This window comes from Balaenoptera ricei, chromosome 1, assembly GCF_028023285.1.
Source record: "Balaenoptera ricei isolate mBalRic1 chromosome 1, mBalRic1.hap2, whole genome shotgun sequence".
Taxonomy (NCBI): domain Eukaryota; kingdom Metazoa; phylum Chordata; class Mammalia; order Artiodactyla; family Balaenopteridae; genus Balaenoptera; species Balaenoptera ricei.
The window spans coordinates 102,171,114-102,315,292 of NC_082639.1; the positions used below are offsets into that span (position 1 = coordinate 102,171,114).

General features: G+C 43.6%; 2 protein-coding genes across 2 annotated transcripts; both read right to left on the reverse strand.

Moving 5' to 3' along the window:
• Positions 1-15,732: 15,732 nt before the first annotated feature.
• Positions 15,733-79,328, reverse strand: CASQ2 (calsequestrin 2). Its single transcript, XM_059901279.1, has 11 exons — positions 78,900-79,328; positions 56,936-57,020; positions 53,814-53,914; positions 52,233-52,344; positions 45,414-45,487; positions 39,141-39,271; positions 37,685-37,730; positions 31,344-31,398; positions 20,989-21,089; positions 18,089-18,163; positions 15,733-17,108 (listed from the first exon to the last, which is right to left on the reverse strand). Exons 1-11 carry the CDS (start codon positions 79,131-79,133, stop codon positions 16,890-16,892), a joined length of 1,233 nt encoding a protein of 410 aa, XP_059757262.1. The 5' UTR covers positions 79,134-79,328; the 3' UTR covers positions 15,733-16,889.
• A 55,958-nt stretch (positions 79,329-135,286) lies between these two features.
• Positions 135,287-135,835, reverse strand: NHLH2 (nescient helix-loop-helix 2). The gene has a single exon (XM_059901292.1). It carries the CDS (start codon positions 135,726-135,728, stop codon positions 135,321-135,323), a length of 408 nt encoding a protein of 135 aa, XP_059757275.1. The 5' UTR covers positions 135,729-135,835; the 3' UTR covers positions 135,287-135,320.
• Positions 135,836-144,179: the final 8,344 nt, after the last annotated feature.

A 144,179-nucleotide genomic window follows, 5' to 3' on the forward strand; every position in this document is an offset into this window, starting at 1 on the left:
AAATAACTTGTGGATGTGTTTATATAGATGAGTGTGTGAAAGTCCATGTGTTTCTACATATGCCCTGTGTTTGAGAGATACCCTAACAGCACCCATCTTCTGGGAGGTTACTCTAAAGCCAGTTACTTCTCCCTCCTCTCCTTTACTCCTTCCCCTAGGTTACACTGGCTTCTCCCCAGGAGTAAATGGCTTTAGCACAGCAGTGGCTTCTGGAGACCCTGCTGTCCTGTAGGCAAGTCCGTTAGACTTTCTTGCCTCAGGACTTTATGACCTGAAAACAGCAAGAAACAAAGAAAGAAAGGTCAAGCTCCATGATAATGACTGCTCCAACTTCACTACCCCGGAAGCCTTACCATAGATTTCTCAATATAACTTAAAAAATTGAGCTTCATTTTTAAAAAAAGATTGATTACTAAAAGTAGCACAGAAATGGTGCCATAATATTCAAATAGTCCAGCAGAGACCCTGCAATTGTAAAGTGATGTAAGTATTTCTGGGTAGTGTTTGTGCTTTTGTGAGTCTTGTTTTACAAAAAATAAATCACTACTGTGAATTTACTGCTATGTAACCTTGTGGTCATAATCCATTATAAATAAAATATGAGTTATCCTTAAGCCCATAGCACAGTTTTTGAATGGTACTCAGTGCAGTAGTGAATAAGGTACCTTAGACACGACATTGAAATCTCCATATTGAGCTTTAACCAAGTGGAAGCCCAGAAAATTAGATTTGGGGTCACATTTTTGACAAAATATATTTTGGTCAAAGAAGGAAGAGAAGGGTAATAAGATGTATCTATCAGGTATTGTATGTTAGGCGTTGTCTTAGAATGTGAATTCCTTTAAGGTAGGCGTTATCTGAATTTTACAGGTAAGAAAAGGGATGATCAGAGAGGGAGGAACTTGCTTAAAATCTCATGGCTAATAAATGAAATTTCAAATCTAATGTTTGATTCCAATCCCTCAGTCACTGTACCTTGAAGTGTTACCTAAATAATTTGGTATTTTCTAGATGTGGAGGAGAGACCTGAGGATACTTAACCTTGAATCAAAACCTGGGATTGGGGGTTTGTTGGAGGTGGAATCACATCTGTTCTTTGACCTCGGCTTTGCACCAGAGCTGTGGTTCCAGGGAAAGCTGCTCCGCCGTGCTGGCAGATTTCTCAGGAATTTTGATGGAAAGAACTTGAGAATCCTCCTTCCCTTAGGAAAACCAGCCCTGCTAGCGCTGCACCTGCTGTAGGACTCAGGTGCTGTTTGTTCTGGCAGCCTCCCTTTGCTTCTGCCCCTCTCCCCCTCCACTCCCACCCTGCTGGTTTGGGCAGGTGTGCACCTTGGGGAGGTGTGCAGGGGCTGACCTGGCCTCCTTCTGACCTGAGGAGGCCTCTTCCTGGTGCTCTGTCAACATTATGCCCCAACAGCTTCCACTGGTTGGGGTGGGAGAGGGACAGCCTGCAGCCCAGCCTAGGGAGGTTTGGGACTGGAGCCCCTGGCCTCCATCCTTGACTTCATGTTCTCAGCAAGCACTTTGCATCCCACTGTTTTCCCCACATTTGCCCTCTAGAATTTTAATCACCAGACATAAAACAGGACTCTGGGCACACTTTTTCTCTATTCCAATGTCTTGAGGTTTTGGTTTAGTTGTGCATAAACTACCTTCTCTCCTGCTGTTTGCTTTCAGTAGAGGATAGGGAAGGAAAGATGACACACCTCTCAGCATTGCTGCTTGTTAGGAATGAGTAGGACACATTTTCAGAGGGTAAATAGGGAAGGCATAACTACTGAATAAAATTAGGTTTTAGTACTCTGTGTCCCTTTTACCAGGCCTGTCCCATTTCTACTTAGATAACCCAATTTGTTTTGTTTCACCTGTAACATAAATGTCTTCAGTGGGTTGTTTTAGTTAGAGTCTCCCCAACACAACAACAGATTTCTGACACCTAAAGCAGCACGGTGAAATGTTACTCCCAATATGGCGCCAGGAATCTACAATTGATATGTCTCTCAGCTTGAAAACATCAGTGTTTTGTCCTTGTTTTAGTGGGATAAAAACACTCTTAAGCCTTGGGGACAAATGTGACCAATTCCCAGGCTTTTATCTTGAGTGTCTTTGGCACTTCTTTTGGCACTGAAATAATACTTGGATAAAAATATTTGAATGTGCAGTGTCTGGTTTTGTATTTGCTTGTATTTATCTGAGCTTTCCCTTGTGGACATGAGCTTTCATTCTGAAGGAGGTCATCCTTTAGGAGTTTTTAAACCCCCAAAAGCCCTCACCTTGGGAAAGCTTCATGTCTGAGGACCAGAGACTCTTGCTCAGGGAATTAGTAGTAGGACACGGGCATCTGATCTGCAGGTGTCAAGTCTAGTTCAATTCATGTTGTAGGGAATTTAAACAGTTATACACCATCACCATTCCAGGGGCCAGGTGGAGAGAGGTGGCGGTCACTTTCCATTTGCCAGCGCCCCTCAGTTATAGAAATAATGGAATATTCACTTAGTGTTGATCATCATTCTAAAAAAAAAATCCACACTTTGCTGATAAGTCCTTATTTTTATAATGGATTCACAGTAGGCTTTAACTAAATAGCAAAGTCCTCTGGGACTCCTAAATTGTGACATGTTTAACAAAATTTGATTTCCAAGCAGTTGTTTATGACAACTATTGCATAGAGTGCAGGACACCAGCCAGGATGAGGGCAGTGGTGGATACTGGCTCACTGGGGTGGTGAATTAGCTCGTGTTGTGATGACCACTTCCTCAACAAAGATGCTTGGGAGAAGACCAGAGAGGCTTGGGCCAGGTCTTACTCAAGGGAAGTTTATTTGACCGTCGCTTTTGTGTTGAAAGAACTTTACATTTCTGGATTTAGAATCCAGTATCAACCCAGCAACTTCAGTGACAAAACCATCTGTCTCTATCTGATGGGGCCATAACTGTTTGTGCAAAGATGTGGCCAGGGGTCTTTTGCATTTTCCCTTATTAGTTAATACTGCACTTTGTAACCAGAAGGGGAAGTTTTGCTGGTTAGCAAAATGCACAATCACTAGATAGGTATGACAAAGTCTGAGTGTGACTTCCTGCATAAACTGGGTGGTGGGCTGTATTGAGACATTGCAAACATGTGAATGAATGAATTACACTACCAGCAACCATCTGCCCAAGTACATTTACGTATATTCATAAGATGTATGCAGTGAAGCCTCTTTTCATTGTAACCTCAGTAACAATGTTAGAGTCTATGAGGGGCATAGTGTACCTGGCATCCAAGTTATTTTGTTCTCTTTTGGGTCCCCCATTCCAATTAATTGTAAAACATTTTACATGTTACATTTTTTATACTGTAAAACTCGGAAAATAAACTGAAATCCCGTTACATTTTGTTACTTTTTTTTCATGTGATTACTTCAATCTAAAAAGTTTTACTTTTTATTTTATTTATTTTTTTATTGAGGTATAGTTGATGTACAATGTTGTGTTAGTTTCAGGTGTACAGCAAAGTGATTCAGTTATACATATATATATTTTTTTTCAGGTTATTTTCCCTTATAGGTTATTACAAAATACTGAGTATAGTGCCCTGTGCTATACAGTAGGTCCTTGTTGGCTATCTATATATTTCATATATGGTAGTGTGTATATGTTAATCCCAAACTCCTAATTTATCCCTCCCCCCTTCCCCTTTGGTAATCATAAGTGTTTTCTACTTTTTAAGGAACATCTTCACTCTTGAAATAATTTTGATACCCTCTTAAATATAACCTGTCAAGTTTCTCTGAAAACCAAGATAATTGTAATGATAGATTGAATGGGAAAGTGGAATTGCCATTGTAAGAAAAACTACAGGTTGCAATCATTTTATGGTCAAGAGAATGTTTTAAATGAATAGATTACTGAAAATTAAATTCTTAGGCTCTAAAACTTGGAGGTGAAACAGACCTTTTGAGTAAATCAGCAAGTGAAAAAAGATCTTTGAGTCAAGTAAGGAGGGAGGAAAATGTCAGACCCTGGAACTGTGAGGAGGGTGAATGTTGGATTGTTTTTGCAAATGGCTTGCTAATTCAGTTTAAATTATTGACTTATTTTCGATAGGTCTATTTAAAGGGAACTTGATTATTTGACAAAGAAATATTGGAGCTTGCCTTCTGCTACTCTCAGCTATCCTTACTGAAGCTGGTAGCACACAGTCAGATTCTTACCTGTTGCATGGATAAAGATCAGAGAAAGTAATTGACTTGATGATATTCATTGTATAGATTACTGATAAACTCTGTTTCTCTGGGCCAAGATGGGCACAATTTACACCTGCACAAGCAAAACCTACTAGAGAAAAGATTAAAAGTGTATGCAAACATAAACCAAAGACTTCTCTTTTTCATTCATTACCCATAATACAGATATAGAATTTTGGAAGAGTTTTGAGAATGTCAGATGATAAACCATGAGATTATGGAAGTGGAGTGAGGGATATCAGGATGGCATCAGCTACAGCCCACTGCCTGCTTGCCCAGTGCCAGAGACAAGACCCACCAGTAGTAGTGTGGGAATGGGCAGTATCCCTGCACAAGAGAGATTTGGTAATTCCCTATTGGTGTCATGCAGCATCTTCTAGTTACGCAGGCTAATGCTGACGTGGAAAATCAAAACTGTATTTGCCTTCTGGATGTGTTCTCTATATTTACATCTGAACGTGTTTCTGTGGTTCTGAGAATTCATAATGTCTCAGACAAAATGATGATGCATTTGTAGAACTGACACAGGGGCTTTAAACATTTTTCCTTTTCTACCTCCTTGCTCAGCTCTCCCATCTTACCCACTCAGTTTTGCCTTCTGTGATCCACATGTGGTAACCAGCTTTATCGTTCCATTGACTGAATATTGGAATGAGTGAATGAATGAATGAGAACATGGCAGAACACTCAATGCTAAAACTACTGGGTGTAACCTAATCATCTGTGACTAGGGTGATCATTAAGAATTCTAGTCATCACTGCTCCAAAGAGTTCTGATTGATGAAATACCACATTAATTTGAAAAAGGTCCTTAATTCACCTTGCAACCATTTGGGTCTGCAGGTGCATTAAAATAAATGCATGGACACTTAGGTGGCTGTGGTCATTCCATGCCCAGAGAATGGGGCCTGGGACCTCTGCTATCATCCCCATGCTGCTTTGCTTCCCATCATGATGGCTATATTGCTGGGGGACTTTGCTAACCTGAGGAAAGAGAACATCCCCCATTGGAAACCTTCTTACTGAGCCAAGGAGATAGTCTTCCTATTTCTTCAGCAATTGGCTATCCTTAGCAAATCTGAACAGATGACACCGTGTTGCCAAAAACTTCTTGGGATAAGATAGACTTTCAAAAATCAATAGCACATTCTTAATGGTGCTAATAGTTGTTAAATTAACTTTGCATTGGGGCTTAGAGACTATTTAGTCAAACAAGATTAAGTACGAGATCACTGAGATTGGTTCAAGATGGCGGAGTAGAAGGACGTGCTCTCACTCTCTCTTGCAAGAACACCAGAATCATAACTAACTGCTGAACAATCATTGAAAGGAAGACACTGGAACTCACCAAAACGATACCCCATATCCAAAGACAAAGGAGAAGCCACAATGAGATGGTACGAGGGGTGCAATCACAATAAAATCAAATCCCATAACTGCTGGGTGGGTGACTCACAAATTGGAGAACACTTATACCACAGAAGTCCACCCACTGGAGTGAAGGTTCTGAACCCCACATCAGTCTTCCCAATCTGGAGTTCCGGCAATGGGAGGAGGAATTCCTAGAGAATCACACTTTGAAGACTAGTGGGATTTGTATGCAGGACTTCGACAGGACTGGGGAAACAGAGACTCCACTCTTGGAGGGCACACACAAAGTAGTATACACATCAGGAACCAGGGGGAAAGAGCAGTGACCCCATAGGAGACTGAACCAGACCTACCTGCTAGTGTTAGAGGGTCTACTGCAGAGGCAGGGTGTGGCTGTGGCTCACCGTGGGGACAAGGACACTGGCAGCAGAAGTTCTGGGAAGTACTCCTTGGCATGAGCCTTCCCAGAGTATGCCATTAGCCTCACCAAAGAGCCAGGTAGGCTCCAGTGCTGGGTTGCCTCAAGGCAAACAACCAACAGGGAGGGAACCCAGCCCCACCCATCAGCAGACAAATGGATTAAAGTTTTACTGAGCTCTGCCCACCAAAGCAACAGCCAGCTCTACCCACCACCAGTCCCTCCCATCAGGAAACTTGCACAAGCCTCTTAGATAGCCTCATCCACCAGAGGGCAGACAGCAGAAGCAAGAAGAACTACAATCCTGCAGCCTGTGAAATGAAAACCACATTCACAGAGAGACAGACAAAATGAAAAGGCAGAGGACTATGTACCAAATGAAGGAACAAGATAAAACCCCAGAAAATAAACTAAATGAAGTGGAGATAGGCAACCTTCCAGAAAAAGAATTCAGAATAATGATAGTGAAGATGATCCAGGACCTCAGAAAAAGAATGGAGGCAAAGATATAGAAGATGCAAGAAATGTTTAACAAAGATCTAGAAGAATTAAAGAACAAACAAACAGAGATGAACAACACAATAACTGAAATGAAAACTACACTAGAAGGAATCAATAGCAGAATAACTGAGGCAGAAGAACGGATAAGTGACCTGGAAGACAAAATGGTGGGATTCACTGCTGTGGAACAGAATAAAGAAAAAAGAATGAAAAGAAATGAACACAGCCTAGGAGACCTCTGGGACAACATTAAACGCAACAACATTCACATTATAGGGGTCCCAGAAGTAGAAGAGAGAGAGAAAGGACCCGAGAAAATATTTGAAGAGATTATAGTCGAAAACTTCCCTAACATGGGAAAGGAAATAGCCACCCAAGTCCAGGAAGTGCAGAGAGTCCCATACAGGATAAACCCCAGGAGAAACACGCTGAGACACATAGTAATCAAATTGGCAAAAATTAAAGACAAAGAAAAATTATTGAAAGCAGCAAGGGAAAAACGACAAATAACATACAAGGGAACTCCCATAAGGTTAACAGCTGATTTCTCAGCAGAAACTCTACAAGCCAGAAGGGAGTGGCATGAAATACTTAAAGTGATGAAAGGGAAGAAACTACAACAAAGATTACTCTACCTGGCACGGATCTTATTCAGATTTAATGGAGAAATCAAAAGCTTTACAGACAAGCAAAAGCTAAGAGAATTCAGCACCACCAAACCAGCTCTACAACAAATGCTAAAGGAACTTCTCAAAGTGGGAAACACAAGAGAAGAAAAGGACCTACAAAAACAAACCCAAAACAATTAAGAAAATGGTCATAGGAACACACATATCGATAATTACCTTAAACGTGAAAGGATTAAATGCTCCAACCAAAAGACACAGGCTTGCTGAATGGATACAGAAACAAGACCCATATATATGCTGTCTACAAGAGACCCACTTCAGACCTAGCGACACATTCAGACTGAAAGTGAGGGGATGGAAAAAGATATTCCATGCAAAAGGAAATCAAAAGAAAGCTGGAGTAGCTATACTCATATCAGATAAAATAGACTTTAAAATAAAGACTGTTACAAGAGACAAGGAAGGACACTACACAATGATCAGTGGATCAATCTAGGAAGAAGATATAACAATTATAAATATATATGCACCCAACATAGGAGCACCTCAATACATAAGGCAACTGCTAACAGCTAGAAAAGAGGAAATGGACAGTAACACAATAATAGTGGGGGACTACAACACCTCACTTACACCAATGGACAGATCATCCACAATGAAAATAAATAAGGAAACAGAATCTTTAAATGACACAATAGACCAGATTGATTTAACTGATATTTATAGGACATTCCATCCAAAAACAGCAGATTACACTTTCTTCTCAAGTGCCCACGGAACATTCTCCAGATAGATCACCTCTTGGGTCACAAATCAAGCCTCAGTAAATTTAAGAAAATTGAAATCATATCAAGCGTCTTTTCTGACCACAATGCTATGAGATTAGAAATGAATTACAGGGAAAAAAACGTAGAAAACACAGACACATGGAGGCTAAACAATACGTTACTAAATAACCAAGAGATCACTGAAGAAATCAAGTAGGAAATAAAAAAATACCTAGAGACAAATTACAATGAAAACACAATGATCCAAAACCTATGGGATGCAGCAAAAGCAGTTCTAAGAGGGAAGTTTATAGCTATACAAGCCTACTTCAAGAAACAAGAAAAAATCTCAAATAAACAATCTAACCTTACACCTAAAGGAACTAGAGTAAGAAAAACAAACAAACCCAAAGTTAGCAGAATGAAAGAAATCACAAAGATCAGAGCAGAAATAAATGAAATAGAGGGCTTCCCTGGTGGCTCAGTGGTTGAGAATCTGCCTGCCAATGCAGGGGACACGGGTTCGAGCCCTGGTCTGGGAAGATCCCACATGCCGCTGGGCAACTGGGCCCGTGAGCTACAACTACTGAGCCTGCGCGTCTGGAGCCTGTGCTCCGCAGCAAGAGAGGCCGCGACAGTGAGAGGCCCGCGCACCGCGATGAAGAGTGGCCCCCACTCGCCGCAACTAGAGAAAGCCCTCACACAGAAACGAAGACCCAACACAGCCAAAAAATAAATAAATAAATAAAATTAATTAATTAATTTAAAAAAAATGAAATAGAAACAAAGAAAACAATAGCAAAGATCAATAAAACTAAAAGCTGATTCTTTGAGAAGATAAGCAAAATTGATAAACCATTAGCCAGACTCATCAAGAAAAAGAGGGAGAGGACTCAAATCAATAAAATTAGAAATGAAAAAGGAGAAGTTACAATGGACACTGCAGAAATACAAAGCATCCCAAGAGACTACCACAAACAACTCTATGCCAATAAAATGGACAACCTGGAAGAAATGGACAAATTCTTAGAAAGGTATAACCTTCCAAGACTGAACCAGGAAGAAATAGAAAATATGAACAGACCAATCACAAGTAATGAAATTGAAACTGTGATTAAAAATCTTCCAACAAACAAAAGTCCAGGACGAGATGGCTTCAAAGGTGAATTCTATCAACATTTAGAGAAGAGCTAGCACCCATCCTTCTCAAACTCTTCCAAAAAATTGCAGAGGAGGAACACTCCCAAACACATTCTATGAGGCCACCATCACCCTGATAGCAAAAGCAGACAAAGATACTACAAAAAAAGAAAATTACAGACCAATATCACTGATGAATATAGATGCAAAAATCCTCAACAAAATACCAGGAAACAGAATCCAACAACACATTAAAAGGATCATACACCATGATCAAGTGGGATTTATCCCAGCGATGCAAGGATTCTTCAATATACGCAAATCAATCAATGTGATACACCATATTAACAAATTGAAGAATAAAAACCATATGATCATCTCAATAGATGCAGAAAAAGCTTTTGACAAAATTCAACACCAATTTATGATAAAAACTCTCCAGAAAGTGGGCATAGAGGGAACCTACCTCAACATAATAAAGGCCATATACAACAAACCCACAGCAAACATCATTCTCAATGATGAAAAACTGAAAGCATTTCCTTAAGATCAGGAACAAGACAAGGATGTCCACTCTCTCCACTATTATTCAACATAGTTTTGGAAGTCCTAGCCATGGCAATCAGAGAAGAAAAAGAAATAAAAGGAATACAAATTGGAAAAGAAGAACTAAAACTGTCACTGTTTTCAGATGACATGATATTATACATAGAGGATCCTAAAGATGCCACCAGAAAACTACTAGAGCTAATCAATGAATTTGGTAAAGTTGCAGGATACAAAATTAATGCACAGAAATCTCTTGCATTCCTATACACTAATGATGAAAAATCTGAAAGAGAAATTAAGGAAACACTCCCATTTACCATTGCAAGAAAAAGAATAAAATACCTAGAAATAAACCTACCTGGGGAGACTAAAGACCTGTATGCAGAAAACTATAAGACACCTTTGAAAGAAATTAAAGATCATACAAACAGATGGAGAGATATACCATGTTCTTGGATTGGAAGAATCAATATTGTGAAAATGACTATACTACCTAAAGCAATCTACAGATTCAATGCAATCCCTATCAAATTACCAATGGCATTTTTTACAGAACTAGAACAAAAAATCTTAAAATTTGTACGGAGACAACAAAAGACCCCAAATAGCCAAAGCAGTCTTGAGGGAAAACAATGGAACTGGAGGAATCAGACTCCCTGACTTCAGACTATACTACAAATCTACAGTAATCAAGACAATATGGTACTGGCACAAAAACAGAAACATAGATCAATGGAATAGGATAGAAAGCCCAGAGATAAACCCACGCACCTATGGTTAACTAATCTATGACAAAGAAGGCAAGGACATACAACAGAGAAAAGACAGTCTCTTCAATAAGTGGTGCTGGGAAAACTGAACAGCTACATGTAAAAGAATGAAATTAGAACACTCCCAAACACCATACACAAAAATAAACTCAAAATGGATTAGAGACCTAAATGTAAGACCGGATACTATAAAACTCTTAGAGGAAAACATAGGAAGAACACTCTTTGACATAAATCACAGCAAGATCTTTTTTGATCCACCTCCTAGAGTAATGGAAATAAAAACAAAAATAAACAAATGGCTCCTAACGAAATTTAAAAGTTTTTGCAAAACAAAGGAAACTACAAACAAGACGAAAAGACAACCCTCAGAATGGGGGAAGATATTTGCAAATGAATCAACAGACAAAGGATTAATCTCCAAAATATAGAAACAGCTCATGCAGCTCATTATTAAAAAAACAAACAACCCAATCCAAAAATGGGCAGAAGACCTAAATAGACATTTCTCCAAAGAGGACATACAGATGACCTAGAAGCACATGAAAAGCTGCTCAACATCACTAATTATTAGAGAAATGCAAATCGAAAGTACAATGAGGTATCACCTCACACCAGTTAGAATGGGCTTCATCAGAAAATCTACAAACAACAAATGCTGGAGAGGGTGTGAAGAAAAGGGAACCCTCTTGCACTGTTGTTGGGAATGTAAATTGATATAGCCACTATGGAGAACAGTATGGAGGTTCCTTAAAAAACTAAAAATAGAATTACCATATGATCCAGCAATCCCACTACTGGGCATACACCCAGAGAAAACCATAATTCAAAAGGACACGTGCACGCCAATGTTCATTGCAGCACTATTTACAGTAGCCAGGTCACAGAAGCAACCTAAATGCCCATCGACAGATGACTGGATAAAGAAGTTGTGGTACATATATACAATGGAATATTACTCAGCCATAAAAAGGAACGAAACTGGGTCATTTGTAGAGATGTGGATGAATCTAGAGACTGTCATACAGAGTGAAGTAAGTCAGAAAGAGAAAAACAAACATCGCATATTAACGCATATATATGGAACCTAGAAAAATGGTACAGATGAACCAGTTTGCGGGGCAGAAATTGAGACACAGATGTAGAGAACAAATGTATGGACACCAAGGTGGGAAAGTGGCAGGCAGTGGGGGTGGTGGTGGGATGAATTGGGAGATTGGGATTGACATGTATACACTGATGTGTATAGAATGAATAACTAATAAGAACCTGCTGTATAAAAAAAACAAAATTAAAAAGAAAAAGAAAAAGATTAAGTACCAATCCTGGTTTAGGCACTGAGGATACAATAGAATCAGCCAAAGTCTTTTCCCTAAGGTTGCTTTCAGACTAATGGCAGGGGGGTTGGGGTGGGGAGACACACACTTAAAAGTACAATACATTGCAGGTTCTGTAAGAGGCCTCCACGGGGTGCAGCAAGGCCTCAGCAGAGGAGGTGGTCGATTTGCCTGGGGCGTGACTGGAAGTGTCACAGAGTGTATCTCTATGGGAGTTTGCCAGGCAGGCACAGATGGGGAAGGACAGGCTTTCCAGTAGATGGAACAGCATGAGCCAAGACTTGGCAGTGTTAAACAGCCAGGCAGCTTCGGCCAACTTCAGGTTCTAAGAGTAGAGGGGCACGGGCTTCCCTGGTGGCGCAGTGGTTGAGAATCTGCCTGCTAATGCAGGGGACACGGGTTCGAGCCCTGGTCTGGGAAGATCCCACATGCCACGGAGCAGCTGGGCCCGTGAGCCACAACTACTGAGCCTGCGCGTCTGGAGCCTGTGCCCCGCAACGGGAGGGGCCGCGATAGTGAAAGGCCCGCGCACCGCGATGAAGAGCGGTCCCCGCACCGCGATGAAGAGTGGCCCCCACTTGCCTCAACTAGAGAAAGCCCTCGCACGAACCGAAGACCCAGCACAGCCAAAAATAAATAAATAAATAAATAAAAATTTAAAAAAAAAAAAAAAAAAAAAAAAGAGTAGAGGGGCAAAGGGGCAGATGGTTGGCAGGTGTCATGAGACATTGAGGATGGAAGGTAGATGAGAGACACTTCACATAGACCGCCGGTGTCCTGTAAAGGAAATCAGCTTTTACCCCAGGACAAAGCTGGTCCTGATCCCTTAGCTCGTTGGCAGTGGTACTGACCCCACTTCTGCTTAAGTAACAACTGGGTGCTATAATCAAGATGAGGCATTTGGATGCCATCATTCCAAGATGGCGCTCCACCTTTGCAGCATGGATCACCCCAGCTAGGCCAGTGCTCTTCTCATCCCTGAGCCCAGATATCCCCAGTGTCAACACTACTCAGACTTCGCTTTCCTCTTGCGGAGGAGAGACTCTTCAAGGACTTTTAGTTTTACAAGCCCTACCTCATTGTTCCTCCCCAACCTCACGCCCCACAGTCTAGACTCCACATTTGGCCGTCAGAAAACTTTCCATTCATTACTTGGTCTTTGGCCTCATAATCTTTAAAAACAACAACAACAACAAATTTTAAGCACCTATTGGGAATAGAGAACCACTGAAGAATTTTAAGCATGTGTGTGACATGATCAGTTTTTCATTTTCAAAAGATCATTTGATTGCAGTGTGCAGGGCTGGAGATGCAAGTACAGTCAGAAACTTGTGGTCACCCAGCTGAGAGATTGTAAAGCCTCAATTACACAGTAAGAGTGAATGAAGAGAAGAGGACAGGACTTGCTCCCTATTGGATGCGGAAGTGGGAGACAACAGAATGGCTCTAAGGTTTCTGGCTGGGACATTGTCAGAGGGGGATGTCTTCCCCACTCCTCTGCTTCTGTGAAGGACGTTCCCCAAAACATTACTGGCCTTTTGTCCAGTCCTTGTTCCCGTCCTGAGATGGAGTAAGTTACCTGGTTAATGGGCAGTAGCCATTTGTCCATGCTTCTTAGAGTGAAGTTCTTAGGGTGCAGTTAGTGTGAGGGGTCCACTCCTTTTCTCCTGCCTCTCCATCCTTGAGCGCTGAGAGCACTGGTCCTCTCTGCACACCTGGATGACCTGCACTTGAAGGCTGGAAGCTGGGAAGCCCATTCTCCTAATCTCTAGTCTCCAAATTACTGCTTCTCTGTAATCAGGGTGATATTTTGGACTGCTGACTTTTGGAGCTAATTTCTCAGGTGGTTCAGATCTCAGTCAGGAAAAGAGAGCTATCAATACTTTTTAAGGGCACCCCCCCCTTAAAGCCCCAAAGCTGTGTTGGTCTAAGGTGCCTATGGGACATCCCAGTGATGCTGTCCAGGGGAGACGGCTGGAGCGAGGGGCTTGGAACTCAGGAGAGGCCTGGCTAGAGACAGATAGAGTTGGAAGCCGTAGGCTGGATGAGATGACTGGGGGGTGTGGGAAGAGCAGTGGTCAGTGCTGACTTGCCTCCATCCCCAGTGACTCTTGTTAAAATGGAGAGGGTCAGGCCCCAACTCCGGAGACGGTATATCAGTAAGTCTGGGCTGGTGACAGGAGTCTGTGTTTTCTAAAATAAGCTCAGACATGATTCTGACGCTCACTGAGCAGGGTTGAGGAGCCCTGGGGAGAGTGGGAAGTTCGAAGAGAGGCCATAGGACCCACTCAAGGGATGTGTGTGTCTGGATGTAGCAGGGATTATTGATCAAAAGCTATTCGATAATGACCTATGACTGGTGACATCATTAACAGAAAGGGCTATCTGGGCAATACAAACTAGGGCCTGGACAATACACAACCTTGTTACAGAAAAGACAAGCTCATTTCAACTATGAGATGATATTCTAAAGAAATATATTTAAATGATTGTGCATTCTTGATAACACAATGATTTTTTGTTTTATTTTGTTTTCTAGCAGGATGGCCAGATCTCACAGTTCTAATTAGCCTACATTTCTAGTACTGTATAATGGATTACTTGCCTCCAGAATGAAAGGGAAAAGGGCATCTTGGCTTAAGCAGTAAAAAGGATTATGAGAAATTCACTTGAGTCCATCTTGGGATACCATCTGAAGAAAGGAAATGGAATCCTTTGATTGCTTAATTTAAGGAATTAAATATAGTTTAAATCCTTGACTTAAGTGTAAAAATGGGGTTACATTTACACTCCTTTAAAGTATTTGTGTGACCCTGGGAAAATTACTCGAGGCCTCTGGGCCTCATTCAGTTTCCTCATCTGTAAACTGGGGAAAATAACAAAACTCATAAGATCTTCGTAAGGATTAAACGAGATAATACATGTGAAGCATATAGCATAGTGCTCCGGGCACATACCAAACATTCAATAAATATCAGCTGAAAAAGTTTTAGACCAATAACTAAACAGCACTACTACTTACAGATAGTACTAGTTTAACACTCAGTGCTTCTAGCACAGGAGCAGCATAGCATGATTTAAACTTAATGCATATTACTTAGGCCTGTAAGAAGCAGGGAATTTTCCTGGGCTGGGAAATAGACCACTTTCATGACAGAGCACATTCCTTGGCTATTTGAAAGGTTAGCTTCAAAGATCACTTTGAACACTCACCTCCCCAAGAACTTATTTGGGCCTGTCTGGATGGCAACATAGCCCAGCTTGGGAAGTGTCTGCCTTGTTTTGTGAGGCAAAGGGATAAAAATAAGGAGGCCTTGGAAGCACTGTGATCCAACAGTGCCAATCAAACAATTATTCACCCATCAGTTCAATAAATGAGTATCTACTTCATGCTGAGCAAAGTACTAGGTGTTGGGGATACAATAGTAAATAAATTCCTTGTCTCCAAGGAGCCTATGTTTTAGTGAAAGGACAGACATACAAATATGTGCTACAATTTAAATGATGAGTGCCAGGATTTGGGGTATGCACAAAATGCCATGGGAGCAGATGGGAAGGGGACCCCTTCAGACCACCCAGGCAATTGGACAGATGGTGATACTAATCATTTGAACTGGGGCTCCAAGAAGAGGAGAAGGAGAAGTTTAGGGGAGAAGGTAACAAGTTTGGCTTTTGTGATATTGTCTGAAGCACTTGTGCAACATCCAAACCAAGATGTCCAGAAGCAGCTGAATGAGTGAGTCTAAAGCTAAGGAGAGAGGTCAAGGTTAGAGACCCAGACTTGGAAGTTATTAGCTGATGGGCATGGATGATAAACTGTCTTGGAAGAATGTTAGAGCTGAGTGATACTATGGAAGACTAACGTCTAAAGGGCAGGCAGAGGAAGAGGGGCCGAAAGGAAAACAAGGAAGGAATAGAGAGGAAGAACAGCAGCCCAGAGAGAACGAGCAGAAACAAAAAATCAGGAGAGGATGTTCAAGATAGTCTCAGTATTTTCAAAATATAACTTTAATGACAGAGTTAGTTAGCTACTATTCCATAAAGGATTGCCCTAGTTTCAAAGAATTTGCAGTGTCTTACACATGTGTTAAAAGATTGAGAAAATAAATTAGAACGTTATAATGCACACTTAACACTAAAACTACCGAGCACAATATGACCTTTAGATAGTTCGGAAGGCACTTAGGGATTTTTTCAGTACCTCAGGGTATCATTATGAACTCTAATGATTATTGTTCTGTTTAACTGTGGGAGCATTGATAGATGGAGAGTTAATTGCCCTATGGATAAACCAACTTTGACTCTGAATGGGAAGGCTGACTAGGAGCAACAGAGAGGGGGTATCAGGATCCCAGCTCAGGCTAGGATGTCAGCTGACCCAATCAGAGACCTCAAGCCATCAGAAAGAATTAAAACAAACCCCTGTGTGTCTATGCGAGACGGTCACCTAGAGGGAAGTTCAGCAAGCACATCAACTTCCCATCCCAGTATCCTAATGTACTAGAAATGATGGTGACATCAGTACGCATGCTTTTCAAGACCTACCCTTCAATAGCCATGCAAAGGTTTGGATCTGAGTTCATAATGGTCTGACCTACACTTAAAATAAGTTTAATAGAACCAAGAGAAGCCGATTTATAAACTTGTTTCCAAGCCTGAGCCTTCCCTAAGAGGGATCCTCTTGGCTTTAGGAGGCATCCTAACTGATGTTGTAGGCATGGGGGCTAAATGGATTGTGTGTCTTCCCTGGGCTCTGGTTATAAGGTCACACCATGCTTGTGAGTTAGCAAGCTGTGAATTCTGTTACTGCCATAGTCAAAGACAACAAGTAAATCTGAGTCAAGGTGTTAGGGGATCGCTCTCCCCAGACTGCCAGATTCGGGCACTGCCATGGCCACTGATGATCTGACAAAGCACGAGAGCTTTTTCATGACCATCAAGACAGTCGACATGGGAAAAATTCCCCACTGTCCTTGCTGAGTGGGATTGCTGGATTTAGAAAGGCATTTGCTGAGTTGCACATCTCCTGATGAGAAGGAAGTGGGAAAAGAGATGTTGGAAAAGGGAAAGGAGCTGGCTGGACGTGGGCCAGGGCTGCTTGTTGCTACCTTGTGCTGTCTGCATGGTGGTGGGTAGCTGTGGTTTTGTTTTCATGAAAATCGTCTGGAGTTGGGGGCTAGTCCTCATCGTCGTCACTGTCATCATCATCCTCTTCGTCAGAATTGTCATTGTCGTCATCATCATTGTCGTCGTCATCCTCTTCATCCTCTTCATCTTCGTTGTCATCGTCTTCAGTGTTTATCTTCCCAGAAAGCACATCCTCAATCCAGTCTTCCAGCTCCTCAGCTGTGGGCAGGTCATCACCATCTGGAATCTCCATCCAGACACTGTCAGCCTGAGGCCAGAGACAGAATGAGTGAGTGAGTGAGTGAGTGAGTGCACGAAGGATCAGCAAGGCCAGGGGGCTCCAAGCAGCTGTGCTGAGTGGTCCAGCTCACTTACACTTATCAGGAATATGTGCACACTGTTAAATGCAAATGCTTAGTTGCAGAATGGTGTGTGTAGTATCCTGTTTGTGCAACATAAAAGGAAAGGTGTATTCCATTGCATATATATATATATATTTTTTTTTCTATTGTATGTATATATAGCCAGTTAGCAATGTCCTTTTATACCCTGTTGGTAGATGTTCAGCCACCTAGGAAATTCTACATTTCTTTATTTTGTAAACTACTTTTTAAATTAATAATAATAATTTAAAATTCTGCTTAAGTTAAAACATTTTAAAACAGAACAGTAGGATACAAGGTGAAAAGCAAAAGTATTTCTGGCTGCCCTGACCCCATCCCTAGTGCCATTGGTGGCAGTTTCATGGCTGTCCTACCAGAAGTTTCATATAGACCCTATATATCATATATATCCATATATTCATGAATACACACACACACACACACACACACACAATGGTGATTGCCTCCATGGGCTTCTGGGCCACAGCTGCCCCATCACCCATTGAGCAATAACAACTCCCGGTGTGGGTTCCCTTGCGTAAAGAGACCTTGTTGTTGGGCTTTGGAAGAAAATACAGGAGAGTTTACTTGTGTGGAAAGTTCTAAATAGTCAGTGAACCAGGTTGGGCTGGCTCCGTAAGCAAGGAAATGTGCCCATGGAAGAGAACCATGGAACAAGAGGCTGGGACTGGCTCAGACTAGGATTGGGCCACACTGGCTAGTCTCCTGAGCTTTGGCAAGGCCAAGGGTCCTGCCCGTTTCACATGGGGCCAGGCTCCTATACGTGATCTCATAGTCTGGGTTACATGGCAGAAACCAGGGCAGGGTGAGGGTATCCGAGCAAACTTTCATGAGGTATACTCACGTCTGTGACGTTCACCACTCCAATCTGTGGCTTGAATAGGTCAATCTTGAAAGTCTTTTCCCAGTAGGCAACAAGCTGTAGCAACAAAAAATAAAATTAGACAGCAGGCAGAAGGCATTCCCTGTTAAAGCCACTTTTTGTGGCTGGACCCACCTGCCGTCCCATCACAGTAATTAGGTCACCATTGGTTAAAGGTCTCCAAAACAGCTGCGGGCACTGAGGAAATTGAAGACTTGGCCCCAGCGTTCAGCACTTTAAATAAACATGAAAAAAAAAAAAAAGATGTCATAACACAAACTAGGAAAGAATGTAATGTAAAAGCTTCTACAGCTGTTAAGGAAGAATATTACAGAGATAGTCCAAAGCTGATTCCCAAGTTACTTGTGGCTCTTTTACAGTTTATGTGTGGTGAAAGAGCCATTTCCCTCCACCTCTCTTTCAATGTCTCACTTAAAAATCCCTTACCTTGCACCACTCTGCTCGTGAGATGCCCGGAAATGCAGTGGGGTGCTGTAAGTGGGCACACGAGTAAGAAGAGAGCTTCTTCATTCAGCCAGACTCGGATTCCATGTGGACTAATCTCTGACTGGGGCAGGACTAAAAAAGTAAGGGGCCATGGGGCTAAGAAAAGGGAGATATTCAGTGGTAGAAAGTCTCTCAAACATGGGATTTCCCTGGGGGTCCAGTGGTGAAGAATCCACCTTCCAATGCAGGGGGCGCAGGTTCAATCCCTGGTCGGGGAACTAAGATCCCACATGCCGCAGGGCAACTGGGCCCTCGTGCCACAACTACTGAGCTCTCACGCCTCAACGAGAGAGCCCGCGTGCCGCAAAACTGCAGAGCCCGTGCTCTCTGGAGCCCGCGTGCCACAACTAGAGAGAGAAAAACCTGCACGCCACAACTAGAGAGAAGCCCGCTAGAGAGAAGCCCGCGTGCCGCAACTGGAGAGAAGCCCACACGCTGCAAGGAAAAGATCCCGCATGCCTCAATGTAGATCCTGCGTGCCACAACTAAGACCCAATGCAGCCAAAAAAGAAAGAAAAAAAATTCTCCCAGACGAATATATGGTCTCATGGGGACTGGGGATAGCCAGGAACTTGGAAATCAGAATAGTCTGAAGATTTCTCGTTTGCAAAAAACAAGGCAAACATATAGAACAGGTCAGGAGAAATGTAGACCATCTGCAAGCTTGCATAACCAAATAGTTCAGGTAAACGAGAAATACAACCAGGCCGCAACTAAACAACAGCTGTAATATATAGGGTCTTATAAGGCCATGACTTTGTTACGCTTACCCAGAATTATGAAATTGGCCTCAGGTGACATGGGATGCTCTGCCTTTGATTCACTCATTCTCTATGTAGGATTGGGTTCCAGGACCCTTGAGATCAATAAAACCCCTCATTTTTGTCTATTTAATCATAGTTTGATCAGTTGTGACCTGTGCAACAAATGATAATTCCTGGAAGAAGATAGAGTTATCATTTATATCCTAATAATAACTAAACTTGTACTGAGTATCAGCAGTTAGCTCAACCTAAAGTCTACTGACTAACAGACCAAGCTTTGGCATCACACAGACCTAGGCTGGAAGAGTATATCTACCACTTACAGCTTTAACCTCTCCAGCTGTCATTCTTTTCACCTGTAAGATAGGGATTATAATAGTCTGTACTTCACAGGGTTGTTGAGAGGACTGGATGAGATGATGCATGGAATTTACCATAGTTCTAGGCAGATAGTATATTAGCTACCCTCATTATCATTACCACTGGGCTCATGTATTGTACAAATTCTGTTTATTCTCTTTAAAACAAAGCATAATCAAGGCTTTCTGGCCATTGATCACTGACCCAGCAAGAGTTTGGGCTTTAGGGACCTGGGAGAACACGCTGAACAAGACAGGCAGGGTGGGCTTCCCTGGTGGCGCAGTGGTTAAGAATCCGCCTGCCAATGCAGGGGACACGGGTTCGAGCCCTGGTCCAGGAAGATCCCACATGCCACGGAGCAACTAAGCCTGTGCGCCACAACTACTGAGCCTGTGCTCTTGAGCCTGTGCTCTTGAGCCTGTGCTCTAGAGCCTGCGAGCCACAACTACCGAGCCTGTGTGCCGCAACTACTGAAGCCCATACACCTAGAGCCTGTGCTCTGCAACAAGAGAAGCCACCGCAATGGGAAGCCCACGCACCGCAACGAAGAGTAGCCCCCGCGTGCCGCAACTAGAGAAAGCCGGTGTGCAGCAACGAAGACCCAACACAGCCAAAAATAAAAATAAAATTAAAAAAAAAAAAAAAAAAAAAAAAAAAAAAAGACAGGCAGGGTCTCTGTCCTCCCTGAGGGTTTTTTTTTTTTTCTTGGCCGTGAGGCTTGCAGGGCCTTAGTTCCCCCACCAGCGATTGAACCCATGCACCCTGCAGAGGAAGTGCGGAGTCCTAACCGCTGGACTGCCAGGGAATTTCCAGCAGAGGTTGTTCTTAACTCTATGCAAAATGTTCATCTCTGAACATTTATTAGTTAGTAACTCAGGTTGCCTCGGAGCGATCGTCCCCACCCAGGAAATGAAAGAGGTTATAGCAAGGGGTGGTGGTGGGGTGAAGGGCAGCTATGGAGCTGCTGGCAGAAGAATTTCACCCAACACCCTTGAGTGGGCCCTGCAGAAGGACTTCTGGCCTCCAGGGAGTGAGAAAAATAAGTCTAACCATGTCAGTGTAGGCACCAGGCCCTAAGTTCAATGTTGCCCCAGGGGCTAAGATCTCCCACAGTGGGTGGGGACAGCCACTGAGCTTCTGCAAGTGCCCCTCCTACTTCACATCCTCCTTCGTGCATCCAGGTCTCACACTAAACACAAACATGAGGCTGTGAAGGTGGCCAAGGACGGGGCCCCAGTCTGAGCCACTCACCAGAGGAAAGTCATCTGGGTCGATCCATACGATGCTCAGGTCAGGGTTGTCCGTGTTGTCCCGAGCAACCTGCTTCAGGATCTCCAGGAACTCATAGCCATCTGAAGCAGGATTCAAGAAGGTTGAGTAAGCCCTGTGCATATATGGCTTCTAATGTGGAGAGCAGGGCGCCGTTTTTCCACAAGTGTTTCTTAGGCCATTTGGTGCATACCCTCAATTATAGGATTATTCTATAAAATGAGTCAGATGGGAACTCCAGCCACAAAGCAGCTTGTTCAAAGGGAACGATAAACATTTTGAATAAAGAAATTGAAAGTTTCACAGGGAAGTGTCTGGTTGTAACTGAAAGCTAAGTTCCATTTGCTAAATTGCATATGAAAATTGACCAGCCTTGTGTCAGAAAGTGCAACCCCAGAACAGAGAAACTCCTGTCTGGTCCTCAGTGCTCTGTGCCATCTCTTAAAACTGATAATTTATTGATACTATCCCTGAGAGTTCCCCATAGCATTTGCTCTATGGAGCAAGAACGTTTAGCCTGGATCCTTAGTCTTCTACAACCTGGAGTTCCTATAGCCTTCAGACTAAGTGGGCTTCTGATTGACAGTTGGTTTCAAAGCTTTGAGATAGTAAATAGGGTTCCCTCCCCTCGTCACCATTTCCTTGCAGGCTCTGCCATCCCTTTATTCAATTCGAAGCATTCATTGCCCCCCAGGGGAGGGATGATTCATAAGAAAAGCAGAGACAAGCCTCAAAAGACAAACTCACAGCTTCAAGAGCACAGAAAGCCTAAATCTTGAAGAAATGAGAAAGATAAACTTTATGTCATAAACAAAAATTTTGAAAGAATGTTTAGTAAGAGAAAGGATAGCCTAAACCCTCAGCATCCCTTCCCCACTCCCAGCTAGAATTAAAGAGTTTAGATTCTGGCAAGTCCCTGAGAATAATCTCTGTGCCTGTGTGTATGTGTGTGTGTGTACATGTGCACGTGCACGAAAGCAAGCCCATGTGTCAATGTACAGAAACTCCACAGTTTCAGGGAGTCCCAGAGTATAGGGGATTCATGCTTTGTTTTAAAACTCATGAAAATGGAAAGACCTCAGATTTTCTTGGCGAACCCTCTGGTGCAGGAGCACTAGGGCAGAGAAGATTGTAAGGAGGCCCCACCGAGTTCTCTGTGGTTTTGAGGAACACGGACAAGGCTAGCGGAGGGGGCAGATCTGAAGAAGTCCAGCGGTTGGGATGAAGGGGACCAGTGGTGACCCTGGCATAAAGCTAGAGTCCAGACAGAATGACGGACTTCTCTGCAGATGCCAGCATGGATAGGTGATGATAGTAACTCTGACCAGATGCACACTTCACCCATCGTACCTGAGAACCAGCAAGACACCGGATCCCTAGGGACGGTGGGTGGGGGAGGGGAGACCATTAATTGTCAGACCCAGTTTCCACCACCCAGTGGTAAAATTTAGGTTCAGTTCTAGAAAATGAAGTTGTATCTCTTGCACAGATGAATCTGTGGCCTGAAATTTACGTTCTATATAAGCAACTAACTCACCCACTACTTAGAAATTCAGTATGGCAACTGCTCTTTCTTTGTAAAAGTTTCCTTCTTTAGATGGGGGCCCCAGCCATTCTAAGCCCCTCTCTGTGGCCTCTGTTGAACACACCTCTCCTCTCTCCAGGCACCCTAGCCTTTGTTTGGCTACCTGGGGCCTCTTGGGAAAGGTTTTTCTCTGCACTTCCTCATATTTAACATATTCTAGGCAAAATGCACACTCTTCTTAGGAGCTCTGCTTTGAGTGGGTGTAGTCTCTTTAACTGTAGCTAAATCACACTAAAGATTCAGACTAGGCCCCCTCAGGCCTTGTTACCTGAAAGGCAGAGCCACCCCGCTAGTAGAGAAGAGGGTCGTTATGGCCTGCAGCCCTCTCCAGCAGAGATCCGGGTGGCCTAGGTGATTTTTCCATCTATGCTCTGAACTATATGACAAATGAGATTGTATGACAGACACTTGAGATGGATGGGACCTTGTGTTTTAGCGCTCATTATCTATTACTGTAGGGGTTGGGGTGGAGGTAGGGATATTCCTCTTGCTGCCTGATGTGTGGCCGAGAAAGTCAAGTCCCTCCAGAGTGCCACTGGCTGCTGCTACTTGGACACTACGGATCTTCCTTCTCTGGGTGTGTCGCCGTGTCACAGGACAGGGACTATGGTGCCACCTGGGTTATCTGTGGATTTAAGTATCATTATACGCAGACTGCAGCAGGGGATTTCTCCTCAACAGCTTCAGTGACTACTTTCAGCAGCCAAGAAGAGATAGATGGAAATAAATAAGGTGATGTTGCCAGTACTCTGGGAGAGGAGAATCACATGTGACAAATCAGAAATTCACAAAGAGGATGAAATTCAACCACACAGACCCGAATTCAGGTAGAAAGTAAACTTGAAGTGCAGAAGACTAACTCACATAAAGGGAAGGCAGAAACTGTCTAGGCACAGTGTTGTAGAGGGAGAAGATCCGAACGGAAGCCGAACACACAGATGGCGCTGTGATTTTCTGATGGAAAAACCCACATAACGGGATTTATGAATAAGAATGTACATACAGGGATCGTTTCTATGTTTTAGAGCAGGTTTGGAGATAAAAAGAGAAAGATTGAAGGAACAAAAACTGGATCCTGCAAGAAAAATCAAGTGGATTGGAGTTTTTACATAAACAAGAGAAGTCAAAATGGTGGCTTAATGCCTGTTTTTAAGAATACAAAAAGTTTTTGTGAGAAGGATGTTCTTTGTGTCTATGGAGGAGCAAGGAAAGCTCAAAAAACATGCCCAGAATAAATTAATAATTGAGTTGACATTAAAGCTGGGGAAGTTTCTTCCGGAGTCAAGGGCAGCTTTTTGGTGTTCAGGATGATGGATTTTTATAATGGGCATAATCCTTCTGCATCCCTGAATATTTCCAAGAACAGAACAGAACCTGTTCTTTAGGGAGGGAGCCCAGCATGATGTTTAAACACACGGACACTTGGGGCAAACAGTCCAAATCCTGGGTCTGCCATTTAGAGTGTGACTTAGGGCAAGTTATTTAATGTCTTGGTTTCTCAGCTGTAAAATGGGGATGATAATAATAGTACCTATTTCGTAGAATGACTGTTAGTTAAATGTGTTAGTGTCTCTATGGCACCTAGATGGTGCCTGGCACATAGTAAGGTTTAGCCATTATTCTTCTGAAATGCTCTGACATTCTTCTGCTTGAATACAAGGAACCTGGTCACTCATCTGTTCATTCAATGTGTATGTCTTAAGTGCAATGATCTGGGCACAAGGGGGAGGTTAGACACAGTCTCGGCCCCGTGTGTCAGAGAAGACATACTCCTAGGCAGTTACACCAGGAGGTGGTGTGTCATGGAGCGATTCCTTCTGGCCTCTGTTGCTGACTCAGTGACTGAGGTCTGCAGGGATGGCTGTACCAGCCGGTATGACTGTGAGAACCTCGCCTCAGTACATGGTTAAAGCACGCTTTAATTACTTTGTTTTAAAGTCATTCAGCTAATTTGGATATTCCTGATCCAAGGCTCACAAGCCCCATACCTTTCCCCCCATTATTCCCCAGCCTTGAATATAGACCTGTTGGAATGGATTCTCATTCATCTGGGAAAGCGGAATTAAGGCAGTCACACTGGCCTCACATGGATTCAGTTGCTAACATTTTAAGTTAGAAGTTCAGTTTCCTCTCAGGGACAGCAACTATTTCTTTGTAAAACAGGTGAGCTGGAAAAGGGACACATCCACTGTGGACCCTCCCTTTTTGACCAGGAAGGCAGGTGTAGGAAGCCACATTTCGCTTTTGTAATTCAATGTGAAGCAGAAGACCGTTCACAGTTGCAATTATATGAATGAATGAATGAGTTTGAAATGAATGACTGTTTCCTTTATCAGTGATATACCCAGCTAAGAGGTGTTTTACGATTGTGGCCATGTAGCTTTCAAAAGGAATAGCCCATAATTTTTTTCAGAGGTAGGTTAAGAAAAATGAGGAAATATTATTTTGAAATTTGTAGGCTAGCAGTTATCTCACCATTGAAACTAGAGGACAATTCTCTGTGGTCATTAGTTAGAGAAGCAGCCATTTTCAAAGCCAGAAGGGACTCCCAAACATCCCACAGATTCAGGCAGGTGTATAGCCCCACCCAGAACATTTGTCTGTCTTCTCTCTTGAATGTTTCCAGGGCTGAGCCCCTCGGACCTCCCTAAAGGTCCACTACAGAGTCAATAACCCAGACAGACAAGAGTCGTTTTCTTGCATCCAGCTGAAATCTCCTTTTTTCTCAAGAAGTTCGTCTCCCAACTTCTTCCTTTATGCACACAGGACATTGTTCTTTACATGCAGGAAGTCTGCGATCATGTAGCCCAACTTTGATTTTATGAGTATTTCTTGAGCATTTCCTGGCTACTGGCTACTGAGTCCTTTTGTATTTAATCTTCACATCTAGTCCTGATGGAGGTTAGGAAGATGTTTTTATCTCCATTTTAAAGAGGATGAAGTTGAGACACAGGGAGAGTACCTGACTTGCCCAGCATCACACGCCAGCAAGTGGCAGAGCCAGGATTCTAACTCAGGTCTTCGGTCTGTAGGTCGAGAGCCATCTCCACAATCCATTTGTGGTCTCCACATGCCTACCAAAACTGCTGCATCTTCCTGCTCGAGTTTGTGCTTGAGATCCCAGTGCCCAGTGTGAAAGCTTCAATGTGAGGGAAGCAAGGGCAGGGGCATGGGGAGACACTCGGGTGGAGCGGGGGCTGGTGGCCGGCCCCTGCCCTCCCCCGGAGTAGTCAGGGTCCCTTCCCCTCCTTCTAACCTGCCGCTAAGCCACACACTTCCCAGCTACAGCCTGTTTGGTTGGCTGTCTCAGCGATTTCCCTGAGTGCGCCTGGAATCTCAGAGGTGGCCCTAACTAAAGAAGAGGGGCCCGGTGCTGTGAAAGCTGTGACTCTGTCCCTGCCACACGGGCCTGGACCCTGAGATCCCACGACCCGGGGCCGAGGGCTCAGGATGGGCCAGGTTTCCCACGGCGAGCCAGAGACCTCTGGGAATCACATCCTGTGGGAGGGGAAGCCGGTGATTATGCTCTCCTCCTTCCCAGGCAGAGAGAGCCTGGTGGGAATGAGGCTGCACAAGCCCTGGGGGACCAGTTCCAGGCCAGTCGCAGCCACGTCAGGAGCCAAGCCCTGTCTGGCAGAGACACGTGTGTCTCAGACCAAGCAGTGGCCCTGAAGTAACAGGCCCAGGCCCTCAGCGTGCTGCCCACCCGACTCTCACACCATCCTCTGGACCCAACCTCGGGGACTGGCGGTGCTCATTCCATAAAGGCACTGAAAGACCCTCCCTGCCGCCACACCATGTGCAGTTATGGGATTCGGGGTCTCGCCCCTGGAGACAGGCCTAGGCTTGGGAAGCTGGGCTGTTTGGCCCGATCCTGTGGCTATTGCTTCTATAGCAGACGACACAGATAAGCAGGCATCACGCAGCTTGGAGGTTGTGTCTGGAGTTTGAAGACCCTGCACAGGTCACTTAACCTCTCTGGGGCTTCCATCTCATCGTCTGAAGATGGAGAAAACAGCTCCCTTATTACCTTGGGGGCTCACTGATAATAATGATACCACTGTTATCATGTGTGGCATTTGCAGAAGAAACTGCAAAGATTTTCTGTCTTTCCCACTCCATCAACATTTAATTCATTTCAAGTGTTAATGGGAGGGATTCATTTTTTCATCGGGCAGGTATGTTCTGAGTGCCCACATGTGTTAGAGCCAGGGCCAGGTGCTGGGACACAAAGGTGTGGAGGGCAGTCACCTGAGAGGTCCCCTCGCAGAAAGGCCCACTCAGTAAGTGTGGAAGTCTCAGAAAGCTGAGGCATGGCATCTGAAGCTGGGCCCTTTGGGAGCCTAGGGAGGACAAGGTTGAGGGCACCTCCCAGACAAGGCGAGTCACCCAGTCACCTGTTAGCGTGAGACATCCGCTTAGAGCAGGGGGACATTGTGTGGGCCCCACGGTGCCGAGGTGGCACCTGCGACATCAGAACACCCTGATGCTCCTTACTACAGCCCTCCTTCTCTGCTCTGTCTCCTAGCTCTCGGGGCCCAGCATTGGTGGAAAAGTCCAGCGGTACAGCTTTACAATACAGAGGAGCATAGGTGGTAGTTACAGAGCCTGGGCTTGGGGCTGGACCGCCTGGGCTGTAATCCCAGTTCTACCACTGATTAGTCACGTGACCTGGGGATGCTACTTAACTTCTCCATGCCTTTGTTTCCCTACCTGCATATCGGGCTTTGACTCGGGGCCCCTCACTGGCTGTGTTCCCCAGGCGCAGGCGCGGATGGCAGCCGGTTCGCGCATTTCCAGCTTGTTAGCGCTAATGCTGCCAGTACCCTTAGAGGATATCCATCCAGCATGCGCTCATGTAGAAACGCCACTTTGTGAACCGTTCATCGACTGTTCTAAAGAAGATGTCAGCCTGACGCAGACACATCTGGGGGCGGCCGGGGAGACTCGTTCATTTTCAAACCTGTCAAACAGTAGCTCCAGCGGCATTCTGAGCGCAGGAGCTGAGAGGAGGCCGTGGAAGAGGAAGCCGGGCCGCACCACAGGGCACCGGGCAAGACCAGAGAGCCGGAAATGTCCTTCCCAGCCAGGCCTGCCTGCGGGGGCAACGGGGATGAGAGCTCACCGCAGAAGAGACCTGGCGATTACGCTCAGGGCCGGAGAGCAGACATTGTCTGCAATCCCTGAACACAAGCTCTCGGCTGGGAATGTCAGAACCGCTGTGAGAGTCCTTGGGAGACCCGGGTCACTCAGACCTTTGTTATTGCTGCTGCTGCTGAAAAATCGTAGATTCCAAATTTGGAAACATCAGTGAGGAGGAAGTTTGACTTTTCTTCACTGATTGGGCGCTCAAGCTTCCAGATGGCTCCGCTCGCTCTCTTCACTCCCTCTTGTTTCTCGTGCTCTCTCGGCTCCCTCCGCCCCACTGCCTCGCAGCAGCTTTGCGCATGCCCAGAGCCTGCAGCTGGCTGGGGGGTCCTGGAGACGGTAGTGTGGTCAGATGGACAGTGACCAAGGAGCCAGCCAGAAATCTAAGCTGCTGTGTCCGCTGCGCCTCTAACCGTGTGATCTCAAGCGCTTCGTTGAACTTCTCTGGGTCTTTCAAATGTTGGAGGTGCAGGGGGTGGTAAAGGACAGCAGAGAGGAAGGAGGGCAGGCTAAATGGTCACTCAGACGTCCTCAGGGGTAGTAACGCCGAAGGGCCGGCAGACACAAGGCAGGGCCTTGTGGTTCAGGGTGCGGCTGGGGAGCTAGACAGCGCTCAGCTTAATCCCAGCCTCCACTGCTTCCCAGCAAGTCAGCTGCTCCGGGCCTCAGCGTCATCAGTTGTCAAGTGGGAATAAAAGTAGCACCTCCCACATGGGGTTGCCATGTCACCTAAGCATACAGTGAATCACCATCATCGTCACGACCTTCTTCCTCAGAATCATAATGAATTCAGAGGTCAAGAAAGCCTGATAGAATTTGAATCTTGGCTTGGATACATCGAGTGATTTGGGCAAGTCATTTAACCCTTAGGAATCACTTTTCTCATCTGACGCTGGGATGATAATTATTATGCATATATCACAGGGTGGCTTTAGGGGCCAGATAGGACCACCTCCATAAAGCTCACAGCACAGTTCCTCCAGACTGTTAGCTCTTTAAAGAGAACTGTATTATTTTCCTAGAGGTATGACCCGTTTGCTTTGGCGAGGGGTTTGGTTGGCGCAGTGGGCCACATGTAGCTTGTTAGCAAAAGCAAGGTATATGAGGAAGTACTGTCTGGGTAGGAATGAAATTCCTAGTCCTGCAGCCAGGCCCCTCTGGCCCGGTTACACATCAGTGACCTGAGAGTAATGACTGACTAGTCGCAGAGTCAGGGACTTTCACGGCAAAGCCTTTCCCTTTCCCAGCCCTGAGCAGGCCAGGCCCCCCTCCCTCCCACCGAGGAAAGATGCTGTGAGCTCCTCCCCTTCCCCCCACCCCCAGCGCATTTCTTCCAGCTTCCCAGTAACAAGCCCCAGCTTGGGCTCCTTTGGGGCAAGACACAGCTTCGGGCCCAGGGGTGTTTGTGCAGGGAGGAGGTGGAAGTAGTTTCAGGAGCTTGATTCATTACAGCAGCAATCTCGGTCAAACAGGTTCCTACAACCTCTCGGAGGCCTCTTTGTTCCATTGTTCCAGAAAGCCAGACAGGCCTCCCCACAATCCTGGGAGGGGGAGGGGAGGGGGGGGGTGCGGGCGGGGGAGGAAGCCCCCTGGAGTCTGGCCAGCAGGCTGCTGCTCATGGCGATCTCATCTCTGTTCACACACCACCAGGGACCCCATTCTGTTTGATTATAGCTTGTAAACCTTGGGCAACTGGCTTCCTTTGCTATTTTCTTCTCCAGGGGCTGAGGGGTGGCCAGAATCTGTGGAAAAAAGCTGGAAGCATACTGGTATTTTTTTTTTTTTGGATGCAGACTAGATTTTCTTGAAGAGTTTTTCCAAATCTGCAAGTCAATGATAGGAAAACTGGGACATCAATGGACATTCAAAAAAATTAATGAAAAAAGGGGGGAAGGAAGCTTTCAGATAATTTGCAGCATAAATTTGTTTTTCAAACAATGGAATATTATTTGGCCCTAAAAAGGAATGAATTACTGATACATACTACATACAGATGAATACTGAAAACATTATGCTGAGTGAAAGATGCCAAGCACAAAAGGCCACATATTACATGGTTCCATTTATATGAAATATCCAGAACAGTCAAATCCATAGAGACAGAAAGTACATTAAGTGGTTGCCAGGGGGTGGGGGAGAAGGGAATAGGAATGGCTGCTAATGGGTATGGGATTTTTCTGAGGTGATGAAAATGTTCTGGAATTAGAGAGTGGTGATGTTTGCACCATTTTCTGAACATACTGAAACTGCTGAATCGCACACTTTAAAAAGGTGAATCTTATGGTATGTGGATTATATCTCAATTTTAAAAATTTCATGATAAAACATTTGGGTTTCAGTCTGTAAGAAACTATGGAGGCTGATAGTGTGTTACCAAAAAACAAAGCAAAACAAAACAAAACTCAAAAAACTACTGGTCAGACAGTGAAGAATTGGGCTCAGTCTCAGTCAGTCATCTGCCTATCTAATCATCTGCCCGCAGGCATTTATTGAGCACCTACTATGTGTCAAAGCATGGGCAAGAACCAGGTATATATTGATGAATGAGACAATCTGTCCCTCCTTCATGGCCTCCCTCTAGCTCATTGTGCCCTCTTGGGCAGTTTGTTGAACTTCTCTGACCCTTTGTTTCCTCATCTGTCCCTATGAATGTATAAGAGGCTGAGGTCCTAGGAAAATACCACACAATTGTATCTTACCTGGAACAGTGGTTCCCAAACCCCACGGTGCATCAGCACTTGCCTCAGAGCCCCGTGAACTGACAGGTGTCTGAAGGTCCTGTTTCAGTCAGCCCCAGGTGGCTTTGTGGAACTATCAGGTGGGAACCCCTGCCCAGGCACCTCATAGTCCAAAGCCTGACTGCTTAGCCATCTTAAAGGAAGTTCCCTGCCTTCTCTGGTTGCATTCTGGATTGTCCCAGGTCTTCCAAAACACACTTCAGAATCACCACTTACACCTCCCTTTGGGGACCCTTTATTCACAGAGCACTGCTGAAGGGACCCGGCATTTTACCACCTGCAACATTAATTTTTCCTGCACTTCACTTTCCACTGGTGTTAAAGAGAGTGAAACCAGGAAAAAGTTCCAAAATAAAACAAAATTACACATCCATTTATAGGGTCATTTTGTACTTTAGAAATAAGCTGTTCGTTTTGCCCAGTCCTCATTATTTGGGGGAATATTTTCCATGAACTTTCCTAAGCACAGACAATATTTTTCAGACCAAAGGGTACATGATTGTTATTTTAAGGTAGGATTGTGATTCACATAGGCTAGGTCACAACATTGGTAAATGAACTTTAAATGTGAACAGACGTTTACACACGCACACACACACATCCTTAAAGCTAGGACGTTTTAATATCCTCAACCTCAGTACTTGGTGCTTCTTCCTAGTTGGGCAGGTAGGCAGAATGAGGTTCAACGTTCTGTTAGCTGTGTGCACATTTGAAAGTGAAGTCGTCCCTAACAGGCGACCACCAGGGGGCGCCCGATACCTTGCGGTTGCGAAAAACCGGAAGTGACAGAAGAGAGGGTGAGGGCTGACAAAGGTGAGAGGTCAGTCAGGCTTAAGGTGCACAGGAGCAGACAGGGGGCTTCCTACCTGGATCACTCCTCTCCGCAAAGGCCACAATGTGGATCCCGTTCAAATCATCTTCCTATGGGAGAAAAGAATCAAAGTTACTCTCCTGGGTGGAGAGATACCAAGGACAGACTCAGAGGCTGGAATGGAAATGGGAGGTGGTGGAGGGGGGTGGACGCAGGGGCACAGAAGAGCCGAGCAGGGCATGCATTCAGGACAGGAATACTGATGAGCCCCTGGGAGGAATGTGTGGAGTTTGATCAGTGGGTTGGCAAGACAGGAAAACACCAACTGCACACAGACATTAGCACTAAAGGGGCCTCACCCCGGTGGTCTGGTGGGTCCAGGAGAACAGCAGTAAAAGGCAAAATGAGGAAGAATGTGAGTCTGGTTCATCAGGAGCTCTGAGGGCAACAAGCATTCTGGACACAGCTCAGTGAGTGCGCGTGTCCGTCTGTGTTCTCAAGAATTCACCGCCAGCAAATATAATCAGCGATATACCAGATTATGGAAACTTCCGAATGCTGCTGACAGATCCAGAAACTGTCCCCAGACAGGCAGCAGACAGGACTCTATGCGGTAAATTAGGATGTGGGTCTGTTTTGGTCACACGAGGATCATATGCAAGTGTAGTGCTTCTCTGTTAAGCCATCTCTTATTGAAGAAGCAGAACCTGTGTGCTCAGTAGGGGACGCCTTGCTGACTGTGACCTCCAGGTTGTTTCCTTGGGGTCCTTTCTGCTCTGGAACCCAAGCTTGCCAAAGCAGGATAGCCCTCTAAAACATGTCATGAAAGTGGGAGGCTGCAGGGAGAGTCTGGAATTTGGAGTTAGGGAAGGTTGAGGGTGTGACAGTAAAAGTGTGTATGGATGTGAAGGCTGGGACGAGGTAAAGAATCTAGAGAGAGTATTTCAAATCCATGGGCAAGCAAGTGGCATTCCATGTTTCTACGTCCTGGGCAGAAAGGACCATATATATGTGCCTTGTGTCTCCTCTGCATTGATTATTCCTGCAGAAGGAGAAGTGGGAGCTTGGAGGGTCCCCTCTTTGGGAAATGTGTTCCTCAGAAGACCTGGAGAGGAAGTTGTGTGAGAACAAGGCACTGGGGAGAAATCCAAGTGAATATGATTATCACTGACACCAGCAGAGGGATTCACTGGGCGCCCTGAATGTGTCATATCAGAATCATCCTAGGGAAGAAAAAAAACTCCAGGCATCTCAACCCTCCCATGATCTCTGTTTCCATTTCAATTGATTTTAATGCTGGTGCAATCCTATCTAAATGCTAATTTTTTCCCCTTTGAGTTTGGAATGGACAAAAACCTCCAAATAGTCTAAGAGAGATTAAATGGAAAATATTATTATTAAAAACAAGAGAGTAGGCACTGCCATGGTCAGACTCTCTGGGGAATTGAATTTTACAGATAACGCATGTGTGTGTGCGCGCGCGTGCCTGAGTGCAGGTTTATTACACAAATCTGACAGCAACCAGAAGGGGAGTCTGAGGTTTCACTATTTTACATTTGCTATTATCACCAGACAGAATATCCTGATCAGTTCTCATTAGGCTGCCCCGTGTCTCTGTCTCCTGCCATCAGCTGGAAGTAAGCAGTGTTAATTCTGTTCATTTCTGTGTGCCCTTCTAGAATGCATTTGGCAATTGGTTTTAGAATTAAGAATCCATATTCGTTTGCTAAGAGGTTGCTTATAATACGTCTGTCACTCCCCAGGCCTGAGGTGGTCCCTGGATGGAGAGCCATACGTAACCCAAAGAAAGAGCCTCTCTCTTTGAGGGTCTCAAAGATTCAGCCCACAAACCTGAATTGAACACCTGCAAAGAGGCAGGCGCTGCTCACTGCCAGGTGTTTTCAGTAATAAACTCACAGAGCAAGAATCCATGGACAAGCCGGTAAGTCAGGGTTACTGAATGAGAATCCAATGTGCATGGGGGGAGGAAGAGCCGAGCTGGCCATCCACGGGCCTGAGAACACCCCAGGGGCTTTCTCTGAACCCCACAGCCTTTGCTGCCCAGATCACCCATTTAGTCATCACCTTGCCTTGGACATAACCTTTTTAATTGCACAAATCTCTTCTCAACCAGATGGCAAGCTCTCTGAGGGAAGGCATTATGGCTTAAAATAATAATGATGATGAAAATGGAGACAATAATATTTGCCACCCTATGTATCAGTACTTTGTAAATACATTGTTTCGAAATCTCAAATCAAAGTCTTATTCCTATTCAATGCTTCAAGAATTAAGTGACTTACCTAAAGGCATGAGATGGTACGTGACATAACTGGGATTCAAGCCAGTTCTGTCTGGCCCCAAAGCCCATGCTCTTTCTCACTGAAGGGGTCCAGAATAAGCCACTGTGGCATAAAAACTATTTTGGCTGAAGGCATTTGAATTCCTGAAATCTTTTATCTGCCTACAAGTAGAGCCTCCCCAAAGAACTTGTCATGACTCTAATTTTCTTTTCTCAGAGAGACATTATCACAAAACTATCATATCTGCCATCTCTTCTCCTAAGGGCCCATTTATCTTTCCAAAAAGTCATTTCGTTCTCCCAGAAGTGCTCCTCTGCCCCTACCCGCCCCATTCCCCATTAAGATGGTATATAAGCCCCTCCTTGAATCACGTTTCTTTGTGAACACGCATGCATAAATAGCTAATTAAATCTGTTTTGTTTTTTTTTTCTCTTGCCAATCTGTCTTTTGTCAGTTTAATTTGTAGGCCCTAAGAAATGAACCTAAGAGGGTAAAGATTTTCCTCCCTGACATTACGAACAACAGCAGAATGGGCTCCGTAAATCTACTGTCTCTCCACAGGCTTTGCAGAAGATGTTGCAAACTCTGGTCAGTGGCTCTTACTTAAGTTGAAAGAGGCCAAGAAGGGGCTTTTATACAAAGTGTCTGAGCACCAGATCCCCCAAAGAAGTGGAAATTTGGGAGTTACTTTGGTGAATACCTTACTCTAGATTCCCTAGCACTTTGTATGTCCCTTTGTCATAGCAACAAGTGTACCGGGCTGGTGTTGTATTATTGCGACTGTTTCATCTACTCAACCTTGAATTCCTAAGGACAGGACAGCAAGGCTTATTTTTATAACCTCCGTACTTAGCACAATGTAATAGGTTCTTCTTAATGTTTATTGACTTAAAAAAAAAAAGAATATAGTGATAAAAATCTTACATACCGCTTGAAGAAAATTAGCAAATATTAGAGATACCAAGGAGAAATGAAACATCAATTACACCAATCAGATAAATTACCATTGTTCATATTTAACTCTGTTTCTTTCCAGTCTTGGTTGAATGTTTGCTCTCATGTTGAATGAAGAGATGCAAAGGAAAAAAAGAAGCAGTTAAAACTGTCAGACTCCCTAACTAAGGGGCAGTGAAGTGGTGTAGAGGCTCATCTGGAGGAGATCTCTGCCCCCCTCTGGTAACTACTTTCCTATTGCAACCAAGAGAAGATTCTTTTAGAAAGAACTGCTGACTCCCATTTCTGTGGGCTTTTGCTAAGGACTCTGGCTGACCACTTGCTAGGATGGAGAACTGGTGGGAAGGTAGAGTCTCAAAGAGGAAGGACAGGTCAGCATTGGGTCTGGACCGCCCTGCTCTACCTTGACATTCTTTGAATATTCTAAATAAATAAATAAATAGCTGTCTGATTTTCACACAGCCAATATTACTAGGCATAATGTTTTTAGGAATAATAAGTTATGTGTTTTCTATGATTTGCTGCTTTGAAAACCTGTAGAGTTTGGGAGAGAAGAAGGTCAATAGTTGCTTTAGCTTTACCTAGTTTTACTGTTTTATTTAAATATTTTGCAATGTCTAAGGACGTGGGTATTGAAGATAAATACTTTTAAGTTCATGAGCTGGTCACTTTCCCCAACATGTGGTGTTTAAGTTGCTATGGCCAAGTAGCCCATGAAGATGCTGCTTTGGATGTGGGCACATGTGGATGGGGTGGGGATAGGCAGAGGGGTTCCCCAAAGAGCCTTCTGACAGACTGATTTCTGCTCCTCCTTTTTCAGGATATGAAGATCACCCTGGATGGCCTGTCTTGCCCTCCCTCCCTAGTTGGAGACTTGGATGAGGGGCCGACTAGGTCTGGCTAGGGCTTCCGGGGAATCATGTGGGTATTCCATGATGGGGTGTTGGAAAGGAGTCAACCAGTCTGGTTGCCCTTTTCTCTACCTGGTTAACTTCAATACACAGCCCTTTCCCAACTGGAAAACAATTGAATATATAATAATGTGAGCCATCACTGTTATCTTATAGTATAGCAAAAGCTGTAACTTACTAAGTGAAAAGAAAGCAGAGAATGGGTTCCAGTGAAGCCAGGCAGTGAACTTTCTTTCTGAACATCTACCTCTGATATGGGAGAGAGAGCATTTCTTCAGGGCAGTGTGGAGGATTAGGGGTGTCTGTGGTCAGAAGGAGGGCACAGGACATCTCCCGCTATGGTGTGGAGGTTTTGGGTGTGATACTGCTGTGTCAGTGAGGAAAGGCCTGAGAGAAGGGGTCTACAATTTTGCAGTGTCTCCCTTCCAGGAGCCTAGAGACTTATCTCTTAAGAATGAACAAAATAAGAAGTAAAGATAAAGGCATAGCAGAACAGAACAGTAATAATCACTCTCGATTTAAAATGGTACCTTGTGTCATGAAAGACAAAAACCAACAACCTCTTCCAGATTAAAGGCAACTGAAGAAACATAACAACCAAACATAAGCCTGTGATCCAGGATTGGATCCTGGGCCAGGAAAAAACAAATGTTTTCTCTTGCTATAAAGGATATTAGTGACAACTGGTCAATTTAAACGTGGAATTGTATTAGTATTACTTTCCTGATTTTGATAAGCATACTATGATTATGTAAGAGAAAGTTCTTGTTTTCAGACAACTTCTGAAGTATATAGGAGCAAAGGGGAATTGGGTCTGCTACTTACTCTCAGACAGTTCAGAAAAAAATCTATATATCTATCAAGAGAGTGTGTGATAAAGCAAAGGGAGTAAAATGTTAACATTTGGGGAATCTGAGTAAAGAGATCATGGAATTCTTTGCACTATTTTTTATAAGTCTGAAATTGTTTTAAGTGAAAAGTGAAAGTATTTTTTAAAAGAATATTATTTTCAAAGCACTGTTATACGCTTTTTGTTATTTTTAAATCTAATAATGAGACCTCCTAAAGGTTAAATTTTTGAAAGGTTTAAATGTTAGGAAAAGATGTTTCTATTGTGCTGTGTTGTTCTTCAATAGTCCACTCCTCTGGACCAGATCATTTGCCTTTGGTGTGAAATGTTTGTTCTACCTTCAGACATCCAAAGAAGTTACGTGCCAGTAAAACAGAAAGTGTCAAGTTACCCCACGGTTCTGTTCATATGTCACTTTAGACTCTGAATTACAGAGTAAATATATGCTTCCATGTTAATCCCTTTCTGCCCCCTCCCCGCCAGAATGTTGCCTTATGGGGACATGGCCCACTCTAGGAGGTATACTGGAGAAATGAGATTTGGCTCCAGGTGGTCTAAATTTAAGTCCCAATATCTAATGCTTATTAGTTATGTATCCGTGAGTAATTAATTTAATCTGTATGATTGTCAGTTTCCCCAGGAAGCTAAAATAATGCTTGTTCTATGTCACTTTCTAGAACTGTTGAGAGATCCAAGTAAAAGGATGCATGAAATGCTTTGAAAAATGCTCCATAGACTTTGGTTGTTACTGTTTACAGAATTTTGTATAAAGCTGGTGGGGGGGGAGTGTATCTCCAAGGCCCTCTTTCTAATGCTATTTGACCCACCTTACATCTTGTCTGTGACACAGACCTAGGGGACAGTCTGACTCAGCGTTTTCTGGTGCCTTGAGTTGATATTTACAAAAACAGCTACCATGCATTAATGGAGTACCCGCTATGTCTGGGTTCTTCACACCTTTCATCCTTACAAAAAGCCTGATTTTAGATACAGAAATTAAAGCTCAGAAAGACCACGTGACTTGATCTAGGATGCAAAGCTACTAGGTGGCAGATTGTGGGCTTGAGCTCAAGTCTGTACGTAACGCATGGTCTGAGCTCCTTCTACCATGTGACCTTGGGTCTCTGGTGGCCAGTGAATGAAAGCCAGTAGAAACTCTAGGAAATGAACTCAGAGATAGAGTAATTTTGCCTACTGGCCAGCCCAGAAGAACTGGGTTGTAACTCAGTGTGATATTGTCCACATTTCAAATTCTCCACCATCCAGCCATCCACTCCAGGCAAATAAGACTTGGTTTGAGTTTTGGAACTCAAAGGGGTATTCCTCCTGGGGAATGTACCCATCTCTACAAAGCAGAAAGAGTTTGCTACTTTCTTACCCATGTTTCAAACATATCTTCTGGGCGCAAGCGACGTAGAGTGGGTCTGAAAAAAAAAAAAAAAAAAAAAGATGAGCTTTCTTGAGTAGGGATTACCTCTGCTGACACCAAAGCCTCAGTACAGTGAAATGTAGAATGAGATGTTGGTCCATTTTCAAGAGTGTCTACATACCTGTTTTCTCCCCTAAGGAGACAGAGCAGATTGACCCTGTTGTGTCACACACAGAGCTGGGCCTAAAGCTCTCAGCCTTTTCATGGGCCCATTTGATCCAAGGATTATAAAGTCTATTACAAATAATGTGTCAGAGGGCACGGAGTCAGCTCACTCCCAGGCCAAGAAGCCATTTCCCTCCTCACATACAGCTGCCACTCCTGAGAACCCAGAGCAGGCCCAGAATGAGGAGACGCAGGAGAGAAAACAGCCCAGAACTACAGTTGTTTTATCACCAGGGTCATCCATCAAAATCCCTTTAGGGATGTTCGGAGGAGCAGGTTGAATCTATCTTTTGCTCATGGTTTCATTTCTTTTTGAATGTTGACAGATACTGTTAGACATGTTGATACTTGTTCCCCCAAGTGCTGCATCCCTGTAGGGACCAAGCTGACTGGGTGATGGAATCATGATGCTCCAGGTTCAATGAACCTATGTGAGCATGTGGAGGGGAGGGTGGGTGGGTGAGAGGGTGAACCACCACCATATTCCATGTTCCAGTATTGTCCCTCCCTTAAGAGCTGGGGTCAGCAAACTACAGCTGGTGGGTCAAATCCAACCAATGGCTCCTGTTTTTATAAATAAACATCTTTTGGGACACAGCCACACCCATTTGTTTACATATGGCCTGTGATTGCTTGTACACTATAACGGCGGAATTGAGTGTTTGCAGCAGAGGCCATCTGGCCCATAGAGCCTGAAATATTCATTATCTGGCCCTTTGTAGAAAAAGCTTGCTGATCCATGCTAGAGCTGGTGGTATCAACTATTCCTCTCCCAGAAGTTCTATGCATAAAATGTTCATCCTTGACTAAGTTACTCAACTACCCTGAGCCCAATTCCTTGATCTGTAAAATTAGGATGATAATAATTACCCCATAATGTTGAAGAGTAGGTAAAATAGTTTCCAAAAGCACCTAGCATAGTACTTTAGGAGGCTGTCACTAAATCACTATCATTATTATTGTAGAATTTACTTATATCCTACTGTATGAGGTGATTTCCTCACTGCAGGGAGGTGATCTAACCTTGTTTGCAAGTGTAGACCCATATTCAGAAAATATAGTGACATCCCTGCCACTGATCAATGACCAACAAAGCCACACTACTGAGTTCAGTTCTGCTGGGTTACTAACTCCAGGTTGTTGCCCTTGGGGGTCTGAAATGGTAGGACTGAGAGGCTTTTCTTCATCTCCCAGGCCCTGGATCCCCCCTGCCCCCACCCCTGCATGCCATCTGGGACACCTTTGGTGCTCCTTCACAAACTCCACAAGCTCCTCTTCTGTGTAGGGTTTGTCAGGGATGGCAATGGGCTCGTCCATAAATGGCTCGTAGAAGTCAACCTCATTCATCTTCAAGGACAATTTCTTTGCAACCTGTAACAGTTAGAAGTAAGACAATAGTTTCCTTGAATACTAGTCTAGAGTAGCAATGGGTTGTCCAGCTACAAGTGTGTGTGTTCTCTGCAAAAGACATGAAAGTGTATGCATGGTTTTAACTTAAACATTGAAATGATAGGAACTCATCACCTAACTCATCGGTCCACCTGGCTGGACCGATCTCCTTTTGTGATCAAAGGACAGATAGAAAAAAACTTCTCTGGCAAATAAGATCCAATTAGGGCCAGAGAGCAGTCAGAATGAAAGGTGGGAAATTTAATTCCACCATCATCATCACTCTATTGTATTTGCCAGGGGCTGGAGGAGGAAGCAAATGTCAACAGATCATGTTCAGTGTCCTGGGATGTATGGATTTCATTGAATCAGTTTTGATAGAACAGGCAATTGACAGAAACCATTTAAAGCATACAGGTACTCAGAATCAGAGGCCAACCCAGTAATCTGTCCTCAATCAGCTCATAAACCCTAATTGCTATTTTGGTTGAAGCATTGGCCCAAGGGTTGTTTCTCAGTCCTGGGCTTGTTTTATGGTTTCTCAGGCTCTGGGAACTGCCTGGTTAGTTACCTGTCAGAAGGTGACCCACTATCCTGGTTTGTCCAGAGTGGAGAGGTTTCCCAGGATTCAGACTTTCAGTGCTAACACTGGGATAGTACCCAGCAAGCTGGGATGAGTTGCTCACCCTTTACCAAATAAAAAGCATGGGGAGCCAGCCCATAGCCTAGGAGCCATCTGCGCTCTTCATTAACGTGGCCACGCGGTCTGGTCAGGGCAGAATGCTTGCTGTGTTCACCTACAGAGCTGCTGAACTCTCATCTCCTTTTGTGAAATGATTTGAGAGGCCTGGAATGTGCAACGCTCTGTAGAAAGCCAAATACCATTCTTTTCTCGTTCAAAGCTGTGGTCCAAGAAAGCACAGGGATGAACAGTGGTTCCCTGGAAAGTAAAGAGGAATTGCCTAAGAGCTGACACCCTGTGGTGGTAACCAACAGTGCGGAGGCCCAGGGCAGCCGTGACTAATTGGGGAGGGGGAGGAACTAGGTGTTACATAAGCTATTACACAAGGAGGTCCATTCTGAGCACACACTGGTATCCCTATGACTTTTGTCGTCAATAGCTATTCATTCCAGGTCACTATATTCCAAAAGACATTTCTTAAGGACTTAAGGGAAAGAAATACCAACATCCTACTCAGAGCTAACGAAAACAAGCTGTGTTAAGAGCCGCAGTCAAAGAGATTTAATGGTCATGTTGATTCTGTTTTAAAGGACAAGAAGGTGTGGGGGTTTTTTCTTACTTTTTTTCCCTCTTCAGTGGGGTGGGGGTGAGGAGTGTGGTTGGAGGAAGGGAGGAAAGAGCAACTCTACAACCACTGTTTGGGTTTACACACAGTTCTTCACAAAGCTGGGCCCATCATAGAATGGGCTTGAAAATGACATTGGATTCTGGTTTTCTGAGTTCACTTGCTACATATTTTAGGAACCAGGAAACTCTGCTTATATGAAGTAGGAAGTGAGCAGATGAGCAAAAACTAATAATAGCAAACATATGGAGGGCTTACTATGTGCCAGGCACTGCTGCAAAGTGTTTTCAGTTGATTACTTTATGAATCCCCACTTTGACTGTATGAGGTAAGAACTATTATTATACTTCTTTTACAAATGACGAACCTGAGGCACAATTTGAGTACTCAATTTGTCAAGCAGAGTGTTCTCAACTAACAATTTGCCTCCATTCCAACTTTCCTTTCATCTGAAAATTACCTTCTCCTTGACACTGTACAGAAAGGAATTTATGTCCCTTTAAGTATTGCCTTGACACTGCACATGTCATAGTGAGAGGTTTCCTTCTTCCTCTTGTAACATGCTCTCATCAGTTCATCCCTAGCACAGTCTGCTAGAACGAAGGCTTCCTGAAGGTGAAAAGGAGCTCATCAGACCCTCCATTGAGGTAAGCAGTGGAGACGCACCTATGCACGTGAGTGTGCATGTGTATATGTGTGCGTATGTTAGGGTCTGTAGTATTAAGACCATGAATGTAAAGTTGGATTATGATGTTCGTAAGTTTAAGTCTTTGGAACCCTGAGCAAAATTTTCCAGAGACCTGTTCACTATATCCCCATTCACTACCATAGAATTTCCTCATTTTGAATCTCAGAGAATTCCTTTCTTCCATTCTTTTAATTGTATCTTGGATGGTAAAGACTGAAGGAGATTTGATTGATTGAGACATTGATTCTTTCATTCCTTCAATAAATATTTAGTGGGGTCTACTATATCCAAGGTTCTGTTCTGGGAGGAGACCTGTTTCATGGATGGTAAGAATGGATTTTGCTATTAAAAACTCAAGAGGTCCATATAATGAATTCTTTTGTACTTTAAAAAAAAATAGTTGGAATGGAGTATGCCAAAGACAAGAAGGTTACAAAGTACAATTTTTTTGACACTTGCATGTGTATGAATTTTGATAACAGATGTTCTTCTACAAGTTAGCAAGCCATTTTGGTTGTTGCAGATGAAACCAACTCAATGAATGTAGGTCTTCTCAACATCTGTCTTGCCCATCAACTTTGTTTAGAGAATCACAGCTTCTTTTGGCCCAATATGGTTCAAAAAATGATTTTGCTTCTCACTGTTCACTCCGAGAAAAGAACAGGCCAGTGGGAGATAGCATGAGATGATTAGAACTGACATTTTTCAGGCTGTGAGGTGCCATAGAGTGGACACCATCCTTAGCCCTCTGACTCTTGCTCCGTTTGCTTCAGGGAGGTTAGGCCCTTGTGTGGCTTGATGTAGGATCAAGATCCATAGATCAGTGTTGGTCCCAAACCTGTGTGCCAGGTAAAATCTCTCAGGGAGCTTTTAGAAAAATGCATATTTCTGGGCCTGGTCGCAATGCTAGAAAAATCCAAATTTCCAAGATGGGACTCAAGAATCCTTGCTTTTAAAAGCTCCTTGGGGCATACCAATATGGACATTGGTTGGAAACTACTAAACTCCCAAATCTACATCAGCGGCCCTGATAGCTCATCCTCTTTTACAGTTCTCCAACTCATATAATACATTTAATATAATATATTTATTGGTTTGTTTACTTACTTTCTGTCTTCCCGTCTTTTCCTTTCCCAGACCTTCCCCACCACTCCCATATACTAAACTCTAAATTCTACAAGGATAGGAATCTGTTTTGCTCAATGTTGTGTCCCTGGCATCTGGAAGAGCGCCTGGCACATAACAGACACTCAATAAATGCTTGCTAAGTGAGTGAATGAATCAATAAATGAAAGATCCTTCCAGTTGAATGTCTTCCCAGCTTGTAGAGATTAGAGCTCATCACCCCATCTTATGTTCCTATGTATAGATTCTTCTTCCTAGATTTCCTAATGTTTTCAGTAGCTTTACAATCTTCGCTGTCTTGAAGCAGAGACTTGCCATCTTAAGTTATTTGTGTGTCTTCTCTCATCTTTCTCTCCTTCATCTCGACAGTGGCCAGGTCCTCTAGTCATCTCAACCTCTGCCAGTTAGTTTTTCATCTTTGGGACTGTATTAGGGCTTCCTGGGCCCTTGCCTCTCCTGACTTCAAACGTCTATAAAGCACCTCCCCTTCCCCAGGTCCCTCTGGGATTCCCTAGGATGTGTCTCACAACCAGGTCCTTCTACCCACCTCTTCTGCTTTAGCACACCCTGCTGGACACCACTGAGGCTTGGACTGGGGGCAGCTATGCCTTCTGGACCCAACCATTTCCCCCACTCCGCAACTGATAAGTGCAAGTTCTCAAGTCCCAAATGGCATGATCCGGTCCGCTCAGTGAAACAGATCTTCCTTCTGTGTTCTGTATAGAGGTAGAGAGTGCATCTTTCTCTTTATAAATGTTATAAAATTCCACAAGGCTGTATGAACAAGGCCACTTATGACTCAATGTCTTACAGAGTTTTTAGTGAAGAGCCTTCTGAGTTTTTAATTATAGCCTGACCTCACCTTTTTCATGGGCCACAGATATGAAGCCATATGGTTGGGCTGGGAAGCACATCTAAAAACAGACACTACCCTGAACTCAGCATTGGACCACCCTTCTAAGAACTGAGGCTTTCTTGCTTGGCCTGACTTGCCTGCCTGACTCTCTCTTTCCTCAGATGAGTTCTTACCCAGGAGCCACCTTATTCACTCCTGGCCCATCATAACCAAATGCCAGAGATGAATTTACTTTAGGCTTCTCTGGACCTCCCCTTCTCTACTAATATCCCCTCCCAACCTCCATCCTCCTGGGCTTAGATGACTGCCTCTTCTTAACAATAGTACTGGCTAACATTTATTGAATGCTTACTATGTGCCGGGCGGCAGCTAATCATTTGACTTGTAGTGTTTCTTTCTCTGGAGTGCAGTAGTACAGAGCAGTTGACTCTGAAGTCAGGCTGACCTACTCACTATGTGACCCTGAGCAAATCACAAATCACTTCATCTCTTGGTGCCTTGGTTTCAGCTTCTGTAGACTGAGAATCCTAATCCCTCTTATACAGGGGTGTTGAGAGGATTAAATGAGAAAACCTATGTAAAGCTCTTAGCACAAAGCTTGACACATAAAAAGTACTTAATAAATGATAGTTATTATTCCCTTTGATGTTCTTGTTCAAGCTCTCTCCCAGCTCTAATCCAAACGATTAGGGTAAACTTTCTTCAAGTTTAGATTACATTACTTAGATTATAGAGCTCTCTTCTGGATTATAGGCTTGTAGACTGGGGTCAGATCCATAGAAGTGGTTATGTCTATATATTTAACGCAATCTCTTTTCATCATACTCCTTTCCTGCTCCAGCATCTACAGGCTTCCTCTTGTTTGTCACAGAAAACTTGAACTCCTCATAGTATCAAGGCCCATGAGAACTGTTCATCAATGCCTTACTCCTCAGTAGGAGTAACTTTTACCTTTTTTACTTTCAACTTTTACCATTTGAATTTGATCAGGACTTAGTTTGTCCTAGATTTATTTGTTCTAGTAAATGTTGTGATTTAGGGCTTTAGTTGGGGTATGTATGTGTAGGAGGGTGTGGATGTAAGTTTGAAAGTATGTGTACTGGGAGTGTTATATATGTGTGGGTGTGAGTGTGATTGTGTGAGGAGGTATGTGTTACACTTGTATGTTGTGTGAGTGTGTGTATTGTGTGTGGTTATATGGGTGTTGTGTATGTGTGTTCTGTGTGTGTTGTGTAGATGTGAGTATGAATGTGGGTGTGTGGGTGTGCACCCTGAATCTCAAGGGCAGATACAGAGTCTTCTACTTAATGGTGTGGTACAGAAGAAAGGGCATGAGTTTTAGGTAAAGATTGTCCTAAGCTGTGATCTCAGCACTACTACTAATTCGCTGGAGACCTTGGATACTACTTAACCTTTCTAAATCTTTTTCTCATCTGGGAAACAGGGTATTTTACTTTTCAGAGTTGTTTTGGAGTTGTTTAAAGGATTAGAAATAGTATAGATGCAATATATCAAATTGTGCCCAACACAAAGAAAATACTCAATAAGTAGCCATTTTAGTAGTAACTGGAGCCAGAGTGGAGTACTCCAACCTTAGTAGACTCCAAATAAATTACCCATTGATTCAAGATCCCTCTATCTCTGCTGTTCTTTGGCTTAAAAAAGAACTTGCCACATCCAGAAAATATAGATCCATTGAATTATAGACAAGTACATCAATAGCTTCTCCTGAGGATGAAAGTAACTTTCTGAAGCACCAGGGCTTCACATGGTCAGTGCTCCTCCCCACTCCATCCCACATCCTAACCCAGTAGAGGGGGAAGTATGCAACCCCAGGAAGGCAGAGGATGGCCCTAAACAAAAAGGAAGCAGTGACCAGTGTCCCGGCACACTCTGGGCTCACACACTTCCCATTCTTAGTGTTAAAGGTGATAAAGAGTGGTTCATCTCTCTTTATTGGATGCTTTCAGAAATACCCTTATATAGCTTCTGAATTAATCATCTTCATACTCATCTCTTATTCACTGCCATATTTCTAACACTTCTGGAGAAAGTGTTAATGGATAGAGGATGGTTAATGTGGCCAAAAGAAAAGTGGTGGGAAGTTCAATCTTAAAAGTGGTTAAAGTGGGGTTTATAGGTACTTACCCCTTTGTCGAAAGTAGCAAAAAATTTGATGTACGGCTGGAAATGTTCAGCTGCCTCTTCAAAAGCCTTGTAATCTAAGAGGAAGAAGATAAAAGGGAGAGACATTTTCAAGATACACACTGCATCAGAAATTTCTCTTTTTAAATAACGTAGAGAAAGTGGGAAACCAATTAATTCTGATTGGATAGTTATTTAGTAGCCATTATTTAGATAGATAATTATTTGATAATAAACCCCAAGGAATTTGGACTGACTGGCATTCTATCACCCAAAAGAGGAACTCTTTATCACACTTTTATGTGTTTTAGGAAATTGGGTGGCAGAAAGGAGAAAACAGAGGAAACCAAGAGAGGACGAGGGAGAGAAAAACCAAAAGAAATTTTTTCACTCAAACTCACTGCTAGTTACGTGTGCCCTCTAAAGAGTACTGCTGTATAAGTGAGCACCGAGTAAGAAGAAAACCCACCTAGTATGCAAAGCACCTCAATCAAAAATGACATCACAGAAGAATTTTAAACTTCTTAACAGGAGTACTTCTTTGGGTAACTCCTAGTTTTTCTTTTCCTCTTTTTGTTTTCTTTTTTCATTCTGATCTCCTGAGAGATGACTTAAAATTAACCAAGCCCAGGGACATCCCTGGTGGTCCAGTGGTAAAGACTCTGCCTCGCAATGTAGGGGACATGGGTTCAATCCCTGGTCAGGGGACTAAGATCCCACATGACGCAGGGCAACTAAGCTCACTCGCCACAACTACTGAGCTCGCACACCTCAGCTAGAGACCTCATGCCCCAAACTACAGATCCCACGCACTCTGGAACCCACACACCGCAACTACAGAGCCCATGCGCCCTGGAGCCTGCGTGCCACAACTAGAGAAGAGAAAACCCACACGCCACAGCTAGAGAGAAGCCCGTGCACCACAACGAAGAGTCCAAGTGCCACAACAAAGATCCTACACGCCGCAACTAAGATCCGATGCAGACAAAAAAAAAAAAAAATTAACCAAGCCCTTGCTTGATTCTGGCCCCAAACTTGAATCTAAACTGGTCAAGATAAGCATGAGACCACATGACTGTGGCCATGCTGTGCCTCACTACACCTAGACAGTTATTGTTTGGTAAAGACATTTGTATTCCTGTCTGATATGTGAGGGTGATGGTAATGGTGGTGGTGTTGGTGGTTGTTCTGCATAAAGTCTATAATCCTGAGAGTCAATGATCCTATGATTCATTCTTAACAAGATTCCCTTTCTTTCCATTTCATGGAATTTCATATCCCTTAGTCATCAGAGGCATAAGCTTTAGCTAGAATCCCAGGAGCAGGCAGAATTTTCTAATATTCAATGAAAAACATTTCAAGAATCATGCTGACTCAGGGGACACCAAGACGAGTAAGACAAGGACACTGATCTCAAAGGCTCACAGCCAAGGAGGGTTATGGGCCCTTAAAGAACCACAATGCAAGTGATAGCTGCTAGAATAGAGGAAAGCATAATAAGCACAGGCGAGACAGGGGTTGAAAAATTTACAAGAACAGCTGTACAAACTGATACACGTTTACACAAACTCATTCCTCATAAAAGTAGTTGGGTCGTCAGAAAATATATCATAAAACCTGAGAGTTGGGATAGAGGATTAGGTGGAGGGGAAGAAGGTGGGTGAGAGATTTGGAGAATGAACAGAGAGAAAGTGGGAGAGTATAGAAAGTGGAGTGGTTATAGCCGTACCTAAGTTATTTACGTCTCTCTAAGGCAGCAGTGGGCTCCATCAGAATCCTCTGTCCCCTCTTCCCAGACCCCCTGTTCCAGGTGAACCTCTCCCCGCCTCCATGAACCCCTATCCTCATAGAAAGAATGGCCCTGATCTGTGTCCAGAGATCTCTCTTCTTCACTTGAGGAGCCAATCTACATCCCTTTTAAGATGAAGAAGGGTAGAGAAAGGTAATTCGCCAAGTTGGTGTTTCAAACTGTGGTTGAGCCTTTAGCCTTGCCCAAACAACAGCTGTCTTCCAGGAAACCCAGTCTATTCTTCTGCCTATTTGATCTCATGTGATTCCCTAGATATTTCCTGCCCTCGCTTCCTGTTTTTTGTTTGTTTGTTAGTTTGTTTTTTGTTTTTGTTTTGTTTTCATTAATTTTTATTGGAGTATAGTTGCTTTACAATGTTGTGTTAGTTTCTGCTGTACAGCGAAGTGAATCAGCTATACATATACATATATCCCCTCTTTTTTGGATTTCCTTCCCATTTAGGTCACTACAGAACACTGAATAGAGTGCCCTGTGCCATACAGTAGGTTCTCATCAGTTATCTATTTTATACATAGTAGTGTATATATGTCAGTCTCAATCTCCCAATTCATCCCACCACCCCACTTCCCTCCTGGTATCCATACATCTGTTCTCTATGTCTGTGTCTCTATTTCTGATTTGCAAATAAGTTCATCTGTATCATTTTTCTAGATTCCACATATAAGTGATATTATACGATACTTCCTCTTTCCCCTCTGGAATGGGCTCCTGAATATCCAGCCTTCAACCTCCAGCTTATTGCAGACGTGTCTTAGCATTTTCTCACCTTTCTTGCCCATCCCTCCGGGTTTTCCATACTGGGTATTGACCCTTTAGCTCCACATTTCCCCCAGTTTGGCATTCTTAGCCATCAGCTGAGTTCCCCTAGGAAGTTCTTGTCACGCTTGCTCAACGCTAGCATCCATAGCTACATGCTCAAGCTGGAGATGGACTTTCACGCCCAACCTCCCTGGAAGATGTAGCCTCCCAGTTCTTCCAGGTCCTTTCTAATCTGGTACCAAATCTCTTAGGCATCCTTTTCTGCTAAGACTATTCCAGTCTACTTATGTTTTAAATCCTTCCAGTTTCTCCACTGTCTCTCCATTGTTCTTGCTCTATAGAAAAGCTTGGGACCATTTGCAAAGCCAATGCCTTCTGTGCCATTAAACTTTCTTGACCAATCACCCTCAAACTACAGCAGAAATATAGGACTCTCAACAACTGCTTCCCTGGGTGCCTTATCCACTCCTAGCTTCCCCACTCACTGACCTTGGCCTCTTTTGAAAGGCAAGAAGAAATAGACAGAGAGATGGGGATACCTAGTAGAACATCCTGATGCTTTCAGCCAGTGTGTGATGGCCACGGGTACGTTACAAGGAGCTTGACAGACGTAAATTTTTTTGGTGATAAATCTTTCTAGATGTTTTCTACAGCCATTCAGATTTTACGGTAGTTAATATTATATTAATATTAATAATAAATAAAAAATTAATAATAAAATTAATAAAAACAATGGCTCCCTCTATAAATGTTCTGTTTCAATAACAATTATTTTGTGCCTAAAACTAGCAAGCATCACAGCGAGAGAGAGGCTGCTCCCCTGTCTTCCCCACTGGATCTTCTCGGTGTGATTGTTACTTTAGTCCAAGCTTGTTTATCATCAGTGAAGTTTTTAGGTTTGTGAGACTCTAAAATATTTAGTTTTTTTCTTTTGATTTAATTTACTGTAATGTTCATATTTTTCTACTAACACCAATGGAATGCATGATTGCTATCTGTTTATTAGGTTAGTAATCATCGTAATCAGTATTATCAACAAAATCTGGTATTAGGTATTCCTAACGAGCACAAAACTGATTTTCTTAATTTTCTGAATTATTCAATTTATCCCTTCCTTCCTACCATCCTTTCTTCCTACCTTCCTTCTTTCTTTTTTCTAATGCCTGTAAATATTAACAATTAGCCAATCTAATTCTAGATGGAGTTTTCATAATGTATTATTGTTTGTCTTTGTAAATTAAAAAATATTTCTTTCAAAAATAATAATTGGACATAATATAATTAATTGACTCATTAAAGAGGACTGTAGGCCTTTGGCTTCAGAACTGATGGTGAGGCTGTAATGACAAGAAGGTGTAAAGACTGTGTTGTCAAGTTCATTCTGAAAATCTTGAGATTCAAGCAGTATTTATTCACAGAAATTCTTTGTGATATAAACTTTACCTATTGGTCTGAATTCCACATATAAGATTGTTACTAAAAAAGTGACCCTGATAACATCCAAATCTTGATAGCCCCTTCTCTTCTTAGCTCTAGGTGAAGAAATGGGTTCAGAAGACCTGTCTCTGCTGTTTCACACTAAAGCAGTCTAACTGTCCCAGGGGAATTTTACTAAGAGTTTATGAGCTAAGAGGTGAATTGAAAAAACTGAATTATGTTAAAAACTCTTCGAAGGATCAATTATTGGCTTCAAAACACGCCGGACCTTGCTGAGAGCCTGAATGAAGTTAACTGAAAATTGCAAGGACCGTGTGAAATACACAGTGTACTGACGAAGTTTATCAATTTAAAAGCAAAAATTTAACCTTAAAAAGGAGGTTAAAATGGCTCACTAGTAATTTTATTATTTAAATCTTAAGAAAAATGTGTAAGACCAGTAGAGCGATAATTGCATATTCCTAAGGAAATGCTTCATTATTATTTTGAAATATATAATATGAAAGAGCTCAGTTGGATTTGAAATCTATTCAAATGATCATAAGAAATATTAACACTACATTTGTCATTGAAAAGGAAAGTAATAGCTGTTAAATGGAAAGAATGCTCACATTCCTGAAGGACAATTTAGAGAATAGGTTATCTAAATTCTGTTCAATGGCAAGAAAAGATGGTTCATCAATCAAAGAAAAAGCAGTGAATGTTGTCCTGTCATTTGCCACCATCCACATGTGCCAGCAAAGTCTCTGGTCAAGGGTGACTATCCAGAATTCGAAGAGATCATTTAAAACCTTGATCAGGAACTGTATGTTGCTATTTCAAGCATAAAACCTAATATCAAAAACTATATTCTTAGAAACAAGCACAAGATTTTCATTCAAAATCTAAAAATATTTTACTTGGTAGTTTTATACAATGTAATATTAGACATCTTTCCTATTATTTTGTATATTATTATATTAAGAAGGTAAATTTTTTTTTTTGCTAAGCCCAAGTAAATCTCTTCCAGTTTACCACTATGTGCCTTACAAACATGGTCACATTTCATGTGTGCCATGACCCGACAAAGCTGTGAAGTCTTGAAAGTGCAGCCCAGTGGTTCAGTGTATGAGCATTAAAGTCAGATGTCTGGGGTGTAAATCTTGGCTCCACCGTTTATTTGCTAGCTGTGTGATACTGGGTGAGTTCACTCAACCTTTCTGTTCCTTCATTTCCTCATCATTAAAATGCTGATAATAATGGTAACTGCCTAACAGGCTAGTTGTGAGAATGAAACTAAGGCGTCTACAGAAAGCTCCTTGCATGGGCCCTGGCATAGGATATATGTTAGTTAAATGGAGCTATTATTGTTATTCATTTAGGGTGCGGGAAGGTAGAAACTGGAAGATGCGTTTTGTTTTGTTTTGTTTTTTGCCACACCGCGCGGCCTGTGGGATCTTAGTTCCCCCACCAGGGATCGAGTCCTGGCCCTCGGCAGTGAGAGCACAGATTTCTAATCACTGAACCACCAGGGAATTCCCTGGAAGATGTACTTCTTATCCCAATCTTGGCCTCGTCTCCCTCCCTATATGCTATCCTGAGCTTAATGGAGGAAGAGAGAGAAACAGAAGGATGGAAATGGATAGACACAATTGAGGGGGTCAGGGAAGGCAGAAAAGGATTAAGGGACATAGAAGGAAGTGAAATGAAGGGGAGAAAGTGGAAGGGGTCAGGAGAAGCACCCCGGAGGAGTCAGCATCTATATAGGAATGTGAAAATTGAAATAAAGTCACCTAAAGAACTTGGTTGAAACTCCCTGGCTAGGCTCCTTCCCGCAAACACACCCTTAAGGAGGGTGAATAGAGGCTTTTATGTAGCAAATGAGAAGACAGTTGGGTCATGGGAGAGAGAAAATAGGTGGATTGTTGATGAGATGACTAAGGATGCCAGTTGGCCCATGGGGTACAGAAACGGCTTTACAAATAATTTCAAAATATTTTGGAGTTTCCAGAAATAGTTACGAGCGGCCCTTATTTGCACCTCCCACACGTACGAATGCTACCAGATTCTCTTTCATAGTTATGCCCGCTCCTTCTAACACTGTCCCTCTCTCCAAGGCTCAGACACCAGAAAAAGCCTTAACTCATATAGGGCCCTTGTGATGAAAGCAGTTTAAAAAAATATCCTCAAGTAGTTGGCCTTCCTGGTTCCTTCTCTTCCTGACTCCCACTCGCTACGCCGATCACCCCTGTGTGGGCTGTGGTGGTGTCTGATATGTTCCTCTGCCCACCCCAAAGCTGGCCACAAAGCTTGCAAAGGGAGTGTACCAAAGGGCGTGGCTGTGCCATTGCAGGCAGCCTTGGTGGTCAGGGGGGTTGGCCAGCAGTCTTCCACATTGTGCTGTAGCTCCCAAGCCCATCCCTACCCAGATTTTCCTCTAACGTTGTCCAAGTAACTGAGAAGCTCTCCAACTGCTGACCACAGGAGCTGCCGATGTCAGAGAGACAGCCCACTCTCTGCCCCATCTGGGGAGAGAATCCCACGGGTTGGTGGGCAGGTGGAAAAGGTGGAGGAAGGGCTTTTCTCTCTTCTGTCAAATACTCGGCCCCCTTCAAGGTCAGCGAACAAGGCCCAACCTTAATGTTCTTTCAGCTCCCCCGCCTGTTTTGCATAATTTCTGCTCATTTGTCCCATTCCATACGGTGCAAGGAAGATTCTCCCTCTATTCTACCCAGCACATGATGTGCTAATGGCTCATCTTCTTTCTGGATAATCTAACACACTTTGTTGGGAAAAGAGCCTTTAGAGTGACAGGCTGGGGCTGACAGACAACTTACATTCTGAGTCCTCACTCTTGAAAAAGCCAATGAGTTTGATATGGTCCTCAATGCGCTCAAAGGCTTGGACTTCCAGTTTGCTGTTGATGATCTCCACTGGGTCTTCAATGAGCTGGAATGCCACACACACGACACAAAAGACGTTCAAATAAGAGAAATTTTCCCTCCCCAGAGGGGAAATCAGGAACATGTACAGCGTGCTTGGGGGGGAAGTTGTGGACTAGGTCCTGGTGCCTCAACGTCCATCCCACCTTCCCCCGTGAGCACAGTTCTTTCCTTAGAGGAACTGACCTTACCTCAAGGGGTAGGCTGATCGGTCTGGGGGCAACTCCATTTCTCTTGCCGGTTATTGATTCAGGAATGGCATGTGACCCAATTCTGGCCAATGAATCTCCAGGGTAGATAAGCCTGAAGGCCTGGGGAAAGTTCTACTTTCCTTTTAAGAGAGCAATGGGAGGCCGGATTTTCCCCCCTCTCAGTGGATATGAATGAGGAAATGTGATATATCAGCTCCTGTTTCTGGCTATCTTATAACCAACTTGAGAACAGTCAGCCTGAGGACAAAGCCAACACACCGAAAAGAGCATTATCTGTGATTTACAGAGAAAAATGGAGCTACAGCTCTGATTGATCAAGCCTAAAATCTGCCCTCGCCCTGGTCTTCCATTTGTGTGGGTCAATGACACTGCTTATTCTTTAAGGTACTTGCATCTAAAAGCCCCCTCCTGGTTGATAGAGCGAGAGCAGGGCCATTGGGCCCACAGTCGTCCTGTTGCCTCCCTCAGCTTTTTTGAGGGCTTATAGGTATGGGTTAGCGAGAGGGTCAAGCAGAGCCTATGCGCACTTTTTTGTAGGAAGTAACCTTCAACTTACTTCCCACCCTGTCTCTGGGTTTCTGAGGCAGTGGGGAAAAGGCAATAGGCCACTGTATTCTAGCTGGTAGATAAGGAATCACCAGTATGGATGTTCTTTATCTGCACAGGCACCTGTGTTCAAAAGAACTTGACTTCACAGCTGTTACTGAAAGTGTGAGTTTATCTATGGAAAAATATTTTTATAATGTTTGTTCCTCTGTTTGCCTGAGCACGTGGACCCCAGGGTGTTGGACCTCCACGGCTGAGAGGGAGTGTGATATTGGGTGGCTCATTAGCCCTGCCTCTTTTTATCCTGCCTGAGGGGTCACTCAGCAGACTGTTACTCCTCTCCCTACCTCGTCTTCCAGGGACTACCCAACTCTCTCTCCTACACTTTTCTTCAGAAGCCCTGGAACAAAGCCAAAGGGATTCTGGGGATGTTTGTGTATAATTGCTAAGAGAATTAACATCTTACTACTACACAGTCCCAATTTGTGACCCTCTGGTCACTAATAAAACAGTTTCTGAGGTGACTGAAGGGCCAGCTTCCCAGTAGACGTAGATATTGCCGTGATACAGGCACGCTTTAGTTTTTCGTGAAGCTTGAGAAGTCTTTCTTAGACCAGGTCAGATTATCCACCTTCTCTGTTCTTAATTTGGGGTTTTACTTCCCCCTGTATTTGAACCCAAACAGCGCCACGCAGGGCCACTGTGCATAAATGCTTACGTCCAAGAGAAACTCCACCAAGACATCAGCTGCAAACTCGCCATCAAACTCAATTGTGCGATCACCCTTAAGAACATACAGACTTCCTTCTTCATCAAAACCTAAGAAAAACAAAGAGTTCCCCAAATAAAGTCATTCCGATGTAGGAAGAGCCATCCTATTGGCCACGGTCTGGCTCAGGGTCCCTGGGTGACATGGGGTCAGGCTCAGTGGAACTAGCATGAACCCTAGGATCAGTTCCCTTGCAGTCACACCTCTGAAGGGCTCCCAGGGTGGAAACTCGAAATGAAATAGTCAAGAACCGAAAATCTAATCTTCACTCCACCACTGCTTTAATTTTCCAAAAGTATTGCTGACCCCATTCTCCTTATCAAAAAGTTTTCATGCCCACTGCCTACCTGGCTTTTTAGCCTGGCATTCAAGCCCTTCCACAACTTAGTGCCAGCCCTAGCCTTTACATCCTCCCTTGGGTGGACCCGGGCTCCCTTTGAGAACTGCACTCCTCATCCCTGTGCAACTCCCTTGGCTTTTTGCCCAAAAGCTGCTGTGAAAGGGGACATGAAGGAAAAATCACAGCGCATGATTCTCTGCACAGATGTTCTCCTTGGGCCTAGAGTGACCCTCACCACCACCACCCCTTGCCCATCTCGGTCAAATCCTTTAGGTCTCAGCTTACAGCCCATTTTTCCAGAGAAGGCCGCTCCAATCTCTCTTGCCATTATGGATCTGCTCTCAGCCCCATTTAGAGGTATTCACTATAACAGCGAGCCCTCTATAAGGGTAGAGCTGCTGTCCTCTTGGGATCCCAGCGCCTTGAATGGAGTCTGGACACACTGGGCTCCCCATAAATGTTCACAGCCACAATGAACAGCTTGCTTTTCTATTGTAGCTGAATTCTGCACATCTTTTCCCAGTCTGCTGATAATGCTGCAAGGGCAGGTTCTGCATCTTCTTTCCTACCCTCCATCACTCTCAGCGTAATGCTGTGTACTTTCACAAATGCTTGCTGGAGAACTGCATTTCCCCCCACCAGGAACGCTAAATAGCTGAGGCTGGCCTTAAGTCCAACAGCATGGCATGCTTAATTCCTTAGATATTGTTTTCAAACTCTCGGATTAGCTGAAGGATGCCTTCTCCAGATGAACTCTTCTGCAGAACCTCTAGGAAAGGGAGGCTGGCCCACTGCCCACCGTGTCCCAGGGCACTTCTGAAGAACCCCTGGCACACCATGGAGCACTGTTTGTAAATCTACAGGAGCAATGGGCCAGGTATCCCTGAAGCAGGCAGTGACTGATCACAAAGGGTGCCATGGGGAACCTCAGCCAGTGTCCTGCTGTTAGATTTTTCTCTGAGTGAAACCAGTTAGGAGGTTGTTGCACTAGTCCAGAGACCAAACTCAGGCACATGGAAACGGGGATGGAGATCAAGGAGCAGGTTCACAAAATACAACTGTCCTGTAAACTCCGAGGATCGAATAGTCAGAAAGAACCCGCCCCATTTCATTTAGAGGTTCATTTCGACATTCAAAGGTTCATTTAGACATTTATACCCCATTTATCACATTTATCACACCTTCCATGGGGAGGATATCCACCAGTCCCTTCTTATGAATATTTACCCAGCTTGTCCTCCCTAAATTTTTAGATTTCTGGAACACCAGCGTTTTCCTCTAACTAAATTTACTGGAAATTCTCCCAAATTCAACTTCTCATTAAAACAGTGGGAAGGGAGAAGACTAGGGTATCAAGAGGCGCTGGACAGAACTCATCAACTTGCTTTTGACTAGGGAAAGAGTTGAACATGCTTTGCTCCCCTGCTCAAGGGAAAAAAAAACTTCTTAATTTGTCTCCAGGGAAAGAGATACCCCAGGCATTCTTAATAATTCATTATCATTTTATAGTCATGAGTTCTTCCTTGTAGCTAACCTAAATATTGTCTCTTACAATTTAAATCTTTCTTTAAAAAAGCTGTTCTTGAAAATAAAATAGAAAACAGTTGTTTGAAATTCTCTAAGATAATGCACTTTCGTGTGCCTGAAGGTATTTACTGAACCACCACTAATCTTTTTTATCCTGTGCTTACTACTCCAAATCCAATTAACCTTTCTTCAAAGGTCCTGTTTTATAACCTCCTGCTCTCTTTTAATAGCCATCCTTCACTGGTCATGCAGAAAAAGTGAAATGGGCAATATATGTCTGGGGGTGTTTGCAACCCAGCAGAGTAACCTATATTCTCTCTCCTTGGGATTAGAGGTGTAAGAATCTTAAAGCACACTCACACTTAACCATGACATATTGACACAAGAGATTACAACTTGCACTGTGCAGTCGCTTGCTTAACCATACCTCGTCTAAATCCTCCCTTTCATCCTTGGTGACAATGCCCAGCTGGGCTTTGGACTTAAATTTAGAAACCACTGGGACCCTAGAATCACTACTATTAATGACATTCTTAGTTGGCTGCTTCAGCCAAGAGGTCAGGAAATAATAGGTGATGGAAAAAGAGATTTGATCTCCCTCAAAGAGATCACCATGTCAGTGAGACAGAGAGGTTAGCCTTTTTTTTTTTTTAATTGACGTATATTTGATTTACAATGTTGTGTTAGTTTCATATGTACAGCAAAGTGATTCAGTTATACATACATATATATTTGGTTTTTTTAGATTCTTTTCGCATATAGGTTATTACAGAATATTGAGTATAGTTCCCTGTGCTATACAGTAGGTCCTTGCTGTTTATCTATTTTATGTATAGTAGTGTGTATATGTTACTTCCAAATTCCTAATTTATACTTCCCACCCACCATCGAGAAGCTAGCCTTTTAACATGCTCTAGAAGCTGGAAATAAAGGTTTGAATATTTAGTGTCCATTTCTCCAGGAAGAAACCCTCTTCCTTGTACTGATACAAAGATATATTAGATGACTAATGTGAAATTATTTAATTCAGGCCTGTATTTACTTTTGTGAGACTCTTCCCCAAGCCAAGACTAAGGTATGCAGGATCATTTTAAATTTATTTAAAAATAGTCTATTTATCATGCAAGAAAAAATGACTGTATTTTTTTTTTTTGCAAGACACATTTGTTTCTTCATGATATATCTCAAAGAAAATCCCACTTACCCAGTTTCTTGGCAAGCTTGGCTTCTTTCTTGGCATCCACCATCACAAAGCCTATATCTTTATGTTCCAGGACTTGGGCCACAAGCTGAAGGGAGAGACAAGTAGGAGAGTAAGTGAATCAAGATCAGAAAGACTGTAGAAAATACCACGGGATACTATTTTGATATGTTGACAAGAGGATTTTCCTCCATACTTCCTGTTACTCTGTGACCAGTTCAAGCAGCAACGTGGGGATTCTATGCTTATGCCCCCAGGGGAAGGATGATTCAGTAGAATTCTGAGAAGGAGAGAAAAGTGTGAGGACCAGATCTAAGATATAAGATTTGGAAGACCTTGTCGCACACCCTTCTCTGCCCTCGGGGTTGATAAAATTTGAATTGGGAGAGAGCAGGATCAGAAAGGAAGCAAAGAGTTACTAGATAGCCACAGATACCTAACATGGGGCCTGGAGCCCATCGCAGCTACCAAATGAACCTTGGGTTCGGTGGGGTCACAAGAGACGCCAGATAGGCTGAGGGACCTTAGGACAAAGGAGACCTGTGACCCCAGTACCCAGGATAGTCCTCAAGTCCCTCCACCCCGTGGGCTTGAGGAGTAAGAATACCCATTGAGTGTATCTGGTAGAAAGACCTGAGGCAGCCTCTGAAGTTTTCCTGCTTCCAGTTGAGAGGAAGAACTATCAGAGTACCTGGGTGGAAGTATAGCCCCGAAGGTGAAGAGGATGCAACAGTGTCAGGTGGACAGATGGCTATAAACTACTCTGGGTGGACACCAGCCTAGATGATGACACCAAGCACAAGACTGGCATCGTGTTAAGCTCCCTGAAACTTAGATATAAGGAAGTAGGGAGACCCTCAGTTGCCTGAGATCTAATTCCTGCCATCTGGCTGACTGGAAGCTTAAAATAGAATAGAGTGGAGAAGCTACCAAAAAGATCATGTAATACCAATATTACATTTCTTTATTTACAATTTAAAAAAAAAATAATTGTAGATTAACATGCAGTTTGAAGAAATAATACTGAGAGATCCCTCGTACATTTTACCCAGTTTGCCCCAAAGTAACATCTTGGAAAACTATAATACAATATCGAAACTGGATATTGGCATTTATACAGTAAAGATACAGAACATTTCCAAAACCAAGAGGATCCCTCATGTTGTCCTTTTATAGTCACATCCACTTGCTTCCCCCTTCATCCCTTCCCTAACCCTTGGCAACCACACCTTCATCTCTTCCCTCACCTTTGGCAACCACTAATCTGTTCCCAATTTCTTTTCATTTCAAGAATGTTATATAAGTTGAATCATATAATATGTAACCTTTTGGGTTTGTCTTTTTTTACTCATCATATTTCTCTGGAGATTCATCCAGATTCTTGTGTATATTAATAGATCATTCTTTTGTATCACTGAGCAGTATTTCCGTGGTACCGAGGCACCACAGTTTCTTCAATTATTCTCCCATTGGAGGACATCTGGGCTGTTTCAAGTTTTTGGTTATTATGAATAAAGCTTCTATAAACATTCATGTACAGGTTTTTGTGCGAAGGTTAGTATTAATTTCTTTACGATAAATACTCAGGAGTGAAATTGCTGGGTTGTATCATAACTGCAGAGGTTTTAAAGAAAGTGCTGACTGTTTTCCTGAGTGGCTGTACCACTTTACATTCCCAACAGCAATGTAGTGATGAGAGATCCAGTTTTTCTGCATCCTTACCAACATTTTGTGTTGTCACTAATTTTTATTTTAGCCGTTCTAATAGATGTGTGGTGATCTCTCATTACAGTTTTAATGCATTTCCCTAATGGCTAATGATGATGAACTTATTTGCCATCAGTATGCTCTCTTCCATGAAATACCTGTTCACGTCTCTTGTCTATTTTCCAAATAGATTACTTTTTGATAGTTGAGTTTTGAGAGCTCTTAAAATATTAGTCCTTTGTTGGATATGTGGTTTACAAATATTTTCTCCGACTCTGTAGCTTATCTTTTCATCCTCCTAATAGGGTCTTTCACAGAACAAAAGTTTTTAATTTTGATGAAGTCATATTTATCAGTTTTTCCATTTATGGATTGTGCTTTTGGTGTTAAGTCTAAGAACTCTTTTTTTTTTTTTAATTATTAGCACCTTTTTAAATTATTTATTTATTTATTTATTTATTTATTTATTTATTTGGCTGTGTTGGGTCTTTGTTTCTGTGCGAGGGCTTCCTCTAGTTGCGGCAAGCAGGGGCCACTCTTCATTGCGGTGCGCGGGCCTCTCACTATCGCGGCCTCTCTTGTTGCGGAGCACAGGCTCCAGACGCGCAGGCTCAGTAGTTGTGGCTCACGGGCCTAGTTGCTCCACGGCATGTGGGATCCTCCCAGACCAGGGCCCGAATCCGTGTCCCCTGCATTAGCAGGCAGATTCTCAACCACTGTGCCACCAGGGAAGCCCAAGTCTAAGAACTCTTTGCCTAATCCCGTATCCTGAAATTTTTTTCCAATTTTTTCCTAAAAGTTTTAGAGTTATTTTTTTGTTTGTTTGTTTGTTTTGTTTTGTTTCCCGTGGCTTTCAGGATCTTAGTTCCCTGACCAGGGATTGAACCTGGGCCACGGCAGTGAAAGTGCCGAGTCCTAACCACTAGCCTGCCAGGGAACTCCCTAAAAGTTTTAGAGTTTTAATTTTACATTTAAGTCCATGATCTACTTTGAGGGCTGTGTGTGGTGTGCTTTTAACCAATGGATGTCCAACTGTTCCAGCACCATTTGTTGAAAGGGCCATCTCCTGCTGTAACTTCTCTGAGGGTTTTCTTTGCCTCTTCATTCTTCCCTCCTTGACCTTCTCATATGCTCCCTGTCCTCTTTCTTCAGGCGGTTTTCTCTTCTTTCTTAGGTTTTGGCTGAGACTAGGAAAGGCTTAGGATGAAAGAAATCATCAGTGTTTATATTATGACTCATCCTGAGCGTCCCTGTAATGCTTAAACAGGTCTGTCTTTCTGCAAAGTCACTTGGCTTTAGTCTATTGCATTCAATTCATTAGACAAGGTTATTATTATTTTTTTTTAATAAATTTATTTATTTATTTATTTTTGGCTGTGTTGGGTCTTCGTTTCTGTGCGAGGGCTTTCTCCAGTTGCGGCGAGCGGGGGCCACTCTTCATCGCGGTGCGCGGGCCTCTCTGTCGCGGCCTCTCCCGTTGCGGAGCACAGGCTCCAGTCGTGCAGGCTCAGTAGCTGTGGCTCACGGGCCTAGTTGCTCCGCGGCATGTGGGATCTTCCCAGACCAGGGCTCGAACCCGTGTCCCCTGCATTGGCAGGCAGATTCTCAACCACTGCGCCACCAGGGAAGCCCAAGACAAGGTTATTTTTGAATGAGTTTTCTGGTTTTCAGTGTAAGCCACTCTGTCCTATTTAGTGCTATCAAAACATTAACTTAAATGTTCCCTTTCTATCATTAAAAATTAATGATGATGAGACCTGATGGCTTTGTGATATTAGTAAGTTTCCCAACTCCTAAAGCATGAGCCTCTAACAGTGGTTCTTAAACTTCTGTGTGCATAAGAATCCCCTGGAGCACTGGTTAAAATGGGGTTTCCTGGGCTTCAGCACCAGAAAGTAGAGAATAGAGCTAGGGTGGAGCTCAAGTATCTACATTTTCACAAACCACACTACCAAGCCCTATGATTCTGACGCAGCAGATCCTATACCACACTCTGGACTACACTGCTATAAATGCTTGTCAGTTCATCCAAAAGTGCTGTGACATAATATTTTCCAACTGTGACCCGTGGGCCATGCTTAGCCCTGTTGGCCACTTCATCTTAAGCGTAGGAGAGAAATATTAATAATAGTAAGAATATTAGAGATTAACTCTGAGAATTAAACAGAGAATTTAACTCTGACCTCTCCTAGACACACATCACCACATTTTATTGGTTTCTTAGGTAGATGCCAATGTGTGCCTTTCCTAGGCTTGTAAAGCATGCCCTTCTCATTATCTTATTGATATTTATATGTGACATTTGAAGATATATGAGTGGAAGGTGCTAGCTCAGGCAAACTCAGTTCTGTTTTACTGCTTTTCTGTTTAAGCACAGCCAATTATTGTCCTAGGCACGGATGGATAGACAGAGCTGGCAGTCACAGATGGGCCAGGAACCTGTGCTAGCTGAGACCTGCCCACCTTCTCCTTGGTACCCTTACACACAATCCCTGCGGTGTCCTGTCACTCTCGCCTCCCACCGCGATTAGGCCCAAAGCCTGCCCACTTGAGCTCTGTCATCACTTCCATCAGCCCTAGCAAGCACCCTTCTTGGGCCTAGGCCAAGGGTGGCCAGGGCTGGCAGCCACCCAAGAGAGAGCAGTGAGATGGATGGGGGAGAAGCGCTGTGGCGAAGGACTGGGAACTTCTGGGCTAACTCCTAACGTGACCATTCTCTCCAGGACCAAGAACCCCTGCTGGGCTGATGGCGCTGGCCAGGCACTGTCTGCCTTTCCCACTTGGCTTCATCTCCAGCTTTGCTCTGGTCCTAGATTTCCAGCTCATAGTTTCCATTCTCCATTCTCTTGCACCACAATCCCACTGGGCTCTCTCCGGTTGCTGCCAGCCTGGCCTTGGCTGCAAAGCCCAGCTCCAGACTCATCTTTGACTCCAGTCTCCTTTTTGTGAATCCCAATAGCCCATTACAGGGACACAGCACTCTGGCACTTATTTTGCAATCATTAGGGTTCTGTATTGTGCATCTTTCCTCCCTAAGGAGAAAAAGCCCATTTTGTGCTTCTTTTGTATCTCATATAGTTCCTTAGAGACACTCAGCATACTTTGGATGAATGAATGGACTGGGCCAAGTACTTCAAAAGTTTAAGAGACTTTTGAGCCAAAGGGCAAAGAGGAAATTGTCACCAATTACAGTGATTAAAATTTACAACCATGAGGAGGAGAAAAGATAGAGTCAATATGTTTCCTAAATTCCCAGAAAACTGGAATACTCTTTTCAGATTGGACTCCAGTTTTCTCCTGTTGACTTACAATCTTTCCCCTGCTGGTTTTGTCTGTTTGGTTGGTTGGTTGGGTGGTTGGTTACTTCTCGGATGGTCTTGCCTCTTGTCCATCCTAGAGAATGGAGTTGTCTCATCAGTTGGTACATGCAGCCGCTGGGCATTGGTGCAGTGCTCATTCTTTCCAAGAACATTAGGATTTGCTTTGACCATTGCTGATTCTTTTGAGTACAAAAATAACTTTATATAAAAAAAGTTATATTAAATAATATGCATAACTCAGTAGTAAAAATGTGGATATTCATAGTATGTCCTTTCTCTTTTTTTTAAATAAATTTATTTATTTTATTTATTTATTATTTTTTGGTTGTGTTGGGTCTTTGTTGCTGTGTGTGGGCTTTCTCTAGTTGTGGTGAGCAGGGACTACTCTTTGCTGCTGCTCGCGGGCTTCTCATTGTGGTGGCTTCTCTTGTGGAGCATGGTCTCTAGGCATGCAGGCTTCAGTAGCTGTGGCACACGGGCTTAGTTGCTCCTCAGCATGTGGGATCTTCCCGGACCAGGGCTCGAACCCGTGTTCCCTGCATTGGCAGGCGGATTCTTAACCACTGCGCCACGAGGGAAGCCCACTGTCCTTTCTCTTTTTTTTTTTTAAGAGCTCCTGACTTATCTATCTATTTATTTATTTATTTATTTGGCTGTGTTGGGTCTTCGTTTCTATGCGAGGGCTTTCTCTAGTTGTGGCAAGCGGGGGCCACTCTTCATCACGGTGCACGGGCCTTTCATTGTCGTGGCCTCTCTTGTTGCGGGGCACAGGCTCCAGACGCGCAGGCTCAGTAGTTGTGGCTCACGGGCCTAGTTGCTCCGCGGCATGTGGGATCCTCCCAGACCAGGGCTCGAACCCGTGTCCCCTGCATTGGCAGGCAGACTCTCAACCACTGCGCCACCAAGGAAGCCCCCTTTCTCTTTCTAAATTTTGCATTGTATAGGTATTTATTGTACCATTGTTACCTCTGTAATGATGTGGTAGAAATAGATCTCAGCTTTAAATGAATAAATGACCCAGGAATAGTATATTCTAGTGGTTAAGAGTACACAGCTTGGCATCAGAGACCTGGATTCCTGACTTGGTCGTAAGTTCTGTCACTCTGCTGTAAAATATGGACAATACCAATATCTATTTCATAAAGCTGTTTTGAAGAAGATTAAATGAAATAATGTGTAAAGTTCTTGACAGTTTTTGGCATGCAGTAAGTGCTTAATAAGTGTTATATTTTCTTCTTACTATTATGACAGCTGGATAGGGTTCTGAACCTTGTACTAATTCAGAAATACCAAAGCCTAACGTATTGGGATGGAAAAAGAACAATAATTATTAATTGAGGGCCTACTGTAATCAAGGTTCCATACTAAACAAAAGTGTGAGACACATTCCAGAGTCAAGGACCTTGTGATTTCATGAGGGAGGAAACTAATGAAAAATTAGCTGATAAGTGTTAAAGGACTAGGACAGAAAATAAGGGCTATGGAGACAGAGCAAGAGAGCTCGTGGGCAGGGAGGTCAAATCATACAGAGCTTCATAAGCTATGATAAGGAGTATAGATTTAACTTCCATGCACTCAAGATGAAATCCAAAATCCCTAACATAGCCAACGAGGCCCTGCCCGGTTTGGCCTGCCTGCCTCTCCAGCTTCATTTGGGGCCACTCTGCCTCTTACTTAACACACTCGTCCTCAGCTCCTCAAAACAGCAAGTTCTTTCCTGAATCGGGAGGTCTTTGCACAGGATCACCTCGTTCAGCTCCCATGTCCTCGGCCAAGACGTGGGCCGCAGCTGCCCACAGGGATACCTGGTTGTATTCACACAAAGACACTCAACATGCTCTGCTTCTGTGCATGCCCTTCCCTCTTTCTAGAAGATCTTTCCCTCCACTCTTTGCCAACTCCTATTTCTCCTTGAAGCCTGCACATAAATGTCAGTTGCTCAAAAGGCATTTCCTGACTCCCAGTCTGAATTGGGTGCCCTTTCTACACTTGTCCATAGTGCTTTGTGCTTTGCCTTCACAGCCCTTTCTCAGTTTGTAAGTACACGTTCACTTATACGATCATTTGTTTATCAACTATCCACGTGCGAGCCTGTAAGCTCCATGTCCTTGTTTGCTTTTCTCCATATACTAACTCCAGCACCCAGTACAGTACCTGAGCAGAGGAGAGCTCAAAAAATATTAGTTTATTAAATAAATGAATGGACGAAAGAGGGGAGACCAGCTAGACCTTGAAAGAGGAGGAGTGTCTGGATAGGCAGAGGAGAGCAGCAAAGACATCCAAGGAAGAAAAAGCAGCAGAAATAGGTGAAGGTTTGGAGGGGCAAATGCACAGGGTGAGTGTAAGAGAAGAGGCTTCTGTCCTTGATCAGAGGGCTTCTCAGGGGAGCTGAAAGGCGTAGTGTGTTTAAGGCATGTTAGAAAAAGAGCCCGTAGGACTTGGAATATTAGGACTAGCAGTTCCGATTTGGGAGATGTTTGAGTAGAAGAACAATATGGCTAATTTGAGTTCGGGGAGGGTTGATCTAAGGGTGTAGACCAGACAGATAGAAAGGAGAGTAGAAACGAAGGTGACCAGTTAGGAGACTGAGTGGGAGAAGACTGGTCTCCAGCTAAGGCAGCACATGAAGTAACTTGTGAGGTAATGTTGGAGGTTGAGAATCATTCAGACCTGGTAACTATTTCATGACCTTGGAGAAGCTGGGGGGAGCCAAGGAGAAGAGGAGGCAAGATGATTCCAGGGTCTCCAGCCAGGGAACAGAGTGAAGGGCAAACAGAGATGTCAGGAGGGCATGCCAGAACCACGAGCCAGCTTCTCAGCTTGGATTTAGATGCAATGAGTTCATGGCCACGGAAATCCAGCCAAGAGCTGGAGGTGCCAACCTGGAGCTTGGGGGAGAGGTCCTGAAGGCACTGTGCAAGGGAGGGGTGAAGGAGTGAGGAGAGTGTACAAGAAAACCACAGGGTCCAGGACTGGCCGCCTTGTAGGAGGTGAGAAAAGGAGGCTGTGTGGAGGCCGAGAGGTCTGTGGGAGAAGTAGGAGGCCAAGGAACACAGTCTCTTGACTCCAAAGTCATGAGAAGCTTGAGAACGAGCAGGTGGTCAGATCAAATGTTGTGGGGAGTCACAGAGATGGGACCACTGTGAGGTCTCTCCTTTCAGGATGGTAAGACATGGGTGACCTTTAGCGAGGAGCTGGGACAGAAGCCAAAGCAGTGAGAGTGTGGCTGATGAGTGGGTGGCAAGGACACATTAGAGCAGGTGTGGATCACTTGGTCAAAAAGTTTACCACGAAGGGAAGGGGATACTAACACAGCAGTGCCAGGGGACACGTTCCCTTTGGCCTCAGAGGACAGGGCATGCAAGATGCCCTCTCTGTCTATCTGTGTCCCTCCAAGTCCAGTCCCTTTGTGGGACATCTCAGCCCTAAACCAGGGACGGACAGGAAGAAAGATACATTTGTTCCACTTCCCAAGAATGGTCTTTCTGGAGGAGAAAGACTGATTTGCTTCATGGTCAGAGGAAGCTGGGGAGGCGTGCGGTAGCAGAGACAAGGGAGTGTTTACTTATTAAAGGGAGCTGAGGGGGGTTACTTTCTGCAGGGTCAAGAATCTGAAAAAAATCAAGGGCTGAGAAATTTGGGGGAGAGTGTCACAGATCTTTGCTCCAAGTGAATGTCCCTCAGGCCAGTCATTAAAAATACCCTGGCTGCAACCCTGCTCTTTCCATGTAAGCCAAGAGCCAAACGGCTCTTTTCACCCACTGTCCCTGATACCATCTGGCCACACGTCAAGCAATTCAACTACTGTTCGTGTCCTCCCCTGAAACCGGAGAGCTGACGTTTATCTCCGGTAATCTGTCACTTTCCACCGCCCTCAGATGAGGCCCAGGCTATGTATAGCTGGGGGGTTGGCACATGATGTGTCCATGCAAGAGGCAGGCAAGGGAATGGAACAGCTATTTTATGAGATTCAAGTGAACATTGGGGCCTCTTGGGGCTGGACTGGGGGGCTTCTAAAAGAGCCTTGAGGGAAAGGGAGGCTGTTGATTGTTTTTATTGGCACTTTTGGGCTATCACCTTGGTCAAGGTCGAGGAAAAGACCCAAAGGTCATTGCTATGTGTTCTTTCCACTCCACCACACTGAGAAGCAGTATAACAACAACAATAAAAAGAGCATCTATTGAGTGCTTGCTATATGCCAGATACTGCTCCAACACCTTACATGAATTATCTTATCGAATCTTCACAAAACCCACATGAAGTAGAAGTTTGAGATGAGGAAATAGAGGCACAGAGAGGTTAATCAACTTGCCCAGAGCCATACAGCATTTAAGTGACACAGCTAGGCTTCCAACCCTGACACTCTGGCTCCAGGGCCCAAGCTTTCATCCATTACATTACATTCCTTTCATCTGGGCCTCACAGGGACCTGGGCCCAAATCCTGGCTCTGCCACTTATCAGGTATGAGACTCTGGGCAGGTCACAACTTCTCTGATTTCAATTTTCTAATCTGAAAATACGAGATCTAATTCTTGCAGGAGTAACATGTATGCAAGTGCTTATGAATGTTTGTTCCCTATAAATTCACTATAGGGCAACCTCATTACCCAAGCCGGTGGTTCTTGAATCTGAGCCCGTGTCAGCATTACCTGGAGGGAAGCCTTGTAAAAACCCAGATTGCTGGGTCCAACCCAGGACTCCTAATTAGGCAGGCCTGGGATGGGACCTACGAGTGTGCATGTCTGACAAGGTCTCAGGAGATGCTCATGCTGCGGGTCCTGGGTCCACACACTGAGAACCACCGCCTTACAACTGTCTCTAACATATAAACACAATCTCCCTGGGGAGCGTTTTGTAATGTCCAAAATGACTGATTGAGGGAGGCTGTTTCTGGAGTCCAGGGGTTTTTTTTGTTTTCTGTTTTTCATACTAAAAATATTGCAATGGGATTTTGGGGGGAAAATGGATTTGACTGATATGGGGGTGAGGCCATGCCCTTTTCCAATTTTTTCTCAGCAGAGTTCTATTCCCGAGAGCCTGTGAAAATGCAGTCTGGTAGCCCAAATGCCGACACCCCTTGGTAACCCCCTTCCTGGGAAGAGTCCCACACGTTATCCACCGCGTTCCTGCAGCCAGAGAGAGACTGTCCCTTTTCTAACGAGACTTTCCATAGGTTGGTGCACTTCCTCAAAAAAAAAAAAAAAAGAAAAAGAAAATCAGAGGGAAGGACGGAGGCTGCAGCTGGGAGAGCCCTTCTAAATGTAAAATGATGGCAGACAGGCCTCTTTGCTGCATCTCCCCCATAGCGCACATTAAAAAGCAGAGGAGAAACCTGCTGCTGCTTGGCTGAACTTTACGAAATGTCTGACTAGTGTTTATTTTGATAACATCTGCTAATGACAACAAATGCCACGTATAACTAACCTGAGAGTTAGTTTTCAATGTACTTTCACATACACAGTAAATTCGAGAATAGTCCTTTCCTGAGCACCAGACATGGGCCGTTCACTTTACACACACCCCTCTTTTCTCTTCAGAGGAACCCTGGGACAAGGGGTGGGTGGTCTCTAGTTTACAAAGGAAGGGGCTCAGCCTTGAGCAACTCAGTGACCTGCCCACTGTCTGGACAGTGTAAGGACTCAGACCCACGGGGTCTCCCTCCTAAGCGTGTGCTTCTTGCATTGCGGGGCCACGGTGCGGGCTGCTGTTTACGGGTTGTATTCACTCTTTCCTTTGGGTTCAGGAAATGCTCTCAGTTCCTTCACAGGGAAGCTGGGTGTGTGTGGCCAGGCTGAGGAATGGCTTGGGGTGCTGAGCCAGGGCAGTGTAAGGTAGAGGCAGGTGAGCGTGTGAAGGGGTATCTGCTGGCCCGTCTGCCTGCCCAGCACACGGCAGATGGTGAGGAGAGCTCTGCCTGGCTTGGGGCACCGGGCAGCAGGCGGGCGCTCCTGGAACAGGCTCTCTGGGCACTGAGAAGCGGCTCTGGCCTGCCCAGCCCATCGCACGGCAAGATGGTGCTCTGGCCGTGTTCCTGCATGTCTTTCCAAACAGAAATGGCTTATCTGGATCAAACCACATTCAGTCTACAGAAGAGGGAACCTCAGAGGTTTCATTGTACAGATGCAGTACTTTTGGGGACTGGCTTTTTTGATGGAACAAGTCATTTTTTTTTTTTTTTGCAATACATCCTATTTTTATTTTTTAAAATTGAAGTAGAATTGATTTACAATGTTGTATTAGTTTCAGGTGTACAGCAAAGTGATTCAGTTATACAGGTATATGATATATAATATCTATAACATATATATATTATGTATATATATCCTTTTTCAGATTCTTTGGAACAAGTCATTTTAGATGCCAAGGCTGAGCTGATAGTTATGCAAAAATACTCCACACCAACCAGTGGAGCTCAAACTGCAAGTGAGCAGGGCTGCTGCTTTTAAAGAAAACTCTTGTGATTCTGAAACAGATTTTGTTTGTTTCTATTTTACTGCTTTACACTACAATTATCCTTATAATACTTTTATCACAGTGACTTTTGTGGTCTCTCATATCTCCGTTTAGAAATTTATAACTTTGGGAGGAGGTCTGCCTCAAGGATACGGTGACTAGATATCCTATTTGGGCTTGAATATTATCGAGGGCTTTTGTGGGTGGGAGGAGTGAGAAAAGAAGGTTCCAATGGTCTAAAAACTTCTGAATCAACACTGTATTTGCCATTTTGTAAAATCTCTATTTCCGTATTAATTCTGTGTGTGGAAGAAAAAATTTAACTGTAATCAACTCAATCCACACTCTTACCATAGCACTTCTTGTCTTTTCGCCATCTCACCCCAGGCTCTAGTTTTATTACTGAGACGTGCAGAGCAAACACACGTGAAACAGTTCATTGGCACGTGGGCTCTAAGGAGAAGTGCAACTTATGAGTGAGCCTGGGCATTCATCTTCTGAGAGCACTGGCTCTACACGAGGATTTAGTCTCAAAGCCAAACCAAAATAAGCCTGACCTCATCTGAGTTTTCCGAGTGCAGCAGGTGCAAGTTTGGAGAATCCCATCTTTGGGCAGTGAACAGTTGGAAGAAATACCTGAATCCTGTGTGTGTTGCTATTCTCTGCCCAGTGTTCCCCTATCATCCCATCTGTGGATTCCCTTGCCTCCAAAAATTTCACTTTGCCTTCCTCTCTTGAGGTTTGGAAATGCAACCACTGGGACATTTGCCAGTGCTAAATAGGTTTGAAGGCAGCATCAGCCTTAGAGAGCCCAGATGTTTCTGCCCATACTGTGTATGTATTTTGGACTGAGAGTCCCATGGTTAAAAAAAAAAAATCTGTTTTACCCGTATTTCAGCAGGATTAAGCAGGGATGACAAACAGTTCCCTGAATCTGACAGACTGAGTTTAATTTTTCACATTTCCACTCAATTCTTTTTTAAAAACGGATTTAATTTTTAAAAGATATCAAGGAGAAATATATTTCCAATATAGGCAATGTATCTATAATTCCATGCTTTTTTCTTTTCTCTCCATCCATCCTCCTACCCACTCACCCAACATTTATTAAATACCAAGTAGGTGGTGCTAAGCATTAGTTCCTCTACTCACACCAGTCACTTCAGTTCAACACATAGTCCAGTTGTGAAATTAAACACTGCTTAAGTGTGGGTGAAAATCCAGAATTCAAACTAGAGACACTTGTCCTTTTGTAAGTTGGCACCGCTTACAAACAGGAAGCGATCCAATTCAGCAATCCCAGTTCCTTGGTGTAGTGGAAGGAACATGATGTTTGGAAACAAGTAGATGTGGGTTCAAATCCCGCTTCATGCTGTGCCATTTTATTGCTTTGTGACTTTGGGCAATTTCTACTCAACTCTATGGAATCATTTCTTTGTACATAATGTGAGAATACGTTGTAAGAATTCAACAGAATGACATATGCAAAGCACCCATATTGGACATGTTTTATGGTAAGTTCATATTAAGTGCCATTTCCCTACTCCTCCATCCCCTTCTGTTCATTTAACATTCATTCAGCAAACACCGCTGAGAGCCCACTGTGAATCAGACACTGATCTAGGTGCTGGAGTACAGCAATGAGGAGAACAAAGTCCTTGCCTCTGTGGGTTTCACACTCTACAGCAGTGTAGAACAATATGCACTATGTCAGCCAAGTGCTATGGAGAAGAATAGAGTAAGGTTGAAGGGATAAGGGGGGTGCTTGGAGAGTGTGATTTATAAAGGTGGTCAAGATAACTTCTTTCATGAGATGACACTTAAGCAGAGACCTAAAGGAAGTGAGTTCTCATCATCAACAAAAGAAGACCAACTCCTTAGTTACCAGGGACCATGTCATCTGCATTTTCTAAGTAAGCGGTGCATGAGTATTTGACAAATAAGTGAAAGAATGAATATTTCTCTTTGGGTGTTCACAAGACTTAGTTCCACGTTATAGAACACTCACCAGCTTTCTCTGAGCAGCTTTCCCATACTTTTCTGTTAAACATGCTAACATGTTAGTATCCCATATTCATATACCCCCAGGGTTCTCAGATTTGTCATCTCTTTTGGAGAAAAGGGAAGTGTGCCATGGCAACCAAATAGATGCTTTTTCTCCCTTTCTGAAGGTAAATCCTGGACCCTGACCTAAGATTCTTAAGGCACCTTCTGATCTGGCCTTAGAAACCCCTGTAATTCCAGTGGAAACCTCTCAAGGAGGGGGAGGCTTCCCATGGGCCCAGATCTTCCCTTTCTTAGGAGGTCCAAAGTATTAATCACTGACTGTGTGAGTGAGGGAACCGTGGGAGAAGACTGGGAGACCTGGCAGAGTCCCTAGAGCAGACCTGAATCCCTGCAGCCCCCAAACCAACTTCACGTCTCAGCAGTTCTCCAAATCAGAGGAATGCTGACAGGTCCATTGTCATTCAGGAGAGTCAACAGACCAAAGGTCAAGCAGGTGCAACACGATTATGGTCATCTGGAAAATTTCTCCAACCCAACAGACCAGTACAGTGCTTTGCAAACTTTAACATGCCTATGAATCACCTGTGGATCCTGTTTAAATGTAACAAACACCCTGGTTATACCATTGCCGCTGGTGTGGTCTGCCGTCCACATTTTGAGCATCAAGCCTCACAAACTTGGCTGCACATTAGAATCACCCAGGGAGCTTTTAAAAACTGTAGCACCTGGATATCATCCCTTCCCCTATGACAAGTTAAATCAGTGCTTGGGACGGCGTGGGGAAAGACCCAGGCATAGGTGTTTTTTTAAAACGCCATAGGTGAGTCCCACGTGCAGCCAAGGTTGAGAACTACTGCAACTGGCCAAGACCAAGGGCTACATTTCAAGTTACAGGTGAAGGGAATTAGCATTTGATAAGCACCAGCTGTATTTCAGGCACTCAGCAGTCTACATAGTTCCTAAATAGTAAACAACGTAACAAAGTAATAATACCTGACACTTGTACAGCTTCTTATAATCTTAAGAGAAATTTTTATTCACCTGTTTTCATTGAATTCTCTTAATTCACTGAGGTAGAAAGCACACAGTTGATTTTTTAGATGAGTAAAATGCGATGCATATTTGTGACTTGCCCAGGATCAAATAATAAATGAAAGAGAAATTCAGTTACTCTGACCCGCAGCTGTCTGTTTTGCCCAAGCACTGCAACCTCATCTGAAGTTGGATACACGAGGATGGCTGTGCACAAAAGTCATGTCGACGACACTGGGCATATGGCAGAGTCTAAACAGGCTGCAGTCACCCCACCAAAGATTTCTCACTGATATATAGATTGATTAGGAAACTGAGACCTGAATAGAGAAGGGAGCTCAGTCTGTTGTGGGCCTTGGCAGACTGAGAGCAGCGGCATTAGGACACTTAGCAGAACCCAGAAGCCTGCATTGCATGGGATTCAGGTTCTTGGTTCTGCCATAGATGACGGAACCAGCCTCCTCCTCCCCTGTAGGGGCTAACGGATGATCTGTTCTGGAATCACTGTCTAAAAAGTATTGGGAAATAACCTGCTTACCAGCCCTGGACAATCAGTCATAACAGTAACCCTCCCTGCTGGTGGACAGGCCATTTCCAATAATTTTTAGGTAGTGATCTTGCCATTTGATATCCAAGAGGGCTTGGGAGAGAGCCCCTGGGCAGGTCATGTGTGGGGATGGCAGTGGCTTTTTTGTGGCGAGTGAAGTGGGACCTCCGTAAGCAGGAAGAGAAGAAGGCCCTGCAGAGGGGATCCTCTGGGGAAGCATCAGAGGGGATGCAGAGGGGAAGCAGCCTCGGACCTCCCGAGAAACAACAGGTGCAGCTGGTCAACCTGGCGGGCAGCTACCGGGATGATGTGGCTATTTCTGTGCCAGGACCCCAGGTTGCCTGCCAGCCCCAGGGACCAGTCACCCTAAACAAATCAAGTGATATGTACTGTTCACAGTGTGGAAAGCATTGCTTGTTCACCATCTATTCAGTGACTCATTCATTCATGCTATGATTCCTGAGAGTCCCACTAAGAGCAACAGATATTTGACAAATGAATATTTCTATTCAAGGATTCACAGTACGTATTTTCATGTTCTGAAACACTCACTAACTTGCCTGAGAAAAATCCCCTGTAGTTTTTCCTAATCCTGTAAATGTATATTGGTTACAGGTTGGTGTATTTAGCTGCTCCCATAGGACATATATACACAGTGCATAGCCTCAGCTCTGGAGATGAATGTGATCAGAGTGTCCAATGATTCCAACACTGAGGCTTCCTTTCTCATTTCCCTCTAGAGATGTTTAAGTGGCCATGAAATCATTTCTACGTAAGCATGAAGCTCACTAGGAAAAGTTTTCCCCTTTTCCTTCCTTCTTTTTCAGGTTGGAATGCTGGTTTCCTAGAGGTGGAGTGGCGTAGAGGAAAGGAAATGGGCCTTGGCCTGGGGGATAAGATCTGTGTGAAGGTAGGAGGGGAAGAGGAAGAAGTAAATGGTTCCCCACACCTGGCCTAGGCATTTGGCAGGACCATGACACCGTTTCCAGAGAGCTCAGGAACTCACAGTGTGGACACCATACTGCTGGGGTTCCTTCTGACATCAAGGCATCCTCTGTCACATGACCAGGCCATTCATTCAGTTGTGTTTTTGGCTCACAAGCAGTTTTTTTGTCCTTGTCCATAGGAACTTGATTCCATCTGTGTTTTTTTTTTTTTCTTTTTTTTTTTAAACTTCCCCCCTTACCAAGTTTGCTTTGGATTCAGTTGCCTTCAGGAAGCTTCCAATCTAGGGGAGAACTCCAACATATGTCTCCAAGGAGAGAAAGAGTGAGTTAGAAGGAGCCTGAAGGAAGTGGAAGAACTTCTTAAATGGATGGAGGCTGCAGTGTGACCGAAAATGTGGAAGGGGCCTAATTTAAGAACTGACTGATACTGTTGTTGAATCTATCAGACACAGGCTCCGTAAGCCTTGGCGATCAGAGGGAGAGGATCTGTGATCAGGGAAAGTCACTCCACCTTTCTGGGCGTGGCTGGCTGTGAATAAGCAACATGGCATCACATCACCAGTCCTGAGTTCTCTGAAAATGGCTCGGGGTCCTCAGTCCCTAAAGTGATGGGTCAGACTGAGCTGTATCTAAAATTCCGACTGAAAGGGGGTGTGGGCTGAAAGGAGTCAGCATTTGTCCAGTACCTTCTGTGTGCCAGAAGCTGAGCTCTTGCCGTCCTGCCTCACTGAATCCTCACACCGTCTCCAGCATCTCACATCACAAGTAAGGAACCTGAACACAGACAGACTTCCTTGGGAATTAAACCCAGGTCTATCTGATTTGGAAGCCCATGTTAGAGCACATCACCTCTCAAGCATTTCAACCTGAGAGAGGTCAGTGATGTCGAATGTGGGAGGACTTTCTCTGGCAATATTTATAGAACATGATAGGCATAGCACTTGCACTGCAGTTTCAAGGCGAAGGTGGAAGCAGGCAACAAAGGAGCAAGGAAGAATCAAATTCAGCGCCCGTATCCTTCTCTTGTGTCTCTGAGTCCTGCAGTACTAACAGGATTCAGCCATTGTGGTATGACTACATTTGCTGACTTGGCCAAAGCTGAAGGAAATAGTATACAAAATTGCAACTTCCTTTATAATCTGAGTTGACACCTCAATAGAAAAAATGGGGAAAAGGCATAGAAAAATAAGAAAAAATGTAAATGGCAAATAATTTTATGAAAAAATCAGCCTAGCTAGAAATCAAAGAATGTCCGTTAAAACAACAATAAAAATATAAATAGACAAAGGTTTTTAAAACCCTGAAAATTGTGTCAGCATCCAAAAAGAGAGAAATTCTGTAATGGCCTATATGGGAAAAGAATCTAAAAAAGAGTGAATATATGTATATGTATAACTGATTCACTATGCTGTACACCTGAAACTAACACAACATTGTAAATCAACTATACTCCAATAAAAATTTTTTAAAAATTCAAAGGAAAAAAAACAGAGAAATTATCTTAAAAATGTGTATGATCATACAGTGTAATACTATGCCAGCATTAACATTGTTTGTCAAGAATTTAAAGCTATTTAGTGACATAAGAACACAATATACTGAAACGAAATAAGCAGGAAACAAAACTATAAAAATGGTATAAACCTAATTGGAAAATGTGATTTTATGCATAGAAAAATAACTGGAAAGAACTCTATCAGAACATTAACCATGTTTAGTTCTGGGTGGCAGTTCTTGTTGCCTGTTTTGTCTTTTCCACATAGTCTAACATATTCTTACACGAGTGTGTTGTTACTTTGTGGATGAAATGCCCAACCAAGAATCAGGATTACCAGCTGTGTAAGTCACAACACTGCAAGGCCGTATGTATGACATGAGAGGTTCAGTAAAATCTAGATGGTTCTCAAGGTTCTTGTGAGCTCTAACACTTCACTCATTCATTCAACAAGCATTTACAGAACATCTGTATAGAGCTACGTACAATGCACCAACACTGGGGTCCCCCAGAATTAGACCCCAACCAAATGCAAAGCAAAGTTTGAGTGTGATGCCTCCCGGTGCCATTTGACTTGCCCTTTTTCTGCCTAAGCTTTTAATGGCCTCATATTCTTCCCTTTCTCCTCTTCCCCTTATCAAACCCTGTTTTCAACACAAAACTCAAACTTGATCAGATGGAAGTATAAATGAATAGCAATGTCTTAAAAGACGGCTTCTCCCAGAGAAGCTTGACTAAGTAGGGATAAAAATTTTACCTAAAGGAACAAGGCCCTCGTGGCCAAATTTTAGGAAAAAGCTAGTGGGGTGGGAAAAGATTTGGGAGCTATCAGAACCTTAGCTCTTGCGGTTCCCTCCCCGACCCTCGCTTATTTGTCTGGTAAATTCTACTCATTTTCACAAATCAATTCTTCCTTGTCATGTCTTCCACATCTCTCCCAGAGGGCGGGGTGCTTCCTCTTTCCTCTGCACTCCCAGAGGACCTTATGTTGCCCTACTATTACAGTGACCCCGTTGCACTGTGGCTTTTCATTTGTATTGCACTGTAATTTCCACATCAGGCTATGAGCCACCTGAGTGCCTCACGTTCCCAGTATCCACAGCGTGCACCCCAAGGCCCAACCTAGAGTAAGTGACAGATGTATGACTAAATGATCTGCATTTCAAGGCCCCAAGTCAGGCAGTGACCTCCTTACCCCGTGGATGGGGCTGTTTCTGGGTGTTTTAACATCAGTCCTTACAGCAGCAGACGAAACATTGACCATAGTACCTTTGGATTTTTTTATCAGAATGGGATGGCCCTTATGTGACGAGTTATGAACTTCTAATTCCTAACCTTCTAACCCTTAGAAATTCCCCAGGGTTTTCAACCTGAGGATGGCAACTCATCACCGGAGAGGGAAATCAATTTAATAGGTTGGGATTAGTATTTTTTTTTAATGAAATACAATAGAAGAATAGAAAAGAACAATAAAATAGAAGACAAAAGTATTTTAAATCCAAGTATTGCCCAAATAATCATGTGTTGTCCTATGAAACTTTTGTTTCACCTGAGTATGTGTCTGTACACATTAGGTCACAGTGAGTTATGATAAAAAACATGGACAGCCACCTTCCCCGGGGGGGTGGTGGTGGGATGAATTGGGAGATTGGGATTGACATATATACACTAATATGTACAAAATAGATAACTAATAAGAACCAGCTGTATAAAAAATAAATAAAATAAAATTCAAAAATCCAAAAAAAAAAAAAAGAAGAAGAAAGCAAGCCACCTTCCCAAACTATTGGGAGGGAAGGAGCCCACCCCTTCCTGTGCTGTCTACCCAGGGCTGAGATTTCACTGTCTCCTCCCCTCCTTCTATCCCAAACAGACACAGATCTGGGATGGGCAGGATATTTTCCTTAGTGTAGGTTTGGAGTCCAGGGAGTTAAGAGGACAAAATAGGCTTTTCTGACCACAAAGAAAATTTAGAGGTTCACATCTACCCTCTCTTATCAGTCATGAGATTCCTGGAACCAGTTTTGTCCTAGATGCTGAGGAACAGCCTGCACCTGACAGGTATCTCAACAAAGACCCAACCCTCCCCTCCCCGACCCACACGGAGGGAGCCCTACCTCCCCCAGGGTTTGGACATTTGCATGAGCAGTGCCTCTGGGGCTCTGTGCCTCTCAGCCCTGTTGGTGATACAGCTGGCATCATCAGGCCCAGGCCCACAGGCTGAGTGCTCTATTTAAGGAAGACTCTTGAAATAATACTGAACAGGGTATCCACCAACTCCTTGTACATTGTCTCATTTGATTCCAGCAGTAACGCAGTATAGGGGCTAAAACTGCCTTCACCTGCACGAGTAGGGTAATCTTGGGCAACTTAGCCTCTCTGTGCCTCAGTTTCCCCATCTGTCAAAGGGGGATAGTAACTGTATCTACAACAGAGAAGTACCGTAAAGATCAAACCAGCTACCACATACAATCCCTGCACACAGGAAGCATTCAATAAATGTTGATTATTATTATTTAATCATCTCATAAGCCTGTATGATAGTTATTATTTTTTTCAGATTTATAGATAAGAAAATGAGGCTCAGAGAAATTAAGTAACCTGCCCTATGTCATGTGTCCAGTAGAGGCAAAGCCAGAATATAAATCAGGAACTCCTGACTCCAAGTTCTGTGATCTCTCTCCCTTAGCGATTTAGGAGTCTGTGGGGCATCAGACTACCTCCTGTGCTGAACTTCCCCCTTGTTAGTCTCTGCCGGGCCCTCTTGGATCAAAGGTGGCTGGAAGGATGGCGAGTCCAGGGCAAAGCTCCTTCTCAGGATTTTCCCTGGGAGTACAGAATTCATCTTTGGGGGAGACAGATTCTTGGGGGAGTTTGTGTGTGTGTGTGTGTGTGTGTGTGTGTGTGTGTGTGTGTGTGTGTGTGTGTGTGTGCATGTGTGTTAATATAACAGGGAATCAGAAATGGGGTCATTGCTTGCACTGGCATTCTTTCTGAGTTCTAGGCTAAGTGGCCAGTGATGAGCATATATGGTAGAATCCTTATGCCTTCAATTAACTTTTCATAAATATGTCTCTATAATTGAGTAGGGCAGTTTGAGATGGAGATAATCATGTGAGTGAGGGTTTCATGGGCTGGGCAGCAGCTGTGCTGTATGTCCCGGTTTTTCCCAGCCGGTAATTTTCCCGTATATATAGTACAAAGACCTAATAACGGTCCCTGCTTTTTCCTCACTTGTAACCCACAGAGGTTTTTTTGTCTACCAGAGCTCTCTGTAATGACCACACTGCCATATATAAATCCTCTGAAAATAGATATGTGTATGATGATCGGGAGACACAGGATTCTGCAATACTTTTTTAATTATCAAAGATATTTTGATGTGTTTGGGGTGGTTTTCCTGGATTTTATTACAGCCAATTTTTTTTTGAGAATTAAAATCCACATGGGTTTTACATGGTAATTCTGTTCATCAGAGTCTTTGATTACAAAGTATGTCAGTTATGTCTCAATAACACTGGAAAAAAAAGAAAGAAAATAAGGCATCTGATTGAGCTGAGCTTTCTGGCTGTGCCGATTAATAAACTGCTATAGTTCTCCAGTAGTCCTTTTCACAGATTTGTGCCTGGGCTGAGCGGGACCTGGGGACTGATAAGGGATCTTGGTGCCTATTAGAATTCTTGGCACTCACAGGTGTTCCTGAGTGTAAGCGATCTGAAACTGTCCAGGAGGAACTGTGGGAGGAGTTCCTGGGGCACTCACACAGGATTAGAGAAGGGGTCCCAGTGCCAGGTTTACAGACAGGCCATGTAATGCAGATGAAATAAGAACTGACTTCACCATCTTCCCTGAACTCACACCAAGAGCTTTCTGAGAAAAAGAAATATTCCCATTAATGAACGCACAGCTAAAATCTTCCCACATCTACACTGTGCGATGTTGACTAAAACCACGTCACAAGAGAGGCTCATCGCTTAGTGATATTCCCCATCTGACCCACGAGGACAGGCAAGGTCAAATGATTCCTGCTTCATCAGGATCATGGGGAGACTTAAGGGAACAAAGAGTAGGAAATTAGCACGCCGAATGAAACCTGCAAATAACCCTGAATTTCATTTCAGTCAGGCTTTTTAACAATAGCTTTAACATTCTCTGAGAAAAGGAGTAGCTGGAACTATTGCCCTTGAGAAATCAAGAGGACCATCAGATGACAGACTTTACATCTTTACAGACTATTATGCACCATGCAGCACATTCGATTGTCCCATCTTAAGAGTCTGGACCCACCCCTGTTTTTCACACATCCCAGCTTTGCAACAAGAATATCTTCAGATTTGCCTGAGACCGAAATGGGGCAAGACTTCAGGATATATTCTCAGCGCCCTCAGGTCCTCACATGCCGACCACTGGCCAGCTCCCACTCCTTTGGACCACGTGGTCTGGGGGCCCCCCACTCACCTCCAGAATGATTTCTTTCATTTGGAACTGTTTCTGCACGACTTTATCTGAAGACACGGGCTCATGGTAGTAGAGGCAGAGCAAGTCGTATTTCTTCAAAACCTGCTTGAAGTTCTTCTCGGTTAGACTGACCACGCGGTCCTTGCCGTCATAGGTGGGGAAGTTCAGCCCCTCCTCTGCCCTGCAGGAGGACAGCAGGTAGACCGCCATCACAAACAGGTGGGTTCTCTTCATCTGGGTGAAGTTTTGTTTTCCTTTCCCAGAAACACCGTGTGTAGGAAAGAGGCTGGTGCCTTAGAGGACTTGCTGAGAGCAGTGGGGAGCAGAGAGGCCAATCTTGTCTCTCTCCTTGGCCCTTCCTGGGCCCGAGAACCCCTTCTTCACCTCCTCCGGCTGCTAACTGTAATCGTGGGCTTGGGACGAAGCGTGCAGAGGCTCACACCCATGCGTGTGTAGAACCAGAGCCAGGCTAGGCGGCCCAGCCCCAGATACCTCGCATAGCTCTGCCCAGCCCCTGTCTCATCAGGAACTCCATTTTTAGGATGCAGTTGTTTCAGGCTAAAAATAAATCATGCAATGAATTAAAAAGTTAGATATGGCACTGTTGAGGGATTCGCTGATACAGTTTGTCAGGCCGGTGGAGGAGGAGGTGGGAGGGAGACGGGGGAACGTGTGCACATGAAATAAGGAGGGCGGGAAGGTCAGAGGAGAGAAATTCACTCAGAGGGAGGAGGAGAAAAGGAGAGGAGAGAGACGTGGCGCTTGGATGACACTCAGGATGTGCACAGGCCACTCAGACGCTATTGACTCGGTCTATTACCCGCGGGAATTATTTCAGTCTGTCCCTTCCCGGCAGGCTGTTCATCCCCTAACTACTCACTGCTGACCTGGGGACCAGCCGGACCCCCAGGTGGACTTGACGTTCTGCACCTGCCTTTCCCTGGCTGCCCGTTGCGCCGTGTCCCCGTGGCTCTGCCGGTCACTGGGCGAGGGATGTAGGGTCACCCTTTCTCCACGGAAAGCACTCCAGGAGCCCAGCCCACCAGGGGTCACATTTCCTCTCCTTCTGCCCCTGCTCACAGCTGAACCCCGCTGACACCAGGAGATCCTGCCCCGTTCTAAAATTAAATAAAATAAAAGTTCAACGGTCTTCCTCAGAAACCCTCTTAGGCTTTTCGCTATCATCCCCGTCATCTTTCTTTTTTAACATGAACCCCCAATGTATCATTTTTCCCCCTTTTCCTCTTCATTAGAGACAGACTGATGTAGAGAGTCCAGGAGCCGGACAGATCTGAGTTCAAATCCGTGCTCTGCCTCTTAATGGCTGAATAGACTTTGGAGGGTCGCTCACCCTCTCTGATTCTCAATCTCCCTCCCCCACCCCCGACGCCCACCATGTAAAATGGGGATAATTACGACTATATTGTAAGGCTTGGAACACAGAGATGGGAAGGCATGGTACAAAGCAGTTACCCAAACACGGCAGCTATTATAGTTACTTCATTCTTCCTGGAGATGGTGGAACATAGGTTATTATAATAATTACTTCTCAGTTTCTAATAGTAATGGTTTGTGAACCCTTTTCTCTCTGCCTTCTTGAATCCAGCAGGCAACTGGGGCAGACGTGATTAGGGCTCATTGCACAGGGGAGCTAACTGAGCTTCAGGGAGCTCAGCACCTTGTCAGAGATCGCATTCCCAACTGCTTGAGTGAGGGTTCAGCTCTGCCTTGGAGCCTGGTGTTCCTGGGTGCTTTCACTCTGATGGGGCAGTTCCCCCACAGACACCTCTTTTCTTACGTGGCTCCATCTTTTCTGCTCAAACAAGAGTCCACCCATGTCTTTCCATTCTTTAGAGTAGTCTAATGGCTCTCATGATTTAGGCCACAATTTTTTCTTCTTCTGGTTGGAAAATCAGCTTTGGAAATAGCAAGGACTCTGTCCCATACAAACTTTGCAGGGAACAGAAGGAAAAAAGAAGTTCAGTGACCTACATGAGTGAAAGCAAGCCTCTCTACTGCAGCCAGAGGTCCTGAGGCTGACAGTCAGGCTGACAGGAGTCGTCTTTAGGACAGGTTCATGTCCAGGAAGCCAGGACCTTGGGGAACCCCTCGCTGAAACCCATGACAGCATTCAGTTCTTTCTGATGGTGAATTCTCTAGGCTTTTAAAGATAGAGCCAAGAATAGCCATTCTAAGATGTGGTTAGCTTTTCAGGTCACTTGCAAGCGTGCGAGATCTCTGATTTCTTTAGAAAATTTAAGGGGAAAACGATTTTTGAGTGAAACAATGTATGTCTTGTCTTTTCAAGGTCAGCTTCCAAAACCTGTTCCCAGTTGTCTCAATCTCATTGGCTTATCTCTATTTAGAATTTGCTCCACTTCTCTTAATATATGCTTTTTTTAAATGTCACCAAAAAACTGAGAGATGTTTAAAGTCAGAGTCTTTGAAATTTCCCACTGACTTGCAACTGATGAAAAGTACCAGGGTAAAGGGATAATTTTTAAAAATTCAGTTTAGCCCTCAAGTCTGGCTTATGACCAACTGTGTATTAACAGAAAAAAAGCTCCAGTGTGGAAAGTTCCTGTCCCTAAATCCTGGCTCAATTTGGGGCCGCAAAGCCCAGCCCTGAGGACGGCATGGCCACTCACACGTGTTGTGGTGATCAGGTTTCCCACCGTCCACCCACACCTAGACACGGGGGCTGACATGCGTGTCCCCCTCTTAGTAAGGTTAGGTTTGCCTGATCGACTTTTTATGTCCCAGCCATTTTTTTCTGACTGCTTTTTATTGTTTTTGTTTTTCCTTTGCCTTCTTGCTCACCAACCTTAATGTATTTATTTTGTAAACAAGGAATGCTTCTGACATGTCTGAGTCAAGTTGGCATCTAGCAAATCAGCTTTTCATTCCAGTTTTAGCAGCTACCCAGGTCAAGGTGTCACCTACACATGCCTAGTTTATGTGACTGTGCTGAATTGTACATGTGTCTTTATGTACCATTAGCAGGTATTTTTTGTCTTTGTTTTTAAACAAGAAAGGATAAAACAGAGGAAAGAAATCAATATAAATGTATGTTAACTATTGTCACGATATATGACATAGGCCCCTTGTTTTTGCTAACAATTTCCAGTCCCTCACTCCAAGTGGCCACTCCCTAGAATCCCATATTCTAACCTCCCCCTTTCATTTGTTTACCCTTGACAGGTGGCAGGACCGTTTTGCATATATTATTTAACTGGATCTTCACATAACTCGTTTTACAGATGAATCAGGATTTGAAGCCATGATCTTTCATTTATTTGTTAATTAAATACATTTTTATGGGGCACCTTCTATGTACCAGACACTCTACTGGGTACTGGGGTTGGACACATTATCCATCTGAACTCGCTGAGTTTACATCCGGGAGGGGAGATGAGCAATAAATAATCAATGTACTTAAGGGGTATATGTGTGTGCACCCATGTAAAATAGGACTTCAAATAGAGGCACGTGCTCTAAAGAGCAGTTGAGAAGGACAAGGGAGAGCCTGCGACAGTGGGTGGGAGGTGGCCCTTTCGGACCTGGGGTGAAGGAAAGCATCTTCAAGGAGGGAATCTAGGAGCAGCAGGGAGGGCAGGGGTGAGGCAGAGAGCAAGCTTCTTCCAGGGAGAAGCAGCAGGTGCTTCCGCGCTGAGACCTACGGGGATTCCACCACTAGGGGGCGTTGCATCCACCTCCTCCTTCCTCCGATGAAAGCATCAGTTTTCTCTCTCAGACTTTTCTGTCTGTTAATAAGACATATGGGCTCACACCTACATGGGTGAGTCCACAGGGTAGGGAACCTATCTGAACGACTCGGAGGCAGCTCAGAGAGGGCTGTGACCCGGAAGTCAGGACACCTGGATCCTGGGCTGGTCTGACACAGCTCACCCCAGCTGTGTGACCTTGGTGAGTCTCCTCACCTCTCGGCCCTCACATTTCTAATTTGTGGAAAAGAGGGTCAGACTCACTGGTCTCCCATGGCCGCTTTCTGGCTCTAAACTTCTAGAATTTGTTCTGCCCATAGAATATTTTCTTTCCCAGGATAGGCCCTGGCACAGGCCACAGGTTTGAGGAAGTTCGTTGACTGTTACCTGCGGAAGAGGGTTTGATGGGCGTGACTCTCACAAGTCCAAGCTTGCCTCTCCTCCAAGGCAGAGGTCGAGGACTTCACCGCCTCCAAAAGCCCCTTCTTTGGCTAAAATACTCCACCCAGTGGACAAAGCGGAGTATGGCATCTTTCTTTCTTTGAGCCCATTCCTTCCATTCCGCTGCGCCACGGGCCAGGGGAGTCAGCGTGCTGGCCTGGAAGAGAAAGTCCCAGAAATGCCTGTGTCTACAGCCGGGTGCTCGAGGCTTCCTCTGGTCAAATCAGAACAGTCCTGTCAGCAACCCCAAGGCCTTCCTTTTCCTCTTGACTCTGAATATCAGACAGCTCCAGGAGCCTTCCCTGGTCCCCAGCACCAGAAAACTCCTAAATAGAACCAAGCAGAGAAAGATCAATGCTAGGTTTAAAAAGAGCTAGGTTGTATAACCGTCCAGATCTTAACGAATGTCACTTCCTCAGGGAGGCCCTCAGGGTAGACCAGGAGCTGACATTCACTCCCCTTAGGTACCAACCATACTTCTCCTTGGGAACATCCCTCCCATTGGGGATTCTTTTTTCCCCAGCTAGACTGAGCCTTACAGGAGCCGGGACAGCATCTGTTCAAAGTATTCCTTGAAACCGGCCTTGCCAATAGTAGTTCTCATTAAATATTTGTTAAATAAATGTGAAGCACTAACTTTGTACCAGGTCTTATTTTAAGTACTTGCAAAATTTAACTTATTCTTCTTAAAAACCCAGGAGGTTGATAGTTTTAGTATTCCCAGATGGGTAAGCCGAGGTACAGAGAGGTTAACTCATTTGCACAGGGTCACGTGGCTAGTAATAGCAGAGCTGGGGTTTGAACCCAGAAGGTGGACTTTGTGCTTTGTTTCTGTTTTCTCTACCACTTGCAACCACAGCTAGATGCCTCTCGCAGGGGGCTCATGAAGTCACTTGGACAAGCCAGAAATTGCTTCAGAACCATAAATGGCTGCCCACAATGTGAGACTGCTCATTTGTGGACATGTTCTGGGTTTTGACCCTGTACTGAGTCACCTCCTGTGCTCTCTGTGTGTATAAGAGGAAAAGCAAGAAAGGAACTAATGTTTTCAGTGCTTGCCATGAGCCGGTCATTGGGCTCATTACATTTTATACATCATCTCATTTAAAATTCTATCAAGCTAAGTATTATTCCTTCCATTTCACAGATGAGACTGGGATTCAAGATCAAGTACTCTACCAAATTAATACAGCTGATAAGTAGCAGAGATTGGATTTGGACCCTGTTCTGTCTGGCTTGTCATGATCCCAGGCTATTCTGCATAAGGAAGGGGACCCTTCTCTGTCTCCTTCAGGGAAAAACAAAAATAGAAAAACTTAGAGAAAATTTAAAGGACAAGAAAATAAAAAGAAACCAGCTTTTTTTTTTTTTTTTTTTTTTTACAAGAGAGAAAAGAGGAACAATTGGAAAAAAGAGAAGAAAGAAAGAAAATGAGAAATTTAGTTCAGAAAAAAATGTACATGAGAGCAGATAAAAGGAAAGCTTAAGGTTTATTTGCCCTGGAACTAGAAGGAAATATTGACTTCTCAGGGAAAGCAGTAAAAGAACAGAAAACCAAAACCAAAAATCACCTGGATATAGAGGTTACGTCAAAGTGTCCAAATGGAGATTGTGACGGGCAGAATACTGCCCCCTCGATCCACTCCCCAAGATGTCCAGGTCCTCACATTTCCATGTGAACTTCAGAATCAGGTCATCAAGTTAAAAAAAAAAAAAGTCCATTGAGATTTTGATCGTGTTTAATATGTAAACCAATTTGGGGAGAATTGACATCTTTACAATATTGAGCTTTCTCAAACATCCAAAGGTATATCTCTCCATAGATTTATGTCTTTTTTGATTTCTTCTGGCAGTTTTTTGTAGTTTTCAGTATCTAGGTCTCATAATATCTTTTGTCAGATTTATCTGATACTATTTCATATTTTTGATGGTATTAAAATGACAGGTTTTTAAATTTTTGATTTCCATTTATTTGTTAATAGTGTATAGAGATACAACTGATTGTTATATGTTGATCTTGTATCCTGTAAACTTGCTAAATGCACTTATTCTAGAAGATGTTTGGAGATTCCACTGGATTTTCTACATAGGTAGTTATGTTATTTGCAAACAAAGATCGAAGATTTTCTTTCTTCATTTGAAATTAGGACACCTTTTGTTTCTTTCGCTTGCCTTACTGCACTGACTAGGACCTCCTGCACGTTGTTGATGGTCGTGGGAAGGGTGGACATCCTTGCCTTGTCTCTGATCTTAGGAGAGAAGGATTCAGGCTTTCACTACTAAGTATGATAGTAGCTGTAGGTTTTTTATGGATGCCCTTCATGAGGTTGAGGAAAGTTCACTTCCTTTCCTAGTTGGCTGAGAATTTTGATCAGAAATGGGTATTGAATTTACTTTTGAGAATGGGTGTTGAAAATACTTTTTCTACATCTATTGAGATGACCATATGGTTTCTCTTTTTACTTTGTTGATTTGGTGAATTACCAAATTGATTGATTGAGTGACTTTTGCAAGGTAATTCAACTTTGGATTTCTAAGATAAAGCCCATTTGGTCATGATATGTTATCCTTTTCATAAATTTTGGATTAAATTTACTAAAATTTTGTTTAAAATTTTTGTACCTTTGTTCATGAAGGATATTGGTCTGTAGTGCCTTGGGAAGCTCCAGATTGCCATCTGGTATTTTCCTTCCACCCAGAGAACTTGCTTTAACATTGCTTGTGGTGCAGGTCTGTTGACGATTCTTGTAGCTTGTGTTTGTCTTAAAATGTTTTCATTTTGCTTTTGTTTTTGAAAAATATTTTCACTGGATGAAAGTTCCAGGCTAACAGTTTTTTTTTCTTTCTTAAAGTCATTGTTCTACTGTCATCTTGCTTGCATTGTTCCTTACAAGCAATTGCTGTCATCCTTATCTTTGTTCCATTGTATATAAATATTCTTTTTCCCTGTGGTTGAATAAAAAAGATTTTCTTTTTATTCATAGATTTTTAGCAATCTGATTTTTAGCCTTGGTTTAGTGGCTTGGTTTTCTTCATGTTTCTTGTGCTTGGGGTTTTTTGTGCTCCTTGGAACTACAGGTTTATAGTTTTCATTGAATTTGTTAAATGTTTGACCATTATTTTTTCAAATGTTTTTTCTGTCTCCTCTCCCTCTTAAGAACTCCAGCTACACATATAATGAGTCACTTGGGGTTGCCTCACAGCTCACTGATGCTCTTTTCATTTTCTAAAATTCTTTTTCCCTCTCTGTGTTTCATTTTGGATAGTTTCTATTGCTAAGTTTTCAGGTTCACTAGTTTTTTCTTCTTCAACATACAATCTTTTGTTAATCCCAGCCAGTGTATTTTTCATCTCAGACATTATAGTTTTCATCTCTAAAAGTCTGATTAGGTCTTTCTATATCTTCCTTGAATTAAATTTTTGAAGATATGGCATATAATTATAATAACTATCTTAAGATCCTTGTCTGCTAATTCTAACATCTGTGTCGATTCTGGGTCAGTTTCAATTATTATTATTCTCGTCATTATCAGTCATATTTTCTTGCTTCTTTGAATGCTTGATAATATTTGATTGGCTGCCAGACTTTGTGAATTATTTTTTAAATGTTTATACATCTTCATTTATAAATAAAGTGCTTTATTTTTAAATTTCGTATTAAGTCTTCTTAAACTTTGTTCTGTGATGAAGTTAATTTTTTGGAAACAGTTTAATCCATTCTGGTCTTAATTTTAAGATTTTCTTTTTTGGCAGGACCAGAGCAAATTGAAAATTGAAATTTAGCTAGGGATTATACAAGCAAAACTAGACAACAACTGCTTCTATGATAATGATGTGGGTCATTCTTGTAGACTGCACTTATCTCAACAAATTAATTTTTATAGTTTTTTTAGTTTATTTATAAAGAATTATAAAAGCTAAAGGTATAGCAGTGAGATTATGCTAGGGTGCAAGTAACAAAAAGCCCATGCAAGCTGGCTTAACTTGTATTACTGGAGGCAGGGAAGGCTGTAGGGTTGGTTTGATTCATCTGCTTGACAGTGTCATCAGGATCTTTTCTGGTTTCATCTCTCTGCTCTGCCTTCTCTTGTCTTAAATCCTCATCATATTATTGGCTGTGCCTGGTTGTTGATAGATGACTGCAAACCACTCTTGGGTTTCATGCTTTCTCTTCCACTTCCAGGAAGACAGTGTGGGTATTTTTCCCAGAAACCACCAGCAACCATCTTCATTAGTCTCCTGAGCTAAAAGTAGGTCACATGCCCACCTCTGAAAACTAGAGTCCAGGGGGTTCACTTACAGTGAATCACTGGGACTCTGGTGGGGTCAGCTTCCCACAAAGCCCTGCGCTGCCAGGAAGGGGTGGGATACCCAAACAACACTCAGTGTCAGAGGAATGTGGGGAAGCAATCACAGTGTCCACTTGGGTGTGCAGCAGCCTGTTTATAAGTACTTTGGAACAAATAATACAGCATAGGTATGAGTAGTCTATTCCTAATAAAAACCCCAATTCATTATAATTATGATAGTATTTTTTGGATTCCAACTTTAGAAATTTTGGATATGTCTGGATATGTAAATTAGGATTTGGGTCAGATAAATTATTGGGGAGTTATATATATAGATCACCTCCAGATGCATTCACAGAATTAATGAATACTTATATGCTTCCTCTTAATGTGTGTTTCAGCACCAATGTCCCTTGTATTTCTTGTCTTTTTACAATAGTGCATTGTAGGCACAAATTTGAAGGTGATGACTAAGAATAAAGATTATTGAAAGCTCTGCAATAACCAAAACCACAGTGGCAGCTGAGGGATACTCTGAGTGCCTGAGTCAGGAGCTGGCTTATCTGACCCCACTACAGGGCATGTACACTGATACTTAATTGGAGGCTCCCAAGCGGTTTTATCTTATGTGGCAAGATTTTAAGTTAGTATTTTAGATACTTAAAATAACAAAATTGAAAAAGCAGTCTTAATGCCATCATATCATGAACACTTCGAAGAGTGTCATAGCCCCCAGCTGAGAAGTGCTAGCATAGGTCATCTCTAGGGCTCACCACATGCCAAGTGCTGTGGGAGCACTTTACATGTAACTGCAGGTATATATTCTCAGATACCCTGTGAGGTTGTCCCTGTGGTTATCCACAGTTTACGGATAAAGAAACTGAGGCACAAAGCGATGAAAGTCCCTTGCCCAATGTCAGCCAACAATACCTGGTGAAGCTGGGATCGGAGAAGCTGGGATTCTTGCTGTAGAGTATGTATAATTAACCACTACACTGTAAGCCTCTGTGAAGTGCTTGGGGCAAATTTTTATACAAATAATGGCTGTTGGCCTCACAGCTATATGTAAACCAACATAAGAGGTCCCTGTATTTCACACCAAGCTCTTGTCTCAGGAAATATTATTGCAAGCGCTAGCAGTTCTTCTGAGGCTTAAGTCCAGACGGCCCGATCAGTGATTCTCAGCCAAAGATGATTTGAAGACCCAGGAGACATTTGGCAATGCCAGGAAACATTTTCAGTTGTCACTACTCTGGCGGAGGGGTTCGGGGTGTTACTGGTACCTAGTAGCCAGAAGCCAGCGGTGCACTGAACTTTCAATGCACGAGACAGTTCCTCACAGCAAGGAATTGTCTGATCCCCAAATGCCGCTAGTGTTGAGGTGGAACCTGACACAGAGACCACGATGGGCTGGTTGACAGTCTCCTCTGCGGACCCTCCCTAGCGTTTTGGTCTTTGTGACTTGAGTAGCAGTGATCTTAACCCTGTGCACAGGACCTGAAGAGGAGGTGACACACTCCTTGTTTGTGCAAGAGCACTGGCTTTGCCTGCATCTCTAGACCCAGCTGTAGAGCTTGTTGCTCGTTACAGCTCTGTCCCTTTGCCTCATGGGCCACAGGATAGGTTTCGATTGGGAAGGACACTCTATTCTTAGCTGTTCCAAGATGAGTCATCACAGCCTACGTGATTCTTTTAGCCTTCCCGGGGTTATCCTTTAATATGGTCCTCTGATTACTCTTTCTGCCTGTCCTGTTTGCTGACTCCTGTGATGGTAGCTACCCACTGCCTGAAACACCCTGATTGTCCATCCTCAGCACATGACCAGCCTGATGGATTGGAGGTACTCAAGCTCTTGTGGGATTGTGTCCTGTGGCAGAGTTCTCAGGCCTAATGAGGCATGGACACACGACCAAAGTGGGGCAGGGGCAGATCAGTGACACCCTGAGACATGGAGGCTTTACAGCAGAGATGATCCCCTCTAGACCATCATGTCAGCAATGTTCCAGGAATAGCTACTCTATCTGGCAATGGGTGGTCTGGGTTTGTGACACCCAGAAGCATTCCTTTGCCACTCCTTCCAAGGGCAGAAGGACGGCTAATCCTCCCTCTGATTCATAACTAAAACCAGCTTCCAAACTGGTGAGGTTGTACAACTTGACAGAGGGGCCCCCTGGCCACGAATAATCTGCTCCACCTGTTTGCTGCCCCAACAAATTCCTACACATTCAGTTAATATTATCGCTTACTCCTTAAACTCAGAGAAATTAAGTGACTTTCCTGAGGTGACACAACTAATGAGCTAGATGATCTATAGGTATATATTTCAGACTCCCTACTCTTCGCTAGGTTATTCCAAGGGGCATTCTGGCTGGAGTGAAGGTTGTGTGCAGCCTTCATGAGCAATAATGCTGTGAACATACATGGGACCCAGACTGAGCAAAGCTGTGAATGTCAAGTGTAGTGGACGTCTGCTCTTTTTCTTGTCCCTTCCTCTTTCCCCCTTCTTCTTATAACAGCCTTCCATTGGACCCAGACACGTGGCTCCAGTGGATTCTGCCCACCACAGAGCATACTCTACTCTTCTGTCCACAGAAATAGGTCCCAAGGAGCACTGGTAAACTTCACTTGCCTGGCTGGGCATGAAGACATGCCTGAAACCTGGTGCATAGAGCCCTGCCTTGGTGGTCAGAATGACTAGTGATACTTATGGAGGCTTGCCTTGCTGATGGCAAGTCAACTGGAAGCATCTTGGTCCAGGATGGAAACACACTGTATCCAGCATGCTGGAGTCTGACACGTCATGCACACTGCAAGGATCTGTGTTCTTATAAAATCAAACCATAGAACCCTCCAAGGGGTGAGCAGAGAAGAAGGCTGGGGGGAGGGGCTGTGAACAAGAAGTGTCAGAAACAGTTCCCCTGAGTTTCACCTCCCGCTTGGGATTTTCACCACAGGGGACATCAGTTTCCATTTAAACTCAGGCTCGAGGGTGGACAAAATTGTTTCCCTTGGTTCTTCACAGCACAGCTGAGACAATCTGACATTTTCAAAAAGAATGTAACTAAATACTAAGGGAGAACAAAAAGGAAATAATAGCAGACAATACAAATAGCGAGTTTCCAGAGCACAAGTTTTCTAATCCTAAGATAACCAAACACTGGCCTTAAGGATGGGGTAATAATTTGGATTATTGTTCAGAAAATATTCATTCCCTCCCCCCCTCTCACTGTGGATGGAATATACATCCTGTCCCATTGATATTGACCTTGGCCATGTGGCTTTCTTTGACCACTGAAATGTTAACAGATGCAACATGAGCAGAGGCCTTAAATGTGCTTGCATGGCTGATTTTTGCGTCCAGTGATCAGCCACGAGAAGAACATGCCTTGGGTAGCATTGCCTCTTCAGCCTGGACCCTAGGATGACACATGGAATAGACCTGAACCCCTCCTGAAGCCAGGAGCCTTGCCTAGCTGACCCACAGCAGAGCCTCTCAGGCAGCCCATTCTAGATCAGCCAAACTGCAGAAAAACTGCAGACCATGAGCACAAGCATAAATTCGGGTGTGGTGACTCACTGAGTGCTGGACTGACTTGTTTTTCAGCAGCATCATGACAAAAGCTGACTGATACAGACGATCCAATGTCACAGACCCTGTCGAAATCCCTCCCTTAGAGCAAGTCCTGCACATCGTACTGTCTGCTACCCAAGAGCTGTATCAGGACATCTTGACCTTGTTCCTGTTAGACAGACAACTGAGTGAAACACAGGACCTGCCTTCCGCCCCCTGCAGAGGGGGAAGTTTACCATCCTACTCAGGAAGAACCCCTGCCTCATCACCTCACTTCTCAGTGGAAAGCAGCCTTGCCTTGCAGACAGCCTTGGTTGTATACTGTAGACCTATAGCATAAAATGTGTGAACCAGACAATAATTGATGCAGTGAATACCTGCAATTGAAGAAGCTGTTTTGGCCCATGCTGCTCCAGCAGGAATGCTCATCCTTCCCTCCCTCAGGGAGTTAATGCCACTTGTCCTTCAGCTCTCAACTCAGTTGCCACTTTCTCAGTGGCCTTCACCAATGAGTCAAGTCCCCCACTAGCCACTCCCATAGCTCTTTGCTTCTTCAGAGCACTTAGAGGTGCAGTTTCACATTTGATTTGTTTAATGTCTATTTGTCCCCCAGACTGTAAGCTTCATGAAGCCAAGGGTAGGCTTCTGGTTGTTTTCTTTTCACCACTGCATGCTCCGTGCCCAGCATGTACCTGGCATGCAGAGCCTTAGTAAATATCAATTGAATAGAGCAAGCTCTTGTCTCTCCCAACCCTCAGAAGTGCCCCTTTCCTAGGTAATTATTTGATTTCCTGGACTTTTTTTCCTTTCTCTCGCACTTTTTTTTTTTTTTTAATAAATTTATTTATTTATTTACTTACTTACTTACTTTTGGCTGTGTTGGGTCTTCGTTTCCAAGCACAGGCTTTCTCTAGATGCGGCAAGCGGGGGCCACTCTTCATCGCGGTGCGCGGGCCTCTCACTGTCGCGGCATCTCTTGTTGTGGAGCACAGGGTCCAGACACGCAGGTTCAGTAGTTGTGGCTCACATGGGCCAGTTGCTCCGCGACATGTGGGATCCTCCCAGACCAGGGCTCGAACCCGTGTCCCCTGCATTAGCAGGCAGATTCTCAACCACTGCGCCACCAGGGAAGCCCCTCTCTTGCACTTTTTAATCCCACAGCTCGTGAACTCGTATGGTTCTGACCGTAATTACAAGGTCCCTTCTGGTCCCTCAAGGTCACACATGCAGGAAAAGAAATGGAATCTTCTCTCACAAAAAGGTCTCATCATCTGCATGGAAGTGAGGGCACCTGCCTCTCAGTTAATAAAGAGGGAAACTGAGGCACATTGTCCCAGTGAGTTTACTTGGCCAACATTGGCAAGTGTTATAGCTGTTGACAGGAAATTGGTTCTGCCCTTTTGTTGTCACCATGGTCATACATTGTCTTCCTCGTCTAATGATGACTTTGGCACCAAATACCTTTGGTCTGAAACGCCTTATCCTCGTTAAGCAGCCCCGGCTTTAGAGGGTCTGCAGGCGAGTAGGGATGGATTGGGAGCCGTCCACTGGCCAGGTGTTTGGTAGCAGCTGCCACTTCCCTTCCTTTGTTTTTCCACCATCGCTGGTTTTAACCCTCATCAAGAAGGCCACTTTGTCTGGGACAGGGAGGTAACTTCGTCTCGCGTCTGTTTGGCAGCTCCTTGATTACCAGCTGAGCCTGATTACACAGTCTGTGTGCCTGTCCCAGGACAGACGTGCCGCGGCCGCGCTGGAGGATGGAGGCAGCTCCTACTGTGAAAATGCATCTTGGAGTCTCACTTCCAACACCTCTCTGGGGCTAACCCAGACCCCGTTCCAGGGGACAAAGGGCTCCCTGGTTCCACCGTTAATTTCAAAGCTACCTGCGCTGGCTTTCTCTCTCCAGCAGGAGGTCCTAGTGGGTTAAACCAGGCTATCCTCTCTCTACAGACCTCAGATCTGCCCCTTTCCTAGGCAATCCTTGGACTTCCAGTGGGGGGGGGGGGGCAGGGTGTGTGTGTGTGTGTGTGTGTGTGTGTGTGTGTGTGTCTTACATACTCTCGTGAAAACAGCCTCCCATTCGTGAATTTAACAAGCTTGACCACACTCACAAACGATGATTGAGGACTTCTGTGCAAGGAAGTGAAGGTGACCCCAGGATCTCTCACAGTGGAGATGCAGACAGATATGCAGTGTGGGGAGTTGTAGTCGTGGGAGCCCAGGAGAAGAGATTCCTTTTCTCAGAGAACGACAGAACAGAGTAGATCTGGGAAGGCTTCATGGAAGATGTGCCATCTTGATTGGGCCTTAAAGAGTAACTGAGATTTTTTTTCCAAATAAGGAAGTGATGGAAGGACAGAGGGAACATTGTGAGTAACAAAGAGGCATGAAAACTCGAGGTGTGTGAGTTGGGGAAACAGCATGGGTAGGTAACCCGATCGTGGTGAGTGGAGAAAGGGCAGCAATCAGTTGTGCCTGGAAGACACACTAGGAGAGGCCTGGGGAAGGAGAAGGGTGAAAATAAGGCTGGAAAATAGGGCTGGGATCAGAGGTGAATGATGTTATATGATAAGCTAGTCCACTGTGAGGAAGGCAGTCACCAACGTCAGCACCCGTTGGAACATGGAGCAGATCATCAAGCTTCTATAAGAAAATATCACTTTTATATGATAGATCAAATATTTCTCCTGGATATATCAATTTCTGATAGATAAAGTATATGTCATAGATGAACCAATGAAGAAAACTTTTAATTTTTTTATAATTTTATTGAAGTATAGTTGATTTACAATGTTGTGTTTAATTTCTGTTGTATAGCGAAGTGACTCAGTTATACATATATATATTCTTTTTCATATTCTTTTCCATTATGGTTGATCACAGGATACTCAATATAGTTCCCTGTGCTACACAGTAGGACCTTGTTGTTTATCCATCTTATATATAATAGTTTGCATCTGCCAATCCCAAACTCCCAATCCTCCCCTCCCCCACCTCCCTCCCCCTTGGCAACCACAAGTGTGTTCTCTGTATCTGTGAGTCTGTTTTTGTTTCATAGATATGTTCATTTGTGTTGTATTTTAGATTCCACATATAAGTGATATCATACGGTATTTGTCTTTCTCTGTCTGGCTTACTTCACTCAGTAAGGCAATCTCTAGGTCCATCCATGTAGCTGCAAATGGCATTATTTTGTTCTTTTTAATGGCTGAATAATATTCCATTGTATATATGTACCACATCTTCTTTATCCAAGGAAGATAACTTTTAAAAGATCCTTTTATAAAATGGGATTAAGGCTGGATTGAGAATAATTGTCAAATGGAAATTTGGGCCCGGCATCACTGAGCACATATGACGTGCCAGGCACGATGTACGCACTTGATGTACGTTTACCTCACTTAACCCTCAGAACAACACCAGAAGGCAGATATTATTACCATCCCCATCTGATAGCTGAAAGTGCCTAAAACAATGGGCATTTCTGAATCATGCAATTTGAAGCCAATCGGTCTGATTCCGGGGGTTGTGTGGTAGCTGATACACTATTTGGGAGATAGTCAGAATCCTAGGCCGATGAATGCCAATTTTCTCCAGGCAGTGGAGGGCCACAGAGGGTTCAAAGCAATAGGGAAGTCGTATCAGTGAATGATGACTTCTCTGTTGAGTGAATAAGGAAGGCCGAATAAACACTTGCAGAAGTTTCAGGGGCAGCCGTTCAAACTATGAGTGGGCCATTGGAAAGGGGAGCCAGACTGGTGGGTAGGGCTCTTCCTAAGAAAGACTTTGTGCTATGCTAACTGTGCCTCCAAGGAGCCAAGCTGCACAGAGTGACAGGCTCTGAGGACAAGGGGCTGTCTGTGCACATCAAAGAATGGCATGGACTTGATTGCATACTGATCTTTTTGATCATCCATATGCCTTAAAACACCCCTCAGCAGGAGCACCTGCAATTAAGAAGGCAGAGATTCTAACTTAAATTCCCTTTGTCTTCTTATGATTAAATTCAGCATTCTAAAGACAATCTCATAGACCTTTGCCTTGCCAGTCCAAACTCCTAAAATGATGGATGTGTTCCCTGACATGCAGGGGTTGCTTGTGTTAACGACCGTTGCCAGGACGCTTTCAGAATTCTTGCAGCCTGAGATGCCTTTCACCTACCGCATTGGAGTTCCTGCCCTCGGATTCACCATTTCACTGCTTTCCAGCCTTCTTTGTCCTTTTCTAACCACCTTTCCAAATGAACCTCTGAATTTCATCCCTGCTCTTCCTGGGGTCTGCAAATCCTCTGTAATGAGTAGCCATCTGCAGATTTCATTTTTATGCAGTCTCCCCTCCCCCTTCAGGTTGGTAATAAAAATATTAAACAAGACTAAACCCAGTGCTGACCCCTGCAGCACCCTGCTAGACAACCCCCCTTGGGATTGGCTGCCTTTTATCACTGGCCTTTTTTTTCCTGCAGTTGTTTGGCCAATTTATAGTCATCTCCCTCTGTCCTCAGCCTAGTCAATTTAAACCGATTTTGAAAATAAAAATGTTGAAAGATATTCCAAAATTTTGTAGTTAAAGTTCAAATCTGTGTTTTTTTCCTATACAGCAGGAAATAATTATGGTATATAACAGAGTCCTTTTTTTCCTAACAAGATATTAAATATCAGCATATTTTGATGTGATCTAGAGAGTTGATGAAATGTTTTATTTTCAACAGGTTCTTTGCAATCCTGTGTTCATGAGTTAACAATTGCTAATAAAGAGTAAAAGTTTCACGCAGTTTCTCACTCAGGCTTGGACCATTTTATGCTCCAGTTTTTTCCAGTATTAAAAAAAAGAAAACTGACAAATTTGTGTTTATAACAAACTCCAAGGAAGTATTTGATAGACCTACAAAGGATTGTTTACCACCTAGAAATGCTTCTGTCTTTTGACACAAATATTCCCCCATGTTTGGGGATTCCACCTAGAGAGATGCCATGGTGATCTTTTTTTTTTTTTTTTTAAGTGATGGCTTTTATTTTTTTTCTTTTTTTAACATCTTTATTAGAGTATAATTGCTTTACAATGGTGTGTCAGTTTCTGCTTTATAACAAATTGAATCAGTTATACATATACATATATCCCCATATCTCTTCCCTCTTGCATCTCCCTCCCTCCCACCTTCCCTAACCCACCCCTCTAGGTGGTCACAAAGCACCGAGCTGATCTCCCTGTGCTATGCAGCTGCTTCCCACTAGCTATCTATTTTACATTTGGTAGTGTATATATGTCCATGCCACTCTCTCACTTTGTCCCAGCTTAAGATCTATTTTTTTTTAAATAGACTTTTTAAATTCTTTTAAAAATAGACTTTATTTTTTAGAGCAGTTTGACATTCACATCAAAATGGAGTGGAAGGTCCAGAGATCTCCCATGTATCCTCTGCCCCCCCATAACCTCGCCCCCCATCAACATCCCCCACCAGAGAGGTACATTTCTTACAATCCATGAACCTACATTGACACATCATTACCACCCAAACTCCATAGTTTACATTAGGGTTCGCTCTTGGTGGTGTACCTTCTATGGGTTTTGACAAATGTATAATGACATGTATCCACCATTATGATATCACACAGAATAGTTTCACTGCCCTAAAAATCCTCTGTGCTCTGCTTATTCATCTATCCTTCCCCCTAACGCCCCAGCACCCACTTATCCTTTTACAGTCTCCATAGTTTTATCCATTGCGTTTTTATTCTGCATATACCACGCTTTTAGAAGTCCTAGAAGAATAAAAGTAGCATCTCACTGCTCTGGGACTGCATTCTGAGTGTATGAATGTGCTATGAAATTTGAATTCATCTGTTCCTGGACAGAGTTCTTTTTTCTTTGCCCTCCCGAGACGTGGCGCTTATGGAGTCAAAAGCTCAGGTGGTAGCATCTGGCCATGAGAAGACATCTTTTCAGGCTCTGTTTATCTTTGCCTCAGTACCCTCATCATAGTAATGAGGATGGACGGAGATTTAAAAGCAAATATGATCTAACAAATAGGCCAGACCACTTCCTCATCCAGCATCCAGAACAAAAGATAGCACTTCTCAGAATTTGCTCAGCAAGGGGGAAACAACCTCTAGTTCTGTAATACTTTTCACTTTCCCTCTCTCTCTCTATATATATATATGTGTGTGTAAAATGTATATATATATATATATATATATATATATATATGTCTTATGTTTTATAAGGACTCAAAGGGAGAGCCTTCAATATTTGGACCATATTTTAAAATTTTTTGTGACATTTTTCTCGGCCAGGAGTGCTTTAACAAACAAAACCGTCCAAACTGGAAACCTTAATAATATTTTTTACATTACAACTGAACAAAAAGCATGAAATAGTAAGAACCCCCCTCTTCTCAATATATTTTAACTCTATTGTATAGAGAGAAGATATGGCAAAAGGGAAAAGAATTTTATAGCTCACAGAATACCTTTATCTATCATCACAAATGTTATTTGTATTCTTAAGATGTCATTATACATGATAAAGGGATTTATGAAAATAATATATTCTATATAGCATACATAGTAAATTGATTTATTCTGCACACGCAATATTTGCTTGTGTTGTATATTACATAGGCATATATTTTTGCAAATGTATTTATAAAAACATTTATAAATGTGATTTCACTGGTGAGCTGTCTCATTGAAATGGTGATGTGGTCCTCGGCCTGGCTTTCTTTGTATTACACTACATCAGGTCTCAATGGTGATGGAGAGGAAGCTGTCCCGTTTCTGAGTCCCAGAAGGCCAGGTTTGTGTTTGTGTATGGGGAGAGTTAATGAGAACAGAATGGCTTTCTTTCCCTCGCTTCCCCAATCCCATCTGTTCAAACAAAAGGCTGAAAGGGAAAGAGAACTGAGACCCTGCTGGTCAAGGGGGGAGGAATAATAACACATATCCCTGGGCAACATTTCAGCACATGCAACCCTTTTATACTGTGCTAGAGCTTTTATTCAGACAAAAGGAAGTCAGGCCAATGTAGGTTCCATTAAAAAAAATCATTATTAAAAAAAAAATACATTAGGCCCAAAGGCTAGTGTTGTTTTTCTTTTTTTCCAATGACTGTATTTGTAAGTCTAGATTAAAAAATGGAAAACATGTAAGGGGATAAAAGCAATTTGGCTGTAGTGAAATCTGCTGAGTAACCCACCTGTGTAAGGAGTTGTAGAAGAACAGTTTTCACTTACTTTGCATCAAGTTCAAGGTCCTAGTAATTAATAGGATCACAAAAGGAGTAAAAGAAGACACTTCCCACTCTTCCTAAAGAGAGTCTATGAAAATATTGGAATTTCCAGTGGTGGACAGGAAAACAGATTGCCCTTTGCCCTTCAGATCAATAGCTTGTCAACAGAAGCCTGGAAAGCATCTCTCCGGAAGGTCTAAGAACTTTCCCCAGAACAGTTCATTGAGGTTGACTGGCTCCTAGAGATGGCTCCTTGAATACCAATGGGACATCCTCAAGGGATTATTCTACAAGGTTCCCTGATGCTCTGATATGTCAGAAAGACTTACTGGATATTACTCCACTAACTCCAGGCCTGAGCTATTGGATGTTCTTAACCACAGTGGGGAAAGTGAATTTGCCATCAAACAATTAATTTTCTTTTATCGGTATTACAAATCTTATGTTTTAATAAATGATTCATCACAATAGCCGTGTTGCCATCATGTACAGACAGCCTGATCATTCTTTTGAAATTGTGTAAAATGAAGTCTGTCTTCTCCTCTTGAGTGAACTCTGATGCTTTCACTCCTGTGACAAGGAAAATAAGAAAGGGAGGGAGAGAGCCACAGAGATCACCAAGGCTGTTTAGGTCACTATATACTTAAGAAAGAAAGGAGACCACATCTTCAAACTATTTTCCAAAGCATGAAAAGGAGAAAGGAAGTGGAAATTAAAAAGAAAATGTGAGTGTTAAGAAACGTCATTTTAGAATCTCCTGGGAATTGTGAATGTCTGAGGAAACTTCATAAGGAAATGCTATTAGAGATCCCTAGGACACACAGAGGTGTGGAGAGCTACTTCACCCCCTAGAAGGTCCATCAGCGTGAAAGGCAAATCAGACCTAAAATCTAAGGAGGCACAGACTCTGAAAACAAGAGAAATTTCCTGAGAGGGGAGCCTTGAAGTTTAGTAAGGCACAAGTTTTACGAATCTTGATCATCTTGGTAGCAATATTTTCTCATAAGTGTTCCTTTTCATCACGTAGTCAACATTCAATTATTCATGTAAATAGAAAGGAAAGCAGGGAAAAGACAGTCCAGAGTGGTGATTGATCAAAACTGTATTATCTGGCTTTCACATGCATCATATTGTTCTTTTTTACAATGCATTTTCTTTCCTCATTATTTATTTTCACTTGGGCTAATTTTAAAATGAGTTTTTATTCCCTAGGTACCTCGGTCAGTGTTGGCCCAGAATAAAAACACACCCCTTATAATCCACAGAGAATATAATCCACAACATTAATAACTGGTGAGCTGAATGCATTTGCCTACTCCATCTCCCTCCTCCATCCCTAAAGGAAAAGAGGAATATAATTATACCTACTTTACAGAATAGATGAGTTCTTAAAGGCTTAGCTACAAATGTAAATTTTGGGTGAACAGAATTCTGTTTTGCCATGGTTTTCTATCTGAAAACCAAAGTTCTGCACCAGATGAAAAGCCTCGCTCTGGGGGATAATAGAAACCATACTTAAAAGATAATAAAGCTGTTAAAAATCATGCATTTAAAGGAAAGTTGATCAAGGCTAATTGTTGGGTGACTATCATTATACTGTCCCTACTAAGTCACAAGAGACAAGTATACTATGGTAGTTATGACAAGAGATCCGCTGCCCCAGCTCCCAACCATAAAATTTCAGACACCTTTAAGGAACGTTTTGTTGGTTTTGCCATTGTTTTGTGTAAGAAGGTAGTCATACAAGTAAATTGGATCCCTTCTCTCTGCCATCATTGGCAAGATGTATATATGTTTGAAAGAGTTGCTGTCGTCTGACCATTTGACTTAAATGCCCGTGTATCAATACATTCCATAATCGTTCATTGTGAGAGACTGAACAGAGGCTGCAGGTGATTTGGAAAGGCTGGTACCCAGGTGCATGTGCGGGAGTGGAGGGTGTGGTCTGCCAGGTTTGGGGCTTGGGTATTTACCCTGAGGGTGACGAGGAGGCGCTGGAGGTGGTAAACAGGGAGGACCAGAGCGGATCACTGTGACAGTAGTGCTTATAGTCTGTATCTGATTTAACCAAACTCTTCGTCACTAGGTGAATGAGTGGCATTCAGAGATTCCTGCATAGATTTCCTGCAGACCAAAGCAGACAGGAGAAGGGCAAGGTCACTCCTCTACTCTGGAACTTTCTGTCAGCCACATTATGGGGTAAAAACAAAAACAACATAATTAGCTCTGACAAAAAGCCCCCAAATTAGAAATTATCAAGACTCTCGAAAGAGCAAATTTGTAACACTAACCACAGGGTACAATTATGGTGTATATTGTCTGTTCAAAAAGTGAGGTGTCGTTTCAGCCATGTCTGCCATGAAAATCTAGAGGGAAGTCGAAAGGTATGAACTTCCAGTTATAGAATAAGTCAGTCCTGGGGATGTGATGTACTGCATGGTGACTATAGTTAATAATACTGTATTGTATTCTTGAAAGTGCTAAGAGAATAGATCTTAAAATGTCTCATCACAAGAGAAAAAATATTGTAACTGTGTGTGGTGATGGATGTTAACTAGACTTATTGTGGTGATCATTTTGCAACATATACAAATATCAAATTATTATGTTGTACACCTGAAACTAATATACTGTTATATGTCAACTATATCTCAATTAAAAAAATCTACTGGGAAATTAAACTGGGCATAGAACCACGTCTTGAATCACTGCATTGTAAAATGTTAAACCAAGTTTGTTTGTTTGATTTTTTTTTTTTTTAACTTTTGGGTTTATTTATTTATTTATTTATGGCTGTGTTGTATCTTCGTTTCTGTGTGAGGGCTTTCTCTAGTTGTGGCAAGTGGGGGCCACTCTTCATCGCGGTGCACAGACCTCTCATTATCACGGCCTCTGTTGTTGCGGAGCACAGGCTCCAGACGCGCAGGCTCAGTAATTGTGGCTCACGGGCCTAGTTGCTCCGCGGCATGTGGGATCTTCCCAGACCAGGGCTCGAACCCGTGTCCCCTGCATTGGCAGGCAGATTCTCAACCACTGCGCCACCAGGGAAGCCCCTGTTTGTTCGATTTTTAACAACGTGTATCCAACTATATTGCTCTCACTAAAAATATTATGAATTATAACATTAAAAGACTCTAAGAGGTTTTTGTACCATTAATAAAGTAAAATAATTTTAGAAATATTTTTCACTTCATCTTTCTCATTTTCTAGAACAAATCATCCCAAAACTTTGTGGCTTAGCACAACAATACTGATTTTGCTTACTGTTTCACAATTTGGGCACAGCTCAGCAGGGAAAGCTTTTCTCTGCTCCACATGGTGTCACCTGGGTCAGTTCAAAGGCTGGGACCTGACTCATTTGAAGTCAGGAAGTTAATTAATCAAACTGGCCAAGTGGAGCTGACTGTCAGCTCCTTTCCACGTGGGCCAACTACTCTTATATATCGGCTCAGGGCCCCCAAGGCACACATCCCACGAGGAAAAAGAGCCAAGCAAAGCAGTATCTCCTCTTATGACCTAGTCTAGCTGGGTGGTCACGAAGTCCTGCCTAGGTCTCAGGGCAGGGAACATAGACATCACTCTTCAATCAAGGAGTGTCAGTGTCATGTTGCAAAAAGTGTAGAACATGTTGATATGCCTTTTTTGGAAAATACAATCTTCCAAATTTATCATCTTTATTATCTTACTCTATTCTATGTATTTTGCACAATATATCAGTACATGTTCACATTTTATCCATAACTAAATATGTATGAGTGACATTGTCAAAATGTTTCAAAAATTAGGGTACATAAATAATCAAAATTAAAAACTTCTTGTAACTTCTCACTCTGTGCAGCCATACTTTTCCCAAGTTCTTGGATCATCTTTACAATCATTACTCTGAACTCTTTCTCAGGTAGATTGCTTATCTCCACATCACCTAGTTATTCTTCTGGAGTTTTATCTTGTTCCTTCATCTGGAACATATTCCTCTGCCATCTCTTTTTGTCTAAATTTTGATTTGTATTTTTATGTATGTGGACGTTTCATTCATTTCTTGGTCTTGGAGAAGTGGCCCTCTATAGGGGATGTCCTATGTGTCCCAGCAGTATGCTTTCCTCTTGTCACCCACGGACCAGGGACCAGCTAACCCAGGGTAGGTTTGACCTATGTTTGCAGACTCAGTTCTACAGGCTGCAGGACTGCAGTATTCTTGCTTCTGGTGTCTGCCCCCTGGTGGGTGGGGCTGGTCTAGAGGCTTGTGCAGGCTTCTTGGTGGGAGGGACTGATGCCTGCCCACTCGTGGGTGGGGCTGGGTCTTGGCCCTCTGGTGGGCAGAACCATGTCAAGGGGCATGTCTAGAGGTGGCTGTAGGCTCAGGAAGTCTTTAGACAGCCTGTCTACTGATGGGTGGGGCTGTGTTCCCGCCCTGTTGGTAGTTTGGCCTGAGGCATCTCAGCACTGGACCCTACTGGCTGTTGGGTGGGGTCAGATCTCGGTGCAAAGGACCCAAACAAGATGTCTGCTCCAGCCAGAGTTCAAGTACATGAACACTCCCCTATATTTCTGCCACCAGCATTTATGACCCCAGAGAGAGCCACAGCTGCTCCCTGCCTCCCCAGAAGACCCTCCAAGACAAGCAGGTAGGTCTGGCCCAGGCTCCTTTTGTTACTTTTGTCCTGGGTCTTGGAGTGCAGGACAACTTGTGTGTGCCCTCCAAGAATGGAGTCTCTATTTTCCCCAGTCCTGTGGGACTCCTGCAATCAAGCCCCACTGGCCTTCAAAGCCAAATGCTCTGGGAGATCCTCCTCCCGATGCCAAACTGCCAGGCTGGGTAGTCTGATGTGGGGCTCAGAACTCTCCTGTGGGAGAACTTCTGTGATATAAATATTCTCCAGTTTGTGGGTCACCCACCCCAGAAGGTATGGGATTTGATTATATTGCGAGTGCTCCCCTCCTACCCTCTCTTTGTGGTTTCTTCTTTGTCTTTGGATATAGAATCTACATAATCAAAATTGTTTGAAAACCTCTAATTTAAGAGGTTGAAGGTAAATAAAACAACCTGTGTTTGTATATCATGGCAGGCACTCAACATATTTTAGTTTCTTGATCCCTCCTCATTGGCCTTCAGATTAGCAGATGGGTAAATACCTTGTAAAAGCAGTGTTACACTAGGACTCCTCACCTTAATTCATCTTGTTCCTCTATATTTTGATAGTATATTATGCCTTTGGTACCACATTTCCCACATTTTTTTTCACATTCAAATTATGTATGTAGATGTCATATAAGACCTACTCAGCTCTGTATACTCAGCAGCTAGCAGGATGCTTTGTACCTAGTGGGTACCCCCTTCCCCAAATATTGAATGGAATGGACTTGCCAAAGTATTAGGACCTTTCCTCCAGGGGTGGAAGGTGGTGGTAGGAGAGCTGACTGACTTAGGAGGAGGGGAAGGGAGAAAGAGCATGCTATTCCTCACATCAACAGCTCTCCCTAGCATGTTCTGTTCATCTTCCAAGCCAACTGGGAGGGCCATAATAGTAAGTGAGGAAGATGACTAGGCCCTTAATCCAAAGGACAGTAAATATCTACCTCCCACCTTTGACACAGGTACCAATGTGTCTGATCCCATGGCTCATGGTGAATGGAAATAGCTCCAGACTGGCAGTCACAACGTGGTCAGTCACTGGTGAATATAATCTTTGGCCAACTAACTCTTGGTTTCCTTATCTAAAAGGGATAGAGTTGTTCCAGTAAGGTCTTAGGTGCCCTGCAGCTCAGAAAGGTTGTGATTCTCAAAACCTCTGAGATATGGTTCTGTGTGGGTGGTCATGATGGAGAAGCAAAGGTAGTGGTCCTGATTAATGGTCTGGATATGGCACTGTCTTCCGGGCTTGTGGTTTAATGAAAACCATTGAATATATAGATTATTCCCCAATGCCTAGCATAGTATCTGGCCCAACATAAGTACTCAGAATATTTGTTGAGTACAGTATAATAAAGAATACAGCTGGCATTTATTTTTGGTTCCTGGCACAGAGTTGCGAAACTTCTTGGAATTTCCTGAGTGATAGTAATGTATTTTATTAGCATAAGAGCCCCTTTTGACCATACCTAAGTTTATGCTAATGAAGTGACTTTTGATGGGACCTTAAATAGTTTAAAGGCAGAGACTGGTCATGTAAGAAAAACCAACCATGTGATTATAATGAGAGGGTTAGAACTTTCAACCCCACCCCTGATCTCTGGGAAGGGGAGGGGAGCTATAGATTGAGTTCAGTCATGTGGCCAATGATTTTTTTTAATTTTATTGAAGTATAGTTGATTTACCATGTTGTGTTTAATTTCTGCTGTACAGCAAAGTGACTCAGTCATATAGATAGATAGATAGATAGATAGATAGATAGATAGATAGATACACATATGACTTTTCCATTATGGTTTATTACAGGATACTGAATACAGTTCCCTGTGCTATACAGTAGGACCTTGTTGTTTATCTTATATATAATAGTTTGCATCTGCTAATCCCAAACTCTCAGTCCTTCCCTCCCCCAGCCCCTCCCTTGGCAATGAAAAGTCTGTTCTCTATGTCTGTGAGTCTGTTTTTGTTTTGTAGATATGTTCAGTTGTGTCATATTTTAGATTCCACACATAAGTGATATCATATGGTATTCGTCTTTCTCTTCCTGACTTACTTGGCTTAGTATGAAAATTTCTAATTCCATCCATGTTGCTGCAAATGGCATTATTTCATTCTTTTTAATGGCTGAGTAATATCCCATTGTATATATATTGGATATACCACATCTTCTTTATCCACATGGCCAATGATTTAATCAATCATGCCCATATAATGAAACCCAGCAATCAGGAGAGCTTCCTGGTTGGTGAAGAGATTGATGTGCCGGGAGGGTGACACACCAGAGAAGGCAAGGAGTCTCTGTGCCTTTCTCCCCCAGAGTTTGCCCTATGTGTCTCTTCTATTAGGCAGTTCCTGAGTTGTAGCCTTTAGTCACTCTAGTGAATTATCAAACCTGAAGGACGGTCATAGAAACGCCCTAATTTGCAGCCAAGTCAGACAGAAGTGCAGGTATCCTAAGAAAACCACTTGCAACTGGCGTCTGAAGTAAGGGCAGTCTTGGGAACCTTGCCCCTTATCTTGTGGGATCTGACACTAACTTCAGTGTCCTTAACTTGTGGAGTCTGTGTTTCCTCTGGGTAGTTAGTATCAGAATTGAATTGAACTATAGGACACCTAGTTGGTGTCAGAGAATTGGTGTTGGAACATGGTAAGTACTTGCATAGGTAAAAATAAATAACATTAATGAACCCTTGCTCTGTTCCAGGCACTGTTCTGAGAGCTTTACGTACATTACCTCATCTAATCCTCACGACAAAACTGTGAGGTAGAAGTCATTATCATCTCCACTTTACATGCAGGAAACTGAGGCATAGAGAGGCTAAGTAATTTCAACATTACACAGCTGGTAAATAGCAAAATTGGGATTTAAACCCAAGCAATGTGGCTTCAGAACCCACATCTTAAACCACTACCTCTATGCAGTCCCATTGCTCAGCTGTCTTCCTGACCCCAGGGCAGCTGAAGCAACACTAAAAGAGTCAGACTTGAAGATGTTGGGCGAACCTGATGGCAAACATTCAGAAATATGGAAAGGATTTCTTTTAAGACACTTCATAAAAGAGGCTGTGATACGGTTGCCAGTTCCTGGAGAATTGAAAGGATGCCACGTGCCTCATCTCAACTCGGATATTAAGTGTGAAATTCCTCAGACCCTATTAACCAAAGCAATCTCCAGAATCAATATTCATTAAATAGCCATGTGCATGAACAAAAGTTAATCACAAAGAAGACGTAGATGCTGCTCCCAAGTTGACTCTGTCCAAAAGGATAGATAACACTAATGGAGATAAACCTTTCTTCCTGTCTTGGGAAAAGAGAGGGTAGAAGAGAGTCCCACTTATCGGAATGGATTTGAAGCACTCCACAGCTGCCCCTGTGCCCTCCTCATATCTCTTCATATGTAAAGTATTTTCTATTTGAAGGACAGAGCAAGACTAGATTAATAGCCGGACTGGTGACCCTTGTCTGTAAAGGGCCTTGGCCTCTCATAAAAATACTTAATAGAGTTCTTTCCCTTTAATTGCATGCCACAATCTTTGGGGGCCCATCCATCTCTATGGATGCCCCAGGCACTAGCCTCCCTTTATAATGTGACTCTGCCTGAGTGTGGAATCAGCTGATGAGGCCAGGGGTCTCAAGGCAGTACACCATCTGGTCAAGGTCATGGGTGGCACATTACCAATTAGAAAGCATGGCAGGGAGGATGTTGTGTGGCTGGGGGCCAGGAATAGATGGTGGATCAGCCATTAGTAAAGGAACCAGTGTAGGTGTTGCAACAGATTAATACACAAATCTTTGCTCTCAGGGGATCCTGCATGAAATCTTAGATTTGGTCACTCGGAGCTTTCAGAGTGGATAATGAAGCAACTTCATTAAAAAATGAGCATGCACTTAGAGCAGTGGGTCTCAAACTTTAACGTTCATTTGAGTCACCTGGGGATCTTGTTAAAAGGCTGTTTTTGATTCAGTGGGTCAGAAGTGGGCCTGAGATTTTGCATTTACAATAACCCAGAAGACGCTAATGCTGCTGGGTAATGGACCACTCTTTCAATAGCAAGGTCTCAGAACATATCCTACCTGAATTCTCTGCTTCCCCTCCAGAAGACTTCCCTGCAATTTTCTACATTGTTGGAATCTGGTTTCTATAGTCAGGCCTTCTACTCAACACCTTAATTAAATGAGGTGTCTCTTGTATGTTAATAGTGAACAAGAAAGACCTGTCTCTAAACTTTCGTTTTTTCTTTTTCTTTTCACTTACCTTTTAATTGTGCAAGTAATTCTATTTTGGACAACTCAAATACCATATCATTTCATCTGTGAGCTCTTCCTTGTCTATCTCTAACATAAGCACTCTTAAGATTAACATAACCACAATACCATTATTATTCTCAAAAAATTTCATAATTCTTTAATATCATATATTATCTAGTTCATGTTCAATTTCAGATAATTATCCCCAAGATGTCTTTTCATAGTTCATTTGTTTGAATCAAGATCTAAGTCAGGTCTACAAGTTACATTTGGTTGGTTTGTGTCTTAATGTGTTAAATCTCTTTTAATCTCTAACAGCTCCTCTTTTCTTGTTTGTTTTTTTTTGGTTTTGTTTTGTTTTGGTTTTTGCTATTTCATTCCAATTATTTGTTTAAGAAACAAGGTTGGGGGCTTCCCCAGTGGTGCAGTGGTAGAGAATCTGCCTGCCAATGCAGGGGACACGGGTTCGAGCCCTGGTCTGGGAAGATCCCACATGCCGCGGAGCAACTAGGCCCGTGAGCCACAACTACTGAGCCTGAGCGTCTGGAGCCTGTGCTCCACAACAAGAGAGGCCGCGACAGTGAGAGGCCCGCGCACCGCGATGAAGAGTGACCCCCGCTCACCGCAACTGGAGAAAGCCCTCGCACAGAAACGAAGACCCAACACAGCCAAAAATAAATAAATTTAAATAAATTAAAAAAAAAAAAGAATGAAACTAGGTTATTTGTTCTGTAGAATTTCACTCATTCTGAATTTGTCTGATTGCATCCTCTTGGTGTCATTTACCATGTTCCTGTAACCTCTATGTTTCCTGTAAATAGGTAGTTAAATCCAGAGACTTGACTAGATCCAGTACCTTTTTTTCGGTTGTTAAGTAATAATCCTTAAGTGGTGCTATGTACTTCCTAGTCTCTCACGCTGGAAGGAACACATGACTGGCTGTCTCACTTTTAGAGATGTGGGGATTCGTCCCTGTGTTCAGATGATGCTCACCTGAACCACCTATTACAAAGCCCTTCATCGTCCTTTGGTTTCCAGTTTCAGCCATCATTGATAATCCCTGCTGGCACTCTTGAAATGTTCCTGTAGCACCCTGTGCTTCCCTATCCCACCACTTTGTTCATCAATTTTCCCTACGTTATGGTGAATTTCCTCAAGGCAGGATCACGCCTCTTTTTAGCACCTAAGCCAGTACCCGGCATAGAGTTAATACCCAGTAAATAGTTATTGAATGAGTGAATTCTGCTGCTAACACCTCCTGAGATCAGTGGATGCCCACCGGGGATTGGTTCCTCGGTTACGTTCTTCGTGGAGGTGTTCAGGACTTTTAAAGGCCTTGCAATATAGAAGGAATTCCTTCTAGAAATTCAACCACTATTAGGCTTGGTGCCACCTCAGAGACAGGTATTTAAGACACGACTGGGGTTCCCAGGCCCCATGGTGCCACAGAGGAGGTAAGGAGAGAAAAAGGAAGAGACCTTCTCAGTCTCTGAGTCAAGGAAACAGACCTCTCGGGGTCAGATACATGGTCACAGGCAGAGAATTACTGAGGTGACAGAAGTTCCTGCTTTGGAGGGAAGCAAGGAATACTCCAGGCAACAATTTCCTATATGCCTCTTTGCCTCCTTTGAACCCCAATAACCTATTTCTGAGTGGAGGGATCACTGACGTTTGCACTGAACTTTGTTCCCCTTCTCCCAGGATGTCTTTGAATTTAACAGCCCTCGTGTGGAACAGTGCTTCCAAACTGCTCCACTTGTGGGATGGTAGATGACCTTTGAGCTTCTTCAGTGTATTTGTAACAGGAAATAAAATGTGGTGGGTTGCTTCAATATCCTAGCACAAGGGGCCAGATCTTAGTTTTGGGAGACTGAAGGATTAATAACAACATGTCCAGTAGGGGGAGCCCTTACCAATGAAGATGCCGATGGTATTTTGGAATAAGGAGGAAAGGCTAAACGGAGGTACTTGCTGAGGTTCTGAAGACACCCCTTAAAAGAAATATGTAAAATTAAAAGGGAACTACTAACTTTCCAGGTTCCAAATGCTAACAACCTCATTCTCTCCCCTACTCCCTCTGCTAATGTGAGTTTACACACGGACACGCAAGCTTATTCGTTAAAACGCTGGTTCAACTGGGGATAATTTTTGTGCCCCAGGAGACATTTATCAATGTCTGGAGATATTTTTGGTGATCAAGACTGTGGAATTGCTACTTGTATCTAACGACTCCAGGTTAGGGCTGCCACTAACCATTCTACAATGCACAGGACAGTCCCCACATCAAAGAATTGTCTGGCCGAAAATGTCAATTGTGCTGAGGTTAAAAAACCCTACTTTCAAACAATCTTTTGTCCCGTCACCAATTATAGTCACATTCAATTGCACAAACTCTGAGACACTTCAGGATAATGTCTTCCACCTGAATTCCTAAAATCCACTCTCAAGTTCCTTGGACTCTCCCTTCAGATTTATCCAAGTAACAGTTTTGTAATATTCTTCAAGATCAGAGGTCCCAAATGCATTTCTCTTTTACTAGCCAAATCTCTGCCATTTCCCCATTCAAGTACCCTATTCCATTTATGTGTGTGTTGTTTTTTAAGCTTTGCTTTTCATACCTCATATTGTTTTAGGAAAGATAATACAGAAATACATAGAACAACCAATGAAACAAACGAAAACATCTCTGGTTAAAATATTTATTTTTCCTGAATACTCCCTACACTCCCTATTTCAGAGTTAAGGAAGGTCGCCCCCCCCCCACCACCAAGATCCAATTAAGCAGGGCACTTTTGGGGGCACACTGCAATCAAAATTAAGAGATTGATGCTTGACTGAAAAGGCTAGGGGGTTTTAACCTTTGCTGAGTTTGAAAATGGAAAGCTATGGCATCTCTGCCATCAGTGAGTTTCCTTAAATATTTTGATGAAGGTGGTAGAAAACCCAAATGATAGAGTTGGAGAGTTACAGAAACTCTCAAGTCCTAGCTCTTTTCCTGTAAAATAAAGGGTTGTCTCCAGGACCCCTTCCGGCTACAGACTTAGAGTCAGTGCCCACTCTTAGGATCAAGGAGCTAGATTGAACGTCTTTCTGGAACTAGTCAGAGGAGCTAGAAGTTAAGTGGGCGAGGCAAGTTGGGCTGCAAAGAGGAAGATGTTTCAGTGAAGCTGTCCCATCCCCTCACACCTTTTCCTGGGAGTGTTATGATCTCCTTAAATCAGCATCCTCACCATCACCATAAGCCAAGTGCTAATGCTTTACCTGCTAATCCGCAATCCTCAAAATAATTTTCTAAAGACCATAGAATATAAGCAATTTCCTCAAGGATGGGAAGGATGTATACATATCTGTATCTGAGGAAGGGAGCTTGGAATGAGAGTAAAATGGAGAGAGGACTTCTGAAGGAGCAAAACCTGGTCTCATGTTCTTGCGTGCCCAACAAGACAGACCAGCCATCACTCACCGAAGACTGACAAGCTCAGCCTCACCATCTGATGGTCCATGTTAGTAAATGCCACGTGGTGAGTTCCCAACCTTCTGTATTTCTTCCCTGTCACCTCTTAGAACTGTAAACGGTCTAGATTGCTAGCTTTCTCAATCTGTGGATGAAAGTAAAATTATATTACTAACAACCAGTAGAAGCTTTTATTTTTGTCCCCACTAACACCCACCTGCCTCACCTCTTCAATTCCTTCTCTCCCCTACCCCCATATTTTGAATAGTCCCAGAAGAGGTGCCACTCTTGAGCTCACAAACCATTACATGGCACCTGTCATCTTCTTCCTCTGGAAGAATCATGAAGCTTCAAGGAATGGCAATATTGACACTTTAGATGATGTCCTCCCTTTTTTAGGAAGGCAAGATCCATTTCAGGATGTTCCTAGTCACCACCAGTCCTTAAAGTGGCAGAGCTGTGCTGAATTTTATGGAAAAGTGGGGGGGAAATCTTTTCCTCATCTCTGTGTGGATCTGTGCAGCTGCCCCACAAAGCTTTGCCCAGAACTCGACAAAAGACATTCAGGAAAACAGCCTCTGCTTCAGAGGCTACTAATTGGCCAAGAACACACATGTGCACACACGTGCACACATGTGCACACACGTGCACACACACAGGCTCACATAAACAAGCAACAGAAGAGCTGAAATCTCTGTTTAGAAAATTTTTTTTTCCAGAAGAAGTAGGGTCTGCAGAGAGGCAACTTTGCCTAAAACCGAGATAACTTTCGTCCGATAGCTTACACTTGTTTTCTCCCAGCTATGGTGTCTCAAGCACCCCACTTCACAACTATGGGCCCTGCTTTTTACTTACATATCTAAATTTCTATTCCAAGAGTTTTCCCAGATTAAAAGAATAGTACCTCTACCTCTTACAAGACATAAATCTCTTGCAACTTTTGAATCATAGTTTTAAAAGCTATGTACCCTTCCCATGAAGGTCCCCAAATGATTAGGGCAAAGCTTCAGTCAGAATTCAGATTCAAATGTCTTTGGGTTTCTTCTTGCTTCAGCACATGACCTGGAAATCACTTCTTCCCAAGGAAATGGCAGTGGGAGAGGAGATGGTAGCAGAAGGCATAGTTCCCTCTTCTATATTCTTCTCTAGAGATATAGATCCCTTCCCTGCTCAGGGATCCTGGTCATACATGGAATGTTAGACTTGAAGGGACTTTAACAGCCTGCAGTAGATGCAGCAAATTGCCTGACTCAGCTTCCATCCTCACCTCCTGGTATGCTTCCTGCAGGTGCTGGAAAGTTCAGCATTTCATTTCCCAAGCTTTCCTTGCAACTAGGGTCTTGCATGCAATTTAGGTTCTGCCACTTACATGCATAAGCAGGATTCAAATCATGGAAGTGAGGCAGGGGCTGTCTTCTTGCTCCACTGGCTGCCGTTGCTGAGGAGCAAAGGTCAAGGACACAGGCATGTCCTGCAGCAGTGTCAGTTTCTAGTTTCCTGGTGCCTAGAGGCAGTTGTGGTGGAGGTGGCAGAGGCCATGGATGCTTAGTTAGCAGGCACGGCAGTGTGGACTTGAGCTCAACGGTTCCAGGGCTGACTTTCTGGAGCCCAGCCTAGAATCCACTCCTCTGGCTCTTCCAATAACTTTGCCCTCCCGCATTTCCTGTATTAAGTTCCTTTCTGCTTAAAACACCAGATTTCTGTTTCCGGCTTTGAACCCTGCCTCATACAAAGTCATAAACAGATGAAGAAACTCTGTCTTGCTTTCCACTGATCTGAGCACAGAAGTGAGGGCCCCAGTGTAACAGAGAGTGGGAAATAATAAACAGGAAACTAAGCCAGGGTGTGTCAGGGCCTCGGGAGACCTCAGGGCTGCTTTACAAAGATGTACTAGAATATGTTCTTAAAGCTCATTAGTTTAACTGAAATATTACAAAAAGTTTCTAGTTCCTAGGCTTGGAGCTGAAAACAAGGATGAGCTTGAACTGCAAATTAAGCAGAAATACCTGTTAATCTAAAAGTCCTTTTCCAGATAAATGTGAAGCGGAGCTGAGTACTGTTCATTAATTCTCTCTCATGTTCTATAAATAAACTGACGAAGTGGTAAAAGTTGTGCACAAAAAGCTTGTATTCACACAAAATCACACCTCAGATTTCCTGGCTGCAGTTCATATACCCATTACTGAGAAGTCTAATTTCCCTGTTGTGTTACAGCATGTTGTTCGAATAACCTACACATTTACAGCCCAGCGATGTATTGAGTTTCTAGGGCATACTGTAGATGCTCACATCTGTTGTTCAGGGTAAATAATGTTTTACAGGATCTGGAAATTGCCTACAGTTATGGGTCCAATTTTGCTACAACTGTCTGGCAAAAGAAACAAACTGGAAGGGTGGAGGGAGGACATTAGGCTTTTTGAAAAAGCTGAAAATGAAAAGGTAACGTGCTCTGTTGGATAATAGAGGTCAGAATCAAAGCAGGACCAAGAGGCCACTGGGAGAACAGCAGAGTGACCTTGGATTTGGGATAAACTGGAAAATAGCCTCTGGTGTTCTGGGCGTTCCTGCCCACCTGTTCTGTGCAGCACACACAGTGTTCCATTTAGGTCGTTTGCACAGGACTTGACCCTCATGATGCCTTACTCTGGGCTGAAATTCCATGTTTGGGCTGCGTGCTTCCCCAGCTGTCCCAGCTGCTGTCCCCCTAGGGTGGAGTGTGTCAGAGGTCCCCCAAGACCACCCTCAGGCTGGATGATTCATTAGAGGAACTCACAGGACTCAGGAAAGCTTTTATACCCATGGTGAGAGTTATGACAGCAAAAGGATACAGATTAAAATCAGCAAAGGGAAAAAGCACATGGGGCAAAGTCCAGGAGAAACCAGATGCAAGCGTCCAGCTGTCCCCTCCCAGCAGAGTGATGGGGACATGCTGAATTCTCCTGGGAGCAGTGTGTGAGAACACATACAACATATTGCCAACCGAGGAAGCTCACCCAAGCCTTGGTGTCCAGGGTTTTTATTGAGGGGTCTGTCACGTAGTCATGCTGTGCTGTGCGGCTGACCTCAGCTACCCGGACTCCGGCCCCCAGAGCAAAACAGGTGTTCACCACGAATTACACTGTTTGCATAAACTATCTGATCTAACTGGTAACACCTGGCCCAAGGCCTCAGTCCTACAAAAACACTTTTATTAGGCAGACTATTCCAGGCACTCAGAGCTCATCACCCAGGGGCTGGCCAAGGGCCATTCCTGAAGTCAGGTTTTTCTTGGAAATGTGCAGGGTTTGAGAAACCCAGACCTTCTGAGCTACCCCTTCCCTGCATGGGGAGGGCACACCCTTCTTGGTCAGTGGCTGCAGGACTGAAGCCTTGGTCCATGAAGTCTCAGCGCCCCCAGTAGCTGTGCTTGGTAACCACAGGCGTCCAATCAGGCCGCCTACACTGGGCATAAGGATAGATCACCATGCAAACGAACCGTGCGGAGCTGGGGAGTGTGGGAAGCCTGCTGAAGGATGGAGCTGAGGCCACGAGTCATCCTCAGGGAGGCTCAGCCCTTTGTTTCCACCCAGGATCTTCCCATTTTACCCTTAAACATTTCTCGGATCTCCCCTCTCCTCTGCATCTCTGTCCTCCCTCACCTGGACCATCGCAGCAGCTTTCTCCCTCATCTCCTGGCCTCCTGTCTCTTCCCCACTGCAGCCTGAGTGAGCTTTATTGAAAGTAAGTTGGCCCTTCAGTAGCTGCACATGGCCTGCAGGGTGAAATTCAGGCTCAGGGACTCTGAATGGAATATCCTCTTGCCCCTCCTCCAGCCTCCTGCCTCCTCTGCCTTTCGTCCTTGCCTTTGGTTCTCGGCACAGAGCTCGTTGTTGTTTCTCATCCGGTCCGTGCATTTGCACCAGCACTGCTTTCTGGTTCACGGATCTCTTCTCACTTCCCCACCTCAGCGTAACCACCCTCTACTCCTTCTGGATTGAGCCCGGGTATCACCTCGAAAAGTCTTCTCCAGTTTCTTCTTCACCCGGCAAGCCAGCTTAGCTGCCTGCTCTCCTCTGTGTGTTATAATTAGCTGTTCACGTGTTTGCCTCCACGCGGAAACTGTACCTCAGATGGGACTCGAACCCACAATCTTCCAACTGAAACAGCACAACTCATCTCAGGACTTAATGAAGCTCCAGTTCTTTATATCTCAGTGCAGAAGGAATTAAGCGAGAGGCAAAATGATAGCTAAGAAGCAGATTTATTAATAACCTTTGTAAGAGGTTGCAGGAAAATGGGGCGCCAGGGGACAGTCATGTCCCAGGTCTCGGATGAGTCCCTGGGACGGGCTGCCAAGTGAGGGTCCTTGGCTTCACGCAGGAGAGAATGCAAGGGTGAGCCATAGGAAAGTGAAAGTAGAGATACACATTCCATGGACAGAATGCAACCCATCTCAGAAGGCAAGAGCTGCCCTGAAATATGGGGGTGGTTAGCTTTTATAGGCTGAGTAATTCCATAGGCTAATGAGTGGGAGGATTATTGCAACTATTTTGGGGAAAGGGAGGGGATTTCCAGGAACTGGGCCACCGCCCACCTTTTGGCCTTTTATGGTCCCCTCGAAACTGTCATGGAACCTGTGGATGTGTCATGTAGCATGTGCTAATTTATTGCAATGAGCGTTATAATGACGCTCAAGGTCTACTGGAAGTTGAATCTTCTGCTACCTCAGGCCTAATCAGTTCTAACTAGTTTATGTCATATCCTCAATGGCCATGCCATTCTTTCAAAGGTTGTCCTTTGCCCCCTTCCCTCCTGTCTCCACGTCTAGATGTTCTCATTAAGGGCAGAGATGATCTCTTATTAGTTTTTTATCTTAAATACCTAGCGCAGTGCCAACCATATTGTAGGTGCTCAGTAATTGCTTAATGTTGGAATAAATTAATGAATTCATTTGTTAATGAATAAATTAATCCATGTATGAGTAGATGTGAGAATGAACCCAACTTCAGCCAGACTTGTCTTGCTTTCTTTTTGAGAAGTCTATCTTCCCCTCGGCAGTTTCATGCACCAGTCAGAAGCACAGACTCTGAGTGTGTGTCTCAGTTCTTCCTCTTAGTAGCTATGTGAGCTCAGACCAGTTACCTGATGTCTCTGAATCTCAGGTTCCTTATAATAAATCAGGGACCATCACAGGGTTGATATTAACATTAAATGACATGAGATCTATGAAGTGCCTGGCACAGGGCCTGCCACATAGTGCTTCGTGTAGGGAAGTGCTTTCATTACTCCTGATCTATTTGCCTCTGCATCCTACCTCGTCTTCCAGCTGAACAACTGGAAAAACCCTCATGGCTGTAACTCCCCTGAATCTCCAATTCTTACAGTCAGCGGATGGCAGAATGCCCCATCCTCCTGAGATTGGCATTCGGGTGGGAGGGAGGGGACCTAAATGCCAAGCCGGGGGTCTGCTGTTTACTTGGAGCCTTTCCTTCTCCATCTCCTAGGCACTTGCCCTCCTTGATTCCAGGAGCCAACTGACCACCAGGTCCTCTGGTTCTACATTCTCAGAATTCTAACTCCAGTTGTCATGTTGCTGCTAGCAGACTCTAGAGTCCAGGCCCTTATCCCTGGACCCTAAGCCGCTGAAGTTATGTCCTCTCCTACTCTCTCTCCCCTAACCATCTGCCTCTGGTCCATCCTCAAACTACTGTGTGAGTTCACCGTGCTCAGGGGTCATTATGAAGGTTAAGTGAGTGAATGCCTGCGAAGTGCTTAGCAAGATGCCTGGATCACAGTGAGGACTCTCTCCATAAATGGTCCATGCTGTCAGATTTGATAATGTCATTCCTCTACTTAGAAACTTTCACTTGGTTCCCCACGGTTTACAGAAAGAAGTTCAAATTTCTGAGCACAGCATTCAAGACCCTCAATGATCAGAACTCCACGGACCCTGAACTTTTTCAGCTTTGTCCTTGTCCTATGGCATTCCTCCCCCTTGGAATGCATTTTTCCATTCTGCCTGTTGCAACCTGCCCACTGAGGCCTGGTGCATATACAATGTCCATGAAGCATTTCCTGATTCACTTAGTTGTAATTAATCACCTTTTCTCTTGGGATCCCATAGGGTTTAATTTATATTTCCACCCTACCCGCTTTTGCCCTATGTTTGTGTTAGTAAATTGTGTTATCAGACTTCTTTCAACTAGAGAATGAACCTGAAGTCCAAAAAAATGTTTGAATTGTTGAATACAGGGGATGTTGGCAACCAGTGATAGAAACTATGTGGGTGAGGCAGACCCAGCCTGCAAAACAGAACTGCAAGAAAGGCTGTTGGAGTTGAATTCGATGGAGAAGGTGTGCGAGGGCAGTAGGCCAAGGGAAGCTTATCCGAGTCAGGGCAGCCAAGCTGGGCTTCCAGGCACCAGAGAGATCTGGTATCAGTGGTCCAGGGAAGATGTCTGCTCTTCAGAGAGGACGTGGATTTTATCTGAGTGGAGACTGATTGAAGATTAACTGTCTCCACAGCCTCAGGGGCCAAGCTGCCTGAGAGACACCAGAAAATGGAGGTAGTTTATAACTGCAGCTCCATCCCTCACCAATAATGAGCTGAGCACAGGCTCCAACTCTATGCATTGTCCCAAGTCAGGTGAAGGAGAGGGTTAGAGAAAGGAGACCCCTAACTATGCACCCAGTGTGAGAGGGAATGGGATCCCTCCTGCACATGGCTTTGAGGGGAGCCCAGTCCTTTGAGCTTGTGATGGACAAGAGAGGGTGGGCCTTGGGGCAAAGGAAAACATGTTCCCCAACTCATATTCTGTCACAACTCCTTCCCAGACACAAAACTCCCCTACTTTTCCTTCATTCCTGCTGGCCTTTTCCCTCCCTTTCTCTTGTCAATTCTTTTTCTCTTCTTCATTCCTGCCCATATCTGAGTCACCTTGGGTCACCTTGTCCTTAGTAACTGTGTCAATGCCCAGACCATCAGCTTCTCTGTTCCAGGCTAATGTTTACAAACACTTTATTTTCCTAGCGTAAGTATGTGATAATCGCCAATGAAAAGTATCAGGAAAGTCACGTAAGATGGGGTGTTTTCCATCACACAGGATTTGGGAATGAAGGATTTGGGACTTGACTGTCCTTGTGCTGACCCTGTCTACACTCTCCCACCATGGTCGGGCTGGACATGCAAAATGTACCATCATATAACTTTGGCTTTGAACAAACTCCATAGGAAATTATCATTCTGTTTTATTTAATTAGGCTTTGGTGGACAACTTTCCTGGAAAGCTAACACCTAAGGTGCTCCGTGAGGCCCAGAGGTAAGAGGTTGGAGACTATGAGGGGGCTTGTCATTGCCAAGTTTTTCTCTGTTCTTGGTAGAGGGTTGTCCTGCAGTGCTCTCCAGCTTTCATTGCTTTTATTCCATGATCACCAAGGACTCTTTCAGATCATAATTCCCTTGGCCTTGTAGGCTCACCACAGAAAGACAATGTGGTGGGCAGCAGCCTTGAGAATACAGTCTGCTAATAATCATACTTCTCATGGTAAAGTTAACACTTGAGATGTGACCTGGGAAAGTAGGGGGGAAATGATATAAGACTGGAGACAGCACTACATACTCTGTCTTGTGTTCCCTGGCTCCCACTCTCTCCCCACCAGTCCACGTATTTTTATCTAATAAATGAATAAATGGACAGCACTAAAAGGTAAAAATAAAAGACATAAAAGAGTAACCCTCAGCCAGAGGGGAGCAGCTGGGAGAGGGGAGAAGCTTGGCTACAGAGTCATGGAAGGATGTAGGGGCTGGTTGTGTGGTTGAGCCTGGGGCTTTTCAAAGCCCTGACTGAGGGAGCCTTGATCTTTTACTCCATCATTTACTTTCCCAAATTACTGCCTGTGATTGTAGACTGAACTCAGCAAACTCACTTCAGTAATTTACAGCCTACTTGTTTTTCCCTAGTATGCATGAGGAATCAAATCAACTCCTGGAACTTGATAAACAGAAAAGAAGTCCCTCTTGGGGCACAGATATCAGACGGGAAAGACAGAAAGATAGCTATCATCTAGTTCTTATTTCCCCACCCCTGGCCCTGGCGTGCTCCCCCTAGGGTTAGGGATTATCTCACATGAATTGGTGAGCAACTTCCCATCTCTGCTGGTCAGGAGGAAAACCTCCAAAATAAGGCTGGATCTATAGGTGTCCAACTGATGTAAAGAAGGCAACCTAAGTGTTACCAACCCAAGTTTGAGAACAGGGCCCAGATTTTTACGGGTGTCCTACTTTCCGAAACCGTCCATTACATAACCATATTCCCATGGTCTGACTCCCCCAAGGCTACTATATCAGAAGTGTGAGGCTGATCTTTAATTGGCTATTGTCTGCTAATATCCAGGCAGAAGTCTAATTACTATTGACTCATCTACTTTCTCCTACTTAGGGAAATGTTCATAAATCACAATATTTTATTTACAGTCGATCAATATAAAGCTATCTTCTAATCTGTGTTACATTAATATTAGTTTTAAACAGTTACCTAAGCAGGGGCTTCGCTGGTGGCGCAGTGGTTGAGAATCTGCCTGCCAATGCAGGGGACACGGGTTCGAGTCCTGGTCTGGGAAGATCCCACATGCCGCAGAGCAACTGGGCCCGTGAGCCACAACTACTGAGCCTGCGCGTCTGGAGCCTGTGCTCTGCAACAAGAGAGGCCACGATAGTGAGAGGCCCGCGCTCCGTGATGAAGAGTGGCCCCCACTTGCTGCAAGTGGAGAAAGCCCTCTCACAGAAACGAAGACCCAACACAGCCAAAAATATAAATAATAAATAAATAATAAATAAAAAATTTAAAAAAAAATTTACCTAAGCAAATAGTTACGGAAGTAAATGGTTCAAAAATGGAATGCCACAAGCCTTTGCCCCTCTGCCCAAGTCTGCTTTCCAGAGGCAACCACTTTTAATGCTAATTGTTTTTAATTCTTACAGTGGTTCCTTCCATACCTCTAAATCATCAGATTATCAGTTAGACATTCCCTGTTAACTCCATTTAAGGTGGGCAATACTTTATACACCTTTCTCCGCCCTTCTTCATTCCCACAACATAGTAAAATAACTATTTTTAAATTTCTCTAACTTCAGCAAAAATATGTAAACCCCTCTTTCTTGTTTTATCAACTCTGATTTCTTAATCTGTAAGTTATGGATAGTAAAAGCCCTACACTTCTTTCCACCTCCCCTTCTCTCCTGCAAGTACAATCAGCTGTGCTTTTTCTTTTGCATTTCCAAGGTTGATAACATCCGTTTTGTAAGTATTATTAAGCCTGCCATAATTTGTCTATAGCTTTATTCTATAAGTTAAAGATCAATAAACAAAAGAGATTTGAATCAATGAAAAAATACACTTTCTTTTTTTTAAATTCCATCTGTTTATTTTTATATTTTTTAGTATGGCTACTAGAGGATTTAAAATTACATATGTGGCTCATATTTGTGGTCTGTGTTATATTTTTTTTTTTGAATTTTTGAATTTTATTTTATTTATTTTTTTATACAGCAGGTTGTTATTATCCATTTTATACACATCAGTGAATACATGTCAATCCCAGTCTCCCAATTCATCCCATCACCACCCACCCCCCGCCACTTTCCCCCCTTGGTGTCCATACGTTTGTTCTCTACATCTGTGTCTCAATTTCTGCACTGCAAACCTGTTCATCTGTACCATTTTTCCAGGTTCCACATACATGCGTTAATATACGATATTTGTTTTTCTCTTTCTGACTTACTTCACTCTGTATAACAGTCTCTAGATACACCAATATCTCTACAAATGACCCAATTTCGTTCCTTTTTATGGCTGAGTAATATTCCATTGTATATATGTACCACATCTTGTTTATCCATTTGTCTGTCAATGGGCATTTAGGTTGCTTCCATGACCTGGCTATTGTAAATAGTGCTGCAATGAACATTGGGGTGCATGTGTCTTTTTTAATTATGGTTTTCTCTGGGTATATGCCCAGTAGCGGGATTGCTGGGTCATATGGTAATTCGAAAATACACTTTCCTGAATAGGAAGATTCAACATAAAAAAAGATCTTCTCTTCCTAAATTAGTTTACAAATTTAATGTAATACAATAAAAATACTATCAGACCTTTTTTTCTGGGCTAGATAAGTTGATTGTAAAGTCCATTCTGAAAACAAAAAACAAGCAAGAATAGCTAGAAAAACTCTGAGAAGAAGAGCAGTGGGGCTGGGTTGAGGGCCGAGATCTACCAGGTATTCAAAGAACTTTACAAAGCTTTGTAAACCATAATGAAAACAAGATGGTTTTCAGATAGACAGAACAATGGAAAAAGATCTTTTAAAATCCAGCAATATTCAACTGCATATGGAAATTTAGTATTTGATTAAGGAGAAATTCTGTTATTAGGAGGATGCACATTTAGGATCATGTCTTCTCGGTAAATTGACCTTATCATATGAAGTACCCTCTTTACCTCTGGTAATACTTCTTGTCTTAAATTCGACTTTGTCTGTTATTAATATAGCCACATCAGATTTCTTATTGTTACTGTTTGCATAGTATACCTTTTTCCATCCTTGTGCTTTTAACCTATTGGAACTTTGAATTTAAAGTGAATCTCTCTTTGATCTTGTCATTATTTGCCCTAGGAGAATGTTGGAATGGACTGTAATTTCAGATACTTTTGGTTCACGTTTGGATTCTACTCTGGTAAGTTTCCAGAATCCAATCACTATGAGAATGCATATAATTAAATGATTTCTCTGCTTACTAGCCCCTCCTCCACTGGAAAAACTTGGGTAAATATCCCACTTCCAGGCATCTGCCCTTCACATACACTGGCAAAAATACCAAGGACAGATGCTCAAGATTATATATTGCAGTGCTATTTATAATAGTAAAAGACTAAAAACAACCCTAATGTTCATCAATAAGGAACTGGTAACTCTACACAAGAGAGTATAGTGTGGCTACAAAAAAGGAAATACCTAAGAGTGGAATGATTAGGTTGTAATATAAGTGTATGTTTAACTTTTGAAGAAATCCACAAATTATGTTCACACAAATACTGGCACATGAATGTTCATAGCAGCTTTATGTGGAATAGCTCCAACCTGAAGATAACCCAAATATCCACAAGTAGGTGAATGAGTAAATATTGTGGTATATCCATTTAATGGAACACTACTCAGCAATAAAAAGGAACAAACTACTGATACATGCAACAACATGGATGAATCTTAAAATTATTGTGCAGAGTGAAGGAAGCCAGTGAAAAAGGAATAGAGATAATATGATTACACTTATGTAAAATTCTAGAAGATGAAATTGAATCTATAGTGACAGAAAAATTGGAAATTGGCTGGGGACAAGGGTAGATGGAGGAATGAATTATAAAGAGGCACAAGGAAACTTCTGGGAGTAAACATTTGTAGTTTATTATCTTTCCATTACACCTTTAAAATATTTTTTAAAGACATGTGACTATGTCTACATGTTCTTATGGAGTGATTTCCAGGATATATTAAATGAAAACACAATATGAAAAGAAGTACATATAACATGCCACTGTTTAAAAAATTGAAAGGTATGATATCTCTCTATCCATATTTTGCTTATATATATATTTTTTTCTTATATAAAAAGGAGAAGGATAAACCATAAAAACAAGTTTTCTGTAGGGAGAGGGAGGAAATATAGTGGAGGAGATGATGGGAATATAAAGTTGATTCTTTAAATATACCTAATTCTGGGCTTTCTTGGTGGTGCAGTGGTTAAGAATCCACCTGCCAATGCAGGAGATGTGGGTTCGATCCCTGATCCGGGAAGATCCCATATGCCGCAGAGCAACTGGGCCCATTGTGCCACAATTACTGAGCTTGCACTCTAGAGCCCGCAAGCCACAACTACTGAGCCCACATGCCACAGCTACTGAAGCCCGCGTGCCTAGAGCCTGTGCTCAGCAACAAGAGAAGCCACTGAAATGAGAAGCCCACGCACCACAACGAAGAGTAGTCCCCGCTCGCCGCAACTAGAGAAAACCCGCGCGCAGCAACGAAGACCCAATGCAGCCAAAAATAAATAAATAAAATAAATAAATTTATTTAAAAAATATATATATACACCTAATTCTATAGATATGGTTTTTTAAATAATTTTATTTATTTACTTTTGTCTGTGTTGGGTCTTCGTTGCTGCACGTGGGCTTTCTCTAGTGGTGAGCGGGGGCTACTCTTCGTTGCGGTGCGTGTGCTTCTCGTTGCGGTGGCTTCTTTTGTTGCGAAGCACAGGCCCTAGAGCGTGTGGGCTTCAGTAGGTGTGGCACACAGGACAGTGGTTGTGGCTCGTGGGCTCTAGAGCACAGGCTCTGTAGTTGTGACTCACGGGCTTAGTTGCTCCGCGGCATGTGGGATCTTCCCAGACCAGGGCTTGAACCCGTGTCCCCTGCATTGGCAGGCAGATTCTTAACCACTGTGCCACCAGGGAAGTCCCTAGATATGGTTTTTGAAACATGTAAATAGTCTGCATAATTCTAAAACAAAATTAAATTTAAAGAAGCAATTCTGGAAAATTGAAAGCAAAATGAAATAAATGATTCCCAACTATAAATCCAGTTGGTGGTGTTAGCATACAGAGACAAACTATTTCAAGTAATTTAAAAATACAATAAATATGACTATGTATCTCTAGTGGTATATAACCTAAGACAAAAAGAATTACCAGAGGGGAATCTTTGAAACCATCTTTGCAGTTATCTATTCACTTTCTGAATCCTCCTCTCTACCCATTTAATGACTTTCAAATGTAAGAGGCTAAAGCATCACTTGTGCCCCGATCCCTTTAATTTTATGCAGGAACGCCACATATATTGGAGACACATTTTGGTTTCTTCTGGCTGCACCATTCAGTCTGGCATGGGTCAGAAAGATGAGCGGCAGGTTTGAAAGCCTGGTGGATTCCCACTCAAATCTCACTTCCTGCTCTGGGAAGAGAGTAGAACTCCAGGCAGCATTGTTAGGTCTACAGTTCAGAGCAGCATACTTTGCCTCTTAATCTTCTTCTCGAAGCTGATTTTCTTTAACCTTTCTTTAATCTTCCCCAATTTGGATCCCAGGATGTGGCTTCCTCCTTTTTTTTGTTCACACTGTGGGCTTGGCCAGACTGCACTTCTCTTCATGTTTATCAACAACTGACAATATCATTACCTGTTCTTATACAGTCGATACCGGTACTAACGGCCAAGGCTTCTGGATTAGTGTTTGTATTGCAGGGGGAGGGGAGGAGAGAGGGCCACGAAGACAAGAAGTTGCTGCACACTGCTGCATTTGGGTAAGAAAGCCTGGGTGGGGTGGGCAAGTGGTCGAAGAGAAGGGTTTCCAAACAGTAGCCTGTTACATACACCACCTTGAGATTATTTCCTCCTTTTATAATCATAATTATTATGTGAATGTTTTCACGTGTTAACTGTGCCTTTCCTCCAAGGAGCTGGAGACTGGCCCCTTCTGCAAAACCCACTGTGCTTTGCTTCCAGAGGCCATCTCCTAGTGTCACCACCTCTTTGAGGGGCATACCTCGAAGAGATACAGATCGTCCAATAGAAGAGAAAACCTGATAAAAATTCCCCTGTCCTTTGTACTAGAAAATAATTTTAGCATCACACTCTGTCCATCTGGACATCATTAATATTGTCAACCACTCCCTTCAGTAGCCTTTAATGTCTAAATAATTACTCCCTGTGGCCAGAATCCGACATGATGTCACTCCCCTCCTGATTTGCATTTCATAGATAACAGACAGCTTGGGAATTACAGGAGGCTTTGTGAGCTGTTCTGAAAGCCTAACACTCCCACCATCACCTCAATCACATCACATCCCCTCCTCTAAATCTGTCACCCAACCACGCAACCTTCCCCCAGTCAATTACCCTTTTCCTTCCGTTACACCATCACTGGTTCTGTCTATACCAAGCTCATCATCCTGATTGATAACTGGAAACAGAGTTGACTAATCGGGACGTTTCAATGCTTTGCTTGATGCGGGCATCCTTGATGGGAATTTTGCCTTTTCATTCCTGTGTGTGAGAACACCTTCTCCCAATACATTCATCACTTTTTCACTTGGTAGTTGCACCTCTTTTCAGACACACAGCCACCCACCCAGGGAGAGCCTAATGTCTGGGCACAGGCTCCTCTAATCTCCTCCTGGGTGTCTTCCAGGTCATCCTTTTGTCCCCTTTTCCCTCACCCAGACGTGGACAAGCAGAAATGCTTCTCAGGAAGCCAGGTAAGAGTGAGGCCAGGAGGTGGGCTATCAGGAAACAGAAAGTTGTTCTCTTTTTGAATATTCACTTGTTTTCCCTTTTACCTCTTTTCACATTTTTTTCCCTTTAATTTCTCCTTTTCTTCCCCCATCTCTTGGCCTCCCTCTTCCCAGTTAGTTATTTTCCTTCTCCACATCTAGGTTCGGCCTTTGTCTACACAATAGCAAGCATCTGGATGTATGGTGCAAACATGCTGTCAAATACGCAGATGTTTCCAAACATCTGGGCAGTTTGGCACCCCGCAGCAACAACAGCTGGATAATGGAATTAATTTTTTACTTTTCAGTCATCACCTGACGTCGGATGGACAGGGTCTTACCAGCCACAACCTGAGCACAGCCCATTATCTGCGAGCAATTCTTTTCTCCTCTCAGGGAATTATCTCTGTCAATCATTTCATTGTTGAAGAAAAGGGGAAGAAATGTGTCTCTTCTTGGGCCTGCAGTACGTCATCACTCTATGCCTCAGTTCTTTTCTCATTGAAAGAGCTAGGGGGAGCTGACAATTGCTTTGACTTTTCCCACCCCAGAGGCAGGGAGAAGAAAGGGTAAGACATGTGAAACATGGTTTTCTCCACACAAGTCTGGAGAATTTGACAAGAACTTGTTTCTTATTAGAACCACTCTGTCTGGTTTGAGGTTTCCCCCGCTCCCCGCATTCTCTCTTATATTCTTGGTACCACTCTATGAGAGAAAGCAAAATGATGGCACTTTATTATTCCTGTTCATGGTGTTTCATGAAAGGCCCACATCATCTGTTTGCATTTTTCTCAGGTAGCTTAGAAAAACATTGCTCTGCCACACTGGGGCCTTCAGGAGAAGGAATCTCTAGAGGCTGCCCCAGACAGCAAAGTGTTCACATTATCTCTGCTTATCTCTGGCAGCCTCAAAGTAACTTCCAAATGTTAATGAAGCTGCAGGACATCACCAGGATAGAATCAGCATTATCTCTCTCTACCACCGCCCCCTCTCTCGCTCTCTCACTGAAGGACAAATCCCTGCAGAGGTGCAGTAGCTGTGCCCACCCAGGGCTACAATCACGGAGGTGCATCTGTGTCTACACGTGCAAATTGGTGTGGCTTAATTAGAGAGAGAGAGAGTGTGTGTGTCTCTTTTCAGGAGATTTGGTGGAATAGAGACTCAGCCCCCAAATCAGTGCAGTCAGAAAATACATCAGTCAATTTAGTGAAAACCAGTTCCAGCCTGAGTGTTGGCCGGAGCCGCGTAGACGCGGCCTAAGTGGCCGCAGAGCGCGGCGGATCAGCGAAGAGCCTGGGGTTCGCAGACCCACGCCGCGTCCCCAGGGTGGCAGTGTCACCCCGCTCCACATCCCCTGTGTCTCGCGCTGGCCGGGCTCCTCAGGAGGCAAGCAGAGTGTCCTCTCCCCTCCCCCGCCTCCCCCTTCCTCCCTCCCTCCACCTTCTCCCAGAGGAGGTGACAGACGGGCCTGTAATTTGGTTCCATTCGCTCGACTGGAGCAACACCTGCCCCCCTCCCCTGGGACGTGAGGGTCTCATCCCAAACCGTGCAAGCAGCCAAAGACAAACCCGGGCCCACATGCAAATACGACAGCACAGGGGCAGCAGTGTGGCCTGCAGCTCAGCCAATCGCCGCATTCGGCCCACAGACCAAGAACATCAAAGCCCGCCTGAGGTTCCAACCACGAAAAATCATTAGTTTTAAAAAATTAATCATTAGCTATTGTAGTAAGTAATATCTCCTCCCGCTCACACCACAAGACACTAAAACAAAGTGGCTGCCGCTGGGGGTCCTGATAGCTAAGTTCTGAAATAGAGGGACAGGGGAGTTGAGATACGTAGGTGCGACAGCCCTAGACCACTGGCGTCTGTCACACCCACGACGCAGTAGACGTTCCGTTCCTGGATGGGCTCACTTTCTTTGTGTAAGTGTTCAGTGCCCACCCCCAGCCTCCCTAGTGAGAACACTCATTTCTTTTTTCCATTTATTTAGAATCGGGCCAGGACACTAACCACTAGGCTTTTCTGAACCTTTTCCGAAGTCTAAAGTGCTGTCAGGATGGTCCCGCTAGAGTGACTCGTTCTGGCTTGTCCTGAGGCTTGATGCAGACCAATAAGATGTGGCGCTGTCAGTCCCCAGTCCTCTACAGCCACGCTCAGAACGCGCCCTGCATTTACGCCTTGTCACCTCTTCTTTGTGACACTGAGGTCTCTCAACAGGAGAGGACAAGTTCAGGGGGCCAATGTCTAGTCCAGGGCCCAGGCTGCTTAAAAGAGAAAATTTGCTCTTTCAATTGCTGTAGTTTTTTATCATATGATTTTCACAAAAGAGAAACTTTTGTATTTTTTCCTTCTTTTCAAAGTATAAGCTTTTGAATTTTACTGCCCTTCAGCTTTATTTTCCCATGCAAGTCCTTACTAGCAGCATGACCTTGGGCACGTTACTTGACTTCTCTGTGTCCTGGTGTCTTGTCTGTAACTTAGGGATAATGAGAGCCCCTGTCTCACTGAGCTGTCGGAGGATTAAGTGAGTTAATGGGAAGTGCCTGGCATAGGGTGAGTGCTAAGTGTTTGCAGTTGTTTTTGCTGATATTGTTATTAGTCACCGGGCTACTAACCACACGCCAGGGCAGACAGCGTGAGGTCGGTGTGTAGAACGAGCACGGGATTGGTGTCAAAGGCTTCTAGGTGGTTCTGCCGCTGAGAGGGTGTGAGACTGGGTGAGTCACTTAACCCCTCAGAGTGTTGGTTTTTACATCTTTAAAATCGGCCTAAGTTGTGCTCTGGCCCTGTGTCCACTCTGTCGTGTGCTAGCGATCCCTTCTCCGTCACCCTGAGCTGTAGCTGGCCAGCTACCACCTACCCCAGCACGGCCCACCCAGCAGCCGTGAGTATGGAATGGCCTTCTGTGCCGAAGTGGCCAGTTACGTCCATCCATGATGGGGCAGGGGGAGGGTGGCCAGAGGGGCACTCTTGTCCGATATGTGAGTAAGAGAACATGCCAAAGTTAAGGGGGACAGGGGATGGATTTTTAAAATAGAAGGAAGACTACCAGAGAGACAATCCAACTGGCTGGCGGAAAAAGATAATCAGGAAACATGGGTTAGACCAGCTGTGAAATTCCCCTCAAAAATTTAGGTGCTCACTGACAGTATTCAGGAAAGACTATTAATTTGTTTCACTGTAATAATGGCATTTCAGTTTTGTTAAAATAACAAAAGAAAAAGAGTCCCTTAACTTTTAGAGATACTTACTGATGTATTTATGAATGAAATGGTGTGATATTTGGGATTTGCTTCAAATCGCCCAAAGTGGTAATGAGGAAGCATGGGTAAGTGTACAAAGAAATGTCAGTTACATTAGAAACCAGTGTACTATCCCCTTAGCTTTGGTAGATGTTCTTAAAGCATCCATAAGAGTGTTTTTTGTTTGTTTGTTTATTTTGTTTTGTTTTTTAAATGTAGTTGCTCAGAAAGTTCATGCAGATTGAGTTTTACTCACCAGGCCCCACTTGACTCACACCTGAACTAAGGTAACCTCCCCGCTCGTCCTCACCTCCCCCTCCAGTGCGGCTCACCTCCCGCTGCTCAGAGGATAATCCCCAGCCCTCATACGGCTCCACAGAATCAGCTCTGGAGGATTTTCTTTCCTCTCTGGCCCTTCCATCAGTCTGACCCTCTCAGGCAGGCAGACCCCCATATCCTTCTCCTCCTACTTCTCCCATCCTGATTCCAGGTGATCCTAGGGAGGCCGCCCCTTCTCCTCCATCCACCAAATCTTACCACTTTTCCTGTGATTCAAGAAGCTCATGAAATCTTCCCTACTCTTTCTTTCTTTTTTTTTTTTTAAATTGAAGTATAGTTGATTTACGATGTTGTGTTAGTTCCAGGTATACAGCAAAATGATTCAGATTTATATACATATTTTTTATTCTTTTTCATATTCTTTTCCATTTTAGGTTATTATAAGATATTGAATATAGTTCTCTGTGCTATGCAGTAGGTCCTTGCTGTTTCTTTTATATATAGTAGTGTGTATCTGCTAATCCCAAACTTCTAATTTATCCCTCCCTCCCCGACCCCCTTTCCCCTTTGGTAACCATAAGTTTGTTTTCTGTCTGTGAGTCTATTTCTGTTGTGTAAATAAGTTCATTTGTATCGTTTCTTTAGATTCCACATATAAGTGATGTCATATGGTATTTGTCTTTCTCTGTCTGACTTCACTTAGTATGATAATCTCTAGGTCCATCCATGATGCTGCAAATGGCATTATGAACTCTTGCCTTTTCTTGGTATCTTTCTGGAATGATTAGCAAGGAGATGAGGAACCTCCCTCCTGACCCAGAAATACTTAGCAAAATTCATTAGGAAATTTCAACAATTTCTCTCTTCATTACCTCAAAAATAATTTAACTATTTAACTTTTGAAAAAGTTATCTGCCATAAGAGCCAATACAGAAAATGCTATTGAGATCTGAAGGTGCACTGGATATGTTCTAAGTGCTTTATGTGAATTAACTTAATTAATCCTCCTAATAAAGCTACAGGGTAGGTACTACTATCACCCCCCCATTTTACAGGTGAGAAAACTGAGGCACAGAATTAAGTAATTTTTCAAGGCCACAGCTAGTTAGTAGGAGATCCAGAGTTCACAGCATTCAGTGCGATGGGAAAAACCAAGATGATAAAAGAAAAGGCATTGGCCAGGCCTCCCACATGGAGTGGAGTGGGATTCTCAGACCTGTACATAACTTTAGATGTGTATGTTTATGGTTTATTCCATGGATTACTATTTACTTACCTATGATGTTTTCTGTTTTATAGGACAGGGATTATTACTGTCTGACTTTCTGTAGAGTTAATAATGTGTCATATGCAGATGAATACAGTTGGTAGAGGCCACAAATCATGAATACATAAATGAATTATTAACATATTATTTTTAGCTTCTCTCATACAGCTTCCTATGCATACTATAAATACAAAGTTAATAATAATCGTTCACATTTATCAAGCGCTTACTATGTTCTTCCTACTCTGGAAACACTCTGCCTTATCCCATGGAAACCTCACAGCAGCGTTTGAGAAAGGTGCATGCATTGTCCCATCCCACACATTTGAAAAGGAAGGAAATACAGTCACATGTTCAACATCATACATTTCGAGTAAGTTGGAGCCAGGGTCTGAACCTGGCCCCAGAGTTTTAGGTCTCAAACACAGGGATGGGAGAAAGATAAATTCTGGCATAATGACGATTGTACCTGGGATTCAGAGAGCAGAGCAGCTCACACCGCCCAAAGAAATTGAGGAAAGTTTTGTAAAGTGGTTACACTTGAGTTGGGTGACAATGGCATCATTGGAATTTTCTGGGCAAAAATAAAGTTGGAGGAGAGGCTTCTAGGCAGAGGGAAAACCAGTGGAGGTTATAAAGGACAGGCGTCTCCAGGGAAGTGCGGAAATCTGAACTTGGCAGGAACATTTAACTTCAGGGAGAGCGGCTGAAGGTGACGCTCGAGAGGCTCTGAAACAAGGTTGTGAAAGATTTCTGCGCCCAGAGAAAGAATCAGAGTTTTATTTTTCTATAGGCATTGAAGAGTCCAGAAAAATGTCCAGGCAAGGGATGAAGTGTAGTGTGAGGCTGGGCCCTGATGGGCAGAGGGGTGTGGATGGGGCAGGCCGAAGAGCCAGGCTCACCCGTGTGGTGGTGAAGAGTAGCACCATGGACAGTGTCAGCGCCAGACTCCTGCAGGAGGGGCTGATTCAGGACTGCCACTAGCCTGCAGTGTCTTCCCAAGAGTTTAGCCCCAAGTCAGGGCACACTCTTGACCCGGCAAGCGGAACAGAGGCCCAATCTTAGCCTCCACGTGTCCCCTTGGTTGGGTGGCTGGTGCGTGCACTGCAGATCCTGCACTCCTTTGGTATGTCTGATCTGAAGCTTCCCCTGATCACGTGGGTGGAGAGATGGGGCGCAGGAGCTAAGGGTGGGGTATGTGCATGGCCCAGCCATCCCTCTGGCAAAGGAAAGCCGTGGAGTATGATGGGTAAGGGCAGGGGTTTTGATGAACTGACAAACATGACTCTGTGACCCTGGGCAAGTTATTTTATTTCTCTAAGCCTCAAGTTCCTCATATGTTAAATGGAGACAAAAGTACCTACTGCATTGGGTTGTTGTGAGTTAAATGAGATCATGCCTGCAAAGCACTTAACTCGGTAAGCACACAGTATACACTCAATACATGTTAGCTATTAATATTTCTACCACTACCAGTACTAAATGAGATAGCCCTTCTAAGCCCAGAAAAAGCGTAACAGCTGTACACATGTTCACATTAGCTGTCCCCACCCCCTGAACTCCTGCTGCCCTGAACCTCCATGGGAGGAAGACAGGCATCCAGAAACAGACAGCAGTGATGGGAACTGGATAAATCCCAGTGTTACAGAGGTCGGCTCTGTCTACTAACCTCATCACAGCATCAGGTGCTGCTTGTTCGAGGGGCAGGGCCACTGGAGGAAGCCCCAAGAACAGGGTCCATATGGGAAGCAGGCATTCCCGGCCCCAGTCCTCCACCTCCACCAGCCTCATTTCTTTCCGTACGCATTTCCCCTGACCTCAGGCTGCTCTTCCTTTCCCGTTGCATCCCGCCACCCACGCCCTCTGCTGCTGCTTCTTCCGTTCTCCTCCCCATGCAAGCGAAGGGTTTTTTTGTGGTTTTTTTTGGTTGTTTGGGGTTTTTTTTACCCAGAACGTTTGCCCCTTTTCTCTGGACGTCTCCAAACAGTGGCAGAAGTGAGGGGACATTTGGGCATAGAAATATGCAGCCCAGGTGTCCTTGTCGGCTGGGCCAGGTGGGGCTGCATTTTCTGGGGAGCAGCAATGCCCTGGTGAGCTGCTGAGCAGTGGGGACAGAGAGAAGAAGGGGAGAAGAGCAGCTGGAGGAACTGTGGTCCCAGCTCTGCCTACAGAGGGAGCAAGCTGGGGCTGAAGGATGAGGCTGCCGCCCGTGGGGAATGGTGAGGGATCCCCAAGAGCTGCGTTGGTGGCCTGAGCACAGGTCAGGTTAACAGGATGCTAGAAGAAAGGGCACGAGGGGCAGCAACTGTGGAGGCTGCTGGTTAGGCAGAGCTAGGTCTCTACTCAGAGGTTTCCTCCTCAGAGAGGCCTTTCCTGACAGCTCTAGCTAAAATAATACCCTCCACCAGCACCCTCAGCTGCCATTCTCTATTTCCTTACCGTGCTTTATTTTTCTCCATAGCCTTGAGCAATACCTGAAGTTAACTATTACTTATGGTCGTCAGGGTACTGCTCTTCTCCAGTAGACTTTGTCTCACTTGTTGCTCTATTTTTAGCACCTAGAACAATGCCTGGTACACAGTAGGTCCTCAATAAGTATTTGTTGAATGTAAGACTGAGTGATCACCATCATCATTATTCGGAGAAGACTCTACTCCCTTATGTGTGGCGGAGTACTCAGTCCCTGCCACGTGCTAGGCGGCAGCCAGTCAGCCTCTGGTCCAGCAGAGGGCCACAGTGTTGCCCTTCTTTTTGGGGGGTGCTCACAAGCCTCGAATTTGAAGTGACATTGCAAAGATCCTCTCCTGAGATCACGTGGGCTGTGTACCTGGGAAGGGATGTTGCCCTTTGTCTATGTCTGCCCTACGTCCAACTCCAAGGGCAAAGGGACCTGGTCTAGAGAGGGGAGTTAATAGGCTCCTCCTAGGTGTCGGAGGGAGGACCGTGTTGGTCAGTTGGAAGTTGGGCTCATAAACCAGGAAAGGGAGGCTAGAAGTTGACTTCGTTTCCTTGGCAAAGGAGCAGGGCCGATTTTTCTGTCCTACCACAGAGAAGTGCTATTAGGACGGGGAGTAGCTACCTCACCACACTCCTTGAGGTGGGAAGGGAGACCTGCAAACACTCAGTCCAAAGGTAGTGTGTGTGCAGGCCGAGCAACTAACCACTGCTGCAGGGACCACAACTTGGTCCAGATACAAGGCCAAAGAAGCCACTGTTATTTTTCATGTCCTAGGAAGTGCTCTCCTCAGCTGAAGAAGAGAATGAAGTCTCCCTGATCAGATATCTGTGAACCTGACTACAAGAAAAAGTGAAAAATGCTCAGAATCCCAGATATTTTATAGCTATAAAACCAAGCATCCACATAATTGCATTTTTTACTTTGCAACCAGAGATTTGGTGTGATATAGACTCATAGTTGATAATATTCTATATATGTGTGTGTACATATACACATATATATAGTCTTTAAGTTATTCGTGTCTTCTGCTTATAGACAGAGTATTCCACATTTTTATATTAAGTATAGGCTTTTGTAGATAACATTCTTCATATCTCCAGGTTGGTCCAGGGTTTAGTTATTTTTTCGTGCTTGCAGATGTCATGTCCTAAATCTATGTCCTGATTAGATGTCTGAGTGCTATAGTACAATCGTGAAATGCACCTTGTTCTTAATAAGTGCCATGAGGACTTAAGAGTCATCATCTCGGGGTCTTCTCATTTTCATTAAGTAGCCATGTGACTTAGTGCAGGGCATATAAACTCTTTGGACCCCAGTTTCCCAACTCTAATTTGAAGAGATTGGGTTAGTTACTAAATTTGCTTTTAAAGCAAAAGAATCTATGATTCAAGCAATGTTTTTATATAAACACTGATAATGTTTTTTCTTCATTGAGAGAAACATGATTTATGTCACCATCATATGTGGGGCATCTATTTATAGATTGATCAGTATCCAACTTTAGGAAGAGCATCAAATATCTCAATACATGTTGAGATTTGGTTTTGTTGTTGTTGTTTTTAATTTTAGTTCCTTTCTGAGGAATTGAGTCCATTAAGATATTTCATGCTCAGCCAGTATGTTCATTATTTTTAGACAGTATGCTTAAAATAAAGGAGATGACTTTATTTGATACCTTTATTTATATGCAAAACAGCGCACCATTCATGAGATATGAAAAACTCGTCAGATAGAAACCAGATTATATCTATTTTCACTACAAAATATTGCATTATATAAAGCAACAGAGACACAAAAAAACCCTGAAAAAGACTAAATTCTTTGGATAGCAGATGTGTTTTTTTTTTTTTTTTTTTTCCCTTGTCTCTAAAATACACTCCTTGTTTTAAGAGTTTCACAGCTGAGAACATGAAACATTTTCAGGTTATAGACTTTTCTTTTTGGTTGTCACAGAGGAAAGTAGTTCTGAATTCTTTTTTTTTTTTTTTTAGGAAAATAACTTAATTTCCTAAAATCATCCCACACACAAACATCACACACACACAAAGAAGCTACTCTCCTTATAAACGGTTTGCAAAGTACTTTTCAGACATAACTACAGATAAGGATAACAACACTGACTTTTTTAAAAAAACTATAACAGTGAAGTGCTAGTGTTGCTGATGTCACAACAAAAGAACCTTTCAGGAACAAACATCTTAATATATAAAATATGTTTAGAAACAGGGAGATGTGGGAAATTTGTTATACAAGTGCAATATAATTAGAGCAAAAAGAAAGACCACAGTATAATCTCAACAAACACGTAAAAAGTTAGACATAATTATTCCACAGGAGAAAGTGTAAACACTTGACTATAAATAAATTGGCACAGAGTGTCCAAAGTAAAATTATCACCACTCTGAAAAATAAGTGTCTTGAAAAAAATACTCTACTCCTTCTAACATAAATAAAAATAGGTTGTCTTTTCTAACTGCACCTATGGGTCCACATGTTTAAGGTCACAAATAGATGTTTTTGGATATATAAAGGGGCACTTCGCCTGAAAAAGCAATCAGATATTTCCATTTAAATATGGACTTTCCTGTCTACATTAGCGTCAGACCTTGGGGTTAAAAATCTCACCAAACTCAAATCTTCCCACAATATCTGTTTGTTCTCAATGCATGTTTTTAACCTTACCATATCTTCTAGGCTTGTCTGTTTTACTTGGATTCTAATATAATCTTTCTTTTCACAACGGATCAGAAAGTTTCCTGTTCCACCTTTCTGTGTCTTGAATCTCTGCCCTGGAGGAGATTCCCTCCCCTCCCCTCATGATGTTTGATGATTTGTCAGTTAGAAAAAATCCAGATAGTCTAAAGTTAGAAGCCCAGACTCTGAGCTTCTGCCCTCATTCTTTCAAAACATGAAGATCTGTGGGAGATGAATGTAGGAGAACTCAGTCTCTAGTGAGCTAAAGCAACAACCCCTAAAGGGATCCTAACACGTGGAGGGGAGGCCTGGAGGCCACTCGTCTCGGTGCCTCCAGGAGGTTCGCCTTGCCTGGAAAATACTCCCTACAAGCCCCAGGGCTCGCCAGACAACCCCACCCTTCTGGAGTCGGAAACCTTCCAGAGTCGCCCTGCCGACAGGAGAGAACACGGTGCGAGCCTCCTACCCGGTCCAAGGCCGTGGCGGCGGCCGTCCCGCTGGGCCACCGCCTCCTCCTCCATCGCCGCGGCGGCCGCCCGGGTTGGCCGCGTTTTACCCACTCCCGGCCAGGCGGCCCCGCGCCGCGACCCCGGCTCTACACGTCCAGGACGTGGTTGAGATAGGAGATGTAGCAGATGGCCAGGCGCAGGATCTCGATCTTGGACAGCTTCTTGTCCGGGGGCAGCGTGGGCAGCAGTTTGCGGAGCTCGGCGAAGGCCAGGTTGAAGGCCTCCACGCGGATGCGCTCGCGGGTGGCGTGGGCCGAGCGGTACTTGGCCGTGGCGCGCCGGCGGCGGCGCTTCTCCTCGCGGCTCAGCTGCTGCGGGTGCGGGTAGAGCGCGGCCCGGCTGCCGCCCTTGCCGTCGCCTTCGGCCTCCTCCACCGGCTCCAGGTCCGACACGCTGCCCAGCACCTTGGCGTCCGCGCCACCCAGCGACTCCGGGTCCGAGGGCGCCGAACTGGGGTGGTCCGAGTCGGCGGCTTGGTCTGGACTCAGCATCATTTTGGAGGCTGAGGGGGAGTCAGAAAAGCGATCAATAAAAGGAATGGGGGGCCTTCTTTGGATAGGAGCGAGAGCGGGCGAGGGCCTAGCCTGCCGGGCCTCCGCGCGGCCCGGGCCGCCTCCCCACGGCAGGCCGGCGAGCTCCGAGGAGCGGACCCCGCGGGGAGGGAGCGCGCCGAGGCGGGCAGGCCTGAGAGCCGAGCCCCGCGCCAGCGCCCGGCTCAGGAGCCAGCGAGGCCTCGCCTCGGCCCAGGCCGCATCCTGGGCCTGACACCGAGGCCTGCGGGAGACCCACACCGGCCTGCGGGCCTGCTCCGGGGAACGACCGCAGGCCTGCGAGGCCGCTCCTGGGTTTCGTGCCTCCTTCGGCTAAATACAACTCGGCCATTCCGCCTCCCTTACTTCTTCTCCGACCCTGACAAACGAATGAATCCGAACGACGAATCCATCTGGGGTTTGCGGGGGGGGCGGGGAGACGCGGAGCGCGCTTCCCCCCCGGAGGGCCTGGGGTGAAGCCGCCGGAGAACTGGGTGCCCGCGGGCCGCGCGCGGGTCTGGGGCGCGGGGCGGCCGGGACTCCAGAGGAACCCAGCCCCGAGCGCGGACGGAGAGCAGGCGTCCCGGAGCGGGAAGGCTTCCCCGTACCCCTCGCGCTTCTCCGAAATAATAGATGACTAAACAAACGTGGAGGCTCCTTTCAACAGCAAATGGACTCTCATGCCCTCGCAGGCTCCCGAAGCACCATCTGTCACGCAGACAGCCACACACATCGGGGACCTAGGGACACGGCGACGTGGGATAAGACAATGCGCCCGCAGTCTGCCGACCACCTCCCGGGAATAGGTCGGCGGCCGGGTGGCTGCGGAAGGAGAGGCTGGGGAGGGGAGGGAAGGGAAGGGCCGGGGGGAGGCGGGCGCCGCGCCTGCTGCCCCGGCCGGAGCTGCATCCCCGCCCGCAAAGTTTGGTGCTCGGGGGCCCGGAGTCGGGAGCCCTCAGCTGTCCCCGGGCGGCCTGGCCGAGGCCGAGCTAGCCCGTCCTCAGCCTTCCTCTAAGGATGCGATCCTAGAAAGGCCTCCTTGCCCGGCTCCTCCCGGGCGCCTGGAGGACTAGCCCCGATCGCGCGCCTCCGGGGAGGGGGCCGCTCCCAGCCGTGGGGCTTCGAGGAAATTCGGGCTTCGAGAAAGGGTCCGGCAGGCGGGGAGGCACCTGCGGGGGCTAAGCGCACCGATCGCGGGCACCGGGAGGGAGGACCAGGCTGCGAGCCCCGGGCCCCTAGTGCGCCGCTGGAGGGATACTCGCTGGAAGAGAGATCGAGTCGGCGACGTGCGGCAGCGTTTGCTCCTAGACAAAAGCGGGGGCTGTGCTATCCGCTCCCAGCACCGCACTTGCTTAGGAGCGAATTTGGCTCCAAGGCAGCTTTCATTTCCCTGCGAGGAAAACAAGTCCTCTAAGGCAAAATAAAAACAAATGCTCCAAGCGAAATACATGTGACTCCCTGTGGGCTTTTCACGGATACGTTTATAAGTAGAACAACTTGCAGCTACACCTTCGCCTTGAAAGGGTATAAATAAATAGGCGAGTAATGGAAAATCACAATAAACCACAACATAGTTGTAGTTCGGATAAAAAGTTCCCGGGCTGCCCTCGAAGCATGTTAAATTCTTCTCCAGAAATCTTTTTAAAATATTCGTAAATAGCATGTCGTGTATGCATTTTGGTTTTTTCAGCCATTCACTGAAATACATCTATAAATGCGATATGAATCATCTAACTTAGTTCCAAGCTGGAAAAAAATCATTTAAAGGAGGCTTACCTTGTAAAAGCCTTTTCGATAATCTTTTCTCCAATCTTTTAGAGTTAAAATCCCAGGGAATAGCAGGGAGAAATTCCGAAATATATTAGAAGCAGCAAATATTTATTACATTCAAAAATGAAAAAGCAGCTGTCATCTCGCTGGTGTCCACAGCGAGGGACGATAATATCTCAGGATGTGGACGATATGAATGATTGTTCACTTAGTTGATAGATCAAAAACGGCTTTTCCTTTTAATTGTTCTCAAACATTTCGGGAAATTCGTTGTTGATTTTTTTTTTTAAACGATGTGTTGAAAAGTCTCGTGCCTCTTTTCCTCTTCTAGGTCTCTATAAATAACAAAAGAGATGCAGAGATAAACACAATCACATCAAAGGGCTGATTCCTCCACTTTCTAATAGCGGAAGAATCAATAAGAAAGATGGTTAAGATAAGATTCCGCTCCTGTAGAACGCCTTTCCTTCCCTTAATACGACTGAGCAGAAACTGGGAAGTGCAAGGCAGAGATTCGATCTTGCTCAGAAGTGATTTTTTTTTTTTTTTTTTTGAGATAAGGCTTTGTTCAGCTGATGTCTCCCCAGTTCCCAGGAACACAATACTGTAACTCGGGGCTTAGCTTGCCTCTTCCTCTTCCCTCATTTACTTGTATGTTGTATAAACAGACACATATTTCCAGTTTCAAAGTCTTTCAAGGCTTGGTTATATCTCCCACCCCCACCCCCTCCTTTCTTTACCTTGTAGCAAAATATATATAGTCAGTGGCTTGGAGATGTTTGGAGAAAGGTTGGTGAAAAGTGAACGTCTCCCGGAGTAACAGTGACAGGGAAGCCGAGAAAGACGCGGGAGGGTGGGAGAGCCAGAGCAAAGAGGCAGAGATGAGTGTGTGGCTTCTTGGCTCTCCTGGTACCAATTGATTCAGCCTGGAGATGGTGGAAGAGATAAAGGCTTAAGAAGGGGGATGGAATTTTTTTCCCTAAATTGATATTTAATGGGAAATCCTATTGGACAGAAACCTGGACATGAGTCACTTAATTGGACTTGACATCTGTCACAGTGTGGGAGTTTTCACAGCCCAAATATTTTAGCAGATCAGATTCCCACTGAATCTGTGCCATAAAATATAACAGTTGAAAGCAGTCCATGATAGAAACCTTAGCCTCTAATCAGAATCTCTAGCCATAATCAGGCTATTTCTCTTTTTCAGATTATTGATGCAATATTTAAGTGCAAATAAACAACATATTGACTATGGACAAATTCTCCTGGCACATTATAAAACCAATATCTTCCCTTAAAGTTTAGGATAATGTTTGTGTCCAGAACATGGAAATATATACTATATATGGTGCTACAATAAATATATTCAGATATGCAACAGCTAACATTTATTTGTAATCATTTACATTTTAAAAGACACTTCAACAAGGCTTGATTAAGCATATTCATATTTTTGAGAGATACCCTGCCACTGGACTAATTTTCCCATATATGATAAAAACCTTTCAATAGATTAAGTCATTGCTGATATTGAGAACAGAATCCAGGTATTGTAATTTCAAGGATCAATATATGAGACCATTCTACTTTTCTGAATATGTTTGTTTTTCTCTTCACCCACTCATTCATTAAACTTAAAATATGGCATCCTACATGTGTTGATTATTGCAGTTCATTCTTGCTTATTTTAACATGCGAATATTTAGCTGTGTGGCAGTGCATTGGGCCAGGACATAAACACTCACAAATCATCAGTGTATTCCAGCACATAATACCTTTGCCTTACATGACCCCACAGCCCTGAATTTATATGTCTTATGACAAAAGGGAAAATCTAGTTCAACTATTTGGCCACTTTATAGAGATACTGTTAGTCACCATCAATTGCATATTATTTGTAAACATTTTAGCTTTTTTGATTGTGCAAGTTTAAAAGAAATAAAGAGTATTGCAGCCTTACCCCCCAACCTCCTCAGTCCCTGAGGTAGCACTTGTGGAGAGAAAAGTCCTCGCTTTCCCTCCTTGATCAATTTTACCATAAAAACAGGTTTTATCATCAGGGGAGGGGGTTGACGAGCTCGCCCCTAGGAGTGACCCTCTGGGTTCTTCATGGCTGTCACCATTCCTGTTTGCCTTTGAACACATTTTTCATCCTGTGGGAGATTCTTGGACCAGAATGGGGGAGAGCACGGAGTGCCTCCACAGATAATGGGCACCAGCATTTTCCAGCCTTGCCTCTGTCCAATCCTGGCACAGAAGTATATTTACATATCCCAGGACATTTAAGTGAAGGCAGAAGCCAGCCACATTTGGATGGCAATGGAAACAGGTGAGTGTATGAACTCCCAAGAGAGTGAAGATGAAGGGAGAGGGGAGGTTTTCCCACTCTGGCTAGGAGCAGTCAACACTAAGCATTCACACATAGCCAGAAGTATACAAACAGATATACACCCACAGATACTTGTACTCTTCACCCCCAATCACACAAGCTGGTGGGCTCTATTAGACCACTACACATTCAGACTGACAGATTGAAAACCTGGTGGGTCTAATCACCATAGCTCACAAGGCAACTGGTAGAGTGGCAAGGAACTGGTTACCCTGGTGTTGGGGGGAGGAAGGAGAAATGGGGAGACCATCCAGGGCAGGTCAGATTCCGCTATGGCGTGTGTGAATCCAAGCACACTTTCTTTTACGTTCAGGCTTTCAGCTTTCACACTTACAGCCTGCATGTGCATAAATTAACCCATGAGTAAGCCCGTGTAAACAGGTACACACTCAGATCCACCTAGTCACACGGTCATGGTCACAAACATGGATTCACACTCGCACACACGCATTCTTTCTTCCAGGAAAGGCCCCACCCTTGCCTTTTCTAAGACCTCTCCGGCACAGATGGTCCCTCCTTCTGTGCTCCATAAGCACTCTTTTCCTATCTCCCTTAGAGACTACACTGTGTGCTGTGATTCTTGGTTTCCATACCTTGGTCTCCCACTAGGCTGCAATGCTTCTGGGGAGGATTGTGGCTCATATCGCTAGCACCCCTGTCCGAGTTTGACATGTTATAAGGACTCAGTACATTTATGGTAAATGACTCCCTGGGTACAGAGGCACCCAGGATGTTTGTAACACAGAAACACTTCCTCCAAAAGACACCCATGGTTTCAGTTGTACCACTTTTCTCTCCTATAGTAGTGAGGATAATGATCCTGCCCAACTCACTTCACAGGCTGGTTATGAATCTCAATGTATATGAAAGTATTTTATAAAATACTAAGCACCAGGCAAATAAAGATATTATGAACTATTACTCCTAATAGCAAATAATATTATTAAATCAGCGGGGAGGTAGAAAAAGCCAGACTTCCTGACTCTATCATATGCCAGCTGTGTGAACTTAAGTGAGTTACTTAACCTTTCTGGACCTCAGTTTTCTATCTGTAAAATGAGAATAACAAAAGTATGTTATGTTATATATTTTTCCAAAGATGAGCAAGATAATCTGTGTAAAGTGCTTAAACTAATGCCTAGTTTATTTAATCTTTCGTTTATATATATATATATATATTTATGTATAATATATTTAAATATATAATATTTCATTTATTTAGTCATGCCAAATAAGTGTGGGTTATTAATATTGTTAATAACATGATTCTTATTATTCAATATAAATATATATAAATAAATATATACTGAGAACAGGAAATATAAATGAAATTACACAAAATATACACATATCCAGTGTGTGTGTGTGTGTATCTGTGTGTGTATGTATGTAGATAGATAGATATGTATATATCTGGCAAGTAGCCTAGAGTGAGCACTTTCCATATGTCAAACATAGGTCAAGGGACTTCACGCATATTAACTCATTTATCTTCACCACGAAGCCATGAGGTAGGCCCTGTTGCATACAAGGAAACTGGGACACAGAGAAGTAGTCTATTCAAGGTCACATAGTTAATAAATTATAAGGCCAAGGTTTAGACTCAGGTGGTCCAAATTCAGAAACTGCAACTACTATGCACTGCTGCTTCTATGGTCATGGTTTTCTACGCAAATATACTCATGCAGAAGAATTACTCACCAAATGAAATGCATATTTTGAGGCAGAGGTATATATACACACAAAACATATATAAATTACCACATTTTTCATTCAGAGGTGGTCAGAGAGTCACAGTAAGTTTTGAATACTTCCTGTGAGTCTCGTATTGTGCCAGACACTGTCGGACTACAGAGGCTTTATAATTATTTGTTAATTCAACTAGACAGCTATTTCCAATCTATTTTCTTAAATTTTGCACCCCATCAGTAAAAATGTTCAGCATACATATCCAGTGTATGTATGTTCATTATTAACAAACTTTATACATGTACTATTGTAGTAGCATATTCTGTAATTATAAGGCATACGCAAAAAGACATTTTAAAAGGGTGATAAACATAAAATTAGCAGTATTTATAAAATAATTTTATTTATTATCATACAAAAACCTCTTAACAACACAAGATATTATTGGTAATATATAGTTTTTTTAAAGAGCAATAAGCTTTATTTTACTATAGTTATTGGTTAATCCTTTGAGATAACATGATTTGATGGTCTGGTTTTAAGCTCAATTTATTTAATGGCTAATATGGCAGAAAAAGATGTAATACAAAGATTCAAAGATCCAAATAGAAGATCATCATTGATTGTACTAAATTATGATTCTCATTTTTCTATATTATCTAACAAATATGCCAAAGTTTTTTTGAAATCTGGTTAGCAATTTTCTTTCTAATGTGAATTATTCTTTTTAACAAATGGGTTCAAAGCCCTGAAACTCTTTATTTGGAAAAAGTTTTTAACAGTTTGGAAATTTCTATTTCCACGTGTTTTAAGTGTTCAGATACAGGAGATTTTAATATGTGGCATATTTCCGTTATTTCAGTGGCAAAAAAATGACGTAACGATAGAAAAATGTCCAAATATTTCTTTTCAAAATGCATTCTCCACAGCACAAACTTCTTTTTTTTTAAAGTTATCATTTAACTCCTTTAAAAATATATATTTTACTTAAAGAGGCACATTGAGCGTGAGTTTGTTTATTTTTTAATCTGCTGGTAGCATGCTATTACAGCCCTTTATCATCAAAGAAAAATAAATTTGGAACACTAATCTTTCTTTTTAATATTTATTGATTGATTGATTGACTGATTGATTGGCTGCCTGGGTCTTAGTTACAGCACGCGGGATCTTTCGTTGCCGGGCACGGGCTTCTCTCTAGTTGCCATGCGCTGCCTCCAGAGCACGCGGCTCTGTAGTTGCGGCATGCAGGTCTCTAGCTGGTGCTAGCCAGCATATCTCCTTGTGGGGCAGCAGAATATATGCTCTCTTCTAGTTTCATATATTGCAAAGATTCACCCATACTTTAAAGAACTCATATTTCTAAAACTAACTACATGGCTACATCCTGTGCCCTTCTGTTCCAACCTCCTTATGGAAAATTCTTGCAGTGGAATTATTTAGTGAATCAATTTTGTTTGTGATAGAAACTTTGGCCCCAGACCCTATATTTATTTGAATTAAAGCAGCCATTTTCTCAGTGGTTACACCTCCACAGTTTTTCCATAAATCATTTTTTTATTAAAGATCATTTCAGTTGTGAGTGTATCTTCTCCCATACACCTTACCTTTAATGCTCTCTTAAAAAAAGAAGTTTTTCATGTATTTCATTATTGAAACAGAATCTGTAAAGTACCATGAGCTGCAGCATGTTAGAAATAGCTGCTGTTCTCTCATCCAACTAAATAGCCAACTTCCAACACCATGTAAATTGGTCTAATACTTGTTTCTTCACATCTTCAGCAATGTTTCTCAAGCATCTGTCAGTGGGATTTGCTGACATGGGAATGCACTTTAGTTCGTCACCTTATTGGTTTTGCCATTTCCTGCAGAGTGTTTGGCTTTTGCTATAAAGTAAGAAACCTCAAAAGAAGCTTCTAAACATTTATCATTATATTTAGTGAAATGTTCAAAAGTACTAGACCTTGAGTATGGCATGCTTTTAAACATCACTGGAAAACTCAAGAGATTTGCATTCAGCTTTTGGATGCTTAATTTTTAAAGTTAGTTCATTTAAGTATAGTTTTTATAGAGTAAACTTCACCCTTCCCAGATGTTCACTTCTATGAATTTGACAAATGTATACATTCATATAACCATCACAATAAAAATATAGGGCATTTCCATCACCCCCAAAAGTTCCCTGTACCCCTTAGTAGCCAATCCCTTTTTCCACACCTAGCCTCAGAATACCGCTAATCTGATTTCTGTTCCTGTAGTTTTGCCTTTTCCAGAATGTCATAAAAATGGAATCATGGAGTATGTAAACTTTTGAGCCTGACATCTTTTGCTTAGCATAATATTTTTGAGATTCATCCATATTATTGTATCAGTTGTTCCTTCCTCTTTCATACTGTGTAGTAGTCCACGGTATGGATATCATACAGTTTGTTTATACATTCACAAGTTAATAGACATCTGAGTTGTTTCCAGTTAGATACTAAGAATATAGCTAATAAATCTGGTATAACTATGAACATACAGGTATATATGAGGGCATAAGTATACAGTTCTCCTGGGTAAAAAAC

Bases quoted from the DNA above. Each gene is read 5' to 3' on its own strand.
- NHLH2 (XM_059901292.1), bottom strand. From the start codon at position 135,728: ATGATGCTGAGTCCAGACCAAGCCGCCGACTCGGACCACCCCAGTTCG.
- CASQ2 (XM_059901279.1), bottom strand. From the start codon at position 79,133: ATGAAGAGAACCCACCTGTTTGTGATGGCGGTCTACCTGCTGTCCTCC. The intron at 57,021-78,899 runs GTGAGTGGGGGG...CTCTCCCTTCAG, and splicing joins TGAAAGAAATCATTCTGGAG to CTTGTGGCCCAAGTCCTGGA. The intron at 53,915-56,935 runs GTAAGTGGGATT...TGTTTTTCTTAG, and splicing joins CAAGCTTGCCAAGAAACTGG to GTTTTGATGAAGAAGGAAGT.